This window comes from Apis laboriosa, unplaced genomic scaffold (assembly GCF_014066325.1).
Source record: "Apis laboriosa isolate Shangri-la unplaced genomic scaffold, ASM1406632v1 scaffold105_cov147, whole genome shotgun sequence".
NCBI lineage: Eukaryota > Metazoa > Arthropoda > Insecta > Hymenoptera > Apidae > Apis > Apis laboriosa.
Window position 1 is genome coordinate 1,279,988 of NW_025220714.1, and position 118,428 is coordinate 1,398,415.

Consider the following 118,428-nt stretch of genomic DNA (forward strand, 5'->3'; position numbering starts at 1 on the left):
TCTCTCTCTCTCTCTCTCTCTCTCTCTCTCTCTCTCCAAATTCAAGGACGTTGTTACGCAACACCTTCCTGTACCGAAAAGTAATATAATTTGTACAGGAGTATAAGGTTCGCAAGAATTTTACGATTTTTTCGTGATACACGCGAGACGACAATGCGGGAAATGAATATCCCGTTTATACGTGTGTCACGAACGAATAGGGAGGAAACATTCGTGAAAAGGGAGCCACGTGGCGATACGTGGTGACACGTGCTTTGTGTTATCCGACCTTCGTACTAATGTGTCAGCGAACAGGTCCAAAATTAACTTGATTCGTGTTATATATGAATTTAAAACGATCCAGATTTCTTGAACGGAACATTAATTATTACATATATATATATATGTAGAAATATATCACGAGATCAAATATCTATTCACCGATTATAAAACTGTAATTGTTATTTTTGGTGTAACGAGGAGACATTGGACGGATGAAAATTTTCTACCAGAATGGAAATGTAGAGACGAATATAGGAAGAATGAAAATGAAAATGGAAGGGCAGAAAATGGCAAAAAGCTCACTGATCTATTTCCGAATGATCTTTTAGTTATACATAGATTCTTTGGAATTTGGAATTGGAAAAAATGAGATATAAATGGAAATACTAATTTAAGAAAAAAAAATCTTTAAATCAAGATTCGTCAATACCATGGAATTAAAAATAAGGAAGATATATATACACACGTTTAATTTCTAGTTATACACAGATTCTTTGGAAATTGGAAATGGAAAAAACAAAAAATGAAATATAAATGCAAATTTAAAAAAAAGAAAAATTTAAATCAAGATTCATCAATACCATGGAATTTGGAATAAATATATATATACACGTTTAATTTCTAGTTATATACAGATTCTTTGGAAATTGGAAAAAATGGAAAAAAATGAGATATAAATGCAAATACTAATTTAAAAAAAAAAAATCTTTAAATTAAGATTCGTCGATACCATGGAATTAGGAATAAGGAAGAAAAATATATATATATACACGTTTAATTTATATCGATGTATGCTGTCGATCGTATCGATGTATTTTAAAAGAAGGAGAAGTAGATTGGAGCATTGACCAGGGTCTATGAACTGAACGTTGCCGAGCAGAATCCACCCACCTAGCTACAGGAACGAAGCATTGTCTATGTACAGCTAGTATATCATACGAACATCGATCCGTGAGAGCGGGTCCCATACCTCTCAACCGAAGTACAAATCTCTACGCCCTAAAACGACCGCCGCCACGTGTTTGTTACACTTGTCTTGTTTTTTTTCCCCCGGCCGATTCTCGTCCTCCGCGAGATAGACGGAAGAAATTTAATCCCGTTCGAGGCATTGAACAACAATCGGATCAATTAGGGGTAATCGCGTTAAGATATAGCGCAAACAAGAATTGGAAAAATACGTATAAATCTTCCATCCTCTATTCATTCTAATGGTAAAAAGTATAAATATTTCTCTATACTCATTACCAGTTCTTTTTTTCCTTACTTTACTATCCAACCGAGCCGACGAATTTACGATGAATTTGATTAAAATCGAAAATGGAAGATGACGATAATTCTGCTGAACAGTTATTGAGTTAAAAAAAAAAAAAAAGAAGAAGAAGAAAAGAAAGAAAAAAACGATAGAGCTCGGCGGCCGATAAATTCATAATTTCTCTAAAGCGATCTAAGTGGCGGGTATCTAGAAATAGAATCGAGCGTCCTGAATGCCAATGGCGTCATTAAATCTAGATCGTACACTTTCTTGCGACCACTGACCGAGATTCGCCCGTTCACAGTTCCCGCACACCTTCTGTAATTCGAGTGTCTTCTCGTAATTCTCGTATATACAGGCTTTTAACACCGACCTCAGGTGTTCCCTCCCCCTCCAGAGTCAGGTATCTCGAGTATCGACAAGTATCTCACGTATCTTGCGTAACTCGAGTATCATCTCTCTCTCTCTATCTCTCTTCTCTTTGTGAGGGAAGCGCGCACTATTCTGCCCAGTAGTAACACGCTGTCCGCTCAAGTAGCCCAGACAGCAGTTGCTACCGGTCCGGGTTATTGCGACCGACGACACTCCTCCAGCATCCAGTTCACTCCAGTTTTGCCCATATTTTTTTTCACCCATCTTAAACCCTCCCAATTTAATTAAACCAGCTTCAATTTTATTTTCTCGCAGTATTATCTTAATACTTTTATACGCCTCGATCCTACGGTTTAATCATAATTCGATTTAATCGATTATATATATATATATATATATATATATATATATATATAGAGAGAGAGAGAGAGAGAGAGGCGTAATAAGTTTACCAAGGTCGAAGGACGGTAGAAGAAACGTTGAATTTCATCGATCGAGGAAGCGCGGAGACGACGCTTTTGAACCGATTCTTCCGCGGCCAACCTCTGCTCGTTCGCTCATCGTATTCATCGATCCGTCTCTAAAGGGGCGTCCACATAGCCGATGTGCGATTCGAACCGGTGTTCTCTCTCTCTCTCTCTCTCCCTCCCATGAGTTATATACCTCCCGAGACTATTTAATAAACCCTGCGCTTTACGAGTATTATTAGCCGTGTCCCACCACCGTGTAAATATGTGTAAAAGGGGAGGAAGGACGAAAGCGGGGAGACAGGACAGGAGGACAATCGGAAAAAAAGAGGAAAGGGAAAGGAAAGCAATTAGAAGTATAAGAATAAGAGAAATAAAAAAGGAATGTGAAAAACTCACATGGGTAGGGGAAGGGGAGAAGGAAGGCGGGGAGATGAATGGTAGAAAAAGAGGAATTTCAAGAGGCTCGAATATGAAGAGGCAAAGGGGGGGGGGAGAATCAGCGGGCGTAGAGAAAAACAAGAGAGAAAGAATACATGTATATATATATATATATATATATATATCTGTATATATATTCTTCCTCTATATATATATGTGTGTATATAGAGATCGAGGCGAAGGAGAAGGATAGAGGCGAGTTCCTGCTATCCTTCTCGTTTTATCCATCCCCTCCGCCTCTGCCCCCCCGTGGCAGGAACGTGGGCGTGGACGTAGGCGAGGTAAGCCTTCAGGGCCGGCGAGCATCGACCGATCCAACTGGACGCATCGTAAATCGTGACCAGCCTCGTGATTCTTGGGCAACATTGATAGACACGTCGATACGATTATCCATTATTAGACAACCTTCGAATTTTGCGTATCGCGTATTTCGAATCGAGAGAAAAAGGGAGAGAGAGAAAGAGAGAGAAAAAAGCACGATCTTTCTTCTTTCGCTTCCAAAGAATTTATCCAAGTGGCCAATTGTACAATTAAGCCAGCATTTTCGAAACGAAGTAGTATAAGTCAGTGCTTGGATCAGTGTAATTTTCGTTCAATCTCCAATCAACTTTTCACCGAAACGAGCGGGGGATAGTTATGATGTTCAGTTCGGATTGCATGCGTTTCGTACATAAAATCTTTCTTCGTTTTATCGATCGAACGCGAACTTGAACTTTCATTCAACGATGGGGAAAATTTAATAGTTGAATTTCGTTATCGTTCAAATGTAACAATAAGCTGAGATTATACGAAAAGCGGTTATATAAAACGGTTATTCAAGCATTTTAACAATTTGAATTTAACTTAATGTAAAACTTTATACGAAATTTTCAACTCTGCTTTCGTTCCAACAAAAAGCAAAAAGAAACATTACGAAAACGAAATTAATTTAAAAGAAAGATGTGAAGGAAATAAATAATAAAGGAAGGAAATCAACGAAGAATCGCGATGGAAATGAGATCGGAAGGCGTTCGTAATTTGCCATTCGATATCTCGGCCGAGAGGGGAAAAGAAAAAAGTGTATCGGACGTGGTTTGGAACGATGGAGAATGAAGGTTAAAGGACGAATCCGTTCTACATACTTCGAACCTTGCCATCAGTTTTCGAGAAAAGAAAGAAAAAAAAACGTTAAAACGAGCTTTCGTTTCAATTTCCTTCCATTCTCTCCCTTCCCCCCGCCCCGCTCTCTCCGCTAGTTGGCCTGCGGCTTTCGAATTCGCCGTTCGTACGATCGATGAACGTTCGTGTCGTCACATGAGAACCCTCCTTTAATACCCCTCCCCCTCTCATTAAAGCCGTCCGCCGAACGCGGAGAGTAGCATCCTAATGCTATTTACACAAGTGCTCCGCCAGAGCGAAAGGGCGTTCGAAAAAACTGTCCCTCCTTTTCTCTCCTCCCTGTGCCGCCACCTCGTGTTACAATAAAATATCCATTTGCCTCTCCTTCACCTAACCTAACCGTTCAACGCAAAATTTACATTCGATTCAACGCGAGCCTCGTGACGCGTGTTACGTTTCGATCACGTTCGTGTTCGTGTTCGTGTTCGTGTTCGTGTTCGAGCTTCGATTCTAACCGTTTGGAAGCAGAAGAACGCCTCGAAATATCAATTCGACAAGATTTTGGAAATAATTATATACGATTTGCAGAAATAGGTTAGAATGACGAATTATTTTAAATTGTTCATTGTTTGATAGATTAGATATGTTGTTATCGAGGATCTATTTGATTGTTACTTGTATTTAAGTTTTTTTTTAAGGAGGATTGCGAGTTTCTTAGAGTTTCTGTTTTTTTTTTTTTTTTTTTTTTCATGTTTCTGGACCTCGCGACGTAGTAAAAGTTTCTTCCTCCTATCGTGACTCCTATCATTATATCCCGGCAACGAAGGTAATTCCAACTGACTACGTTATAATAAGAGAGGCAATGGAGACAATGGGAAGGATCGAGAGATATAATGACTTTCCTATAGAAACGAAGTAAAAAGTCGGAAACTAATGAAAATTATTTTCATTAACCTTTCATCAACGTGGCGTGGTTTCGAGATTGCTTTCGAGGTGCCCAGTGCGATCAGCGTTCCCTGTTCCATTTCTTTATACATTGAGGAAAGGAAGAAAGTTTATGACCGACAATCGGTCAGAAATTCTATTCTTCTCCGACGATAATATTCTCGAAGTGAAATTGTAAATATTAATAAACCTCGAAAAAATGAAACGATGGAGGATTTTGACGCGATAAATATTCGTTTCGTTTCGAGAAACGACGAACAGCGACAGATAATCTTTATCTCGATCCTTCGAGCAAGGACCGAACGGTATGAATTTGCGAGCGGTGTCCGGTTGCGCAACAGTTTCTGCTCGGAAAATGTAGCGAGGCGAGGAACGTAGGGCAAAACGCGGGGAGCCACCACGACCCACTTTCGCGTCTTGCCAATTGCCGATCCGTAGGAGCACACACGGTCCTAATTAGAGAAGTCTCGATCACCAATTAGAAGAGACGCGTTACAAGATCGTGCCATCGGGAGGAATTCGACCACCTCGTGAGAAAATTTTGCTATCCGAGGTCGAGGAGAAACGTTTCTTCCTCCTTCGACGAAGGAAGGAAAAAGAAGAAGAAGAAATTCTTTCTCGATTCTCTTCTTTTCTTTCTCTTCCTCCCCCCCCTTGTTTACTTCTCGATTCGACCACCTCCCACGATTATTCTATTCCAGGATTGTATTCTAAATCCGTGATCCGTGAAATTTCATATGGCAGACGTTCAACAACGAATAAATTACGGTAGGCCGAGTGCTCGATCCGCTCCGGTCTCGATATTCTCGCGAAGATTAAGCGGTAGAAAGTAGGAGGAATTCGGGCTCCTCGTCTTGGAAACGAGCCGTTTTAATCCACGGTGATCGTCGAATCACTCCCCTTCACCAATTACATTACGGCCGATTCCATCGATCTGAATCGTGGCAAATTCTGTTACAAACTTCTGTTACAAAAAAAAAGAAAAAAAAACGCGTAGAAAACTATCCTTTCCCCTCCCCCCCCTCTCAGATGCCGATATTCTAGGATCTCTTCTAGTTATTTTTCGTTATCGACACCATTTGTGGTTTTATATTCCTATAAATTTCGTTTTACGCGCCATAAATAAAGATAGAATAAATACCGGTTGATCTAGTTTTAAATCGTCGCTTATTTTTCCCCTTTTCCGTCGAAATAAGATAAATACGCAACTAGCAAAAAAAAGAAAAAAAAAAAATAATCGGTTTACAAAGAAAAGTTTGGCGATAAACTTTAAATTTGTCCTCTTTACGAAAAAAAAAAAAAAAAAAANAAAAAAAAAAAAAAAAAAAGAACTCGTAAAAATCGTATTCCGTGAAAATTCTTTTCGAACAGTATCTAAACTTGGATGAAGTTGTCTCGATCGCGACTTGACGCATGCGCGTTTCATTTACGTAAACATCGATTATCGATAATCACATAGGTAGGTATTCAGGTTTAGGACGAGCTATCGAAATAAATCAAGATGGCGCGGGAAGAGACGTGCGTCGATCATCTCTCTCCATGTAGGAGGTAACAGTGGTCAACAGTTTTACCAACGTTCAAGTTTACCCGTTTAAATATTTAACAGTGGTCATGTATGCGTCGTCGATCGGCTCGTTATAACCAAGCTGACAGACCGGAGGTGGAGCCTGCGACAGATACAGAGTCTCTATCGTCGGTTCGGTATTAAAATGCAAATGATCACGCTATCACCGAGCTTGTGCCGTTCTATCAGTGTGTACCTCTACCTCCGTCGTCGTGGCCATCATCGTCAAGTCGCAAAATAGTATCCTCTGGTCTCCTTTCCGTCCATACTGTATGCATAAAGTACACGCCGTACACGCCGTACACGCCACCGTCGTCTACCGTCGTCTACCGTGTCGATACGTATAGAGAAAATTTAATTGTTCGTGTACCATGTCCGACATTTGACCGCGTTAGATAAATTGAAATTTCACCGTCCTTGGAAGAAGGTGGAGAAAATCGGGCATCAAATCGTCTGGCCAATTGTAACGGTGAAAGTGGAAAGGGTAAGATGCTCGGCCACGTTACTTCGATTGTTGCAGTTGGTGCTCTTTGTCGGTGATGATCGATCGTAAGTGAAAGTATTCGATAATTATTCGATTAATTAATCGTCTTGTCCCGCGATGGACGACAGTGATGACAAAGAATTCTTCTGGTTCATTAAGATCACTCTTTGATTGAATAATACTCTTGATGCGCGAGATGTTGATGGTTAATTATTGATTTGACACGGTACACTCTCTCTCTTTCTCTCTCTCTCTCTCTCTCTCTCTCTCGATCAATCGATCGATATAGACATTAGAAGTTCCATAATACGAGTTATTCGATGAATCGATTATTAAATAGAGGCGTTTAAAGCTAGCCACTGGTTGAACGACTATGAATACTAATGCTTGGTGCGTGATCGGTAAATTTAAATAGGTATAATTTAATAATGTTTATTAAATTCTCCATTCGTTCGTGTCAACCTTCTATGCGATCGAATCTAATTGTGTTTATATCTCTTTAACCGTGTCCTATCTAAAATTAGAATTTGAATAAATTTATTTCTAAGGTTTTTTTTTTTTTAAGGACGAAATGGAATTTCGAAAAAGTCTTAGCGAGTAAAAAAGTTTTTTTCGTCCTTTTAAAAAAGTTCATTCGCGAAGAAACAATACGTTCGAAAGCATACATCGATAGCAACGCGGCTCTAACTTCTTTTCTTTTAACTGGCAACGTCGCGTCTGCAAGTTGACTCTACATCTAGATGCAGATTGCAGATGCAGTAAGAGGTTAATCCGTGGACTCTCAATTTTATATGCTTTTCATGATTTCTTTTTTTTCTTTTCTTTTCTTCTTTTTTTTTCTTTTTTTTTTTTTTTTTACTTCTCTCTTTCCTTTATCCTTTCCTCTACCTCTCTTTCGCATTAATTACAGTCGACGTCATACAGACCAGACGTATTTCATTCCAACATGTTCCATGGGATATTTCTCTACTACCTTCGTTCGTGCGTACCAGAAGTCAAATAAAATAACCACGCATAATTATCTTCATCGAGTAAATAATGTCTATACAAATAAATGTCTCGAAGGAAGAAGAGGAATTTAACTTTTTTTTTAAAAACGATATTTCACGAAAAATTTCTGGCCCGTTCGAATTGTTCCAATTGTTCCGCGTGCAAACACTTTCGAATATTATTTTAAAATCTTTGACAAAATTGAAAACGATATTCAAAGTTGAACAAAAAGATAATGACATTACACGCGATAATTACGGGATTCTCGATCCGAAATATTTTTTTGCACGATATCTGACGTACATCAAATATATAATTAATATTATATTCGTCATGCAAATGAACACTTGCGTCAACCGCGTGAAATTGTTTATCGTGTTACGTAATGGTTAATTGTTCGTTAGAAAAATTGAATGTTAAACCGGTTGTAATTGCCATATTGGATAAAAAATATCATATATCATTCGAAGATTAACTATTCCCCCCCGAATTATTAAACACACGATCGCTATTTCGAAAATAACAATATTTCTACGTACACCTAATTTCCGATATAACATTTGAACTTTATACTTTTCATATATCTACACGCTACGTAATAATCGAACGCGATCGAAATTATCGTTGCGTTCGTTCTTCGAAACGGTACATAAAAAAGAAATAAAAATTACCTGCCGAACAAAGGATGCCAAAGTTGCGACTCGTCGGGCGAACTTGCCGTGGAGCTGACTTCCGGTTCCTGTTTAAGCAAACCGCTCCTCACCCTGAGCAACGGTAGATAGGTATTGGTCCTTCGGCTGCTGGACAGATCGATCGGCGCTGGCATCAGGGTGCCGATCGGTTTGCAGCTGAGCTTGGGCCTCGTTTGCAGCGCGTTCTTCCTCCCGTTGCTCGCGTGGCCACCGGGCCCCCCTTTGTTGCTCGCCCCGTTGTTGATCCTCGGATGCGACGATTGCCGCGACCTGGACACCGGCCCCTCGCCGTGATCTAGCACGTGCTGAAGATGGGCCAACGATATCACCAACAGATCCGGGTCTCGGAGGAGATCCGGCCTGGTCAACGCTTCCGGCAACCTGAGCTCGGGCCTCGAGGCCAACAGTTTGGGGATCTCGGCGGCCGGGGCGGCCGCGAGGCCCGGCAGATAGTCCCTGGGAACGAGTAGGGGGTCCGGTATCAGGTGTCCCGACGTCTCGATCAATTCTCTAAGTTGACTAGCGGGATCGAGAAGCTTGTCGGTGCTGGTCGACGTGGCGCAACCCTCCTCCATAACTTGATGCACCCGCACCTTCGCACCCCTCTGACACGTGGACTGGCTCTTTTGCCTACCGCATACGGACCACTCGGCCGACATGGGCCTCTTGGCCCCGCGCTCCGCCCCCGCGAAATACGTGCTACTGTGAATGTCACCGCTCGACATCGGCCTCCCACAGTTCCTCACCTCCTGACCGTGAACGGTCGACCGCTCTTGGAGACAACTTTTGCCCCCCCTCCCCCTCGATGGATGGTGATCGAGGCGGGTAGGAAGGTGGTCGCTGGGCACCTGATCGCACCTGTTCGAGATCTCCTTCTGCTTCTCGTGATCCCTCATCTCCATCTGGTTCGGGGAGGACAGTATACCCTTCAACGTCAAATCGTTCTTCGCGTCCTCGGAACAGGACACCGAGCAAGGAGGGCTCGGCAGCAACCTCTCGAGGTAGGCGGACGAGGGCCTCCTCGAGGCCGGGGAACACGGTATACCGCTCGGCTGGGGGGACACAACCGTGCCACGAGTTCTCAGCTCCTCGAGCACCTGCTCGTCGAAGTGTTCCACGTCCTGATACTTGCACTTCGCCTGCGCCTCGCTGCTCCTCCCGCTCGAGCTCATCCTTCGCGCCTCGCCCTTCTTCCCCCCCTCGGCTGCCTTCGAACGCTCCTCCGAGTTCCCTATGCCCTGCCTGTGGAAGTAATCCAGCGAGTCTCGATTCTGACGTCTCAGATCCTCCAACACTTGCGAGTCGCAATCGTCCTCCTCCTCCTCCTCCTCCTCCTCCTCCATGTCTCTTTCCTCGTCCTCCTCCTCCTCCTCGTCCTCCTCCTCCTCCTCCTCCTCCTCCTCGTCCTCCTCCTCCTCGTGAAAGAATCCCTCCAACCTCGACTCGACCTCCCCGCCCCCGTAACCCTCGCTCTTCGGGAAATTCACCGTGCTTTCGGGGGATTCGACTCGCGACTTCGCGCTCGGCGACGAACGACTCGCGATCGCCTGAGAATTTCGGTATCGATAACTCGGGATGATGATGGACAAACCGGGAAGATTTTTCGGGGGCGTGGAGGTGGAGGTGGAGGTGGACGTGGAAGTAGAGGTGGAAGTGGTGGTGGTGGCGTTGATACGATCCTGGTGGGAGGACTCGGTCGCGGAATCGGCAGGATTGTTGTTGTTGCCGCTCTTCAACAACCTTTCCACGCACTCGGCTTGGGAGTCGGGCGAGCGGCTGGACGAGGACGCCTTCGAGGCGGGCCTCGGCGCCGCTGGCCCGCACTTGGCCATTTCGGGGGTGTGGGTCCTCGTGATGGAGACGGAGAGGCCGGGCGTGTTCCTCAACGCGTTCAGGATCTTCGAGCTGTCGTTGTAGTCCGTTATCTTCACGGGTTCGCCGGGATCGTCGGGACGCTCCTCTTCCAACTGGCCGCCCTCCTCCTCCCCCCTCCTCCACCCGCGAGGGTTCGGCCCCCGTTTCCCCCGACTCCCAACGCCACCGTCCGCTTCCGCGATCTTGCACGCGGATTGCTTCGACTCGCCCTCGTCGCTCTTCATGGAAACAATAACGACCTCGTCCTTCGCTCGTCCAACGCTCCCCTCCTCCTCCTCGTCTCCGTCCTCCTCGTCCTCCTCGCCCTCCTCGTCCTCCTCGCTCTCGGTCTCCCGATAACCGAGAATTTTCTCCCCGTGTATCTCGATTTTACCCTCGGCAACGTTGTCCGCGTTGCTTTTGTTGATTAACGGGTCGGCGTGTTGTTGATAGCTGGAGACGGCGTCGCACGTGGTGGCCGCCCTCGACGATTGCTCCCCGAGCCCCCTGTTCGCGGCCAGTTGCTCTTGGACGAGTTCCGGAGGGGGGGGATCGTTCGCTTTGCCCTCGAGAACCTGGTCGTAAGTTTTCGTGGAATCGACGGGGAGATCGGCGCTAGGCGTGTCGGTGGCTAGAACCGGGGAGGCCGTGACATCGATCATGTTCAATATGTCCTGAATGCCCGCCTTGTTCCCGTGCCTCCTTCCCTTTTCGCTGTCCGCGGCCTTCCTTCTCCTCCTCCTCCTCCTCCTCCTCCTCCTCTCCTCCTCCTCCTCCTCCTCCTCCTCCTCCACGTCGTCCTCATCCCCGCTCGTCTCCCCCTTCCTCCCCTGAAGGACATTCCGATGAACGCCCTCGGGCAATCGGGAAAAGTGTAGCTGCTCCAACACGACTCGCGGTTGGAACAGCTTGTCCCTCTGCAGCCTTTCCAGCTTGTTGTTCCTCCTTTCCTTCCTACTTCCACCTCTCCACGCCTCCTCTTTCTCCGATATTCCGTCATTCCCTTCCTCCTTCCCCTCGTTCCCGCCTCCTTCCTCCTCCCCCCCCTTCCCCTCCTCATCCTCATCCTCATCCTCCTCCTCCTCCTCCTCCTCCTCCTCCTGCTCCTGCTCCTCCGCCCCCCTCTCTGCCTCCTCCTCCTCGTCCTCGTCCTCGTCCAAGCAACGCACCCTTCGCCGTTCCTCGTCCCAATTCGCGTTGTTCCTCATCTCCTCCAGAGGGAAGCCGTAAGCTGTCTGCCGACACTTTCCGGCCTCATCGCGGCTCCTCTTCCTCCCAACGTGCCCCCCTCGCGCGGCCAAGCCATTGGTCCGCCCGTTCGGGGGGGCCGATCCCTTCGCCACGTGCCCCCTCTTGCCCGCGAGTTTTCGCGCCCCCTCGCCCCCCGATGCGACTTTCGAGCAACTCGAAGAGGAGTTTGCGCCGCTCTGCGTCTTGTGCACGGCTGCGGCTGCGGCTGCGGCGATGCCCAGCATGTTGGACGCCGTCCTCGGTATCGAACGCCATCCCTGCGCCGTCTTCGTCAGCTTGATGCGATTCCTCTTGTCGTAGTCCTCGCATCTCACCTCGACGATCCTCTGCTCCCTCTGCGAGGCCCAGAGAAATATCGGGTTCACCTTCGGCCGCTTCTCCCCCGGCCCCTCCTCCTCCTCCTCCTCCCCCCGGTAAGCCTGCCTCTGATGCTTGTGGTGGTGGTGGTGGTGGTGGTGGTGATGATGACGCCTTTGACGACGGGGCGCTGTGCCCCGTGCAGGGGCCCCGCTCATCACTCCATCCAACGAGCGGTTGTTACTCTGCCACCCGTCCACCGAGGCGACTTCCTTCTCTCCTTCTCTGCCCGCCTTCCCCTTCTCTTTCCTTCAAATAAACAAACTTTCCACGAGGAACCACACTGTGCATCAAAATAGTAGCGTGATATCCGTTCGAGAGTAATTTCGAAATATTCCTTCTTTATTGCAGTCGTTGTTAAAGAACGAGAGGATCTTTATCGGTAGATCACATCGTTGAAACGTGTCCCCGTCTCCCCGTCAACGTGTATCTCCGTGCCGTGGTGGCTCCATCGACTGAGTAATTAGTTCGTATCACGGGCAGGCATTCACCCCGCGCACCCTCCTCCTCCCCCCCTTCCCTCCCCCCTTCCCCGGCCTCGACTCACCCCGAAGTCAATTTCTCACCGTCCATTAACAAACAACAAGTCGGTTTCGTTGAGCAAGCGGCGACGATCGATCTCAAGGGCATTGACATTGTTGACCCACCACTTTCGCGACCAAGATGCACCGGACATGACACACTCCCCCACGTATTCTTTCGGTAAACCGGAACCCCTTCTCGACGAAGAAGAAGAAGAAGAAGAAGAAGAAGAAGAAGAAGAAGAAGAGGGGAAAGCCACGCGACACCAAGGGAGGCTGGGGAAAGAAGAAGGCGAGTTTTCGAGGGCAGACTTTTGGGATGTTTAATATTTGTAAGAGAGATTTGGATTAGATTAAAAAAAAATGAAATCATTCACTTGCGTCGATTTTCACCCACGAGGCACGTACGTCTCTATCCGTGCACGAGAAATGTCGATTTGCATCGAGCTTGCGGCGTCGACTCCGTCGAGCTTACTCGGCTGGCAGCACTGAGTACGTTCGACCCGTCGAGCTTCTCTCCAACGCTCCAACATTCGCCTCTCTCTCTCTCTCTCTCTCTTTGTCCGCGAGGCTCTTTCCTCTCTCTCGCTGGTTACACGGTGGTTGCGCCGGCCTTGTCGCACCCTAAATCTCTCTCCTCGAAATTCTTTAATCCTTTCCACTGTCCCGACTTCGCGACTTCAAGGTCCGTTTCCAACCAAGCGCTCCTTCTCTCTCTCTCTCTATATCCCTCTGTCCTTTTTCTTGTGCCTCCTTTCCCCCTCTTTCGATATTTGTTTGTTTACTATTTCTTTCCACTTCGATTCATAGATAGCGATTCTATGTTCCTCGACCGACGCACCGATCGACCACGATGAAATCGCGCTCGTCCAACAATTGTCATCGATGACATAACACCGTGAACAAACTTATCAACCGGTTACATGTCGTTACGCGCGGAGTCACTGTCTGGGAGCTACTGTCGGTACCTCCTCGTTGCCTTCCACTTCGTCGCCGCCGCCCCCGCTCCTCGGAATCGCGACTCAGGATCGGATCTATCCGCGACGCCCCTCGTCTTGTTTCCTTTCCTTCGTTTTTTTTTTTTTTTTTTTTTTTTTTTTCCTTTCCGTTTTCCTTCCTTTCTTCCTTCCTTATCGTCCCGTTCGGCTCCTTTCTCTCTCTTTCTCTATCTCCTTATCCCGGTTATAACGGACAGTTCTGGGAAATATCGAGATTTTTAATGAGACATCGTTGAAAAGAAAAAGAGATTTTTGTTCGAGATTTCGTTCAATTTTCGGGAAAATTTCACGCGCTTCTAGTGTCGCAATACTAATGTTATGACTATGTAACGTCGGTTATTTCTGACCACGTTCAGTTTTGTTTCAATGCGGATGAGAATCGTAATAATTCTTTTTATATTTATTTATTTATTTTTTTTTTTTAAATAAAATGGTTTGAAAAGAAATTCGATAAAAATTTTATTATTGTGAGATTATATCTGTGTATATAATTGAATAAAAATTTTGTGTATTATCGATAATTAAATTCTTTTCCCTTTTAATAATCGTTAATAATAATTATCATGTTTGTTATCTATAAGATGATCAAGTTTCGATTCTTTCCTTCCGACGACGGATCAAATTCATTTAACATTCCAATTAATTTAAATAATCTTGACGTCGGAATAGATATTGTAATTTCGTGCTTTGCAATTGTGTGTGAGTGTGGATAACCGCGTCGGAAGTTATTTATAAAGTAAAGTGTGTTTCTACATTTTCAACGCGAGATTCGCTCTTCGAAAATTCTTTGTGCCAAAATTAATATGACAACAAAATATTTTTATACCAACCTAATTAAAAACTGAAAATGTTGTAAACTTTGCAATAATTAAACATCTTCATAAATATATTGAAAAACCACGTGCGAATTTCGAAATGTTATCGAATACATTTTATTCGATTCGATAAAGAAACGTTTTAAATTTCATCTATAAATTTTCCCCAAGCCAAATAATAATCTTGCTTCTTGCACAATTTCTATTTTCAATCATTGAATTATTACAAAAAGAAAATTAAAACGATTAAATTTCATTTCATAATAAAGCATATATATATAATTTTTTTAAAATTAAAGTCGACGTGATTATAGAAAAAGTTTTATTCGATATAAAAAAATATAAATTACAAATTACTATTGGGGAAAAATTTTTACCCTAAAACTTTTCCACGTGTTGATATTAATATAATTGATAAATTATCAATGAAAGAGAGCCTTGATATTAATTCCAATGTCGCGGGGTAACGGAACGCGGTGCGCCGGCACTGTCGCGTTCTTACCCCTTACCCCGAGATAGCCAGCTCGCGACCGGAGCACCGACCATGGAAAGAGACCGAAGGTACAACGAACGAGGACGGAGCGCGAAGGAAGAGAATGGGATAACCTGTGTGTATATACGGGTATACAGAGTGTACCGAAGGTAACTTCGATTACAATAGTATCAACGATTTTACCGGCATTAAAGCGGAGTAACAAAAAAAAAAAAAAAAAAAAAAAAAAAAACCTCGTCGATTNAAAAAAAAAAAAAAATCCTCGTCGATTAACCTTATACGCGTTATCAACAATCCTCCTCCTTTCGTCGTTTTATTTAAATCGTCCATTTCCGATAACGAGATATTCCTAAACATTTCGAAGCACGACAAATTAGCACAAGGTCGTGATCAACTGAGTTAAACGGGCATCTTTTTTTTCTCTCTCTCTCTCTCTCTCTCTCTCTTTCTCGATTCAATATTGGAATTACGCTACGACTTTATATCGACGATTCTACTCGTTTGTCGCTTTCCAATTCGTACACGACTCGCGTATCACGGACTCGTTTTTCCGTTCCGTACAGAATTGTTGCATGAAGAGAAAGAAAAAAAAAAAGAGAAGAGAAGAGAAGAGAAGAAAAAGAAAGGAAGAGGGGAAAAAAAAAAAGGACGTTGGTATTTTCAGAACGAGAGATTTACCCGTGTCCCCGACGAGGAACTAGTTTTCGATAAACGAGCACCTCCTCGTTAAGTGGCTCCACGAAGGGGGCCGAAATCGTACTCACCCTATATCCCCGAGCGTTGGCGGGATAGAGAGGGCCGGGAGGTGAAGGTGGGAGAGAGAGGGGCGTGCGCGAAGAGGGAGCGGTGGGACAGAGAGAGCGAAATATTTTTATTAAAAGGGAGGGAGGCGGCTTAATGGAGGGAGAGAGACGGATTCGCGGCGCAGTACACCGTGTCGGATGCTGATGCTGCATTAAGCCCCGTTTGCACTTCCGCCCTTCCATTCGCGAGCTTCGATCCTTTTCATATGCTCCCTTCGCGTTGTTCCGTTCCCAGGAATTGTGTTTTCGATCATTTTAATTTCATAGTGTAGTAATATTCCCGCCAATTCTACCGAGAGTAATCCCGCTCGCGGTGTGTGTACGTCGTTGTCGCGTTGATTTATTTTTTTTTTCTTTTTTTTTTTTTTTTTTTTACGCAAGCATTTTCGCTCCAACGAATTTGAATGAAACCGTGGTGGAGATTTGGAACGCTTTGAAGGGAATAATAGCATCAGCCGGATCCGATGAACGTCAATTACGACGACGAGTAAGAAAGAAAAAAGAATGAAATTCACCCGTCTGGTATGGTTAAATTGGAACGAAATACAATTCTAAAATGTTATTGCTTTATTAACGAGAATGTTTCTTTTTTGCGGGGAAATTATAAATTTACATTAAAATGAAAATGAACGCGATGTTAAAACTAGAAGAACGCAATAAAAATAATTATAATTATATGCTAGATAGAGTAATAATCAGTGATGATCATATAGCTAAAAATAAAATTCTATGTGTACACACAGTAGGAATAAATTATTTAATTTGTATCACAAATATTAGATGCACGATAATTTATATCAAATTTTTAATACAACTTTTATACATTTTGTGCACTTTTACATTTCAAAGAATATACGAAACGAGATACACAATGAGACAAGTCTCATTGTGTGGTGAAGAACCATCGACAAACAATGTTACGAAGAGGGGAACTGTATTATGTCTAAGGACATAATCATAAAAGAAATCCTTCCAAATGGAAGTATTATTGACTCGGTGGCAGTGTTGCATACCAATAAATATGATATCGACTTTTCGAATTTATAATTTCGTCATGCAGACATCTTATCGACTCTCGGCCGATATATGGCCGAGGAAACGATACACATTGTTAACTATGGGACTGTTTTTATCGAGTAAAACTAGTCTTCCTCGTGTTTGTTCGCGACTTAAGGCAAACACGAGGTATACCAACAAGGTCACGTGATGGACTTCGTTCAGGACGAGACGAGGGAGCATACATAGAAGGGAGACGTCACTGACCGTGAACGCACGCGAGACTCGCGACAATTTTGTCCACGACATAGCAGGAACTCCGTGCATCGGCAGATAAAGCGGAAGAATGCGGCCTCGATGAACTTTGATTCGGGGAAAATGCGCTTTCTGCCATTTTCTAATCGGCCCTTTCTAATGGACGGTTAAAACGAATATTGGTTGAAATGTATTCGTCGTCTATAATATCTACGATTAAATATTCTACGATGAAATATCTTTTTCACTGGGAAAAAATATTTTCAAACGTTCCTAGATAAATTGTACATATAGATAAATAAAAATGTTCCTAAAAGAAAAAGAAATCGAGGAAATCTATCTTCAACTGAATATAATTTACTATTCGTAACAACTGCAACACATGAATGGCTTCCGTCAAGTAATCCGAGGAAGTGTTCAATGTTCATTTGACGAAACATCGAGGAAATGTATCTGATATTGGGATACATTGATTTGAGATGATTAAATGCGATTTTTATTTTTTGTTTTTTTTATACTTCTATTAGAAATTCTATTTAATTAAATATAAATGAATAAAATTTGATATATTGTAATACGTATTCATAATAAGTAGTATTGCAATTAATTTGTAAATAGTTATTACATAATATTGAATCCATATATACAACGAATAACGCAAGTTTCATTATCTTCTTTTTGAATAAAAATATAATATGTATATTATAATAATTTATTGAAATATATATAAAAAAATTGTACTTAAAATTTTTTTTGGAATAAAATTAATATTTCATATAGAAATCTGTGTTATCGGCTGAATGATGTTTGAGATTCACATCATTTCTTACCAGAGAGCACAATGGTTCCTTATCGTTCATTACTATTTTAAACGAAATTACAAAATGTAATTCTTCCATCAATTAAAAATAATATTATAATTAAGAATTAAAAAATTCTGGATTAAAAAATTAACGTGTAACATTTAGATATTTATGAATTTATCGAACGATAGACACAATAACGATGATTATTAATATTTGGATTAAATTTATCGACGTTATTCATCTAGATAACGATCTTGCATTTATGGAATGATCCTTATATTATTTTAATAATATCAAAATATAAATATAAATCGTTTATCTCGATATAGCGAATGCTAATATTATAGTACAAATATTTTTCCTCTTCTTGTTATTCTCATTTTCCAATTCGTTGTAAAATTATTAAAAAATGTTTATATTATGGAAAATCGTTTTAAACATAAAATAAACAATATCTCTAAACTTGAAACGATATTTTTAGTATACGATGTTGAATAAAAACATAAAAAAAATTCTCACATATATATATTTGGCCTGATACTTCCTGATCGCTACAGGTGGTCTGGTAAAACCTTCTTTTAGGTTTGGTACGCCTACACGATTCAAGACGTCATTGGATTTTCTCTAGTCCAACTCATTCCATTCTTTCGTCCGATTCCATTGATGTTAACAACATAAACCGGTGAACTGGTCGCTGGTACAACTCGTTACGTCAATTGCTAAATTTGAATTTCACTCGGCTTCGCAGAAGTTTAACCTCTCTGGACGTCAATCGAATCACTGAACCTAACTAATCGATCGAAACGCCGTACAATTGGCGGGAATTTACACATACCGGCGGGAATTTACATATGCCCGCGGGAAAATTTGATTTTAATTTCTATGATTATTGCGAAATTCAATACTTACACAAATTTTACAAAATTGTTCAGTTGCATAAAAATACGAATATATATCGAATTATGAATAGAATTATGATACAATTGATAAAAATCACGAATGATGATGCTCCCTTCATAAATCTTTTTTAATATCAAAAATTTATACGTATATTGATTGATTGACTGTTTTTATTCCATTGTATATCTATATTTCGTAAAGAATATAACTTCAATTTTTTTATTTTTTTTTTTTTACTAAACACTTTCATCCAAAATAATATATTTTCGCGACTTTTCTTCAACAAAGATCTGTTTCATCGTTACAATCGCATACATGTATTCAATTTTTTTCTGAATACTCACATTGACGTCAGACATTATTTTTACTGGAAATATTATGTATATATAAAATCAACGATTTTAGTTAGGAATTTAATTATATTATGCATTCATCATCTATAATTGATTGAACAATAAGTATATCAAGAAACATTCACGTTGATAGATCATACATGTTCTATTATCTTTTCATTTGATTTTATTAACGTATATATGTGATATTTGTACAAAATCTATTTATAAAGTTGTTAAACTGAAAATTGTTTCAAATATTCAAAAATAAAAAATACGAGAAACTTACTCATCGTTTTATCTACCATGTATCTATTACTGTGTGTAGTATACAATAATATATCTGCTCCATCATATATTGCGTAACTTTTTATCACTTCACTCAGAAAAAAATTAATTTTTCTAAGAATCTTATCTTCGAAAATTAATTTCTTTCTATATTTAATTTGATAAAAATTTTCGGAACACAAATACGAATATAAATAATTTCAAATAAAAATTAATTTTTTTTTTACAAGAAAGATAATTTTACTGTTTCGATAAAAATTATAAAATGAAGATAAATGTGTATTTAAATGCCTCGACAATAAATCACAATGTATATTACAACCGGAACTGATAAGAAAAATTTTTCTTATAAAAACTTTGTCATTTATTTACAATAACTTCTTTGTGTGTAAATAAGTGATTTATATTAATGAATGAAATTAATATAATTCTTTATTTAATATAATGATAAAAGAAAATTGATAAAATAAACTTGCGAATTCTTAAACTTCTAGTCAGCTCTAAGCCGATAAACCGATCCTGGTTTCTCTCTAAATTTATCGCTGGTGATTAATCCCTGTAACTGTAGATAATATAAACTTCAAAAAATTACAAAAACCGTTGATCATATTACTCGTTCAACAACCGTTCAAAAATCCACATTTCATCGACACATCTTTATCACCACGACGATCTATACAATTTACGTAGGACGTGGAGACAAATTTTTTACATTTTTTTTTTCTTTTTTTTATTTTACATTTTAATTAAGATCCATCCATAAAGATAAAATTCGTAAAAAGTTAATTATAAACCGCCATGCTATATTTACTCCGTTCAAATTAAATCGAAGGAAGAAGGTGATTTGGAATCGAACAAATGCGCATCAAGATATTCTGCAAATATCACCTGCATCGAGGAATAACAACGGTTCTGTTACGCACAAAAGTTGGCCGATCCATCCGGATACTACAATCCGAATTCGGGGAAAATCGTTCAAATGAAACTTTGCATTTCGCGGAATGATATTTGTAACAAAGTTCAAAACTATATATATTGTACGCTCACGCCTACGTCATCTCGATCGGCGATAATAGAAAAATTTTCTCCGATATTACGTCACATTATACCGATATCGTTCGTAAAAGTATTTTTTAACGAGTAGAAAGGGAGGTTGACCGATATCGCAAATTCATTGAATTTTCCTTCAAACCGTATATTCGACGTATTATTATTATTATTATTATTATTTCTTTCTTTCTTTTACGTTTCATTTCAACGAACGAGGGGGGAAAAATATTTAATCCTTGTTCCGAATGTTTTCATTTTGATTCATAGTTATATTAGTTATTCCGATTTTATCGAAGAAAGAATACGTCGTATTCGAATCTATTTTCAATTTACATTTTCAAAAATGTGAAAAAATCCGCACGATCGAAATCAGAATGTCGAAAGACAGGTTGTGTTCGTACCAGTTATACTCTCCTCTCAAAGAGACAGGCAAAGAGTTATGCTTGCTTTAGAAAAATGGACTTTTTTCACCTGGTAATAGAGATCCAAAATTTAATCAATCCCAATCGATATTTTTGATCATCGACCAATGTGTTTCGTGCATTTTAAACGTGATTGGATAAGAGATAATCAACAAGTAAAATAATACGAATCGCAACAGTGTGTAACGACAATTATTATAGCAAGGCTATCGAAAAAAATTGATAAATTAAATGATAAAGTGGATTAATCCAAGCAGATATTTATCTTTTAAACAATTTATGTAAGTACATTAATCATTTTATATATATAATATAACAATACGTGTATTAAAATATTTTATTTTTCTTGTTAACCTATATTCTCTTTTTAACCTATAAAATCATGAAAATTGAAACGATCGATATATGGGATGGATTACGCGTTGAACGTAACTAACCTACGATATATAATTCGATAAAGAAGAAACTCTTTTCATTCCCTTTTTTGAATGATCCATCCGATGTGTAATTACAACACCTGTCTACTCGATCTAAGAATGTAAGTATGATGCATCGTACGAGTAATCGTGCACTGATAAATAAAGGCCTTGTGCCTCGAGGAGTACGGCCAGTGCGCTGGCGGACATCGATGGGTGAACCACGTGGATTTCGACAGATATATACATATATATATACATACATACAATTACGTGATTCAATAAATTTAAATAATATTAATTGACAGAAGAATAATCGCATTAGCATAATACGTTACGACAAAAATCGAAAAAAGAAAAATTATCATCAACCCGAACGATTTAATTTCAATTCGATCGAAATCGAAAGTGAATATTGTTGTTACGCGCGAATCGTGTTGTTAGAATTTGTCGTCTTTTTTCACGGGTTAATCAAATGATAATTGGCAAGAGTGAGATAAAAGTTATGTAATTTCAATACGAATGTATTGTAATCAATTTTTTTTTCCCAAGTGGATATATCTTAGCAGTGTGAAGGAACAGGTATGATATAATAATTACGATTCGATACACAATTTTATAATTATAATGAAGATACAATTCGCGACGACGAATATAATTTTTTGATCCTTTCTTATATAATCATCTTATTATTATTTCTATCAAAGATTCGGTTTTTTCTTCTTTGAAATAACGGATCCAGGATCATTCATTTTTATTACACTCAATGTCATTTTAATATGACGCTTAAGGTATCTTTTCTACGAGCTATCAATTCATCGGGTTTTTACCGAGTTTCGTTACATTCGATAGATGACTAATTTTTCGGTTATTCCTTTGTCGCATCTTACAATATTAATTCATTAATTAGCATAATCGATAAATGCTTCTTGAAAGTTACGTCGCGATTATGATTGATTATTGATTAAATAACCACGATTAAATAAGGTTATTTACAAATAAAATAAGGTTATTTGTTATTCCAGATCTCGTTCGAAAGACTGCGAAATTTCAAGCACGATACAATTGACGAATTATTAAGACAGGAAAGATTACTAGTTTTCTTTAGTTAAATATACCGAAATGATTTTGCTGTTCGACGAAATAGACGCATAGACGAAGAAGAAGAGAAACGTTGTTCTGTCGAAGTTAATACTCGTGCCAATCTTAACCTTATTATTTTCCTTATAGTTCAGTATTTGATCGAAAAGTGAGAAAATAATCAGAGAGAAGGAGGAGTTGTATAAACTAATAGAAATGCGTGTGTAATATCTTGGAAATAATAACTCTGTAATAACCTCTCTGAAATCTGTCTTTGACTCTTTAACCAAGCATTTTGTTTCGATTTGAATAATTTCAATCAAGTATTTGGAGAAAGTCATCCTGTGAAAAATATAAAAAAAAATACAGTCAGAATCAAGAGTCATAGAAGAAATATATAAGAAGATATATATATATATGTATTAGAAGAAATATATAAAGAATGTTATTAACCAGAAGAATATTTCGAATTTTCTATTTCTCTCTGGCTGCATATAAAATTTCTTTAATCGGGCAAAGTTATTTTCACTAACGAGAAAGGAAGAAGAAATTAGACTGAGATTGAAAAAATCTGTAACTAGTAGAGTGGCATTAGGCAAGGAAAAAATTTGGAAAATTTTGGAAAAGAATCTGTTTTACATAAATATTTAAGCAACGTTGTAAAACGTTTTTTACGTCAGTGTTTGCAGAAATAGAATCGAAAGAAAGAAAAAAATGTCTGGAACTGTGAAAAAATTTTTAGTGTTATTGCAGATTTTTTTTTTCGAATTGACGATTTGCGCTGCTCGCATAGATGAACCGCCGATCATTCATTCGATTCCTTTGGTAAGTATTAACTCATTCAAAGATAATCTTTAAATATGATAAGACATAATGCAAACGTATCAATTTCTCAAATTGCTTGAAAGTTACGCAATAAAAATTGAAATTATAAAAGAATCTTATAAAGTCATAGTTTAAGATTGATAATGGAAAGTATCTTGGATATAGATATAACGAAGTTCGTGATTTGTTGGAAAAAATGTTGAGAAAATGTTTCATTCATTAAAATTTGTTTTCATGAAGTTACTTCACAAAGTTAAAGATCAACTTTGAAAATCTTAAATCAATATTCATGCATGCAATATCCATTTAAATAATGGGAATAATTGGATAAAGTTTTCTGAATTTTTTCACATTGTGAATGATAAATGAAAAAATTGATAAACACTTCTAAATAGTATTACATAATAATCTACATAATAAGATTAATAATTCATTCCATTGAAATGTAAAATCATTAATTATAAATGTTTACTTAAACTCTTGTAAAATTTTGTATTACATTACGTTGCATTATATTATTTTATCAATGAAATTTTCGTGGTTGGATAGGGAATTCCTTTGATATCGATAAGATAAATTTTTAGATCGATTTGTACTTTAGACATGCGTAAAAACGGCCTTCGATTTTATCCTACAGGAAAACAAGACAACAACACTCGACGAGTACAAAAATTTACCTGTGGTTGGAAAATGTTGCCCGGTAGGCGAAGTTTTTACAATAAACGTAACTGGCCAAGCGGTTTGCACAGTTATGGATTCCTTCATTATCGAAAATTTCTCTCCTATTTTCCATGATTTTAATGATTCTGGTTATCTGGTTCCCGGTAAGGTTCGAAGTCCATTTGTCGCGATTATTGGAAATCCCTGTAAATACAAAAAGTGAGTACAAAATATTCAAATTATTACGTACATACTTCAGAGTTAAATTAATATTAATTTTACTCAACTTTTATTTGAATATCGTAAAATTGAATATAAATAATCAAATCTTCCATGTTCTTTCTCTTGCTTTCAAATGTCAAAAAGAAAAAGTAATTCTCAAATCTATTGTATCGTAATATCGTGCATTCTTTATATTCAAGTTTTGTATTCAAGGATAAATAACAATCTTTTATAATTCAAATGCAAATAATGATTGCAATTAATTTCAAATATTATCTTAATCTATCCTCTATATTTCTAAGAATGCAGTTTTGCGCTGAAACTATTAAGCATACATTAGGAGGATATAATTTGAAAAAAAATAAAATTTTGCATTATTCTTCAGGTATATTTTAAATTCAAGCGAAGACGAGCAAGATTTTCATTTATTATTAACGAATGGTTCGATATTTGCACCCGAACACGATCCAAAAATATTGCAACCTGGAATCGATTACTGTATAGAAATTATTCCAGAGATGGGAATCAACACTTTTGTGTGTTTTCCTGAAGGTGAATTCTAAAATACATATACATATATATTGTTAATAAAATTCACGTGTTAATTTGCGTATTAACATTAACGAAATTGTTTTAGATCGCGTAATAATAACGGCAGACTCTCGAATTACGATCTACGCTTGTGGCCTTTTAATATCCGTACCATTCTTAATTCTTACAATCACTGCGTATTCCATCACACCAGAGTTGAGAGACGTATATGGAAAAGCAGTGTGTCGTTATTGCGGATGTTTGGCTCTTGCTTTCGTCATGTTAGTAATCATACAATTATGGAATATAGAATTGTCGAACCAAACTTGTATAAATATAGGTAAGATGATATATTTGATATCTAATAAGTCATATAATCGTTAAATATAGATAAAATTACTTACACGAAAAAAAATTCTTAAGTACTTTATCTGAAATTATCAGATATTGTTACGACAGAATTGTATCTGAACTTAAATTTCTTATTATTTAAATCCTAAATAGTGAAAAAAATCCTAAATAGTGAAAAGAAACAATAATACGCATTATATAAATTCTAGTTATATAAGTCATAATATATTCTTTAACGAGTTCAAATGAATGAAATTATATTCTATTGTTACCGTACACAATGTAATTAATCCAGTGGAATATTATGAAGTAGAATGATATAGCAAAGTTCAATGTCGTTTTTTAGAATTTAAGATCAACAATGCGATTGAATTTTCCAGCATTCATTATCCAATTTTCTTTCATCGCCTGCTTCTTCTGGCTAAATGCGATGTGCATTGAAATGTGGTTATTAGTGCGTTTCTACGTCGGTAAATGTAGGAACAGAGGATACTGTCGGGAAATCTGCGAAAGGACGGAATCAAGAACGTTATTTTTTTGGTATTCTTTATGGTGTTGGGGTCCCTCGGTGATACTTATCCTCGTCTCAATAATCATGGATCTTAATCCGATGATACCTGCGACTTACGTGAAGAATTTCGGCAAGGAAAGTTGTTCGTTCAAAGGTAAATTAAATATTTGAATTTCATTTCAGATTAACACGAAACATTTTGAGTAAATGGTATATAATTTATTGAATAATATAATAAGGATTCTAGTTGTCGTTTTTATTTTTATTTCTATGATATTTTCAAGAAATTCTTTTGATTTCAATTTAACCTCTATCGATATCCATAAAAAAAAATTTCACAGAATTATTATTAATCATATTAATCTTGAAATACATATAAATGATAAAATAATATTCAGTAAAATATTAAAACAAACATACCATTGTTAAATGAAAATTTTTAAAATTATTATTCTTGAATTTGTAGCTGAAGACAAAGCGATACCATACTTTTATATACCAATTGGATTACTTCTTCTTGGGAATGTGATTCTTTTTATTTTAACTTTCATCAAATTGACTAAATATCAAAGGGATCTTGATTTGAGACGTCTTAGGAGAAACGAACCATCGGATCAAGACGATCGAAGAACTCTTCGATATTTAATGAGAACCGCATTTGTCTGCATGCTAATTTTCTTCTTGATGGGCCTCAATTGGTCGATGGAATTAATATCCTGGTACATCAATGGAGATTCTTTCGACTGGTCCTCCTTCGACCTTGTAAACGCTCTTCAAGGTGTTCTTATTTTTGGTTTGTTCGTACTACGAAGGCCACCGAGGGACTTTATATGGAATAGAATACAAAAATTTCGAGGTATTAATGAAATACCAGAACGAGAAATTGGAAGCATGGAATTGGGTTTGCTTCAGATGATGAATGGTGATCCTGTGCCTAGATAGATATGATTATTGTTTAAAAATAATTTATTTTTCGATCCTTTCTCAAATTTGTTGAAACATCATAAAAGGATTACAAATCAACTGCCGAGAATGCTTGAAAGTTCCTTGAAGAGATGTACAATTTTAGTATAACTTATTTATAAAGTATTGAATTAGTCAAATATGGAAAAATTGATAATTTTTACGTATTTATTTTAAACAAGACTTATCGACTTATTATTTATTAATTAACGAGTTAGAAGAAATTAGTTATCTCACATCATATGAACAATATATATTTCATTAACATTATGTATAACAATTTATTTTGTATATCATCTTGATTTCAAATAAGCAATGTGATTTATAATTTATTTAAAAGAACTTGATTATGTGTTATGAATACAAGAATAATTTTATATTAATGAAAACTAGATATTATAGATTATGTATAAGTATATATATATGTATATTTAGATTTCATTGTTAGATTTTATTATTCAAAAACAAATTATATAAATTAATGAAAGAGAGATTTGATAAAATATATAATTTATTTTTGAGATGAATTTATATAAAAACATTTGCAACTTGTTTTAGTAGTGTATGTAAATTGTATGTATACTGATTACATAACAATAAGAAACCAAATAAGTTATATATATATGGAATATCCATATACATTAAAATCTGAGATTAAAAACTTTTTAATAATTTTTAAATATAAGATAACACGTTATTGTTAGTTAAAGATATTCAGTATCATATATCAATTTCATTTATTTATGTATCTATCATTTTTTAAATAAATATTGTTTTAAAACTGTTTTAAAACAGTTTAATTAATATTTATCTTTGTAATTAAAAAAGAAGTATATTATTTATTTTATGTATTATATTAATATTAAATATTCTTGTATTAATTATTATCATTTTAAGTATTCTCGTTTTTGTATTAGGAATAGATATCATTTCAATATATTTATTTCAACATAAAATCATAAATGATATTTGAGAAACTTTTTGACCAATGAAAAATATTTATTTGTATCTTTTGATACTACAGTGTACATTTGTTTGTTTTATTTCTGTTTCTAAAGTATTATATAAAAATAAAATAGTGTGGATTTGTATAACCAAATCCATTGCCACAATTATTACAATATTTTACCGATCGAAACGAAAAATTTCTTAACAAAATAATAAATATTGATTATTATCTACGAGTGCTTTTTCGAACATTAAGTACGCAAAATAATATTGGCATACTCGTTATAAGCTCTGTGATGTAAAATAATTAAGCATTAATGCTTTTGGGTAATAATTAATAACCCAAACCAGGTACCTAAAGTAATTTTTGAACATTAACGTTGTACAAGTTACATTGTATCATTTAGAGAGTATTCTTCACATTTATGCGTATTTTTGCTATTGCATTATTCAGTAAATACAAATTCAACAAAATTTTTACACATCATTTTATATATAAAAATATTAAATTATGTGATAAAGTAAGGAGTAATTTTCAAAAATTTATTACAAAAATATAGTTTTTTTTATTAATTAAATTATTTAATTGTTTAAAAGAAATTATTATTGAAAATTATTTACCGAATAATATATTTATATACTTGGTAATTTTTTTTCATTTTAAATATTTGATCATAATTTCAAGAAAATTTACATTTATACATAACTACACATATACATAATCATAACATATCAAATGTGCAAAAGTTTTCAAACTGATTTTCTGATTCTAATAATGATTTTATAATAATGATGACTAACAAAAATTATCATTTTAATATAAGTAAAATAAATTTGTACAAAAAATTTAAATAAAATTTGCTTTTTATAACTTGTTTTTTTAGTCACTATGCATTTTATGAAACATATAATAATTTAATTCATTATTATAATTACAAGATAATTAAGATAAGAGAATAAAAAATTAATATATGGAATATAATATTAAATTTGTTTGAAAAATAATAGTAAACACATTAAAAGCTTACTATAATAAAATCGATATATAATTTCAAATATCAGATATCTTGAAAAGAGATATCTGACTTATCTTCAATGTATATATATTTCATATATATCAATGTTCATAAGATCAAATAACATACTGTTAAAAGATAATACTTTCGAAGATATTCAATTTTTTTCTTTACAATTATCTTTATTTATTTTTATAAAACAAATAAAGATATATTATAAGCAATTTAAATCATTAATATTTTTTAAAGTTCATTTAATGTATATGTTGCATAAATGTAAAGTAATATTCTAATCTTTTAAAAATAACTATTATAAGAAAATAACAAAATTATAAAGCTCAAAAGACAAATCATTTGAATAAAATAATATTCAATCACTCGGTGAAACTATTCGTATGAATTTGATAATTTTTGAACATACATAAAGTGTCACAATTATATATTAAGTAATTATCACTGGTGATTATTATTGGTGATTATGACGCATAAACTAATTGAAAAACTAATTAAAATTTATCAGATAGGTCTATGATGGCCTGGAAAAGGTGGGCTAACACCTAAAATTCCCAAAAGATTTCCTCGCTGAGCAACATAAACCAAACGATACATTCCGGGTGCTCGGAGAGCCGTATCATTAAAATAAATTCGTTCAATAATCGAATGAGGTTCAAAAGGAATTGGCGATGATTTACCTAATATAAATTTTTATTATAAATTCGATAAAATAATTGTGATGTATTTAATATGAAAATATAAATAAAGTAAAATAATTGATATATTTAAAGAAGTATAAAAAAATTATAATATCTTACCTCGGCCCACATATTCATAAACAATATATTCATCTAAACTGGAAAATTCATTGGGAAATAAACCTACCCAATCACCACTAGCAGGTCTTGCATCTCCCAATAATTTATATGACACTGAATTTTCTTCATCTATAAACCAAGATGACACCGGTTGAAATTCTACACCATGATCTTCTATACATGGTCTGATCTGTAAATATAATATAAATCTTTGTATTAATAATTTTTATCATAATTAATTTTAATTAAATTTCATCAAAATTTTGTATTAATTATTATTATTATTAATGATTTTTATGATCCATAAAATCTTACAATAATGTCAAATTCACCAGTAACAGGTTTGTGATCTGATTGTATATAATTGGAATGACTTTTATAATTATGCTGAATGACATTTAATTTAATATCATCATAAATATTTGCATTTACTCTGTACAAAATTCTATCAGTCCATGATGGTCGACGTCTAACATGAAAAAAGAAAAATTTTTAGTTTAAAAAAAAAAAAATAATATAAATATAAAAATATAAAAATATAATAATAAAATACACATTACTTAAGATCAAATTCTTGAGATGCAAATTCATATTTATAAGTAGGAGGGAATGTAATAGCACTTTCATTCAATTCAGCAAAAGCTTCTCCTTTTTCCATTACCATCTTCAATTGATCTTTAGTTAACAAGGTTGTTAATTGATTTTTTTTAACCAATAAGTCAATCTCTGTGGCAGTTAAATCTTCTCCATGTAATCGAAAATTTAAATCTCCAATCCAAAATACGTAACTATATATATATATATATAGAAATAATAATAATAATATAATTGTATAATTGACATAAATAAATAAATTACTGTAAATATTTATAGAAAATACTATACTACTTACATTTATAGAAAATTAATTTATTTTCAAATTAAATTATCAATTCAAAAAAATAATTACTTACTCATGGAATAATATTCTTGAAGTATCTGGATTACTAAAGCTATGATTTGTAAGTATTGTATTATAATCCACAATTCTATCTGCCAATAAATGATCATGTGGTGTCAAGTGTGTATTTACTACACACATGTTAATTCCATATATATTTAATCTTATACTCACTGCACCTTTGTTTCCCTATAAATAATATATTTTTTTTTATTAAAAAAAATTAAAAAATAATTTCATGGAATCATAAAATATTTATGAAAAATTTTGTCTTACCCACATGCCTCCACATCCTGTTCGTGTATATTGAGTTTCTATCGATCTCAAATGTGTGATATGTTTTCTTAAGCAAAAAATATTTAGAACAAGACCCTGTAAACGCTGTGTACGTATTTTTACATAATCATACTTCTTTAACACTTCTCTACAAAAATTTTAAATAATAAAATTCTTTTCTAAAGAGAAAAGAACATATTAACATAATAATTAATAGTTTTCAGAAATTAATTACTAATTTACATATACAATTAAACTTATTGTATTAATATTTTTCATTTTTATGTTTATACCTGAAAGATTTAGTCCATGGATCTTCAAAGAATATATCCATTACCATATTTTGTGGTTGAGCTTTAACTTCTTGTAATCTAATATATATAATTTATAACATTAATTATGTATGTATTTTATATATAATATATATATATATATATATTTATATAAAAAAAATATATATACCCAATAAAATATAAATCAGCTAATGTTCTTGAATTGTTAATATTATTGAGATCAAGGAGTTTATTCAAACTTTGTTCTGGATATTTTGTTGCCACATTCCATGTAACAAAATATATTCTAAATACACGATAAATAATTTTATTTTATTATTAAAATTATTTATAATAAAATATAAACAATAAATAAATTGATCAAATTGATCAAATATTATATACAAGCGCATATCTTTAATTTGATATTAAATTTTTAATTCATCATTTAAATGTGAAATATAAGTAAGATAAAAAGTTACAGTGTAATATAATATGTATGTATAATCAGAAAAAAGAAATATTGAATAAAAAGTATATAGATAAAAAAGCATACAAAAATTTTACTTACCTAAGATATTTCAATTTGTCAGCCATTTTTAAATATTATGATATAAGTTGTAACAAAATTTTACTTTAATTTTATTAATATTAAAAATCAGGTACACTATGCAATGTTTTCCAACATGTTTTATAGGTTAAGAAATAGCATAATAAATGTCAATAATCGAGTAAATAATTTCTTCGTTTTAAATTTTCATTAAAATATTATTAATAAGTATTCCAACAAAGAAATTACAAAAATCACATTACTTTTCTTACATTAGGATACATGGAAATAATATTTGTACAAAGAATCATACCGTTGACAGCTGCAAAGAAAATATCTCCTTTACACTAGGAACATGACGTCAAGAAAGCAACCTGTCATTTACATACTGTATGCATATGTATATATACATAAATACTTATATATTGCAATTATAATAGAGAAAATACAGCAATTATATATGTAAGTATAGATTTAGTTATGAATATAGAAGATTAAATAAATCATTATATTAACTCTAGTTTTTTGAACTGCTTTTTCATTTTAATTAATAGAATTTAATTAATAGAATTTAATTAATCCCGTTTTTTAGTTTTTAATTAATTTAAAGAGTTCTACTTACCGTGTAGAATATTATCATCTATAAATAGTAGTTTGAAAGTAAAATTGAATAATATATTTTTTTAATTTTATTTATTATTAAATTTATTAAAAAAATAATATGAGAATAAAAATATGATAAATGTAAAATATTGTTTTCAATGCATAGACCAACATGTCAATTCACTCGATAAATTAAATATATTGAATAATTTAAATAAATTAAACGAAAATACCTGAAATTCTTTTGTTTTAACTTTTTTAATTTCGAATGATTATTAAAAAAACGATAAATAAAATAAATCTTTAATTTCCAAATTTTGCGAAATTAAAACGATACTATCATTCTGATATGTATTCTATTATAGAACTAATTCTTTTATAACAAGAAAAAATGTTGCAAGAGTGTGCAATTAAATGAAAATGAGTCATTAATAGATAAGAATAACGCAAAGAAAAGAAAAATCTATCTGTTTTTAATCCATTGTACAAACACACTTTTCTTTGTTATCATTTTTGTTTTCACATTTACAGTATAAACATATATATATATATATTTAATTTAAGCGTAATATGGAATAAAAAAAGACATAAAAAAATACTTAATCGTATTTTTATTTTAATTTATCCGATTATTATAATTTGATTTGATAATCGAGCATTATTTTTATAATAAAATAATAAATCTCGGACAATATTCGAACATCTTGTTATTTACAATAACAAGATAAGCGAACAGAAAATAAAATCCATTGTTTCATTGTTATCTTTTAAAAATTTAAGAATATAAAAAGAAGCAATTCTTTCGTCAAATTTAGGGATTTTTATTTGAAAGCATTTATCAATACATCATCCCGGGATGAGCTGCTCGCTGAAAAAATACATTGGGATTTGCTGATAGAGTAGTGTACAAATTTCCCGCGTCTTCTGGTCTTAAGTACATGCCTGGTGGTGGTAAGACGAACGTTTCCATCGGACTGTGAACATCTGTAAAATATTTATTTTTCGATTAATCTATTCTTTAAAATTACTAATAATTGAATATGTATATGTATATATATATATATATATTTAGAAATTTTTAAAATATGCTCGAGAAACTTGATTCTCAATTCGTTATCTGTATTATATATCTACCGAAACTTGTTATTGGTTTCCGGTATATGATAAAAATGTTGCGTATCCGCTTATTCTTCCGGTCGTGTTAAGCAACGAAGCGTAATTTTTATAACAAATTTATTTGAAATACTTTTAAAAATATTTCTATTTCATATATGAGTCAATAATATAATTTTATTTTTGTTTTCATGTATTATGTGCTTAATGTACTTAAAGTTTACAAGTGTTGACACAGAATCTCCATTTAAGAGGTACAATTGTCTGCAAACATAACCACATTTCGAAATGGGTCATATCTGTCACATTGCTTGCAAACTTATCATTATTTGAAAGTTTCTCGTCACGAGATCGAAATAATTTCATTATTTTTGAAATTGAATCGTCATGAAAAGAATGAAATTGTTCAATATCTCTTATCGGAAATTAACCTAACGTAAGAATAAACGAGAAAATAGGAAAATAAAACAGAAATTCGTCATCGATTTATATGATTGTTCACGAGAACGAAGAGAAATATTCTGTTTGATTAACATTCTTACAAAAAATATATACGTACAATCATCAATAAACAAAGGAATGTTTCTCAATTGAAAAAAAAAGATAAAAATCTTAATTGAATTTTTGTCATTTTTTAAAAATTTGATTTATAAGTTTAATCGAAAAATCATAAAACTGGATATGGCTGGATATTATGATAACTACAAACATTATAAACTACGATGTCATAAATAAGCGGATAGTTTATGCTTTACAGGCTAGTGACCTCTGCCTCGCAATATGTAGTGATCCACGCCCTACTCGTAATAATGGACATTACGGTAAAGAGATGTATCACGTAATCTAACGTACACACTTGAAACTTGTTTCCCTCTTAATTTTTCTAAAGAGAAGACTACTTTCCAAGAATAAGTATATCGAAGAATTAAAATTTTCTTTTCTCTAAAAATGATCATGTTTAGATGTAACGATTTACGAAAAAATTTTTGGCCATAACTTTTACTCGTCGAGGGAGGAGAATTTGTCTTTTTTCGTTCGTTCAAAAAAGTTTGATCAGTCACCAACAACGGGTCACCGATTAACTAGCGTCGTCTGATCTAACGGGATTTGTTTCCCCTTCCAGTTTAATTCTTGGAGAAGCGCTTGACCTCCGCCTCGAAACTTTCTCCCTCTCCACCTTTCCAGTAAGAGATTTTTCCTCCCTTTCGTTCGTTCCTCGAGGTGAAGGTCGCTAGAGGCGACGTCGTAACGGAAGAAAAGTTTGGAAGGTATTTCCAGTATTACTGCAATATCTACTTTGATATTTTGATTTTCCCCTTTCGATCACGATGATAATCATTTCATTTGACACATATTTGCGTACGCGTTTCAATGAAAAATATACAAGTATTTTCAATTTTTGAAATTCGATTAATTAAATATATTTTTTTTTCTTTTTTTTTTAGGAAAATCTTTCTAATCATTTCCTTTCATCTGAAAATCTATTTTTACAGATGAATCACTTTTGTTCTGTTATTTTTAATCGTCTCAAAGTGGATATTTTCCAACTAATTGATTCTCAAGGACTTACCGTCCGAGTATATGGAGCTTCCAATGAAAAATATACAAGTATTTTCAATTTTTGAAATTCGATTAATTAAATATATTTTTTTTCTTTTTTTTTAGAAAAATCTTTCTAATCATTTCCTTTTATCTGAAAATCTATTTTTACAGATGAATCACTTTTGTTCTGTTATTTTTAAATCCGTCTCAAAGCGGATATTTTCCAATTAATTGATTCTCAGGGACTTACCATCCGAGTATATGGAGCTTTCAATGAAAAATATACAAGTATTTTCAATTTTTGAAATTCGATTAAAGATATTTTTTTTCTTTTTTTAGAAAGATCTAATCATTTCCTTTCATCTGAAAATCTATTTTTACAGATGGATCACTTTTGTTCTGTCATTTTTAATCGTCTCAAAGCGGATATTTTCCAATTAATTGATTCTCAGGGACTTACCATCCGAGTATATGGGGCTTCCACCGTGCCTGCAAGCAGTACAACCAGGTATAGCGGATGAAACTAATGCCACGCGATCTGAAAATCAAAATGCAATCAAAATAATGCACCAATTTATATCTTAAAATTTTATCATTTTCCATTAGATTCAAGAAATTGTATATATAAATTGTTATATATTGATATATATAAATTGTTATCATATACATTGTACATTAAATATATATTTAATATTTGTTGGCAAAATAAAAATTTTCAATTAGACGAAGAATTTTTTACTAATCTAGATTTCAATTAATCATTTCCTCTCTTCCCTGTTGTTCTATCTATCCTTCACGAATTTACATTATAAGACACGAAAGTCGTCGTGTGTTGACATCGTGTGAAACGATCGAAATGGAACGAAATGGAATGAAACTGGGAGAGGGGTGCGTGCGTGCGTGAAAATACACGGTGAAATTTGCTCTTGCTTTTCAATAAAAAAAAAGAAAAAAGAAAAAAACACGGTGAAATCGCGTTTACTGGAAAGTATCATTCTAAAAAAATATCACCTCAAAAAAAATCAATTAAACTCGATAATTCAAATTTCGTTTCTTTTTAAAAAAAAAAAATCCACCATTAGAATTGATTAAATAACGAGCTGCTCGTGGTAACGATTTAATTTGTGAAAACTCGCGTACATTGCTACTTAATGAAAAGATGAATTATTATGAATTATTATTTGTATTATTGGCTGTACGAACGAACGTACCACCGCTGTGATAGTGCATCTTCCTCTTTAAAGAAGCTTCTGCCGGTTTGAAGTGGAAGAAGGAGGGCGAGTAACCGCTGCCGGGGAGCGAGCTCATGGCGTCGTCCCGATCACGAATCACCGTCGCGGAAGCCTCCCGGCCGAGGGCAGCCAACTGTCGACCCTTGGGCAGGAACATGGTCAGGAACACGAGGAGGGAAGTGGCCAGTAAGCCGTAGGCGAGCCAAGCCTCCCTGTCGCTCTCCGTCGAGGCCGCCACAGAGCCGATCGCGCTCGATATCCAAATCGGAAGCGATAAACCGACGGCCAGCCCGATAAACGCCGCTTCCCGGTTGTTGTCCCGAACGCCGCGAGCTCGAACCGCCAAACAAGCAACCGCCACCAGCAACGCGCCTGGATACCTGAACAGAGGGAGGGGGGGAAAAAAAAAAATCGAAAACAAATTTTCTTTCCAAACTTCTTTTTTGGAAGAAATTTTCTTCCGTGATAAGAGGAAACAAGATTTAATTTTATTTTATTTGTTTCGAGAAGAAAAAGAGAAGAAAGGAAGATGGAAGATAGATGGTCGGAAGGAAAGTTTACATTTCGAATGTTTACCCGAGGGAGGCGACTATCTGCCCGAGAGGGGTTTTGCAACAGGACACGGTGAAGTTTTGTCCAGTATTTTGTACTTGGATAACCATGGGCGGCTCGCCGTAAAACCATTGCCCAATGATAGCCACCTGCACGAGTACTGCAAATCCCAATACCAGTGCCTGTAACAAGCAGAGAGAGACAGATCACCGTTGCATTAACTATACACATATATATATATATATATAATATATATTATATATTAATTATATATATATATATATATATATAAAAGCTTCTTTTCATATCTTGAAGTTGGTAGTTTTTGATTTTTGATCGACAGAATGCCGGTAATTATTACGACGGTATTCTCAATTAACATTCTTAACGCTCGCGGTTGTCGCGCTATAATTCACGAACAAGCGGTTCCATCCGAGCGAGGGTTTCCATTAAAAGAACGTGATTATAATAAAGGAGGAATTATATCGGACGAGTGGAAGAAGAGAGGCTGATTTTTATTTTATTTTTTCTAACGAGTTATTTCATAAACTGGTTTCCAGCTCTTATCATCGCTTCCTTTAAACGGCGTGTAATCATATGTACAGGCAATAAAAGAAAACCCCGTTGGATGCCCGTTACGCGGGGAAGAAAATGTCGGCTATATATATATATATATATATATATTAATAACGTTGCAGAGGGAACGGGCAGGGCATGGTTAACGAGCACACAACAGTTGCACTTACTGCTATTGGTAAGCGGGCGTGGAAGCGAGCTATTGCTTTTCATTCAGATCCCGTCCCGCGCGTACAAATGGTCGATCGAGATCGACATCCGGATCCCCGGACACGCGGCGGAATAAGAAAAATCCCTTCGCGCATCGTTCCTTGTTCGACGAGTTGTTCCACGAGTTTTCTGCCTGCCACGAGTTTTCTAAAGCTCTGTTCACAACACGCCTACAATTTCAACCTCTCGATTCTGTATTTTCAATCTCTTTTAAACTTGTGTACGAGGGATTTCGATATTTGAAGCGAATGAAGAAGAAACGGTTGTCGAATCGTGGAAATTGCTTTTTGCAATTTCGATAATCGCCGTTATATCGAATTAGAGTAGAGAAGGAAAGAAAGAAAAAGTTTTCATATTTTGTTCATATTTTTTCCTTTTTTCTTTTCCTCTTGTTCGAATGTATATCCAATTTTTGTATGAAAAAGAAGAAGAATATTGTTATTTCACGAAGCGTAATTGAATTCGTGGTGAATTGTAATTATTTTAAATCTAAATTAATTATTTATCAAAATTATTTAAATTAGATTTAAATTATTATTTTAAATAATAAATATAAATTATTATTATTATTAAATATTATTTTAAATAAAAAATAATTTTAGATTTAATTATTATTTTAAATCTAAATTAATTATAAAAAGAGAAGAAAATTTTTATCAAAAAAAATATTAAATTTAAATGTTACCATTTTAAGATAAATTTCAAATTTTATTCCACGCACCGTTTAAATTAATAATATAGTAACGTGTCAACGTTATTATAATTATATTTATAATATATATAAATATAAATATTAATTATATATATAAATATATATAATTATATTTATATTAAATTATAATTATATTTCTCTTTAACGATACGTTTAACTTACTTGATAAGGTGCCGGTAGATAAACCCCGCTATTTAACGAGAGCAGGAACACGCATTTAACCAACAAGGCCGCAAAGACGAGAGCGGCAGGCAAGCCGACTAATCGAAATGCGGCGCAGGAGAGAGGATTTTGGCTGAGGGAGGCCGCCGCTGAGAGTCCTGCCAGTAGGAAAAGGCCTAAAAGTAGAGCTTGTCCCAAAAATAAATGTCGTCTATTTGGCGCGGTCACTCTTGCCTGAAAAATATCATTATTATTATTACTATTAATTATTATTAATTAATTATTATAATTATTATTATTATTATATAATTAATTATTATTAATTAAATTTGTCAATTTCTTTTTCTCTTTGCAAACACTTATTCATTTAATGCGATTAAATCATTTTTTTTTTTTGAATAATACACGAACCGCAACGAGTGTTTACTCTGAAAAAGGATATATTGTGGATATGCATCGCTCGTAAAAAGAAATTCAGGGAAAATAACGTGCGCACGCGTTCACGTTTCACGCGAGACGAATGCTCTGATTTTTCTTTTTTTTTTTTTTTTTTTTTTTTTCCTTCAAGATAAATCTCGATATGGCAATAAGAAAGTAATTTGCACGTACGTAAGATTTTCTTTTCAAACGCTGTGTTCTCGTTCTCGTTTCCCTTAATTTCGTTGTGTTTTATTCTGTTAATGTTAATGTAACAAGACACGGCGAAGAGATACGAGATAAAGATTGTTCGAACGAATTGATTACGTTCCATATACAGATTGATTGTAATAATAAACGAGATTTAATTTCGCTAATTGGAATAAGTAATAAAAATAAATAAGCGTGGAAAGAACGAAAAGAATAGATTTATATCTATTAACTCGTACAAGCAAATCGATTGCTTGTTCAACATTGCGTATATATATATATTTATGTTAATTACGCGTGCGAGAAGATTCATTTTGTTATTTCTCTTTTCGATTAATTTTCTTACAGGTCTGATTAATCAGATTATGAATCATAGAAATTTGATTTTTCGCGTTTAATATTATAAATTAACATCGTAAATTAATAATTTATAATTTTTCTAACAACATTTAACATTTCACATTTTTTTCAATAATAACCCATTTACAACGTAATTATAGAGAAAAAATTAAAAAAATTAAAAATACGATTCGCAAAACATTACATATATATTTAAAAAAAAATAGATTAAAACTTATTATTACACAGTTGTATATATATATATGTATATATATGTATATATATATATACACATAAGTATCAAATTTGTTATCGAAAGCTTTCCTGCCGGCTCACCGGAGTGTTCAATGGAGTGTATCGGTACGAGCAGACGACACGAACAGCAGAAGAAATAGGTAGTCGACATGCAAACTAGGCCTAGGTCTCGCTCGAAATTGCGAGCGTGCCGGGGTTATTGGAGCTTGTCGAAGCGCGAACGAAAACAATTACCATAAAATCCTTGCATATCGTTTCGTCTACGCGTCATCAATGTTTTACGCGAGAAAAAGACACCGAGATTCCTTTCCTTCTTTCCTTCTCTCCGAGCTCTATTAATCCGCTCCTCCCTCTCCCCTCTCCCCTTCCCCTATTATACAGATCATAGATGCGATCGCGCGACCGCGAAAACACGTTACGTATCATTGAACGCGAGAACGGTTCAATTGGCAACAACAACAACAACAGCAGCAACAACCTTCTTCCCCCACCCCTCCCACTCTTTCCCAATACCCGTCGAACGAGACGTCTCCGCGCTCCATTTCCGGTCGCGAAACAATCGAGTTATAAATTCTTATAACTTGACATAACGACAACGACGCCCTCTTCCCCATTTCAAACGGATAATTAAATATTCATTCAATTTCCTTAGACTTCGTATGCACACCGTAACACGAAATACATCCACGAAATATCACGTTGAAATAATACGACAATAAATTAAAGAAACGTCGCGTATTATATATATATATATATACGCGACGTATATATATATAAGAATAATTAAATATTAAATTTCTTAAGCTTCGTATGCACACCGTACGAATTGACACCGTAATACGAAATATATCGACGAAATATCACGTTGAAATAATACGACAATAAATCAAAGAAACGTTACGTATTATATACATATATATAAAAATAATTAAATATATATATATATATATATATATATATATTATAAGAATAATTAAATATTAAATTTCTTAGACTTCGTATGCACACCGTACGTAATACGAAATATATCGACGAAATATATCGACGAAATATCACGTTGAAGTAATACGATAATAAATCAAAGAAACGTTGCGTATTATATATATATAAGCATAATTAAATTTTTTAAATAATAAATTAAATATTTATCAATTTCCTTAGACTTCATATGCACACTGTAATTCGAAATATATCGACGAAATATCACGTTGAAATAATACGATAATAAATCAAAGAAATGTTGCGTATTATATATATATATATATATTTAAGATATTTATATATATATAATATAATAAATATATATATATAAATAATTAAATATTCATCAAGTTGTTTAGACTTCGTATGCACACCGTACGAATTGACACCGTAATACGAAATATATCGATGAAATATCACGTTGAAGTAATACGATAATAAATCAAAGAAACGTTGTGTATTATATATATATAAGCATAATTAAATATTTATCAATTTCCTTAGACTTCGTATGCACACTGTAATACGAAATATTACGTTGAAATAATACGATAATAAATTAAAGAAACGTTGCGTACTATATATATATATATATATATATATAATATGTATATAATAAATATGTATATATATAAATAATTGAATATTCATCAAGTTGCTTAGACTTCGTATGCACACCGTACGAATTGATATCGTAATATGAAATATCACGTTGAAGTAATACGATAATAAATCAAAGAAACGTGGCGTATTAAAGGTATATATATAATATATATATATATATATTATATGTATACGTATAGAAATCTGTCGGCGGATGCAAAACTGCTTGCACCTATCCCCCACCCTTCCCCTTCTCCCGGCCCTTCCCCACCCACTAGCCAAGCGGGGAGATCGCAATCGAGCGAGATCGGTTTGGACGTAAGATGTAAGTCGTAAAGGTAAACGAACCGACCTTGAGCAGTACGAAAACCTCGAAGCCAGCCATGAGGAGCATGGTGGCAGCGCTGAGGGCAGCAAGAGGAAGAGCCCAGGGTCGTTGCCTGAGCAAGGACCTCGGGTAAGCGCGTGTATCGGTCTCGATCTCGGTCTGGCTCTTCTTTCCAGGGGGCATTTTGTACACCGAAACGGTCCTGTTCGGGGCCGGGACGCTGATGACACTCGCCACGCTCGCCAGCCCGTTCCTGTCCATCGCTACGTCCGCCAGGCCGGGCACGAGGAAGAATTCCGTGGACAGCTCGTAGTCGTTGGACGATTGGGCCCGCGCCGCCGTAGTTCCGGTTGGACCGAGCCAACTCGCCGTGGCCCACGACACGATGATCGGGCTCAGTCTCATCGCGTCATCCGTGCGCTTCCGTGTCCTTCTCTGTCCTATGCGCGTTATTCACGCTATTTCTTCTCTTTTTCTTTCTCTCTCTCTTTCTCGCTCGCTCTCGCTCTCTCTTTCTCTCTCTCTCTTTCTACAACGTTTCTGTAACGTCACCGGGACATGCACCGTTTCCTGCGTAAGCGCATCCTTACATCCGCCCGCCTCCCTTTCCTACAGGAGGAACAGGACACCTGTAATCAATATCGATTCGTCTCTCGATAAATAACGCCGATTCGTTTACATCTAGTTGGTAGCGAGAAGAAATTGGAATTAATTTGGGAGGGGATGTCGAAAATTGTATATATATGTATATATATATATATATATACAAATAAAAATGTATATATAAAATGTACATATAAAATGTATATATATAAGTAAAAGAATATTCTTTTTCTTTTCTTTTTAATCGATAAAAAGTCAACTACTGTAAATTGAATGTTTTTAATATTCCTTTTATGCTTGTTTTTTTTTTTTTCTATAGTAAGATTAGAATGGAGCTCGAATGAACGAAAGCTCTTGTTTAAAAAAGAAATCGATGAATTTTAAAAGTATGGACAAAAGCATCGGCCTATTCTGCGTGAGAGAGGCAAGCATGACCAGGCCGCGGGCATTCACGGAGTTTAACACCATTAATTATTACGAACAGGGTCAGGCAGTAAGTAGAGTGAAGCACGGGCCGGGTAAAACCAGAATAAAAGCCAAATAACATAACAAGTGTGTTACGGCACAATAGTAGCACGTAATATATCATTGCGAAATAAATAATCAATTGTACGAGTATTGGTAATTTAAAACGATGATGATAAGTGAACCTTTTAAGTGTCGATCATTGTCTGCCTTCGAGATATCTTGGAGATATCGGTTGCCACACATTTCTTTCTTCTTTCGTCAATCTTCCTCGAAGATGATAATGAATATATTCGAAAAACACGATCTTTTTTTTTTTTCTTTCTTTCTTTCCTATCCTCGAGAGAGATTTTTCGTTGATTCGATGCGACGTGAAGGTGTCAACGAACAACACTGTTCTGCGAGTCGATCTGTTCGAAGGATATATCCTCGATATGTTGGATGACGAGAAAAAGATTTTCAGTGAGAGAGCATGGATTGATGGTTCTCTGACGGGGCAAGTGAGCGGAGTGGCCACGAAGCGCGCGTTGTGAGAGCCAAACTCCGACTAAGCCGACAAGCATTCTCGAGGGAGAAACTGGAAGCAGACTGGAGTTCCGTTCTGGAGGTGAAGCCTATCCGTTACGGAGGAGCCAGGGAGATGGTGATGACGATGCCGAGGTGGTAGTGGCATACAACAGGAGCGGATCCACGCAAATCTTCCCAATCAAATCTTTCCTTTCCCCAATCTTCTCAAATCTACCATCGATCGATCGATCGACAAGATTTTCACGTAGAGGGAAGATATCATTTATTAAGAAATTATTTCCTTTTCCATCTTCCATGCATCATCGATCCATCGATCGAGAGGATATTATTTAGAAATTATTTTAATTTTCAAAAGGAAAGAAAAAAATTTATATCGTTCAAATTTTCTTTTTCCATCCACCATCGATCGATCGATCGATCGATCGAGAAGATATTATTTAGAAATTCTCCATTTTAATTTTCAAAAGGAAAAAAAAAATAATAATATCGTTCAAATTTTCTTTTTCCATGCACGATTAATCGAGATCGAGATCGAGATCGAGAAGAGGGAAGATATTATTTAGAAATTTTCTATTGAATTTTGAAGAAGAAGAAAAAAAAATTGATATCGAACGAGTTTTTCCTAAGTCGTATATATTTTAAACGTGACAGTTATTATTATTATTATTGAGCAATTGGTTTGGATTAATTTTAATAAAACGTGTAAACGATCGAATTACCTCGATCGTCGTTATGCAAAAAACTAGACGCGCAAAAAAGACTTTGCTCAACAAGTATGAATTAATTTCTTTTTTTTAACCTTTAATAAATGCAAAAACAATCATATTTCAAGTAATTAATTACCTGTGTAATCCGTGTAATTTTAAAAAGGAAACATTTTCTTCTTTTTTTTTCTTCGCGTATAACTTGTTACGGCAAGCAAGAAAAAAAAAAGGGAGAGGGGGAAGGGGGAGGGAAGTGACTCGCCGCCCCTTATGAATTTTAATTAGCTAGCTATTATCGTGCCACAATTCCACTTTATCGTTTCGAAGTTGGCTTCGATCTGATCCGCCCCTGTCAAGATGAGAGAGGGATCAGTGCGGAATAAAAGAGAAATAGAGAGAAGGATCGGAATGAAAGAAAGAAAAAGAAGAGGGGAGCTGGTCCACCGACGTCCGAAGGACCGGACCCGGCCACGCCATTTACATATCGTACGTATGTAATAACCTCGAAAAATGTTTTCAACAATGGGCCCGAGAATACTCGCAGCCACCAAGCCCCAATAAAAACAGGGGAAACCGGAGAAAAATCGGAGACGAGGCTGAGAAAAAGATCGAGGAAACGTTTAACGAGTTTCTGTAGACATTCGACCGAGTGAAAAATGAGAGATATTCTCACGGAAAATTCCACTACTAGTGTCTTTTTCATTTAGAGAAACCTGTTGTAGAGAAGAATCGCAACACAGTTATTCCCTTTTGCTTCGAGACGAGAGAGAAAGAGAGAGAGAGAGAGAGAGAGAGATTCAAATAGATCGTCCTCGAACCGTCGTTGTATATCTACTTCGACTCAAAAGGAAAAGAGATTTAATTTAAGACACGAGCGGTGGAAATTATTTACCTTGGCCTAGAAATCGGAAAATAATTCGTGTGAAAGTGATAACGTGAGAAAGAACGTTTCTCCTTTCTGGATCTAATTATAAGCGGCGAATCTCGATATGTATATATATATATACTCGGTACTAGATAACATGTAGGCGGGCAGGCGTCACAGATCAATGGTCGTTTGCGAACGTGCGACACGTTCGGTAGCCCATACGCACGATCGATCCCTTGCAACCCAAGGTTCGATGAACTCTACCTCGAAAACCGGACAAACCGTTTGCGCGTTTGGTTCGGGTGGTTCAGCATCCTCCGATAAGCGAGTTCGAAAACGCGTCTTACGTCTTCTTCCGAAAACCATCGTGTTTTCAACCATGTTCATCTTGTGTGCGCATGAGCAAGCGTAGGAAAAAGCTTGCTCCACATGTAACGAAGAATTTACGAAGATCGAGACAAAAGAGAGAGAGAGAGAGGAAAAAAAATGTTTTTCGATCGAAATTTCCTTGCTCAATATTGATTACAATTGTTGTTGTACATATGAATTTATTGTTAGAAATAATCCTTAAGGATCGCGGTTCGAGAGAGAATGCTTTTATTCGTAGAAACGTCTTAAGCGTCGAAAGCGAAGGGGGGAAGAAAAAAAATAGGCAGAACAATGGGAGGTTGTCAAAGAGCGCGAACAACGAAAATCCTTGCTCCAAGCTGTACCGTGTGCATATATATATATATACACAAATGCGTGCGATGTACAATGTTTCGCAATAGCCACACCCGGTCACTTTCTCCGCCAAAGCCAAAGTCATTCTTGTACCGTAACTTACTATGCTTAATGACGCAAGCAGCCCACGCACGATCTAATGCGAGGCACACGTTGATCCGCTTTCCTCTTGTACGTGTACGTTAGCCAACCGTGGAATTTAATTTACAAGCATCGATTGGGGGAAGGGGAAGGAGAGGGGGGAAAAAAAGGATAATTAAGACGCGACTGCTTTAATGGCAAAAAGCGGAAGATCGAGTCGAGTGATGACGGCCCTGACCGAATTTCTTCGCACTTGGACGTCGTTCCCCGAAGATTGTGTAGCTTTTTTATAACCTCGTTGTACGTTTTCATTTTTAAATTACATATATATATATATTTATTATAATTCATTAATTTTTCCCTCGATAATTATTTACAATAACATCTATCTCGTTTTTATTTTAAAAGAGTGGAAAAAAGTGCGAACCTAACCTCTTCGAGATTCTTTCTTTCGAGATTCTTATATTACATCTTTCGTAATAACCTATAAGCAGAATTTGTTTTAAGGAAAGAGTGATATGGTATTGAGATAAAAAAAAAAGAAGTGGACAATTCTTAAATAAATTGTGAGTATAATGCAATGTGAAATGGTTGAAAAGCCTGTCCGTACCAAAAAGGATTACCTCTATGCGAAAGAAGCTGTGGAGCGTGGTGAACGCGAAATTCCTTCCTCCACCCGAGGAACCCTAAATGATGCGGAGCACCGAACTCTCGGTATTGCAGTAAGAGAGGAGAGAAGTCGCTTGCAACCGGTTTCAACAAACTAAAGCTAAATAAAGTCATGTAGCGGCGCGAACGTAGGAAATCGTTCTGCCGATAATTGCGCCCACGAAAAACATTTCGAGCTTGGCCGCGGAACGATCATTATTCGCCCCGTAATATTTAAAAACAGCAATCATCATCATCATCATCATCATTATCGAGTTCCCATCTGTATAATCACCGCGGTGTATAACCTGTACAAATTAATAATAAGCGTTTCGTTCGATGTTTCGTTTAATAAGAAATAAGAATCGATTCGTGCAAGAGTAAATTAAATTAAATTAATGGATTAATTTAATCTTTTTGTTTTTTTTTTTTTTTGGAAAGATCGATTCGTCGTCTCAACGAATAAAATAAATTTACCTTCGACATTGACAATGATCGAAAAGGTTGTCGTTCATCCGAGATTTGATTACAGAGCGGAACTGTCGTAATTCGCATTCCGGAATTAATTTTCAAGGAACAAGTTCTCGGTATAATTAATAACAATTCCCTCAAGCGATACCTATAATCGATCAAAGAGAGGCAAACATTCTTTCGCAACTCACCCCTTGTCTATTCTTTATGCCTCGTAGGGTTTGATACGTTGATAAGTCGACCCTTCCACGGCGATTCATTTGAATATAAATCCGGCTGTCTACACACGTTGAAAATCTCAGGAACGAATACGAAGGATGAGAAGGATGGGGAACCAAGAGGACCAAGAAACAAGTCGGACGAAGAGAGGTAGAAGAAGGAGACGAAACGAAGAATTCTTTTTTCGTTGCACATTGTAACCGCAAACCGCGGTGGTCGACCATGCAGGATATTTTTTATTCACCTTATTTTGGGTTCCTCCGCGCGTTTGACTTTCTTCTTTTATATCGTTTTAATATTCGCGCACGAATAGAGTTTACAAGCATACTTGTACGTATACAGTTTCTTCGTAACTTTATTTCAGAATATCGTGGTAAATGCGAAATATGAATACTTGTAATTGCATCTGCAAAAAGAATTAATAAATTTTAGAATATAAATGAAAATATATTTAATAAAGGATTATAATTAAGAAAATTAAATTTAAATAATTTTTAAGAAATAATTTAAATATACGATGTAAAAGAGAATAATAAATATCGAACTCGAGGATATAATATTGTTTCATGAGTTCGATGACCCGAAACCATAGAAGATTTTTAAAAATGATAGTATTTAAAATTTTTTTCACTTCTATTTACCGTTAGTCATTTACATATAATCATTATATTCTGGTTTCAATTTTAATGCTTGCAAGTAATTATTTTTCGAATGAATAAATTAAAGTAACAAAGGGATATGATATTCAATGAAAAAAATAAAAAATATAAAAAAATATAAAAAAAAAAGATTTGTAGAAGAATGTACTCAATATCAGTCAAATGGATAAGAAGATTCTGTCACAATAAATTTATGATGGAAATTATTTCAAATTAATGCAAATACAAAATAACAAGTAAAATTTTCATGAATAAATCTATTGAAGAATGACAGAAATGTAAATGAACTAAACGAACTAGCGAATAAAAGCAATAGATTCGCATAAATCATGATTCGATGAATAATCTCTCATATTCTCGAGTTAAAAAAACACCTGTGTATACTTGTGAAGGGATAAAGAAGAATCCAAAAGGGCGACTATTATTTTATTCTGCGCGCGAGTGCATTGTTAAAAGAAACTTTTATTACCTCTGCCAAGGACGAAAGCTCACCACGTAATCTCGAGGAAAGTCTATATGGAGTCGTGAAACATTTACTTCTTTACATACGTATTATACGAAGGGTACGTGCATATAAGACCGCAATGCACGTGTCTACGTGCGCTTACGATGGGGTAACGATATTTATTATATGTCGGCTATGAATTATGGGCCGTTAACTTTGCCTTCGTGACGCGGCCCTTTGCTTCGCGACCAACCAGCTTACGAATCGCCACTCTGCCTATAGAAAAATATACATATTATGCGCATGCTTGGTAGGTTGATTTCGAACGAAAAATTTATCTTTAATAAATTGCTCGTTTTCGCGAATTAATCGAAGAAAAAGTTAAAATGTTAAAAGAATTCGATCAAATCAAAGTGGAAAAAAAAATCTATTCAGAAATATTATATATTGTATATCTAACTATAATACAATAACATCATGAAACATTATAAAAAAAAATATCTCGAAATCGTTATATTCTTATAGAATATTTTCCAGTAATGAATAAAATTAGCACCGGTTCGGTGACATTCCAAAAGAATTTATTATATATTTATAATATAATTAATTGACGGTAAAAAATGATTATTGAAGAAGAAATTAGTTTCTTCAATAATGAAAGAAATTTAATGAACATAAGAATATAAAGAAAAATTTGAACGAATAGTACAATAATTAAAAAGATATCTGTTTTTTTATGATGCTTCAAAATTATTATTAATTTGTAACTATGAACTATAAATTAAAAATGAAGAAATTTTATTGTATTTGTTTTAACATGTTATATATATATATATATATATAATATGTTAAATAATATATAATATAGGTTATATAATATAGGTATATAGGTATACATATATATATACATATATATATGTTTTTAATTTTGTACACTATTATTTGATGTTACGTATTACATCATTAAAAAGTTATATAGAAAAATATTATTATTCTGCAAAATACAAAATGATATTTTTGTATATAAATAAAATAAAATAACATGATTCGGAAGTTTCCATATTTTAATACTTTTAAATTTAAGATTCTAACAATTTATTACTTATATATGTATGATTAATTTCATTATTGAAATGTAAATATTTCTATATATTTGATAATAAATCATAAAAGTATTATCACGTAAATATCTAATATTATTTACGTATTGATCATAAAAATTAATTTATTCTATATTTAGAAAGAAAATTATATTCTATCTAAATTAAAATAAAAGTAATTTTTTTTATTAACTAAAGAGTATTTTGAATTTTTATGAATTATAAAAGAAAAATTCCAAACTTTATAGTTATTAATCAATGAAATTCTTCTAATGAAAAAATTGTAGTCTACAAATTGAGACATAGTTAATAAAACCAAATTTGTGGTTACAAAAGTAAATGCGTGTGAATACAAAAGTAACTTAAATATATTTTATTTTAATAATAAAACTGGCTGCAAAGAGTGACCCAAACTTAGTTTCATTAATTTCATACAGTTAAAATAAATCCCCATTATAAGCATATCTTAAGATTTTAATACAAATTATTAAAGTAAACTTTATAATTAGTAGTATTAAATGTACCATACAATCATACAAAGAAATATTATTTATGAAATATTTAAATATATTTTTCATATTTTTTGATAACAATATATAAATATACATATATATTGTTATCAAATATATATTTTCTATCATTTATTTTAATATAGTTAGAGTCACGATTCGCGCACCTACAATGATCAAGATGATTATTCTGTAATAATAATAGTAATAATTACAATAATAATAGCAATAATTATTATCATTGGAATTTTTACATAAAAATATAAATTACAGTTTACTGTATAAGAGAAATCTGTGAAATCTCAAGTCTTGGTTCTGCTAAAAATGAATTTGCAGACAGTGTAACAATTGATCGAAATAATTTTATAATCTTGTTTCTGGAGATTCTATTTATCAACTGTACAATTTTGGAACCTGAGAAAATCAATTATTGAAATTTAATCATTTATGTTGATATATCTAGTAGTTGTATGTTATAATGTAAAAGATGTAAAAGTATCAAATAATATCAATTTTCAACTAATTTGGGCAAACCTCAGGCACCTATATATATCAACATAATTATACATTCTTATAAAATGTAGAAGAAAAGTTTTTTGTAAGTAAGGTGTACACAATTAAATGAATGTTGATTAATAATAATTTAAATAAAATACATTTTTAACACATGAATTTCCATTTAACTGGAATCTTAAAATTGATATTCTATCATTTCTTTGTTGGTACACCATAATTTATAAATATGTCCTTTGTGTAAAATACACGTACAATTTTCTTGTTCAATTAACTATAACATTCTAAATGCAAAAAATGCAAAAATATTAGTATAAACAACAAATGAATTGAATTTATAGAATTTATATACTGTATTTTCTCTTTTATATGTACCGTATTTCCTTTTTATTTTGTATGATGTTAAAAAATCAAAATTTTTGTCACAAAATAAACCTTACTTCCAAAAGTTAAAAATTATACAGAAATATTTTACTTATGGATCTATATACGATTTTTAATTAGAATTGATAAGATTCAACCATTATTAGCATGGTAGTTATTAAAGATAAACAAAAACTATTTATTGCCAATTCCTCTTCTAAACCATAACAAAATCTCGACCTGTGTTAGATTTTTCACTTTCTGAACCTTCGCTACCTTCTTCACCTTCTAATGCAGAAGGAAGTTTATTTTCTTCGCTAGACGAAATTTCTTCGATGTGAGTATGTTCTTTAGATAATTCTTTGATACTAGGTTTCTCTTCTCTGTAAATGAAATGTAAATATGCGTACGATAAAATCTTCTAAATATCAGACATTTAAAACATTTAAATTAATCAATAAAAATCAATATAATATGATCAATTTTAACTTACAATTGTGTTGGTGTTTCTTCGGTATCAGAATCTTTCTCCTTCTTTTTCTTTTTTTTACTAACTTTTCTATCACTTTCAGATGTAGAGCCATAATATTCATACTACAAATATTTAAATATATATACATTTTATTCATTAAATAATAAATAATTTCAAATTAATACATACTTGATAAGGTGGCCAGAATGAAGCAAAGAATCCAACATCTGCAGTTAAATTAGGCAAAAGCCAAAGATGACATCTGCCAAGTGTTGGAACCCAAAGAAGGCAAAATACAATTAATCTAATAATTGCTAATGCCAAAATAAATACAAGGAATCCAGCAGCTGCAACACTTATATAATATACACCATGACGGATTGTTAATGGCCACAATGGGAAAAGGCAAACACCAATTGCACCCAAAACTACAAGTGTTCCAAAGAACCAGTAATATATGGGAATTGGCTCATATATCCAAACATAAGCATCATTGCAATCTACAAAATATTGTTCCATATGCATCTCCAAACGTACCTAAAACAATTAATAACTTTTTAAATAATTTATTTTATTATATATTCTTTTCAATATACCAGAAACTTATTTAATAACAACAAGATCACTAAAATGAATACTTTTTATTTTTTGATACAATGCTTGAAATTATTTTAATATTTATTAAAATATTTATACTGTAAAATACTTAATAACATAAATATAACAACAAAAAAAATAAAGTCACATGTGAATTTATAGCATTGAAAGAATTATGAATAATAAAACTTATTCATAACTTAATTCATATAAATACATATATACATATTAAATAAATAAATTATTATTTTATTTTAAAACTTACTTTTGGTTTTTTCTTTTTTTCTTCAGTTTTATCTTCATTATCTTTTTCACTTATTGTATCTTTGTTTTCTTTAGGTTCTTCTTTTTCTTTTTCAGATTTCTTTTCTTTTTTAATTTCTTTAACCTTTTTTTTTATTCCACGAATTTTATATAATTCTTCTTCGGAGATTACTACTTTTTTTGCTCGATGAAAGAATTTATGTCTCAACATCAAGTCAAGAAATTCTGTAACTTGTTTACGTTTTTCAAATTTGGTTTTACTCCATGGTGAATTCTCCAATAAAGCATCCACTGCACGTGAACCAGTAAAGTATTCAACATTGTGACTTCTATCAAATTTTGTTTTTTTTGAAGGTACATTGTTACGAATCCATTTGGCTACTGCATATTCTTCTTTAGATGGTTTTTCTTGAATAACTTCGTTATCTACATTTGATGTTTCCTGCTATAAAAGGTTAAATTTTTGATATTTTATAATTTCATTATATCAAGTTAATTAATATAGAATATTATATTATAAATTAAAATTATGTTTCATTATGAAAAATATTTAATGTAATCGTAATTATATATATTATATATTATATAAAAAATAGAATAATAAAGTTTAGATGATACAGATTGACACGAAATATAATTAAAACAAATGTTGAATTTCTATATAAAAAAAAAATGTTTAACATAGACGTTACGATTCTATAAACAACAAAATAAAATAATTTATCATATAATAACTTAATCATATAATTGAATTTATAATTGAATCATATAATGAATTTTATATATCGAAAATAAATAGTTTGCTACGTCATCCGTTATTCTATTACAACACTTATTCATATTGACACGTGCTTTGAATTAAAGAAAAAATATGAATTTAACATAAAATGGAATATTATATTTTTAATTACTGAATAAATATCACAATTTATATATAGTATTGAATAATATTATAATAATTATAGCCATATGTGATACTTACATCTTTGCGTTTCCTGCTTTTCCTACGTTCCGCCATGTTGTAAATTCCGTTTTGCGCTTGCGTGTTCAATCTTATTTACTCATTAGCAGAAGCAACAAACGTGGCATGTGCTTCTGCGTAATATACTGCACACAGTGTGTAGCCGGCTTCTTAAATATTACACACGTTATTTGAAGAATAAAGGTATAACTAAATTTTTAAATACGTTAATTTTTAAAAGTTCATTTCTTTCAATTGGAATAATTACGGTTATTGATATTTCATACATTTATACATACATTTTATAATGTTTTTTACAAAACTGTAATTTCTATAATTTTATTCTAATATATTGATTTATAACTAAGAGTTTTTTTTAATATAATTTTATTATAAATTCTTCTAAATATAATTTTTATGTAAAAAATTCTTTTTTAATGTAAATTTTAAATAGAATTGTTTTTTCAAATCTTATTTTTTTTGTGTATAATTATATATAATTAATGACAGAAAGAATTCATGTCATTTTAAGATAATTAATTTTATAAAATAAAATAGAAAAAAATATGAAGTAATATAAAGAAATAAAATAATACAAATTGTTACAGTATATTTTTGAAAATAAAGTTAATTATTTTTACTTCTGCATATAAAATTAACTATTATTAATTCGAAAATTGCATAATTACATAAGATGAAATTAATTATATATTGGGAAATGTAATAAACATTAAAATTAACGTATTAACCTATAAAAATGTTGTGAATAATTGTTAAACTCTTTCCTATTTTCATATAAAAAATATATTGATATAGGAAATTTAACCTTAAAAATGAGTGCACCAATAAGTACTGCAATGGATAGTTTGTCAGCTGCAATTAGATCTAATATAATTCCAAATCAAGAATATTTATTACAAGGATCAGTGTTAGATAGTGCAGTAGAAGTATTGCTTCATAGATTACGTGGTTTATGTGATAATGTAGATACCGGGCCAGAAACTTTTAATGATCATGAAATGTGTTTTAGTATCAGGTATGTTTAATAATTTTATAAGCATTAGAAATATTGTATTCATAAATTTAAATAATCAATAATAATAATCAAATGTTTCATGTTGTAGAGGATCTGAACAGCCATTGCTTTTACGTGTAAGAAGGGCTTTAGATTATCAAGATATGCCCTGGCAATTACGTTATATCGGTCAACCCGAATTGGGTGATAAATCAAGACCCACAATTGTCAGAAGCAGTTTAGATATAGCAACTAGTAACACAGTTGTTGACTTCTTAACAGAACTTGGATGTAGATTAGATTTTGAATATATTGCACGTGGTTATATGTTTCGTAAAGGTAGAATGAAAGTAACAGTTTCCAAAATATTTAAAATGGGTCAACAAGGAAAAATACCTGAAAGTATGGAAGCAATATCTCAAAGTTATTTAGTAGAATTGAGTGTTTTAGCACCTAGTGGTCAAGATGCAATAGCAGAAGATATGAGAATTTTTGCAGAACAATTAAAACCTTTAGTACAACTTGAAAAAATTGATTATAAAAGACTTGTACATTAATATAATAATCAATATTGTATTTTAAACTGTATTAATTATATTTATTTCGTTTGTATAAATTTTACCGATATTGTCGAAAATATTCTCCTTATATATTTAATTATATTATGTTTTGCGAAATCATCGTTTTAGGTGTATATTGTAAAACTGAAAATGTGATATATATTTTTTACGTTAAAGATTAAAATATATTGTAGTTTTTAAAAAAAACTGTATATAAAAATATATTCAATTAATTTTTTTCCATACCTTTTGGTTTAGGATCACGCGCCAAGCAATGACATAGACAAAAAAAGGAAATATCAGGAAAAGGATAGAGATAGGATTAAAAATATTGAAATCAGCGCCATCTTCAGAATGCCACAAATGAAACGTAAAGAAAGGATAAAAACGTAGTAAGAAATGATCTCTAATGCCATCTTTCGAGTATTAAAGCATCTTTGCATCAAAATAGAATAAAATAGACTGAGAATTGAAGATCAGCGTCATTTTTTAAAATAATTCTTCGGCGAAATATCTTTTATATTCAAGAGATAGCGTTAACGTTCAATTCTTATTCTATCTTTATTTCTTTCATTATTTTCTATTCTTTTTTTATGTTTCATTTGCGGCACTCTGAAGATGATGCTGATTTCTATATTTTTTCTATATCTGTCCTTTTCTCATTATTATCCACTCTTTTTTTTGTTAATTTTTCGAGTTCTGTATTTATATGACAAAATTTATGCTCAAGAAACGATTGCGATATCTTTATATTATCGATCGATTAAAAATTTTAACAGACTTTATTTTTAATCCAAAATTTTATTTTTAAATGTTATAAGTATATATTTTCTTATGTATTTATATCATATAAGTATAGACCAATAATACATATATTATATTCTTATATATACATATATTTATATTCTTATGTCATATTATTTTTATAAATAATTTATTATATGATATATAATATATATCACGTCTTAATCGAAAAAAGACAAAATAATAATTTTGCCTTTTATATAATCGTACGATAATATTTTCACTGAATTCTTAAATATAAAAAATATTACCTAAAGAAAGCATACATAAACGAACGCCTTGTTGACAGAGATGATAATCTTTTATAGGTAAAGCTAAAGTTTCATCTAGAAGTTTTAAAATTTTTAAATAAGATTTTAACGCTTCTCGATGGTTTCCTTGCTCGAGATTTTTGGATGCAGTTTTAAAAATTGTATCTGTCTCTTGTAACGCTTTTAATCCTTTGAAAATATTCATACATTTTCTACATTTGGAACATTCGATCATAAATTCGTTCGAATCTGTTTTTACGGGTAGAACGTTTCCACATTCTTTTCCAGTTTCGCATTTAAACCTAAATATCGGAGAACAAAAAATTAAGATTAAGAAAATTATTTTTCACTCATAAATTTTAAATAAAGAATTAAACCTTAAAATCGTTGGATCGATTTCTTCTAAGAGAGGCCAATGTTCTCTACATGCTTCACAGTTGCAGTCGAAAAAATATTGCAATCTCAATTTTCTCTTCCGTTCACTTTCGGGAGTAGTAGTAAAAATTTGACCGTAGTTCTCAGAAATTTCCTCTCCCGATGAAATGGAACGAATTGCTCGTACAACCATAGTCGTACCGATAAAGTATCTATATGACCAATGATATTTAATTAGATATTCTTTAAAATGAACAAGAATATAATAAATTCATATTTATCATTAAATCATAACCTCATAAATAATTGTTAGCAAAGATACTAATATTATTATTCACCTGATGACACCAGGATTACACGAATGATTAAATAACGATATTGTCGGATAAAGTCCTCCACCGATAAATTTGCTTTTAGCGTTTGCTAAATTATTATCGGCTCTTGGTATGACTAATTCCGATATCTGAAAATCAAATTGAAAGAGAATGAAAACGATTATTAATTCTGTGGAAAAAATAATATATAACTTACTTCGTGAGCGTTAAACTGTATCATCATTAAATTATGTAGAATTAAACCGCCTATATACAGTTCACCATCGGACAGTTTTGCTTCTACCGTATCTGGAGTTTTAACGTATTTCGGAAAGTATGGACCCTTTTTCAACAGTCTCAATAACCAACTAGCTATGTAAGTTCTGTGAAAGAGATCTTCTATAGTCCTTTTGTCCTCGTGAGTTACTATACGAAGAGAAGTATCAAGTATATGTATCGTATTTTTGACAATCTATTGATAAATATACGCATATATATATATATTCAATTTGTTAAAAAATTGAAGAAACGTTAAACATAGTTAAAACTTTAAACATAGTTATACATTTAATCCTACTTTTATACTGTAGACAAGTTCTCGAAAAATTTAATTACCTAACCTAAACATAATTTTAAAATCATCGAATCGATAAGGTTCACTTGCGGATACTTTAAATTTATCCTTCCCTTTCACATCTTTCAATTTGTACAATTTGTCGAATGATTGTTGAACGATTATCCTCAAAGCCAGAAAACAATTTATAGAAGTTTTCGACGCCCACAAAGTAGGCAATATCGGACACTCGTTTTCATGGATCTTGGCATCCTTGTCTCTACATGAAATACTACAATAAGCGACACAACTGCACGTTTGGCAAACAGCTGGTATCGGTACAAATATCTTTGTGAAACAACAGAAACAATTGATGAGTCTGAAACGTAATTACTTCGTATTATATAAATACGTATATATATACATATATTTTGATAAAAATTCGAGCGAACCTGTATTCCGCCAATAGGAATGCACTATACGGTTTCTCTATTGCCAATATCTCTCCAGGTTCGATATCTTTAGTAGCAATCGCGTGTCTGCCTATGCTACCACCTTCGTCTCTTATTTCAACCGCTTTGCTGCAAGAAGGGTACAAAGGATTGCAGTCCTCGATCTTTGGAGTCGGTTTCTCAGGCTCGCCAATATTTCTCTTTTCAGGAATTTTCGGCCCCTTACGTGCCAACTGATTACCCTTCTCTATCACGGCGAGCATGATTCTGATGTCCGCTTCGAGCTTTTGTTTCTTCTCCCCGGATAATTTTCCATCGTCCAAAGCTTTTAAAGCGCTTCTAAATGCCAAGACGGCCTCGTCGTGCCTTTTTAACGCGAGCAAACATCTGGCCCGTCTTTCTTCGATCTTGTAACGCAACTCTTGAGGATATCCCACGCGCAAAGCCTCTTCCGCGTCTGTGAGGGCGTAACTGTGCTTTTCCAGATGGTAAAGCGTTGCCGAACGATTTGCCAATAGGACGGCTACATCTGGTGGAGGGGATTAATTAACCGATTCGTATGATTTAATAAAATTTAAATAGGAAAATTATTTCGTACAATTCATGGAATGATAAATTAAAATAAAATAAAGAAGAATAAAATCTCGAAATGATGAAATTTTTAACAGTGGTGAAATAAACATGATGATAATATCAACAATCGTCAATTACCTTTTTGAGGTGCGAGCAGAACAGCGTTCGAATAAATTTCCAACGCCTTAACGAATTCTCCACGGCCGAAATACTTGTTACCAACATCCTTGAGTTTCAGAGCTTTCTCACCGTTCTTCAACATTTGATCCTTCGCTTCTCCGATTTTTATAGCCAAATCGTAAACTTGCGGATAGCGCAACATGAAATCGATCCTTTCCGAGTTGCTATTCAAAGATATGAACTTTTTCATGTCTTGCGGTGTAATTGCGTTTTGCAACCGGTGGAAATTTGATCGAAAGTAATCGCTAATTTCGTTGTCCTTCTCTTCCAGCATCCTTTAACCTTTAGATTTTTATTCTCGAAAGATTCTCTAATATTTTCTCGAGTTTTTTAAAATATGTATTTTATTATTTACTCGTTTCCAACGTTCACTGGGCACGGTGTGGAATGGGAAAACAACGTAAGAATTTTGATTTCTCCTCTCGAAGAAAGATTATTTTTCCAGTCGAGAATGTATACGCGTTGTCGACGGTCGACGACATTCGATGCTACTGGCAACTTGCTACACCCAAGCGTCCAAAAACTACGTTCATCTATTCCCGTGTGCGCTATTTCTGGTTGCATCGGGTAGTCGTAGATGCGTGCAATAGAACAAACGGCTTACAAACATAAGCACGTGTAATTGATTCAATCCTCCCAATTTGTTTTACAAGCCGAATCTTTTGTAGACACTCGTCGACTCGTAAGCGTATTTTGAGTGCGAGAGAGAAGGACAGAATGAAACTATCCGAGATATCGATTATCGATTTTTTGCGCGTACGTGAATTTTCGTATGATACGTCATTTTTTTTTTTCTTTTTTTTACGTACAAAAGCTTTTTCAGAAATTTTTTTGATGAAAAAGAAATGTCTCTATGTATTTGAATAAAGGTAAAATTTACAAGTTTAATTTATATTTCATAATTTGCATGGATATCGTCGTCGTTAAATTATTCGTTTAATTTTTTTTTTTCACGTATTCATGGGTTTATTGCGTTATGGAAAATAGTAGTAGGTCGTTAAATAATTTATTAACCAGAATCATTTTATATGTCGAGAAAAGAATAATTTATGTACATATATATATATATATATATAGCATGCAATATAAACACATATATTTATACGTGGAATCTTACAAGCTATATAATTTAAGTACAATATATATACAAAACTTAAACAAGGTACAAAATATCGATGTACGAAATGTATATAAGTACGATAATATTTTTCTTATGAGATTATTTCGATCGAATGAAATCGCAATTTAATAAGTTACGAGTTATCAATTGATATTACATCGAAATCTTACAAATTATATATAATAAATATATATTAATCTTCTAACAATTTAATATCATATTTACGTTATCAATTAATTTCTTATTTATCTAATAGAATATATGATATATTATATATATATATTAATATATTAAACAGATTCATCGTTAATTAATTATATTATTAACAATAACAAAATTCTACACTCAACAAGATTTACGTTTCTTCTATTTCCTTATAATATAGGAGAGAGAGAAAAAAAGTGAAAGAGCAAACGCGATCAGGTATAATGTTTCTTGAATTAATTAACTCACGTTTCCATAATTCAAATCGTCGTTAAATCTTAATTGACTTGTTTCCTCTTCTTATTTTTTCACGGACATATGCAAATAAGCGAAACGTATGTAAATATACCCTGTCTTGTCAGTTACGAGCACCGTGTATATATATATATATATAAATATAAAAGATACGAGAGTTTTTTTTAAACCAAACACTTAACATAACCTATTCAATTCAAAACAATTTCACTCGTATCTTACGAAAATATCTATTATCTCATTAATTTCGAGTGAAAAGAAAAAAAGAATAATAAACAATGCATATCGTTGCAAAAAACGATATTCGCATTAATTATTATTCATCAGAAAATTTAAAAATCGTAGGAAGCTTCGTCGTCCTCCTTTTTACGCCTGAACGCCATTTTGTACAGTCCACCGGCGGCGCAAGCGCCGATTATCGGTCCGATCCAATAGACCCAAAGATTCTTCCACTCGCCAAGTATGACAGCTGGGCCCAACGTTCTGGCGGGATTCATGCTGCTTCCCGTCACGGGTACAGCTGCCATGTGGGAAACGGTGATGGTCAAGCCGATGGCCAACGGTGCCCAACCCTTCGTGTCGGTCCTCTTCGGGTCCGTGACCGCGTGGACAACCAGAAGGAGGAGGAACGTGATTATCGCTTCCATGAAGATGCCTTGGCTCTCGCTCACTTTTTCGCCCAGCCCCGTGGCGCCTAAACCCTGACCGATCGTTTCTTTAGGGATCAATAACTGCAAATAATTGGAAAAATTTTTCTAAGAAGAAAAAAAAGAAACTTGTTATTCCGTAACACGGCGTTGAAATCGATTAAAGAGCGATTCCAAGAGTTTTTTTTTTTTTTCGTAATTACTCGTCAATTAGTAGTGTTGGCACGAAACATTATATCACGAAGAAAAAAAAAGAAAAGAAAAAGGGAGGGGGGAGAAAAAAATTAAATCAAACATGTTCTCTGTTCTTCGTCGTATCGTTTTTATTAGGTAATTATAGTGGCATTTCGTTCAATGGACCAGGTTTTGGTGGTCGATCGGGTGGCAATGGTGGGGTTAATGGACTAACACGTTGCATTATGTAATTCGATGCAACAGTGTTTCAGATGTAATCACGTTGCAACAATTATTACTTATTGCCGCCTTGCTTTAAAAAAAAAAAAGAGAAATTTATTCGTTATCCGAAATGATAGCCGAAATTTTTTTTTTTTTTTTAAATCAATCGAACCATATTTATTCCATTAAATCCGATCCGTTAATGGTCAATTTACCTTCCCGTCCTTTTTTTTTTTTTTCGTCACGTCACGTATTTATAAACGACGATCGATGCGCCGTTAGTATTATACACGGAACACCAAGAGCTCATCAATAAAAACTAATCGTAGAAATTAATGCGTGGCTGTGAATCGACTGTCTGGAACGAATCAGGCATAACGTATATCTGCAATTTGTTCGAGCCGTTGCCTTCTCACGTAACTAATCCCGGCATACTCGGGATAAGATAAGACCATGACCTTCCAAAACGTTTTAAGTAAACGATTAAGAAGCTTTTTTTTTTTCTTTTTACGATACTTATAATTGAATGAAAAAGATAAGAAGAATGGATAGAGGATATACATGTATACATATACATATACATATACACGTATGCGTTATGTAGATAAATTGCAAGTAGCGGCAATAAAAATCCAATTTAGCAGAGAGCGTAGTTAAAACGGTACGATTATTGGCCGATTAACACGCTCGAGCCGCGTCTCGTGCGAGAGATATTATGTCAATAATCTTACCTTCAAAACTCCCGAACCGGCGATTGCACCACAACACTGGCAAACAATGTAGCACACCGCCTTTAGAAAGCTGCAGTTTCCGCTCACCAAAAGGCCCACCGATACAGCTGGATTCACGTGACATCCCGAGACCGGACCCAACACCTTAAAATACGAAAATAATAATAATAACAACAACAACAATATATATCGTAAACCTTTTAACTTTTCTTAATCTCACGACAAAGATCTATTAAAATTCCACGTTTCACAAATATTTTCTCGCGAAATCTCGCAAATCTCTCAAATTTACCTCGATCGTGTTCTAGAAACACAGACAGCACGTACCAAAAAAAGATAATAACTGATACACTGGTGTCGTAAGACAAAGATCTATCAAAATTCCACGTTTCACAAATATTTTCTCGCAAATCTCTCAAATTTACCTCGTTCTAGAAACACAGGTAGCATACGCGTTACGTATCAAAAAACAGATAATAACTAGTACACTGGTGTCACAAGATACTTTGTTTATCGTCCGTGTTTGTAACCGGCGAGAAACTTTTGCGAGAAACTTCTCTAATCCTAATTTCGAATTTCGCAATTTGCGGAGCATGACCGGTCAGAATACGATAAAAAAAAAAAGAAAAAGAATCTCAAAAATTTATCTCGCCTCACGGAACGATTTCCTAACGATTGTAACGTGTATGTGCAATAATGGTGAAATCCGAGAAGTCTTATCGTTAGATCCACGGCTACGAAATTGTTTGGACGGGCAAAATTCGAAGCCCGTCTCGAAGTGTCGTCTCTCCTCCGTGTTCCGTTTCTTACAGAAAGCGAACAACGGCCCATTTCGCTTCGAGCCCTTGAAACGCGCGCAACGTTGCGACTCTTGGATATCTTGCATGGCAACAGTCGCCCTTAATTCGCGTTGCGATACTTGGCCGGGCAATAAATGCGCGCGCGTGCGTGTGCTCTTTTGTAGGTAAGTATAAACGACGAACGAGTTTTGAGAAATATTGACGCAACGCGATTGATTTGTATTTGTCTTTTTTTTTCCAGAGCAAAACGTGCATACATCATTTCCTCTCCTCTTTCGCGCGTGAATTTTTTTTTATCATAAACTCAACCGGTACAAATTATTATTACTTTCGTAAATATGGGAAAAAAAAATTCTTAGACGCGTATTTGCGTATCAAATAAATATTTGGATCGAATGAGTGGGTAAATATGTGTGTTACGAGTAAATATTAAAATATGCGTGTTACGAGGATTAATAATGGGAGAGTAAATACATCGCAGACTCTTCGGCGTCGCTCGACCCGTCGGAAATGTTTGTAATAATATCGTGGCAGAAACCAGTTGGAAGAAATTGGGATTCCAAACAAAGAAATCGTAGAAAAAAAAAAAACAGTCGTTGAAGATTAAGAAAGAAAAGAAACGATTTCATCGCCCGATATTAAAATCGAAAATTTTCTGAATACATTTATCAATTTTTTAATATAAACACACGATACACTTACACACACATATATATATATATATATAAACTTCTATAAAGAGTTCAACGATCTCGAACTTGCAAATCTGTGAACGAAATTTTCATATCGGTTCAAAGTAAAAGCGGACGTGTTAAGAAAAATCCACGAGTGCGATTGAATGCAAATCGTAGGAAAGGAAAAAGGACGCTATCCGAATCGGGAGGAATGAATGATGAAAATTTAGAGGAAAGAGAGGGAAGTGTAAATGGTAAAGTCTAGATGGCGAGTCGGTTTGTGGCCAGGTTGCGGCCCAGTTCTCATGCACGTTGGCAAGGTCTCGGTTGGCCCCAGGCGATCGAGATACACATGCGCCGACCAGTTGCCGCGAGATTACGCAACTCATCTTTCCCCCCTCCCTCCTCTTTCTCCTCTTCTTCTTCTTCCTTCGTGTCTTCTTCTCGATCATTCTCGTTTCTCGAGAGTGTCGCAGCCACGTTTGCCAGGATAAATTTTGACCACGGAGCACGGAGCGAAGATCAAACGGCGCGATATCGACTATATATAATTGATTTTATTAATTACAAGATGGAGCACAGGTGACTCTCTCGAAACACTGGAGAGGCAATTATCGGTTTACGAGGAAGGGTTTCTCGCTTTAAAAGGTTTTGCGTTCCGACGCGCGCTTTTGCGAAAATTAATTCTCGAATTTATCTCTTTCTTTCTTTCTTCCTTTTTTTTTCTTCTCCCGGGGGAAAAAAAGAGAAGGCCTTGTGCCGAATGAAGAAAATCCTATCTCTTCCCTTCTCTCTCATTTTAATTAATACCACCGTTATTCGGCGAACGCAACCGATATTACACGCACGCGTGAACCCACAAAGGGGAAAGTCAAGTTGCTTCAACTTTTCATCCAAAGTACCGTCCGGCTCCTCGTCCTTCGTCCGCGCAACACTTCTTCCAAGAACGAGCGATAAACGAGCGATTCGTCGTGCACTTTTATTCGGCAGCCTCGATCAAATTTTTCGTATTTCCCCTCCCTCCTTTACTGTATTTGCTTACGCTCACCGCGTAATCTTGAATTATTAATCAAGAGCGTGTCTAGATATCTGGTGGGACAACTGTGATGGTGGAGGATTTGCGAGACGGTGGCGAAACGAACGGCTGTGGGCACACGAGACTAAAAATTGTAAACTTTGAGGATTCGTGGAACGAGGTCGACGAGCTCTTTCTTCCATCCGTGAATCATGTTTTTTCTTTCCTTCTCTCTCTCTCTCTCTCTTTCCTTTTTTCTTTTTCACAGCGAACAACGCGTAATGTAATTCATTCAAGGATTCAAGACGAGATTTAAAATGTTTCTCTCGGATTAGAATCTCTAGGATCAGAGCTGGGGCTCCCTCGGGGGCTCCCCGTGACCCACAGCCCCGGGATACTCTCGCTATGTGGTTCTATTCACATCCGCTCTCGTTCTCTCGAACGAATCACGTTACGATCGCGTAAAGATCCATCGTGCCGGGTCAACCAAAAACTCGATCAATCGATCAATTTCTACGTGTCTCTGTAACGAAATGATATTAATTCGAGAAACTGATTTCTTTCCACAGATATATTTTCCAATAATTTGTTCTCTCATCTTTTACAATTAAATACATCGATATATTAATATAACAATCAATGACAATTAAATCGAGTCTTGGATTATATTTGCGAACAATTAATTCGAATTTCAGTAAAATAGAAACAGAATATAATCTTGCATAAATAATTTAAATAATTATTTATTGAAAACGGTCGAATAACATTTATAATTATTATAGTTGATCCGATTTTCGTATAGTCTCGTTTGACGATGCAGTTATTATGTTCTCGGACGATAAATTATCGAAATAACTTTACTCGTAACTTCAACTATTGAATTTTGCCCATCACTGGTTGTAAGGGACAATGATCCTTCGTTGCATAACGCAGCCGACAAAGAGGGAGTCTCTCTCTCTCTCTCTCTCTCTCTCTCTCTCTCTCTCTCTCTCTCTCTCNCTCTCTCTCTCTCTCTCTCTCTCTCTCTCTCTCTCTCTCTCTCTCTCTCATAAAGGCTTTAGAAAAGAGGTCCACATGACTCTAATATTTGCCAAGGGAATCTTTTCGAACGAGAATCGCTTTCATGTTACCTTAACCGTTGCAAGCACTCTGTACTACTTTCGAAATCTAGTCTAGCAATCTATCAATCGAAGGAGGGCAGAGGAAATTGCAAAAATCTGGAAGATGTAACGATTGTTAAAATTATCCTCCTCGGGCGGAGATCGTTCATTAAGTTTCTATTATATGTAATAGTAAGTTTCACTGATGGGATGAAAATTATTCGAATCGAACTTTTAGCCAACTTTCTCGTCTTTCTCTCGTCTCGTATTACGAACAAAAGGACGGTTATTAATTTTACCTGTATAGAATTAACTTGTCCGCTTCGTTAAGAAATGATCTTGAAAGGATTTATCTCAGTTACAATAGAGAACAATAGGCGTCTAAAATATAAATACGAATACGATAATACTTGACCGGCTCGTTGCACGATTGCGCAAGTCAAGAAGTAGTACCTCTTGTAGTCGTTGTGCGTCGTCCAACGCGCGATCACGTTCACTGGGCTATCCTTTTTGTTTCGTTTCCTCTCCGCGTGACACCGTGTAAACATTCGCGCTTTGCTTTACTTTGCGACGAATAAACGCTTTTCATTTTTTTTTTTTTATGTATTTAAAACGAAAGAAAAAGTGGAAATGCAATCGATTTGTAGAATAAATTTCATATTGGTTTAATAAAAATGTCTCAAAGCATGGTGAAGAGAATCCATTTTATGATTCTGATGGAAACGACAGGTTAGGTTATAAAGATGAGTGTTCTTCTCGTACGAGTATTGTTATGGAAAATTAATTAATAAATCGAAAGGTTGATCATTTCATCTTAATACTTTATATACTTTTAACATAGATCGAATTGAAAATGTTAAATTTTTGTAAAACTTGACGTATGCAAATTCTGATGAAAACAAGCGAATAAAATATTCTCTCGCATGCATATTCTTATGAAAAATAATAAATAAATAAATAATAAATCGAGAGATTGATCTTTTCTTCATCTTGCGATATATCTTGATACTTCACGTACTTTTATCGTAGATCGAATTAAAAATATTAAGCTTTTGTGACTAATTACGTGACTCATAAGAAAAAAAAACTTGATGTTATTTGTTTCTTTTTTTACTCGCGATTATGCAATGTTACGTCTCCTTCCACGAGACGATTCGTCTCGTTCGTGACAAATGACACGTAACGTGGGGTGGCACAAACGTATGATTTGCATTCAAATTATCAACTTTGACTTTTGCGGCCCCTTCCCCCTCCTCTTCCTTTCTTTCCGCGTCTTTCTTTATTGCAGTGAACGCGTTATGTACGCCTCGAGTATAAAACAAAAGGAAGGAAACGACGGACGACATCGTCGAATCGCATACGTTTAAGATTATTTATTCAAATTTATACGATCTCGATTCGTAATATACGCGCGATTGAGTAACAATTTTCCTCTCTTCTACTTTCATCTCTTTCTTCTCACTCGTGACTCACCAACGTAACAATTTCACCATTTTCTCCCATCCTAACGTGTGAGAATTGCAATAATTACGAGCATTCCGTTTTTCCTGGTTCTCATCACCAAAGGCCAATTGTCGAAGAGCAAACAAAAGAGGAGAAACATTTGGACGAAAAAAAGGATGAGGGAAACTTAACGAATAAAATAAATAATTAAATAGATTTTATTTCGCGAATTCATTTGCCAAGAAAGATATACGTAACAATGTATCCTTTTTGGTAAATATATATATACGGATATAATAAATATATAAAATAATATATAAAATAAAAAAAATAAAAAAATAAAAAAATAATATATAAAATAAAATATATAAAATAATATAAAATAAATAAATATATATATATCAAATTTTAAATTATCATAATCGAACGAAGCATAGGATTAACAAATATCTATATCTCATATATCGAAAAAGAGAAATAAAAGAGAAGACATATTTGATCGAAAAAGAATAGATACATGTAATTAATTATCATAATCGAATTTAATTTGAAAGAAGAAACGAGAAGAGCAAAAAATTAATAAATATCTATATCTCGTATTTGCAACGAGAGGCAGCCTATCGGATAATAAAATATCGAATATAGATATAGAGACAAGACAGAGATAGAGAAACAAAGGAGGGGAAACATTTGGTCGAAAAAAAGAAAAAAAAATAGAGCAAATTTAATAAATAAAATAAATAATTAAATACGTAGAAGCTTATTTCGCGAATTCATTTGCCAAGATCAACAATCTATGTATATGTATATCTTTCTTGGCAAATATATACATATACAATTAAATTATAAATTATCATAATCGAATTTAATTTGAAGGAAGAAACGAGAGGAGCGAAGCATAATAAATGCCTGTATCTCGTATGTGCAACGAGGGGCAGGCTGTAGGAGAGTAAAGTATCGAAAGAGAAACAAGAGTCACATTAGTCGATCGGAGGTTGGAGGCGAGTCTCTCGAGTAGGTTGTCGGAGCCTTCGGGGCAGAATTGCACCATCCGGTGAGTTAGACCCCCTTGGGCGAATCACCGGCCTTATTTACCCTTCTACCAGCTCGTGTTGCCGCCGGCTCTCTCGGATCGAGCAACGCGTGTGTCACGTGTTGAAACGGAATACACGCGTATGCATATAACGTAACGAATGCGCGTAAAAGGCGCTGCACGCGCGCGATATTAATTAATCCTCGCGCAAGATATATTATATATCCTTCGAATGCGAGAAAAACATTTTTTTTCCTTCCAAAAGAAAGCCCGATTATTAGAGAACTCGAATTTTTAATATACTTCGCTTTTTCTTTACCTGAAATTTTGCCCGAACCAAAGCGGGGTTCGGCTGATTTGATCGATGCTTGGATCAAGATGATTAATGAACAGTGTAAAAACATTGTATAAATTATATAATTATTGTGATAATCGCAGAAATCGAGTTGCACGGGTTGATTCATAACAAAATTTAACTTTCGTCCATTTTTAAGAGTTTAAGCCATTTTTCTTTTATATACGAAAAATATACGAAAAATATACGATACGAGAGAGTTATTTTTCATCGAACGAGAGCGGGAACCCTTAAAGCGTTCGATTAATTACCGCATCTTCTATTTGTTACCGGCTGCCCGTTTACTTCACTATTTACTCGCTAACGTCGCAAAAGTAAACGCAGCGCAGACAGAGCAAATACCAATCACCGACTGGCGGCCAACGCCTGAACTAAAGATGGACCGAGCCGCGGAACGCGTCCAAGTATCCGTTAGGTCGATCGTTGTTCCGACGTTACACGTCGTGAAAGGCGAAAGATAAAGAAGAGAGCGAATTAGTAATTGATTCGCCAAGACTCGTTAGCTTCTGCCCCAGTTACAAAAGTGGAAAGAAACTCCTTAAAAATGGGAAAGATTCCTTTTACCTATCGTGTATATATATATGCATCTTTCTTGGCAAATGATTTCGCGAAATAAACTCGTTACGTATTTAATATTTATTTTACTTGTCATCCGAATTTATTCCCGTTATCGTAAGTAGTAAAAAAAAAAAAAATATTTAAAATTAAGACAAAATCTTTTCCAATTATATTTAACTTCATATCAAAGTGAATTTGTTCGAGTCGAATTTATCGTTAAGAAGCGAAAGAAATATTTAGAACCATATACGTGTATTTCTTTCGGCAAACGAATTGGCAGAATAAACTTGTGTATTCGTTCGGTCGACAGATACCTAAATTTATCATTCTCTTCGAAACATTCGATCGTTATAGTCTCGATTATTATGCAACATTATGGACTCACGGTTAACCGTTCTATTTTAAATTTCTCGTACAACATCGATTTGTAGCTGGATGTCAGTCATTGAGACTCGATCCTCGTTGAATGATTTTTTTTCTCCAAATGTCAATGAATGCGGAGTAAATGTACGACCTCCGTGTCGTTGGACGCTCGTTTGTAATTCCTCGTGCCTTCCGGCATAAGATAGAAAAAAGAGAGAGAGGGAAAGAGAGAGACACAGTCTACGTGAAACGTTTGAGAAAGGAAGATAACAGATTTCGCGGGTCCATCACGCTTCCCACATGTTCGATCCAAGCCTACGCCTAGTCGACCGATCGTGTTAACATTCGATTTCGATTTTTTCTCGTTTTACTTTCAATATTGGCCGAACATTGAACAACTGGACAAGCGGATGGACTCAGGTTTTTCGATCCCTCCTCCTCCTTTCGTATAATTAACGAAAGGATAATAGATGCGTGAAATTTGAATCGTGGAATTGTTGATGGTTGTCGGTGAGGCGGGATATTGAAACGAATGTTGCGAAACTTTGGCATTGAGCGGTGAGGAGGAAAATAATGTTCCAAAAGAGAAAATAGGTCGCGTTCAGAAAAGATTTACTTCGTTTAATGGCATACGTTGCGATAAAATGTTGCGCGCTCGCTTCATCGGTACTTCACACTTTAATATCTCTACTGTGCTCTGCTGCAACTGTTGCGCGTTTCTCCCTCCGCCCTCCCCAACTGGAGATAATGTATGGTCAATTAATGTAATTGTGTAGAGGTTTTTGCGGAGGGCATTGTCACACGTGCGGTATTTAATCGGACGATAAATAAAAAAGCCTAGTTTTTGAATCCAATCAAAGATCATGTTCTCATGTTAATTTCCTTTGTAACGAATCGAAATCAAATTTTTCGCTTTCGATTTAATCATATTTAATTTCAAAAATCTTTAAATATTATATTATTTCATAGATCGTTCCTAAAAGATTTAAAAATATATAAGTGATTTTGGAACACGAAATTGATCGTAAAATTTAAATAAAATCTCGTTTGATCGAGTTGAAATCAAATTTTTCGATTTAATTTTAATACTATTCGATATATCATTCCTAAAAGATCAATTAAAAAAAAAAATATATATATATAAGAGATTTTGATATAAAACGAAAAACGAAATCATAAAATTTGAATAAAATTTCGTTTGATCAAATTGAAATTAAATTTTTCAATTTAATTTTATTTCGTTTGATTTCGAAAAATTTTTAAACAATATATTATTCGATAGATCCTAAAAGATCGGTTAAAAATATAGAAACTGTTTTAAGGCAAAACGAAAAACGAAATCGATCGTAAAACTCGAATAAAAAAAAATCTATGATCTGATCGCTTTCGATTTCAACGATGAATAATTTGCGCGTGCGGGCTTATAGGATCCAATGAATTAATTCTCAATTTGCTAATCGAAAAAAAAAAAGGAAAAAGAAAGAAGTCGAAGTTCGAGTGACGAATGCACGAATTGGATGGAAACGATCCGAACTTCGTGAAACGCATCGTGACCGATAGCTTTGGATGAGGTGAATGGAGTCTCCTCCTCCCTTCCTTTCCTTTTATATTCGTGATACACGATTCTTATGGGACGAGTCGAGAACACGATTACTTTTGTCCATTCAATGAAATCAGATAAATGCGAGGTGGCGAACCATTTATCACGCGTGTAACACTCTCGCGGGAAGGAAAACTCGAGAGAGAGAGAGAGAGAGAGAGAGAGAGAGAGAGAGAGAGAGAGAGAGAGCGAGCGCGTAGGCCGGCGAAATTTCGGCAAATTCATTATTCATCCTATGCCTTCGATCGATTCGAATCAACACGATATTAAGATATTTTTTAGAAAATTGTTTTTAAAAATTTTGGAAAATTTTTCTCTCTTTTTTTCTTTTTGGACAAGTGGGATATTAATTAGATGATTAAATTACGAGAAATTATATGATTATAAGATGTTTCGAATTATTTTCGTTTATATCTTCATCTTTTACTTATCTTACTTTTAATTGATATTTTTCTTATTTCTTTTCTTAAAAATCCAAATTTTTTTTTTTTCATACATCCGCTTAAACTATCGATATCTTCAAGATTAATTCAAAGATTAATTCATTTTGGATAAAATTATCCAATCGCAAAATTCGAAAGAAGAAACATTGTTACGCTTCGAAGCGTGATTAATTTGTTTAGGACGTGATCCTTGCAAGCAAAAGCGTGAATGTGATTATACGAAACACGTGACTTACGTGAGCCAGGCTGGCGACCGCGAGGCCAAATGTGAACGCTATGTGAACCACCGTTGGAGGATTGTTGGCCGTCCACGTGATGCAGGATGCACAACCGATCAGCACGAGAAGAAAGGTTCCCAGGGTTTCGGCCAACAGCATCACCAAAAACTCGACCTTCGTCACCTCTTCGAGGCCGACGAAATCTTTCGCGCCTGGACAGAACGAAGAAGAATAAGAAGAAAAAGAAGAGAGAGAGAGAAAAAAGGAAAATAACACGTATTATGTTGTCGAGCGTCTCTCAATTGCAACATTTTGTTGGTAATTAAACGATACACGCGAAAAGGAGACGCGTTTCACTCCCATCCATCCATTATTGAAACGTCAAAATTCGTGTGTATTCGACGAACGTATATGAATATATAAATATTCGTCATTGTCGGTGCCGACGACTGTTGTTGTTTTTTTTCTTTCTTTTTTTCTCTCGCGAAGAAACGTCCCGTATATATGTACTTGTTTGTCGGTGCATCGATCATCGAAATACGGGGTATGAATTTTTAATACATTGTACCAATGATGTTTGCCTTTCGTCTCTCTCTCTCTCTCTCTCTCTCTCTCTCTCTCTCTCTCTCTCTCTTTCTCTTCGTTTCCTTTCTCCTTTGCTTTTTTTTTTGGAAAAAAGAGGGAAGAGAAATTACGTAATCCACGAGGATGGACGACGTGGGTGACGCGAATTTGCAGTGTTCTATAAAAGTAAAAGAGAAAAAAAGGAGGAGGAGAAGAGTTTCTTCTTGATACGAATGTCGAAATTCTATTTCTGTGGTTATATTATATCGAGATACCGCGTTATGTAACGTATAGAAATAATATACAAAAATCTTATATATTTAATAAGTTGTGATTAAATTGTTTGCGATATCGTTCGAAATTTATGCGAAAGACGAAAAGCAACGAAAAAAAATAAATATGACGATTGGCGTACGATTATGGCACGATAAGATGAATAATGACAAACCTTTAAGGTTTTTTTTTTATTTCGATCGAGAATTATCATCAAAATTATATAACCTCAAAAATCATATTGCAATAACATTATTAAAATTATATATAAATAAAAAAGAAAAATTTGCATCGAGTCAAGAAAATTGAAAGAACCGATATAATAATACAATGTTTTTAGTCTCGTTCTCTCGACGAACATTTACAAGAAATGGAAAGTGAAGTAGCTTGGGAACCACGTACCTTTCCAACCCTTGCCCATCCTCCTCTCGATACAATCTCACACGTTTGCCGTGCAACGCACACCACAACACCTTCTCCCTCGTTCCTACCACCCTCTCTTCTCCCCAACAAGGACGAGCTCGACAATCTTCGGATCGGTCACTCTCATCGGTACTCGGCCACCATCTCGCCCAATGGTGTATCGATCGCGGGGAGAAACAATCCTTCCCCCCTCCCTCTCCCACTTTGTCCAAAGACAAAGGATCTTTCGCCTTTCGAAACGAGAAGACAATGGTGGACGACTTATCACCCCGCTTATATCTCCGACTATCGCGACGGTTTTATCGGACGTAAAACTGGGAAACTGGGATCGAGCAGCTGGGTTTCGAAAAGGAAAACGCGTTTGAAAATCGTTCGAAGTAACTTCTCGTGTAACGGTCAAGAGGAAGAGGAAGAAGGAAGAAGGAAGAAGAAAGAAGAAAGAAGAAAGAAGAAGAGGAGAATGTGTTGTTCCGTGGTGTACACGAACTCGCGATACTTCCACGATACACCACGTGGAGTCTCTGTGGGCTATTGAGTCTGTGGAGCGCGAGTTTCGCCTTCATATATCGCTGTTCTCCATCCTTCTGTCCTCCTCCCTCCCCTCCCCCTTTCCCAATCGACACGCGGATCCCCCCTTCCCCTTCCATCTCCTCCTCCTCCAGCCTCTTCATCATCGTGCAGCCCCACCAAAAACTCATTGAAAACTGATTGGTGTGTTTCGATGTGTGTTTCTGCACGTTCTGAATCCCGAGGATCCACGAATCCTTTCTTTTTTTCTTTGATCCAAATTTTTTCCAAATTGAATTAGATTACAATTCGAAATTGAAAAATAGATTGGGATGTATAATCGAGTAGTGGATATATAACTTTTTGAGTTTTTTTCGAAGAATTTATTTTATTCTTCGAAGCATCGATAAATTGAATTTCGAGTCGAATTTTTTTTTTTTTTTGGTACAAAGAAATGGAGATTAATAACGATTACAGCAATGGTGGTAAGTAAAAAGAATCTACGATCTTGATAACGTGCGCGGTGATAGGTTGAAAATATTAAATAATGAGATTATCGATAGGGAATTGAGCGTTTAATAATAATTATTCGGTGTTATCAAGCACGGGATTATAAGGCAGGTATTTATGCACGGTTGGCGTGTTACGTGATACGATCCAGTACTTATTTTCTATGATTTATATCGAAATTCTTTTCGTTGATTGAAAATTATTATTAATCGATCTCTCCTTTAATAATCTAATCTTTTTTATCTCGAAGAAAGAAATTTCCATTGATCCGCTCGCCGTTACTTATTTAATTGTGTTTAATCTCATTTTACTTATTCGAATTTTAATTTAAACGTAATTGAAACAAATCGAGAGGATACGTTTTTTAAAGAAGAAGAAGAAGAAAATGGGATTAAAAATACGTACGTAAAATTTAAAATTTAATGTATAAAAATTATTTGAACACAATTAAGCACGTAAAAATGAAATATCATTTCCTGAAATCTTGAAATCTCGAAAGATACGATCTCGAGGAGAAATTTTTTTTCGTCTTGAAATATGACGAATAACCACTTTAACATCATTTAAGTCACATTAGACCTAACTCTGTATGATTAAATTCGTAATTTTTTCTTTCTTTTTTTTTTTTTTTTTTTTGCGTACTTAATTTTTCACCGCGAAGAGTATTAATTTTCAACATTCAACAATTTGTCATAAACTGGCAACTCTAATTGCTTAAGTGTGCTCAACAAGTGTGCGTTATAAAACAGTTTGTCTCCTATAATATCCTTTTTAATTCATTTGCAATCGCGAAAAACCGGGAAAAACACTTCTCACGTTAAAAACATTGACGGGAAGTTAATGTCGAACAACCGCGTGCCGCATTACATATGCAAATCAGGCATCCTCGACATGACGTTGCAATTGTTCCATAAGAACGTTCCATAGGAAATTCATACGAGATTCATGGAAAAACACGATTTTCTCATCGACCGTGAAAATATAAATTAGCAAGTACATTTGTTTTCTTTCTTTTCTTTTTTTTTTTTTGTTCTTACATAAAACATCAATGCCAATGATGATCTATCATTTTTAATTGAAAAAAAAGATAGATTTTTCATTTTGAAAGATTTAATCTCGATGAGTTTTGATCTTTTTTGAAATTGCGATCGAATCGTGTCTTACAAATTTTTACTTCCACTTTTTCTCTCTCTCTCTCTCTCATCCGTTTCTTACATAATCCAGTTTTAAACTAGACGAAAGAAAAGGAGATCGAGCACGTTCGTAGCAAGTGTTATCAGAATTATTATAATATTCGTCATTGACTTTCAATTATATCTTATCGAAATTTTCAATTTCGTTAAAATACGAAAAAAATGCAAAAAAATTTCTTAGATCTTTATCTTTCTACGCGATGCGATAATATTACATCGTAGCATTAATTTTCCTTTAATCTTTATTAACCCAAAATTCTATCCTCTACATCCTGCGTAGTGCACGAAAGATTACGATTAAAGATATTCGCTAAATTGTTGCCAATAATACGAGATCCCATCACGTGTGTTTGTTCCGCTGACATCATCGGGTGGAAAACAAGGTGATATCAAGATAATTACGACATCACGGGTCAACAAGTGTGTATGTAAATACGTATCTAACGAAACGGTATACATTTTCGTTTCCCACTTTTATCAATGGTTATCTACAATCGAGCGTTGTTCTACACGGGATAGATAATTATGTTGATCGAATTCTTTCGGATTGCAAAAGTGTATCGCATCGCATCGTTACACGTCCCTCTATAGTAATTAAACGGTATTAATTGGGCCACTTGCGCAGTAGTCTCCTGTAAATAGATCCTTCGCGCACCTGCTGCTTTATTTACGTTATGCTACCAACTTATTCGATGCTACCAACTTTTTCCACGCTAATTCTTTTTTATTGATTCGCCTCGCAAGATTTATCTCGTTGCTGTTCGAATGGTGTATCAATGTAATAATTCGTTAAACAAAAAAGGAATTTTCTTTTATAGTCATTTGGAAAATGCAAATTTTCCGAGTCGATCTAATTAGAAAATAGCGTGTATGAAAGCGCACGGTTGAAAAATATTTAGGTTTTTCGGGCGGTTATTTTAATTAAGTACCTTTAATTGGACTCGTGCACCGTCAAGAAACAGCGTCTGTTAACTATCAGCAGCTAGAACACCTGTGTCCACTTGGATCGTTCGTAGGTAAGTGAACATGAATGGGCAAGAAAAAGATCTCTCGATAACTTTACAGAGTGATCCAAAAGTGTAATAAAATATATATATATATATATATATATACGATTCGAGAATACGCGAGCAAGAAAACTGTGCTGCAAAGCACAACTTTATATAATAATTGAAATTATTATTAATCTTTTTAACGTCGCAAGATAAGTTCGCTATTTAATTGTACGAAATGTCATATATTTAATATATTACACTTTCATTCCTGAACCGCGCCTACATCATTATTAATTCGTGGCAACGAAGCATAAGCATAAAATGTCAAAACGTGTACGAGAGATACGGAGACGATTCTCGTTCGTCAGATGTTATCACGCGGTAAGAGAAGAAAGAGCATCGAGCGAGTTACAGCTCGAGCAAAATAACGAATCATGCAAATTAATCATCGAGAATTTGGCCGAGAACAAATGAGTAAATTATTTCAAAAGTGAGGAGATCCTCGTAAAATAGACCGGATCTATTCTCGGAGGAAGTTAAATGTCAAATTTCACGACCCTTGAGCGAACAATGAGCAAACGTGACCCGCGGCGTATTTCGCAAACTCGATGCCCCAGAAAGCAAGAAGGGCCTCGGGGCTGTACTTGTAAGTTCGAAGAGCTCGTAGGATACAAACAAAAACTCATAAAACGGATTGTTTATTATTTGCATTATTGAATCGATATAAAATCCGCGAGAGAAAGGGACAATATGAAGTAAATTTATTATTTGAATAATAATTGAATTTATTCGGATTGTTCGAAGTATGCATGCTCTTATATCCAATTTATAAATAAAGGAATTTACTATTGAAATTGTTGAACAGGAGAGAATATTACTGGTGTAATTTGAAATGTAATGTACATTACGCAAAATGTGTAATTTATACATTAAGTAATTGCCACATCAATCGATACCGCTGCACCGATGGTGAATAAATAAGATTTGGATAATTGATACTGTATTTTCTACAATTTTCTGAACCTTTTATGGTTAGATTTCATTGCATGCAAGGTGAACGATCCCTATGAACGAAATATCATTAGAGCGTCTACTAGGGAAATGTAAATATGCTAGTGATTTTACTCGTGAGAATTGGAAAACAAATTTTCTTTATTATATTTCACTTAGCTTCACGTATAGGAGAGTATTGATCTTTGATGTAATAATTGCTCAAATTTATTCGCACTGTTCTACTTATTGATTCTTTTTCACATTAATACACTTATTAATAAACTTATTGTTATGATTAACAATTAATATAATCTGATATATGTTTTTAATACGTTCGAATAATTCTTTCTGTTCATCCTAACCTAAAAATTTCTGCACAAAAACTTGATATGCTTTTAACTAATGTTTGCATTTTTCCAGCAATTAACATAATCTGATATATATTTTAATAAATCCTTTCTATTCATCACATATTTAAACTTAACCTAAATCTAAAAGTTTCTGTACAAAAACATACCATTAATAGATTTTCCTTTTCACATCGAATAGAAAAATTTCAAGATCACCATCACCTTTTTATTATTCGGAAACAAATTACACATATAAAATAAAGTTAGTACACTTATATCGTAAAAACAATGGGTACAAATATTCGTAGACACAACAGTCACACGCAAATGTGTTTCATCATTCTATCATCTCCGACTTTCCCTCTTTTTTGTACAAAGTGCAACGATTACGCGAGCATTCGATAACAGGTCGGGAAGAAATTAGTTTCGTTGAACTTTGAATGCAATGACAAAAGCAAGCTCGTAAGCACTATTTTACAGCCATCCAGCCTTCCTTTATGAACAATATCTCGCACGGTAATATCCGATAGTTTCTATTTTACCAGCGAGGTGAACGTGAGCCCACGAAATTACCACAATTATATCGCGATCATTCTTTTGCTCGCTGCTTGTAAAAAGCACGTTCCCGCGAAAACTTTCCTTTTTAAACAACTCGTGGCTGGAAACTGGCTACTGGAAAATTAAATGCGCCGGTTCTCAAACATTAAGATCCTCCTCGAGATTTTATTAATTATTTGTATGGTAAAAGTTTTCGGCGTTAAGAACAGACAGTGAAAGTTCTTCTTTTTGTTCTTAAACTTATTTTATTCGCATTGTTCCCACATGTGCTGATTAATAGGATACGCGGAGCAAAGAGGAGTGTTTAGAAAAGTGATCGTGAGAGCGTTATATTAATGTACAGTGTATATTAATGTATCTTATTCTCTTATCCATGCAATAATTGAACCGTTTTTTTTTTTTTTTTTTTTTGAAAGTGGCATAAGTCCATTTTTGGAAAAAATGAATTAATGGTAGGTTTTAGTCAGATATCATCTTTTTATATTTATAATCACAAAGTCAATGGTTATACAATAAATTAATAAATTAATAAAAAAAAGTTGAACTGTAAAATATTTTCGGAGGAATGTCTTTGTTGAAAGTGGAATAAGTCCATTCGTAATAATGATGAGATTGAGAAATAAGATTGAAATATGAATAAATTTGTTATTATTAGTTATCTTAACGAAGTAATTTACTTTTCATACTTGTTTATTTATTTATAAATTCATTATGATATAACTGAAATTATTTCTTAATAAACTCGATTATTCGTTCGTATACTTAATTATTTTTTACATTAAAAAATACATTTCAGAAAAGCCAACTTCAATTAAAATATAAATTTAAAATTGTTTAAATTTTTTATAATATGTTATCATTGAAAGTGGTACAAGTCCATTTGTAGCTAAAAAATCGTTTATTTTCTTTAACATTTTTATCAATTACTATTGTATAATAAAATTTAACAAATTTATAATTTTAAAAACGTTTATTACCCGAATTAATTAACGTTTACCAATATTTTTAAATTGATTCAAATCCTTAAAAATCTCAATACGTATACGAATAAACGGACTTATACCACTTTCAAAAGCAATTCCAATTATTATTCAATTATGATACAATGATAGTCTATGACCTTGTTACACGCGTTTTTCTACGAACGAATATAGTATAATATCCATTAAATATCCAAATTAAAAAAAAAAAAAATAAATAAGAGATAAAAAAATCAACAATTATTCGTAAAAATATTCCACCTCATTTCTCATAATACTCGTTAACCCATTACGTAAATCTTTTAATCTATTTCGATGAAACGTATTGTTGCGAATTACATTTGAGAACCCATACAATTGCAATCGTTGCCTTGATCACAATTGTAACCGAAATTGGTGAGCGATTTCTAGGTAAAAAAAAAAAAAAAAAAAAAAAAGGAAGAAAAAAAAAACAATCGTTTCTAGGAAGAAAATGAATGGAAATCAACAAAGTGTTACGAGAATTTTCGCGTAGGTGCACTCCATGAGAATTTGTTAAAAGAAGGAAAATTACTCGTTGCAAATCCGCACGATGAGCCAGTTGAACGAACATGCCTGTTACGTGATGATAGTTTTAAACGAGCTTCTCCCTCTCAGAATCCTTCTGCGATGACTCCATTATATACATCCATTTCTTTCCTCGATATACGAAGGACTGTGATGAGCATTCGTTTATCTTTCGAATTCCGTTAGAAAATCGTCGATTTTTTTTTTTTTTCTTAACTCGATTCGTCGAAAAGATTTATTATTACGATTAAAAAAAAGAAAAAAAAAAAAAAAAAGAACGTCTGTATATGGGGCACGTCATGTTATCGACTTACGCAAACGGGGTTAATTAAAGAAGTTAGTTAAAAAAAAAAAAAAAAAAAAAAAAAAAAAAAGTCGAATATTATATCGACGAGTTTTCTCGGAGTTACGAATCCGTCCGTAAGAGAAATGTATCAATTATCCTTCTGCGTATATATTTCGCGGTCCGATGATTTTATCGATGGCGAAAATCGTTAAGATCGGCAGGGCTGTATTATATCGAGGGTGAAACCGCACGAGTGAGCAAAGCACGAGACCATGAAATCTCTGTTACGCTTTATTCGCGCACGTTGCGGTCCACCGTTGCGGGACGTCACCGTTAAAATATTCTTTAAACTTCTGGACGTAATCGAAACCTGAAATTAAATATCCCCGACGCCGCAAAAGGCTGCAAAACGCAAGGCTCTTTACGCCCGGGGCAATTTTCTCGAGCGGAAATTATGAATGTCAGTGCATAGAAAGGCTTGTATAATGGAATGTATACATCGTGGAGAGAGATGATGATGATGTCATAATCGAAACGAAAACACGGAGGTGGAGTGGAAATATATTTCATTTTCTGGTAAACGTAAGATAAATATCGTAATTTGTAATTTTAAGCGTCAAAGAACTTGTATTCGTACATCAAACTGTATCATTACGGTGATAAACGATGGTGGAAAGTGTCACTATTTCAGAAAGATCATCGACAAATTGTCGTTAAGTGTTGTCTCTTTAACGTTATATTGTTCCAAGATGTCGGTAAATACGCGTGATCGATGTCGCAAATGCGTGTAATAAAATTTAGTTATCGAAGTATATCGAATAATTATCCTTATGTGTCTCGTTACGAATTTCGTTTTATTTCGTTCGTAAAACTATCAATATCGATAAGTAAAAATATTTCTACGACGAGGTTATTATACATATATATTGTGTAATAAGATAATCATAATAATCCTGCCGTACGTTACAATGTTTATTATCAATGACTCGATCTATCGAGAAATTCTCTTCTTCGCGTTTCTTGATTAATTGATTAATAAATTAAGTATATTGACGGTAATCATCCATGCCTGTTCTTTGTTATGTGTAGGAAATTAAACGGAAACGCGTTTCTAAGAAAATCGTAAACTTTGATGGAACAGTTCGCTACGTTCGACCGAGAAAAAGGATTTACATGAATTTATTTTATTATCTTAAAATGCTATAAATTTTGAAACGTTCAGTTGATTGATAATAAAGTATAGCCGAACGTATATTGGCTTGTTGTGCTAAACGTTGATTAATTCTCGTCAGCGATATTCTTATCCTCGTTGTAATTAAACCTAATTATGCGACGAGCGAAGGACGATTTTATTGGCTGAATTTCTTTCTATAATTCACGTTGCGTCGGATCGAGTAATAAATAATCGCGCAATTGTAAATCTTTATACTTTTAAATTTTATTGAAAAAGCACCTTATTTTTCCTCTGAATATTGTAAATACGGTTTAACGATTGCGCATACTTGCGAAGGTTAAGGTTACGTATCGAAGTAGTAACAGGAAGATTGTACATTATGTAAACTTATTTGTTGTGTGTTGAGAAAATCGTGAGAACAATGCGTTTCCCTGATAAGGAGCACCGATTAAACCGAGATTTGTCTTAATGAAATAAACAAATTAATTACGAATTATTACGAAATTATTACGCGTATTCTCATTCTTATAGGTTATGTGTTTTTTACCCGTGATTCTAAATCGAACGATTGTTTTAATTCGAAATACATTTTAAATTGCAAACGTTTCATCAGTGAATATCTCATTTCTGAAAAAGATACGATGACACGAATGATTAATTCAATTTCACGTATTTTTTTTTTTTTTTTTTTACAAATATCGAAAGTCAACATAACCACACTCCTCGTTCTTTTTCTCTTCTCGAAACGGATAAATCGTATGATTCACAGAGTGGTTTTCTTTTTTGCATCGGTGTTTCACGCGTGTCGGATAACGAACATCACGAAAACTACGAAACATTGACGCGAATCCGCATCGTGTAATTACGCGTTTCATCCGGTGGAGCCGGTTTGCAGCACGTGCTAAGTTTAATCAATCCAGTTAGGCCGAAAACTGGTCGTTATAACGATCGTTCAATTTTCGATATTTCCAAAGAAAATTACAGAAATTCTCTTTTTCTTTTTTTCGATCTTTGTATTTTTCGTCGATTTTAACCGATTTATTAGCTTGCAAAGAAAAAAGAAAAAAAGAAAAAATGTTTCCTTTTATAGCAATACAAGAAAATCACGAGAGATTCAATAGTCATTGGAAAATTTGATTAAACACGTTATTTTCTTTTTTTTCCTTATTATCCATCTCTTGGCATAGACTGCATAGTCAATGTGCATCGGTATGCGGTTCAATTTTCATTCGGTATGCATTCCAAGTTAGATGCGCATAGAAGAAACTCATTGTCGTACTAACATAATTCACATTCATTTTACAATTTACGCATAGCAATATCTCCCTCCGTTTTATTAAGACATATATGTATCGTGATTATTGCGTTTTCAATTATTCATCCTCCATTCGTTTTTTTTTTTTTTCAATTCTACGATAATGTCAAGCAAGTTTGTTAGTCTACAAGAGAGAGAAAGAGAGAGACTTTTCCCTAGGGTTATTCGCGTTTCGTAATGCTTTTAAGCATAATTACTTCGTACCACAACGAGAAAATATTCATTTTTAATTGAATTAGAAAAAAAAATTAGATTACACGTTGTCGCATTCGACTAGTCTCAAAGTTGAATTATTAAATGTACGCGTTTTACGAATGAAAATAAATTTTCCAGTTTTAATACGTTTCACAATAAAAAAAAACGCGCCACGTTTTTTCAACGAGATAGAATTCTGAACTCGTCTCGGTGGATTTGTTTAGTACACGTAACACGTACTAGCCTTCTGTATCTGAGGGATTCGCACGATCAGGCTCGCGTGCGACTTGCAATCAAAGTCAAGGTGAAATCTGGAAATTTCCAAACACCGCCGCTGAATCATACCGGTGTACCAGATCTCCGTTACACAGAGATCGGAGAGATCTTGTTGTGTCTCGAGAACATGACTTTCTATAACTATCGTTATATAGATTTATCGAAAAAGATGGATCTTTTTTCCCTCTATTTATTTATTTTCTTCATAGATTCGATCCTTTTTTTCTATTTTCCAACGAAATATTGTTTCTTGCTTGGAATATGTTCAAATTATATCGCGATTATATCTAAAAGAAAATTTTAAGCGAATTTGAACTTTGCCTTTTATATACGTACATTATACATTGTACATTTGTCCACTATAATGAATTAACACCTTATGTGCAAACAAAAGCGAGTCGCGATCTATCGAGAATCCTTACAATTAATTTAGAATTAACGTCTCGCTTGCTTCTCCGTCGATAAATTGAAAATCATTTTTATAGAGTGTAATTATCGAAGTGAAGGATTCAAAGGTACTTTATAATTTTAATTAACAAGAGGAAAAGTTTTCTTTTGAATTAAAATTCAAGCGTAAAGAATATATTTACAAGTGTATATAATAATGACAGGATCATTTATTATCGAGTAACATGCTTCATAACTATCATTTTAACCAAACAAACAAAAGATATTCACACGTGGCGAGCATGGTGTTTTAATTATTTCTCGGATTATACCGAGATATTGAACAATGTGGAAAATTTTTGCCAATTTATTCGTACGTAAGAGGACACGATGTATCAGCAAATTTCATGGTAATTGCATAATCACTTCTCTCGAAGGACTCGTCTAAACATACGTACATATGTGTATATGTATGAATTAATTACGTATCGAATAAACGGATAATGAATCACGCTTTTTTTTTTTTCACTGGAAATGCATATTCAACCGATTTTACCGATACACACGTTTGGTAAATTTCCAACCTCTTTACTTTATGTGAAAATGTCACGCACCGATACGGTAATAATTTATATTCCTTTAGAATGAATTTAATTATCATACAAGTGATTTAGGAATCGTTTCTCAAAATATTATGATTATATGTTAAATTATTTCACACGTGCAAAATATATTTATGCTTATAAAACCAGGCTTCTAGACTATTGTTGATCTTAAAATTGATATGTTTCGAAATTGTGCGAATGTTCTTTACATTAACGCCACCTTCATCATCAGCTTTGTCTACAATACCGATAAGAATATTTTCTGTCCAGGATATAAAAGAATACAGAGAGTTGCCTCTTGTCAACAATTTAACGATGACTAAAATTTTTAATATTCATCGAAAAGATATTGTATACAATCAAATTTCTAACACAGTAAATAATATAATGTGAAACAAAAGTGATGAAAGCATTGAAAAATTATAACGTGAAAAATTATCATAAAAACGGATTATATAGTGCTTACAATTAAACGTAGATTATCGTTGATATTGAAATTGTGCGAATGTTCTTTACACCTAACCTTAATCCTATCTTCATCGCGAGTTTTGTCTACAATTAGAATATCTCTTATATAATATTTCTTGTCAAAAATCATCATTTAATGATGGCTAAAATTTTAAATATTCATTCGATAATCGAAAATATATTCAAAATAAAAATTCCAAAGCTCATTCTCTTATTTGAAATCTCTGATACTCCCTAATTTCTTCCATATACGTAACAACAACAACTTTTACTCTTTCTTTCAATCGTATCAAGCATTATATCCGTTTTAAATTAAAAATCGTTCAAATTCCTGTAACGCAAGTGATATAATAATAATATGAAGGGATGACGCGAGCATGGAGGAGAGTATAACTTGAGCGAATGACTCAAAAATTACAATAAGGTTACCATGGGAACGGATTAGAATCAGTGCTCACGATTAAATCTATCTTGAACGTCCTCGTCATCCTTTACGCTCGCTGATGCGTGACGCTGCGACCTCTCCGTTTCACCGACTCCTTCCGGAAAAACGGTCGAGACGTTCATAATACCGGTCGATTTGTAAAACTGAAAACAGAACGGCACAAAATCCTCGAATCTCGGATAATTATAATAACATTAATTTTTATTTATTCCGCGATCGATCGTTCAACTTTTCAATCGATTTGATTCAATCAAATCCATCGGTTGGACGGATTCTTATTCGTTCATTCGAGCGAACTATAAATAATTTAATAAACGAACGAATTCAATTTACATACGTTCATGATTATTTCTCTGCGATCTGCGTATACAGATTAACAATAAAATTTACGTGATAAAATTCACGGAGGAACACGTTCGCGGTGTCACCGTCGTCTGATCGTCTTCGATCTTGTTTCCGGATCTTATTAGCGGTTAAATAATTCCACGTTTAAATTTCGATCTATTAGCACGCTATGGTTGATAACACGTTAGCGGTAGTTTCTTATATAGAGAACGATATTTTTTTTCAAAGGACTTGTTGGCGCAGTATTTAAAAATAGTAGTAAGGCAAATACAAGGGAGCGGATAAAATCGATTTCTGCTTATTAAAATTTTTAAATCGATTCTCCACGACTTGCTTTTTTACTGAAGCAAGGATAAATAATTTTTATTATTATTATTATTATTTTTACGCTTTATTTATTCAAAAACCAAATTGTTTTATCAACTCTGAAAATTATCCAACCTCCTCTTTAAAGACACGATTATTACTCTCATCTTTCATTCCTCGAGAATTGCTCCCTTGATATATAACATCCAGCATGATCATCAAAGTATATCCACACTTTCGAGTGGAAACTTAAACGAAACGAACAATCTCTACTCTTCTCTCGAAATCGTTCGATCGATGCATAAAAATAAAAAAAAAAAAAAAAGAAGAAGAAAAACCTCAAACCCTGTTTCAAATAATTTAATAAAAACGAGTCTCAAAAGAAAGAATCTCACTCACAGGATTTTTACCCGGGAAACGCTTGGGCTGTATGTTCAAAAACTCGTGCCAAAGATGCAGATAGGAGGGCCGATTGCTTACTGACCGTTGCATCCCCCTGCCGACTTGCAACACAGGTCCGATTCCCTTAACCCCGGTCGCGTCCTCGACCAACCATAAACCTCCGCCGCTGCGCACTTCGCTCTCGAACACCACACGCGTGGTGCCAAAGATCGCGCCCCGGCGAAATCCGCGATCCGAGAGCGAGATTCTACCTAAGCGCGGAGGATATACCGGCGAGCTGGCGTACCACGGGGTATACCGCCTCGACTAGGTGTTGCCGAGATGTTGGCGGATGGTTGGCGTGACCGATAGCGAAGATCTCGTCGATTACACCACATGCCCTTGAAAACGATGGAAACGCGAACAATTGCGTGACGCAAAGATGGTCAGTGAACAGCGAAACGCGATCGATTCGTTTCGCGATAATTTCGATCTGTCTACATTTACCGATCGAGGCTTTATTCCTATCGTTGCAAACGTACAGACTTTTGTTATTATTCGTTTTCGTTATTCGAAATTCCTCTCGTCTCCTCTTATTATTAAATTACTGTGAATATATAAATGACTGTTTTGTGATTGTTGGAAAAAGAAATAAAAGAAGAAAAATGTGAAAGTGAAACGAAGGAAAACAAGACGGATCGTTATTCGTTATTCGTCCCCGTTTATCGCTCGATTTGTTTTATTGCTCTCCGCTTTATGAGAAACGGAATTTTTTGTTGGAGTAGAGTCCAAGCCAAGATAACACCAACACTCCGCTTTGTTTCTACTCTGCTTATGTAGCGATACAGACACATTCTCGCGACATCATATCCAAGACTAATTATTATATATATATATATATAATAAACACACACACATATATATATATATATATATATATATATATATACACGCTTTTATTAGACTGATTCGAACGGTAAGGACTCGGTGATAAGAGTTTGAAGGTCGACCGGTCTTCGACTATTACCACGACTTCCGGTCATCGCCTGCAGCATCGGAGATCTCGTCGACCGATACACTGGTATTTGCATGCGCGCATCGTTGAAAAGGTGATTTCATTAAGTGAAGGTGATATGCTCGACGGATTTGTTCGAATTTGACTCTATTTCTCTACTCTAGGCGGTTTGTTCGCGGGGGAAAAAAAAGGAAAAAAGAAAGAAACACGTATTTTATTTCGTTCGACGCGAATCAATTCTAGCCACGTGCCCTATATATCGTATCTACCGCTAACTGATATTGCAACGCGATGGTGAGCTCGCGTGCAGATAAAACCGCGACAATTAGCATACGTGAGGTCAGTCGATGGATTATTCGACGAGAAAGAGGCGCGATGGAACGTCACACCTGCAGTGTCTTGGACGCCTCGTTGTGCCGATATGCACCAAATAGAGCCCGTTTCGTATCCGTATTCCACCAATAAAATGTCTGGTAATAATAAATTTATTTATTTATTTATTTTTTTATTTTGAATCTCGAATCGTAAATTATTATTTTAAAAAATTAAGTAGCTTAACACCAAACTATAAAAATTAATACTTATATTTCTACGAGGTGTTTTTTTTTTGTTCCAAAGTAGATTTGTGAAATAAAAAGTTTTCGCCATTTAGAAGAACGAATACAACGATATACAAAGAAATTTGCACCACGCTCGGCTCACGTAGGTTATTTACAATGTAATATGTGAACGATCGCAACTATGCTATGCATCCAGCCTGATATTGACGTACATTCACTTTACATTCACGGTATTATTATTTCCTCTATCGCTACGATACACTACACGATGCACGCGTAGGATAAGGCGGGACGAAATTGCGATGTGAAAAATAATGTGGATGTTTTATGGCTCGTCAAATACTTCTCACGTTATCTCCACTTCGATCGGTGTAAATTATTATTAACGAGATGACATAATACGGTATTACTCTAATAACAACTTTACTTTCAGACAATTACACCAACGAGTGATAAATCATATATATATATATATATATATACACACACACACATGTACGCGCACTTTTGCTCTAATTAAATTCCGTGACGCGTTCTGCAACGTCCGTTTCTTTTCAAGGTGGAATCGCCTTGGCCGAAGATTAATGAACCTGTGCCTACTTTTAAAGCAGGGCTTTGTCAAGGCCGGCACGAAAGGTGTTCCATTCCATTCCGCGAATGGAGCGCGTACACGGCTCTCTAAATCGAGAGCCAAAACGAGATTAGGGTGTGTTTAAGGCGAGGCGGCTGCTTTTCATTACGCCTTCACACTTTTTCGACGCCTGACATACAACAGAATCGAATTTCGCGTGTACACGCGCCTCTTGTCTTCTTCTGAAAATATTGATGGGATAAATTTTATCGATTTTATTTTATTATTTTTTTATCATCTCTCTCTCTCTCTTCTTTTCTTCTTTTGCGTTTTCAGGCAATTTTCGAAATTTTGATCGAATTTTCTTCGATTCGTTCTTCGAGAGGAACACGAGTTGGATCTGTCTGTGAAAGAGAGAAGAAAAGAAAAAAAAGAAAAAAGAAAAAGAACGAGTCTTCCGAAGAGAAGATAATTGAGAAAAATTGCGTTGCTGTTATCAGTCGTTTCTTGGAAAAACAAGACGAAGTTGACATTGTTGAAAGAGCGGTCAATGAAGAATGAAAGTTGAGCTCTTTATGAAGATATTAAAAAATGAAAATTTTTTTTTGGATCAGATTCAATTTCGAATATTATCTTTCTCTTGTTCCAGATCTGAGAAATATCGTCGAGTTTTGAACAACGAGCAATATCGTCTTCGATGACCTTGAACTTTACCGTCGATCTAAAAACAAAAATAAGAAATTGCGTGGCATTTTGGAAAGGAAGAGTTCCTCTTTCCTGAGAAATTACGTGAGAGTCAAAGGAAATGAATTTATTCGAAGAGAGAGAGAGAGAAAAAAATAATTTGTTAATTAGCATGCTGCGTTATAAAAGAGATAATTATAAAAGAGAAAAGTAATTTTGAAATTGGATTAAAATTAAAATATATATATATATGTGTGTGTGTATACATATATTTATTCATAATCTTCTTTTTATAGCAAAAAACCACTCAAGTTTATTAACATATAACACTGCGAGTTAATCTCGTTAAGAAAGCTGATATATGGACGAATTAAATCATTCTCAAGAGAATCCGGCGGAGGCGTGCATGCGTTTACGTTTAGAAATGCAAATTGACCGATTCGATCAATTTGTAACATTAAACGATTCATCCTCTGCACAATTATTTTTATTATCCGATCACGATTAAGCGGGTTATGTTCGCTGTTGCGAAAGGGAAACTCGGTAAAAATACTATGTAAAGACACGTGACAATTAAGTATTCCGAGGATTCTCGATGATCTCTTTGCTTTCTATGACGCTTGCGCAATGGGTACATTCACGCTTGACATTGTTACGTGGTTACAGACACGGACGGCTTGTAACGCAAAAACCGTTAAATTTGTGTCCGATCATTGCGCACGTCTGACTGAATGTTAAGAAAGAATGCTGAACAAATAAGGGGGTAAATGCAACGACTTGTCAATCAGGATCGTAATACGGTAGCACACTGAAAGATCGTTGCATACAAATCGCATTTATTCAAATAGCACGGAAATGTTTCGTTGAACGAGTCGGCGAAATTTGCTAACAATCTACAAACTTCTTAAACACGATTTATTTAATAAAATATTACGAAAAGAGACGAAAATATTTTTATAGAAATAGTAATTCAAATTTTTAATATAATTATATTAAAATATCTTTGAATCTCGAAACTCATAGTTTTAGAAAAAAATTCGTAAAAATTCGAAGGATCGAATCAAAGTTGAGGTTAGATCGAAACAAAATATTACGAAAGGAGTCAAAAACATTTTTATAGAAATAGTTCATCAAAATTTTTAATATAATTACATTAAGATATCATTGAATCGACTTATAGCTTTTATTTTATGAATTTTTATGATCATTCGTAAAAATTCGAAAGATCGAGTTAAAATTGAGGTTAGCTCAAAACAAAATAATACGAAAGGAATCAAAAACATTTTTATAGAAACAGTTCATTAAAATTTTTAATATAATTACATTAAGAAAATCTTTGAATCGACTTATAGTTTTTTATTTCACAAATTTTTATGTTCCTTCGTAAAAATTCGAAAGATCGAGTTAAAGTTGAGGTTAAATCGAAACAAAATATTACGAAAGGAATCAAGAATATTTTTATAGAAACAGTTCATCAAAATTTTTAATATAATTACGAAAATTAAGAAAATCTTTGAATCTCGAAACTCATAGTTCTTTTATTTCACAAATTTTTATGATCCTTCAGAAAAATTCGAAGGATCGAATCGAAGTTGAGGTTAGACCGAAACAAAATATTATGAAAGAAGTCAATTTTTGCAGAAACAGTCCAGAAATCAAAATTTTTAATATAATTACATTAAGAAAATCTTTGAATCGACTTGTAGTTTTTTTATTTCACAAATTTTTATGTTCCTTCGTAAAAATTCGAATCAAAGTTGAAGTTAGGAAACAAAATATTACGAAAGAAATCAATTTTTGCAGAAACAATCCAGAAATCAAAATTTTTAATATAATTACATTAAAACAATTATATTAATACATCATTGAATCGATTTGCAGTTTTTTTCACGAATTTTTATGTCCCTTCGTAAAAATTCGAAAAATCGAATCGAAGTTGAGGTTAGACCGAAACAAAATATTATGAAAGAAGTCAATTTTTGCAGAAACAGTCCAGAAATCAAAATTTTTAATATAATTACATTAAGAAAATCTTTGAATCGACTTATAGTTTTTTATTTTATGAATTTTTATGTTCCTTCGTAAAAATTCGAAGGATCGAATCGAAGTTGAGGTTAGGAAACAAAATATTATGAAAGAAATCAATTTTTGCAAAAACAGTCCAGAAATCAAAATTTTTAACATAATTATATTAAAACAATTATATTAACACATCATTAAATCGATTTGCAGTTTTTTTATTTCAAAAATTTTTATGTTCCTTCGTAAAAACTCGAAGGATCGAATCAAAGTTGAGATCGAAACAAAATATTATGAAAGAACATTTTTATAGAAACAGTTCATCAAAATTTTTAATATAATTATATTAAAACATCATTGAATCGACTTGTAGTTTTTTTATTTCACGAATTTTTATATTCCTTCGTAAAAACTCGAAGGATCGAATCAAAGTTGAGGTTAGGTCGAAAGAATTCGACGAAATAAAATTGTACTTAATTATTAGATGCAGTAATTCGTAGATCGATTTTTTTTAAATATTTTTCATTAAATCATCCGAAAGAAAGAAATAATAAGAGCGCGATTAATTCAAAGGATTTCCCTTCAATGTAACCGCAAGTACGCAACTAGGAACGTTCAGCATCGGCTGTTCTACGCGGAAGTCTCGGTGGCGACTTATGTTTCCGTTTTCTAACTGGAAAATATGAACTCACTCGTTCCGAGTATCGAAGACAATAGATACTGACAAAAGAACGAACATCGATTACCCGATCAAGTATAGAAAGTAAAATTACTTACCTTCTATACCAACAATTTGATTTACGATTCGATGAATTTTAGCACGAGACATTTAAGAAGATATTGTGTAACTAACGTATCGATATTACAAGAAACAAGTATATTCCTCCTCTTCCTTCTAGATTCTTTCATAATATATATATGTATATTAAAAAAACTCGCTTTGAATTTCCTTCATTAATCCGTGAAGGACACCGGTTTTACTCTCGTTTAATTATCGGACCGGTTGGTGAGAACACAATGTTAGTTGCAACGGAGATAAATGGCATCTTTTTCCTTACTATGATAAACTAATGTCATAAATATATTAATCTAAGTATTTTATCATCGAAGAAAAAAGATAATAAAAAAAAAAAAACACATCGAGTTTTTTTATTTATAACGCGTTTACAATATTTAAAAAAATTACTTTGTGAATTTAATATCAGTTTTTAGTAATGTAATAATTAACAATAATTGTTGCAAATGATATAGTAAAAAAACGATATGCGGATAAATATAGTGGAGAGATTATTATCGAGTAAATATATCCGTTTTAATGTTTGTAGAGGAAAGTCATTTATCATAGATCATCTTTTTTTTATTAACAAGTACAATTAAAATTACTGGATAATAAAAATTAATGGATAGACGCTATTAATTTTAAATTATTTAACGAACTAATACTTTAACGAACTAAATATTTAAACACATTTAAATATTTTTAAAATTACATCAAAGTTTCAAAGCTTTCTTTTTTTTTTCAATAATTTTCAAATTATTTAAATTTTACTAAAATATAATTACGAATCGTTATAATCATTCAGGATTAAAATTTGATACTCTCGGTCAAAGTACGACCGAGTACGAAATTTCGAACAATTTCGAAAAATTGAAAAATTGGAACATTGGTACATAATATTAGAACATGAATATAATTTAAATAAAGAAGTAATTAGCATTTTTGCCTCGTATCGTATCGTGGTTGCGTCTCATACGGGCGAAGAATTAAAACAACGATGTTACCTGGAGGAGATCGTCGTTCGTTTTAACCGTGATATCCCTACTCTGGTAACATCTAGCAGAGTACCAGAAGTACAGACGCAGTTAGATACCTACCAGTTGGTTTCTACACACGAGAGCCTCGACAGTTGTCGTTCGGTAACTCTCGCGGAACGCATTCGCTTTGAAGAGTTGCTATCGAAATCCTTGTCACTTCAGGATCCAGTATCGTTGAAAATCTCACAGAAAACTTTCTTCGGGTACAACGCGAATTCACCTGGACACCATCTTCAGGGTGAGTTTCTTCGTTTATTCGTTTAATTGGTTTTAGTTTTACTCGACTTGATTTTGTTCTGTCGAAAATATTTACCCTTTTTTCTTTTCTTTTTTTTTTTTCGTTTATATGACTGATCGATTGTGACGATAGATGAAAATATATATTGATAAAATATATATTGATATATTTTTGTAAAAAAAAAATCACTTCGTTTGTTTACTTATTGTTTATATAATAAATTTTTCTACGCTTAATGTCACGGAAGAATGTTATTTTGACAGAAATGAGGACAGAAATGTTTATTTTACCGGTAATGTGATGAAAATTGTGAAGACTACTTGGAGGCAGCTTGGAAAGAGTTATTGCGGAATAACTGTCAAAAGGCACAATAAATAATATAGATATAGTCATTTTGATAAATGCCGAAGCGATATTTCTATATTTTTATTCAACGTTAAGCACGCACTCGTGCTTAATGAATGTTATTATTAGCTTTATCGAGGTAACAAGTTTTATTAAAAGAAAGATGATAATAAATAAAAAAGAAAAGAAAGAATTCTAGCTTTTTTAAAATAATGCTCATTTGCTCACGGAATAACTGTGAGTAAGTGGTAAATGAGGTCTACGATTCTATTATGCATTATAATTTATCTATATAGATACATACACATACATACGTATGTATGTACGTATATATTCACGTTTGCGTACAATAATTACGAGGCAACTATTTGAGATACATGCAATTAAGATATATAAAAAATATTTAAATTTTAAATAAAATTATTTGTAAATAATACTTGTTATTTTCTGTGAGAAATTAACGATGCATTTCGTTTCGAATTCAAAACGTTATTCAACGCTATTATTGAAACTATATTCAAGATAAAATAAAGTTTCGAGAAGAAAAAAAAAAACTATACTATATTATATATATATATATAATAAAGAACTATATTTGCCATAAATAATAATGATCGGGTAATTTTGGAGGAAAAAAAAGTTTGTTAGATAAATTTCGAAAATAAACTCGCGCAACGAGGTAACGGTGAAACGGCAATATAACTTTTAATAGCACGTTATCGCCGATTAAAGAAAAACAGGGTAAAGAAGAAAGAGATGAGTGGAGATAAGGAGAGATATCGCGCACCTGCGCACTACACCTTATAGGGTAACGATCATCGTGGATCAGACGACGAGACGCAAGATGAATCGAAGATTTATGTACGAGGTAGAGATTTATGCGAAATCGATCGAGGGACTCGATGGAAAAAGTAACAGAATTTCAAAAAAAAAAAAAAAAAAAAATGGCGAATATTGCCTTTTTTGGGCGAAAGAAAAATTAATTTAACTCCTCTGTTTCGCTATAAGTAAAACGGATATCCAGGATGCAAAGCGATATCGTCAAACAACGATGTAATAAAAGTCAGGGAAAGATACACGTAAATTTAACGAGGTTGCACGGATCCAAGGTAAATGATTCTGTTTGCAGTAGCCACAGAATTCCGAGAACCGAGTTGTAGGAAAAGTGCACGGTGATTACGAGGCTTTTAATTGCCTCGTGAAAGTGGATGGAAAAATCTTTAATGAATCGAAATTATGCACAACGTAAGTGGATCGTGGAAAATTGGCGATATCAGCATCGTTACAATTTATTTTACATCAAGTGTGGTGAGAATGTTATATTATTTCAATTTTCTCAGATTTAAAAGACCAACGCGTTTGATCATCATAACCATACAAAATTTCGAATCTCAAGAATAAAATTAAATCGCATCAAAGGAACAATTTTTGGAACTTTTTAAACGATATTTTATAATACGAGTACCAGATGCCTTGCCAGTTTTACGATCGATAATTTATTTGATCGAATTTAATTTTGTCCCTATTGCTTCCAAATTTCCTTAATAATCAAAACTGAAACGAATTCGATCAATTTACGTAAAATTCTCACCTCGAAATGTTCCATTGATGATCAAATGTTCGTACGATCAATGCATTTCTACACACCGAACATCTTAAAGCGAACGCTCGAGATAAAATTTCACGCATTTTCAACTTTTATCGCAGAAACGTATATATATATATGTATACACACACACATATATATTCTATTGAAATCCTCGTATATAATAAACATAAATCATCAATGGTAAAGGTTCGTTAACACATTTCACGAGGGAAAAAAATTTTTCCTTTATCTTGGTTTGAGCGACGAGGCGAAATTAAAATACCGTAACACGTTTCGCACGTTCGAGCGGTGTCATTATCGCGAGAAAGATCAGAGAAGGAAAAAGGTAGCTGGAAACGATTAACAACGGGCACGTGACACGCGTCGCGTTGGAAATTGCGAGAATGGCGTGGTCTCGGTCTTTCTCGGTTTGAACACGGATGATCTCACCCGGATTAAATTCATCATTGAACCAAATGAAATGTCGCGTTCTTTCGTTAACGGTATCGTAAACTCGTCAACGTATATATATAACCAGTATCTTACCTCGTTCTTTCAGAATAATATGGAGAGTATTTTTTCTCGGCTGGAAAAATGAGACACACGATGAGAATTTTATCCTCGAACGAAAATTTGTATCCCCTTGTATCTACGTACATTTTATTACTCGCGTTTGACTCGTTATGATCACGCGAAGACGAGAGAGGGTCGAATGAGATTTTATTAGAAAATGGATCGCAACGAACGCGTCGAAGGTAGGACGAAAATTAATAAAAGGGATTGTGAAAGATGGAGCCGACCTAGATCCAGGCCGGCGGCGCTCAAGTTAAGATATTTGCGTCGAATAGCGCAAGGCGGCGTGGGTGACGATTAGCCGCGTCGAGGAAGGAATATTTTACAAGGAATGATTAAATAATTCGATCGGGATACTCCGTCGAGGATATGACGATCTACATGCGTAATGCAACCTGGACGCGTCTCTCGTTAACCTAACCAGTTTCGTTACTCAAACTGTAATTTCGTTGCAGCGCAAACGACACACATGCGTTACATACGTTGCACGTGGCCGCGTCCTCGATCCAAATCTATGACGCGAATCGACGGAACTGCTAAACGATCGACCGGTTTCATTTTCAAACTGGTTAATGAACGTATCCATCGAATATTATTAATCGTAATCTTAATCAAATTTTAATTGTTCCTCTCAACGAGAGAAGACTAAATGAAAAGAATAGCAAACTTCTTCTTCTTCTTCTTCGACTTCCTCTTGTGATAGTAAACTTGAATTGGATACAAAAATAAAAAAAAGTTAATTAAAACGTGTACAGTAAAATTTTCTGTTCAAAATGTTGCGAGATAATTAATCCACGAATCGAAACTTGTTAACTCACCTTATGCAATTTTATTGTACTTTTTCTTCGTTAACGGGATTATCAAACCGTTCTTTAATGACGTTGAGCAAAAAGTTCGAGTTGTCCTTCAGAATCTTTTCCTTCGCCAAGTATCGTTCAAGGATCGCTGATTGAACAGGGAACTATAAACGCCATGGAATTAAATGCGAAAAAAAAAACTGGACGTTGCTTCTTATAGTTGAAACGATCTACGATTGACTCATATATATATATAATATATTATATATATTATATATATATATCGAATATATATCAAATAGAAGCTTTTATATACATAACCTTCGAAAGGTTATATATTATATATAATATTATTGTATATAANATACATAACCTTCAAAAGTCACGATTAATTGTTTTGCAGATGGCAAATTTGAAACAGGCTCTGGGCGCGAGCGAGCTTACCGATAAAAAGGCCGGCCTTTACCGCGCGCTAGTTGCAGAGTTTCTTGGCACGTTGTTGCTGAATTTCTTCGGCTGTGGATCTGTCATCACGGGGAACGTTGTGGCGATAAGCTTAGCGTTCGGTCTGGCCGTGGCCACAGCGATTCAAGGAGTAGGACACGTTTCTGGTGGTCATGTTAATCCCGCTGTCACGTTTGGTTTAATGGTTATTGGCAAGGTAAGAAATAGGTTATTATTCCTTTTTATACATATTTGATTTATTACGATTATGATTATATTCTTCGTATCTTGTTGCGGAAACAGTGAAACGTGCAATTATTTGATTGGATGTGATATAGGATAAAGTGGTTGCCAATGATATATGATTTATCGATATATTATTCATCCTTCTGCTTCTGGAATACGATTTAGTCATTTATTCGCAAGAAAATCAGCATGACACACGTGCACGGATAATACATATTCATAGAACCGTACGATATAATAATACAAAACACTCGAGAAAATAGTGAAAAATTCTTATATATATTGTGAATAATTTTGAGCAAAGCAACGATTATAAAATTTATAAAAATCTACTTATATTGTTTTGCAGGTGCCAGTTATTAGAGGCTTATTGTATGTAATACTTCAATGCATAGGTGCAATAGCGGGATCTGGTATATTAAGAGCATTATCTCCTGAAAGGATGGAACATGCTCTAGGCGTAGTATCTCTCTCACCAGGCGTTACCCCTGTCCAAGGTTTTGGTATAGAATTTTTCCTTGCCTTCGTGTTGGTACTGGTCGTGTGCGGTGCATGTGACGCGGCAAAGCCGGACAGCAAAGGAATAGCTCCTCTTATAATTGGACTTTCGGTTTCCGTTGGCCATATTATCGGCGTAAGATATAAATTTAATATACTTTTTCTATTTTGCAATTTTATCATATATACTCTTTATGATTAATATAATCTTAAAGATAGTATTGTGAATTACTATTATACACAATATTATTTTTAATACGTTTCGTTTTTACAGAATCTTTTGAAAAAGAACTCACATTTGTGTATTATATTATTTATAGTATTAGTTAAAACGAAGATATGTTGAACGAGTTGTATCATTTTTAATAGGTGCCAAGAACTGGTGCAGGTATGAATCCAGCCAGATCATTTGGTAGCGCTGTTGTAATGGGTTCGTTCACCGATCACTGGTTGTATTGGATCGGACCAATCCTTGGTGGGATGGCAGCTGGATTGATCTACGCGTTTGTAATCGGTCCTGCGAAAGAACCTGAAAATTCCAATACAGCGTATACCGTTGCCGCAACAGACGAGAAGGAGGTATAGTAAATGTAAAGACTCATTTTTTTTTAAATTACTCGGTAATCAAATTGTTTTTTTTCTTCTTTTATATATTATTATTCGTTGATCAAAAAATATACGATATATTGTACTTTATAAAAATTTAAAAAAAATTTTTAATTCATTCTAAAACAACTACGAAAGATAATTATATAATTTCGTTGAATATGCAAGTACATATATAATTGTTTTTTTTTTTTTTTTTTAAATTTTCAATCGTCTCTGCCCTACAGAAGTTCGAGTACATAGACAGTGGACGCGGTGGACTTTAAAAAACATCGACACAAATAAAGAATTCGAAGACGGGAATATGATTTTTTTTTTACATCATATGATAAGTTTCATATGAAATCGAAAATATTCGAAGTATTATTTTTACAGCTACAGAGCCTTACCAGTAAGAAGAAAGACAATCCTGCTTGATGTTCTAACTACTGCTAACCAACGCATTTCCAACTGTTTCGATCATTATCTATGTAATGATTTATATGCCTAAAATAAGTGAGTTTTATGTTATTTAATCATCGCGTTATTAAGCAAGACTATTTAAATATTTTCCAACGAAGAAAGTAATATTGACACATGAAAAGTGTTTCGAGTTTGTCACAAAATAATTATATATCTGATAATATTACATCATTGAATACACAGATATATATATATTCGTTTATATATAAATATAAAGTTCTTTACCTGTTATTTCAAGTCAGTCCTTTATATCAGATTTGAGTAATGATTATTGCAAACCAAAGATCGAGTCTGCCGAACAAAAATTTTATACAGTGTCGACATCTTCCGTCATTTCCAAGATATAACCTATTTATTGTTACAAACTACTCGTAAAATATTCGTGAATTATCGATAAATGATTAAAATGAAAACTCTTGTATTTCAAATAATACAATTAAATGTAATTTTTTATATTGTATTAAAATATTTACCATGTTTTGATATAAAAAATCGTATAAAATCGTAACAAATGCCAATATCAGTTAATCTATATTAATTTACGATGTTTTGTATTTATTCGATATTATTATATTTTAAATTATAATTATACAATTATTATAACGTATAATCAGAATATAACATGCAATATTTAATTTATAAATTCTAATGATAATGTATTTTCAGTATTTAATCAATATTTATACATTTTTATTATCAATAACCATTCAATATCATTCGCTCCTACATTTTATATCTAAAAACTCAAAATTTATATTATTTTTTTTTTTATAGATTGTATATTAAAATATAATTGAAATAATATATGAAATTATATAATAAAATGTAATAGTAAAATGTACACCTAAGTTTATATATGTGCTATAATCTAAAATAGTAACAAATAAAATATAAATGTTTTGTACGAAAGTATTGTGACGTGTTATTTGTATTAAATTTGTATTATTATACGGTAAAGGTATTTTCGAAAAAGAATCAACACTAAATTTTACATTTACACATCATACTTTGTATTTGATACATAGTTTCAAATGTTTATAGAATTTCAGACAAATCTATGTACCATATTCATTCTAGTCTGATAGAATTAGCATACTATGATTAAATAGTAATATTAAGTTTAATTCATCAAAATATCTTTTGTGTTCCCAATAGAGGAATCAATTCTATGTATTACCAATAGTAAGAAAATGTAACATAGCATTGAACAAAAAAATTTTATCAATAAATGAAGCAAAGAAGGTTCGAAATAAAGTATTGCGTCCGGCATATATATATATACAAATTTCTTACGTTTGATATTTGGATGCACAAATACTAGACAATAAGTCAAATATCTAAAATGAGTTCTTAAATTTACAATTTCTTTCACACTTGATTTTTAATATGCCTATAATATATTCTCGCTCGAATGAAGATAACAAATTTTTTTGTTATAGATACAAAACGTTAATGAATTTTATATTAATTTATATATGAAAGGAATATAATTACTAGGCACTAACTTATTGTGCTTTACTACTATAATTAATAATCAATATCGTAAACATAATGCTTCAATCATCACACAGGAAAAAATTAAAGAGAAGGAAGTTTATATGTAAGATAATATATAAACTATTCTAAAATTTGATTATGAATGATAAATTTAACAAAATTCTAGAACGATGAAAATGTTTATATATGTTTGTCTAAATTGTATAGACATTAAGTTTTGAATTTATAAAATTATGATTTAAAATGTAATATTGATCAAATTAGGATTTATAAAATTTTAAGTCAAAGCTTATTTTATTATTTCTAATAGAAAGTTTAACCTTCCATTTGTTGAAGTTTATCCTCAAGACTATCTTGACTATCATTAGTATCGTTTAAATTGATTGTATGATTTTCATGATCAAGTTCTATTACAGAATCACCTAACTCACTCTTTTGTACCTCTAATACATTGTCTGATGGTTCAAAAATATCTGTAGATTCTGAAAGATCTTGTTCATCTATAGTTAAATTTGAATTTTGTTCAGGTTGTTCCATAATTTGTTCTTCGGATTCTATTTTAACATCGGATACTTGGGAATCCGATACATCCATAGAAACTGAATTATCTAGTTTTATATCCATTTCTTGATCTTGGGAATCAGTTTTAGCAGATTCTTCCTTTATCAAATAATCCTCTGAATTCGAAGGTCCAGCTTTTGCTTTATCATCATTACTTTTTTGAGAAGATTCTCCAAGAGAAGAAATTTGAGTGAGATTACTTAGAATTGATTCTTGCATTTTAACAACAGAATCAGATGAATCTAATATGTTACATAATTCTCGACTCATTTCTTCCACTTCCGATGATTCTCCCGTTTTTACAACAATGATTTTCTTATTTCCATAGACTTTAGAACTGGTTATTAATGGTTTACCTTCTTTTCTAATAGTAGCACTTGTTACTGTTGTTGTTGTTATTGGCGTTGTAGCTATTGCTGTTGTTATAGAAATTGCTTTTGATATTATGGAAACATCTTTTGGTATATTTTCTACTTGTACTTCAATTTTATTTTTTTCTTTCTCCTTTTCTATTTCCATATCAGATTTAATATCTTCTATTTTTATTGTTGTTGGAGTTGTTACAGAAATCGTTGGAGTCGTTATAGAAGTTGATATAGGAGTTGTTACAGAAACCATTGTTACATCATTATCATTATATTCTTGTTCTTCGTCATACATACTTTGTTTCTTCTTTACAAATACTCTCTTCAATGGTAATTGTTGCTCATCATCAGATTCATCATGACGTTCTGGTGACATTTCCTCAATAGGTTCATACTCTTGTTGTTTACGAGCTTCTAATTCTTCTATTTTTAAGCGTTGTTGCTCTACTCTTTTTTCCAATTGTTCTAATTTTTCCTTAGTTTCTTGATCTCCTACAGTTATTGTAGGTTTTTGTGCTGTAGATGTAGACGTTTTTGTTACTGAAGGTGATGCATTTATGGACTGAGATGTTTTTAATTCAAATTTCGGAGATTCGTTCAATACCGAATCGTTATTCTTTATCGAAGTAGATTGTCGTGATTCCGTGGACGATTGTAATACAGCTTGAACCAAACTTTGATGTTTATCAAGTGGCTTTTTCACAACAACTCTTTTCACAACATTACCAGTTGGAAGCTTGGCCAATTCTGCTGGATCGATTATTGTACCATCAGGATTCATGATTATCTCTCGGGTGGTATCTCCTTGACGAATAATTCTACGAACGATTACTCTTTTTGTTACTTTATGTCCTGTACTAAGAGTTTGAGAAGTACCATCCTCGTCTTTTATCGTGGATGTACTAGTTTCGGTATTACCGCTAGGTTTCCTTACAACAATTCTCTTTATTACTTTAACAGTATTTACAGCTTTTGGTGTTCCACTGACTAATACGGGAGTTTCAGATTTTTCATCTTTCAAAGAAACTTGATTTTGTGAACTACTTTGTTGCGATCTAGATTGATTTGTAGATATAGATGATTCTTTACTTTGTTCTTGAACATTTTGATGTTTTAGCGGTATTTTATGTTCCTTAAACACAGATGCAACAATTTTTTGTACTTGTGCTTCTGTTTCATCTACGCGGGAAGACTTTGAGGATTCTTCAGTTTGTTTAGATTGTAAAGGTTTCGTATTTGATTGTGATTGATTACCCGAGGGACTTTGTTTTATTTTGGTATCTTGTACTTCTCTACGTTGAATAGGCATCAAAGTTTTAATTGTCTTTTTAATCATATTTCCATCTTTGTTTCTTACATATACAACTTGTTCTTTTTGATTTTCTTCTTTTTCTGTTGTCTCTGGTTCTTCTTCGCTTTCCGATGGTTTATTTGGTTTTGGAAGTTTTTTCACAATATATGCTGGCGGTTCATAATCATCATCTCCATCCGAGTATTGTTCTTCCTCTTCATCCTCGTCGGAATCCAATTCAAGTTTGGTTTTATTATCAGGTTGTAATCCATCTGGTCCCATTTTTTCACCTGCTTCAATATGTTGCTTTATATGTGTAACATAATCTGCTCTGTTTCTACATGATTCTTGACAAACATCGCATGTTAAACCCATACCTGTGCGTTTTGTGTGCGTTAATTGATGTACTTCTAAACTCTCTTTACGTTTGAATGCTTTACCGCAATCTTCACAAACATGACGTTTTTCTACAGAATGAGTTCGCATATGTCTTGTTAAGTGATGGGATAAAAGGAATGAACGTGGGCATAATTTACATAAGTATGGTCGATGTCCAGCATGAGTTGTTAAATGACGAGCTAACTTAGTACTTGTACGGAATGCTTCCTTACAATATTCGCAAACGAAAGTCTTATCTTCGTTATGCAGCACTTCATGACGTTCCAAACCTTGTTTATATGTAAAACGTTTATTGCAAATATTGCATTGGAACGGTTTTTCCTTTTTATGTACAGAATCCTCATGTTTTTCTAATTCTTCTGTTGTAAAGAATTCACGATCGCAATGTTGACAACCATAGCGCAATTCATCTCTATGAACTTTTTCATGACGTTGTAATAAATTTGCTCTTGAGAATTGTTTGTTACAAATTGGACAAGAGAATGGTTTCTCTTCCGAATGAGTAGTCATATGCTTTCCAAGATCATATTTAGAAAAGAACATGCGGTCACATACTGTGCATTTATAATTACGATCACGATGAGCTCTTTGAATGTGTAAAGCAAGAGCTTGTCGCAAAGGAAACGTACGATCGCATTGATCACACGCATGTACTCTTATCTCACCTGGTTCTAATTTTTGTTCCTCTTTAGTACTATTCGTATCCTGATCTCCTTCGCTACCAGCATCTTGTTCTTCTTCATAAAAATCATGTTGATCTTCTTTGTCTCTTTGATTTTCTACTTGTCTATCTCTTTCTCTTTCCCTTTCCCTTTCTCTTTCTCTGTCACGTTCTCTATCTCTCTCACGTTCCCTTTCCCTTTCTCTATCCCTTTCCCTTTCCCTATCCCTTTCCCTATCTCTTTCTCTATCCCTTTCTCTATCTCTTTCCCGTGTTTCTCTTCTTTCTCTATCACCATTATCAACTCGAGGTTTCTTATTTCCTTCACTTTGAGGTCTTTGTTCCGAAGGTCGTTTATTGTTCATATCAGGAGGATCATTTGGAATTGGTGGGAATGGTCTTGGCAAGACACCAGATAATGGATAAGCTCGTAATGCTTCATCTGCCTTTTTACATTGAAGTTTAAATTTATAAGATCTATCGAGATTCCAGCGACACATATTACAAATCATTTGTGGCATTCCATCAGCTGCGTATACCTTAAACATAAAGTATTAAAATATTATAAACTATCACATTAAAACTATATATATATATATACATATATATATAATATAGATTATAATCATGAGTCATGGTTGAAATTTATTTTACAAAATATAAATAATTAAAAATAATAAGATAAAATCTAATATAGAGTTATAAATTTTATAAATATTTTCGCGCCAAAATTTATTATCCTAAATAACAATTGTAACGAGTAAAAAATTTATAGCATTTAAAACAAGAAATATTATTTTTTATAAAATATTTATTTATTTACATATTTATGCATACATATATATATATATATATATATACACATATATAAATATCGATAATAAAAAACATATTAGACAAAAAAATGTAATAGATTTCGTGTTTTACCATCACAGTGCTTAAAACGAAATTATCGATGACATATGATTGATTTTAATAATCATATGAATAAAAAAGTTATTGTTTTAAATTTGAATTTTTTTCAATCATATATCATTTATTATATACAGGATATATATTGATCGTATCAACGAATTAAGATTTTTTTACGATTGAATTACAATAAGAAGAGATTGAATATGTTGCTCAATCGGCAAATATGACATCTGCGTTATCCAAACCAAATTTTATTCGATGAAAGATATCGATAATAAGAAATAGTTAGACAAAGATCAATATTTTTAATAAAAAAAAAAAAAAAAAAAAAAAAAAAAAAGATGCATTAAACATAACGAGTAATAAAAATATTTAAAAGTACGAAGGAATATGGTACAAAAGATAGGCAGGAAATACATCAGTAGCAGTCGATGCCGTTTTAGAGGAGAATAATTACCTCGATGGCGACGCAAGACATGATTTGGAGGGTAAGTGGTACTTGAAACGGTTTGCTATGATCCCGTTCATAAATGAAGCAAAGTGGTTCTGATTCGGTCAAACAAAATCGGCAGACTCGCCTAGAGCGAAGTGGTGCCGGCCTATTCTCCATTCCGGCCTGTTTTCTTGACTACCAGACACCCACAAAGTACACACTCACGCGTCCCCAACGTCGATCTTCTCTTCGACTCTTCTTGAACGTTGTATATTTGAATATTAATCCAGCGTAAGGAATAATCGCGACAAGAACACTTAATTTGATTGGAATATTTCACTCATTAATCAAAACTCTAAAAAACGACGCCGAGCGTCGGTAAGCGTCCCGTCACGAACGACGAACGAGTGGGACGATGTACACACCGCTATGGCGCTATTATGGCGATCCGAAAACTTGCTTTCTCTGCGTGGCGTCTACCTAGTTTTCAGACTCGAATAGCTTTCGGCCTTTGCACATCAGCGCCACCATCTTTTTCTTTCTTTCGTCGACACTCGAAACACTCGGTAGATAAAGTAGAGCATTTCCCTTCATTCAATTATTATACTATACTGTCGGTATTTTAATTATTACGTACAAAACGTAATTTTACATAACTTTTTACAATAGGAAAAAACATGTTTAAATATTTGCAATAACAAAATTTACAAATTTATATAATAACGAACGAATTAATTTTTCATTCACGAATTAAATTGAATCAAATATTTATAAATTTCATATTTGATCGTTATACGAATAATTAATTTACCAAAGTTTATTTTATTTTTTTATATAATTTATTTAAAATATTAAAACGTAACAACTTGTATAATAATGTAATGTAACATACTCGAAACATTTTGTATTCTCGTGCAATAAATAATTATTTATACACAAAAATATATTTTATTCAGGGTAAAATCGAATCGTTATACGTTACTGTTGAGAAATCTGTTACGATATCTCGATACAGTTTTGGTATTAAACACGCGTATGTTGGTTATATCATATTTTTTATATATATAAAAAAAAAATATATTTTTCTTTTAACCAATCTATCCCCAATAATATTTATAATGAATTATTTTAACATATTTCGATGGTTTAACAAACGAAGACGTCGTGCTAATGCTAATCTCGAATTATTGCGCCGTGATATAGAAACAGATATTCACCTCCAACCGTTGGAAGATTTATTACAAAGATTAGAAACCGATGCGACGCATGGCCTTTCCATGAACGTTGCACGCGCTCGTTTAGCCGAAACTGGCCCAAATACACTGACGCCACCGAAAAAACCTTCCAGCTTGTTAAAATTCTTACGTCTGTGTTTCGGAGGATTTTCTTCGTTGATATGGGTATAATAAATATCCCGTGGGGAAAAAAAAGTATAAAAGAGATAAGATATTTCTTTGCCATTCTCGCCATTCTCTCGTAATTTTTATAGATAATGGCACGATAGGCATTATATTATAATAATTCTAATAAAAGGTTTATCGATTTATCCTTTAGGTAGGCGTTATATTATGCTTGTGCAATTATCTTTTGGAACATAGTACTTACGGTGAAGCGTCGAACGAGCATTTGGGGCTCAGTATCGTGTTTGTCATATTAATTTTAGTCACGGCGATGTTCAGCCATTACCAGGAGTCGAAGAGTAATAAAATCATAGAATCGTTCCAACAGATGTTACCACAAAAGACCAAGGTTCTGAGGGACGGGCAAAAAAAGGAAGTGTTCGTAGCCGAATTAGTCGTGGGGGACATTGTCCTTTTGGAAACCGGTGAACGAGTACCCGCTGACATTAGGATCCTGGAATGTCAAGGTAAATCCGTATCGCTGCAGTTGCGGCCGTAACTTTCTTATTTCTCGGCGAAAAAAGTCCTCGCCTTTCTCTTTCCTCGACGCTCCAGAGATATACATACATATCGTAAAGCGTCGTCATCGTCGTAGCTTTGTCGTTGTAAAATACACACTTATTCACTAGTATATCTTCAATCACTGGTATATATAAAATAATATGAATAATAATTTTAATCATTAATATTAATAATTCTCGTTCGTTTCCTTCTATCTTTTTTTTTTTTTTTTTTTTAACTAACAATCCGATCAACACAAACACAAAAAGAAATATATATGTATATAATATGTTGTGATCTTAAGGTCTTAAAGTGGACCATGCTTCGATTACCGGCGAATCGATTCCGCTTTTAAGAACGGCCAACATTATTCCAACAACTGACGTGTTACAAGCTAAGAATATGGTTTTCTTCACAACAGACATAGTGGAAGGTATCTAAACGTGACACGTGAGGAAAGCAAAATTTGCATTTCTATTCGTTTCCTTATGTATCCCTCTCCCCCTTACCCGTCGTTTCCATCTTTCTTAAAAGTTTCGTTAATGTCGCGCGACAGGGAGCGGAAAAGGAGTGATAGTTGCCCGCGGTGATCACACCGTGATGGGTAGGATCGCTAAGCTAACCTCTAAATTGGCGCCAAGGCAGACGCCGCTCTCGCGCGAGCTCCAACGATTTATGAAATTAATATCGTGCTGGGCAATATTCCTCGGGATGTTGTTCTTCACTTTGTCCACCACTATGGGATACACTTGGATCAATTCAATCACGTTCCTGCTCGGCATCATTGTTGCCAACGTGCCGGAGGGATTGATAGCCACTATGACCGTTAGCCTCACGCTTACCGCGAACAAAATGGCGAGCAAAGATTGTATGGTGAAACATCTCGAAGCTATCGAGACCCTGGGCTGCACGGCTGTCATTTGCAGTGACAAAACGGGGACCCTCACTCAAAATAAAATGACCGTAAGCTTCATTGAAGACGAAATCTCTTATTATTAGGGAATTTTATTTAATATAAAATTTTTTTTTTTTTCCAATTTTCATATAAATTTTCTTCGTTCGCTATATCGATATACTATATATATATATATATTTTTTTTTCATAAATAAATTTCTTTATTCCTTATTTAAGGAATTCTATTTAATAGTGTTTTTTTTTTCAATTTTTATATAAATTTTCTTCGTTCGCTGTATCGATATATATATATTTCTTTTTCTTTTACTCGCTTCCATTTTTTTTCCAATTCAAATAAATAAATTTCTTCATTCGCAGTATCGAAAGTTTTGATATACGATATTTATATATATTTTTTCTTCAAATATAATCTTCGTATACAAAGTAATAAAAAAACTAATGTTTATTCGCTTCCATTTTTTTTCTAATTCAAATTTTTATATAAATTTTCTTCGCAATTTCTTAGTTCTGATATATATATATATATTTTTTTTTTCTTCAAACATAATCTTTGTATACAAAGTAATAAAGAAACTAACGTTTAACTTTTTACTCGCTTCCACTTTTTTTTTCTAATTCAAATAAATAAATTTTTTCATTCACAGTATCGAGTAATAAAAAAACTAATGTTTATTCGCTTCCATTTTTTTTCCAATTCAAATAAATAAATTTCTTCGTTCGAGAGTCTCGATACACGCTATATATATATATTTTTCTTCAAATATTATAATACGACGAAGCAAGTATTCTTCGTTTTTATTCTTTTTACATAAAATCGATATAATTGTTCGGTGGCAAGGTGCGGCACATGTGGTACAACGGCCAGTTGAGGGAGGTGATGATCTCGGATACGTGGAGGAAATATATTCGCGATGTTGGATTTAATAACTTGGCCAGGGTTGCGAGCCTGTGCAATCGGGCCGAGTGGGAGCCTTTGCCCGAGGGTATACCGAAACCGCCTATAGCCAAGAGGAAGATTTTAGGCGACGCTTCGGACGCCGCTTTGTTGAAATGCATGGAGGTGCTTGTGAAGGGTGGCGCGGAATCTTACAGGAGAGTCTGCAAAAAGGTATGTCCAAGGTATCTCTTTTGCCCATATTTGATTGGTAGATGATACGAAACGAAAAATTTCTCCTTAATATTCGTTCGATTCGCCCCTTTCTCTCTCTCCCCTCCTCCTGAATATATCTAGATGTTCGAGATACCGTTCAACTCGACGGACAAATTCCAAGCCAACGTTTATCTGTGCGGGAAGAAGCACATTGTTTTCTTGAAGGGGGCACCGGAAAGAGTTTTGGAACGGTGCTCGACGGTGGCGTTCAACAACGAAACGAGGAAGCTCGACGACGAGATCAAGGAGGCGTACACCGAGTCCTGCTACGTCCTCGCCAACAACGGGGAGCGCGTCCTCGGTTTCGCCGACCTCGACCTCCCCGTCACTACATTCCCACCCGGCTTCGTGTTCAAAGAGGACCCCCTAAACTTCCCCCTCAACAACTTGAGACTGGTAAAAATAAAAATTCCTTATAAAATCATATAATTCTCCCTCCAATAAATTCTTCTTTTTCCATTCCTTCCTTCTTTCTTTTTCTTTTCATTCGAATACCGTACCAAATAAATTCCTCCAATAAATTCTCTTTTTCCATTCATTCCTTCTTTTTTTTTTTTTTCCTTTAATTCGAATACCATAGAAAATATTCGAATTATACCAAATATATTCCCTTCTTTCCTTCTTTCTTTTTCCTTTAATTCGAATACCGTATCAAATATTCGAATTATACCAAATAAATTTCCATCTTTCTTTTTCTTTTAATTCGAATACCATATCAAATATTCCAATTATATCAAATAAATTCCCGTTTCTTTTTTCTTCAATTCGAATACCGTACCAAATATTCCAATTATACCAAATAAATTCCCTTCTTTCCTTTTTTTTTCCTTTAATTCGAATACCGTATCAAATATTCGAAATATAACAAATAAATTCCCTTCTTTCTTTTTCCTTTATTTGAATACCGTATCAAATATTCGAATCATACGAAATAAATTCCCTTCTTTCTTTTTTTTTTCATTCGAATACCATATTAAATATTCGAATTATAGCAAATAAATTTTCTTTTTTCTTTTCCTTTTCATTCGAATACCGTACCAAATATTCGAATTATACGAAATAAACTCCCTTCTTTCCTTTTTTTTTTTCCTTTAATTCGAATACCGTACCAAATTCGAATTATAACAAATAAATTCCCTTCTTTCTTTTTTTTTTAATTCGAATACCGTACCAAATATTCGAATTATAGCAAATAAATTTCCTTTTTTCTTTTCCTTTTCATTCGAATACCATAGCAAATATTCGAATTATACGAAATAAACTCCCTTCTTTCCTTTTTCTTTTTCCTTTAATTCGAATACCATAGCAAATATTCGAATTATAACAAATAAATTCCCTTCTTTCTTTTTTCTTTAATTCGAATACTTAATTCGAATACCAAATATTCGAATCATACGAAATAAATTCCCTTCTTTCCTTTTTTTTTTTTTTTAATTCGAATACCGTACCAAATATTCGAATTATAGCAAATAAATTTCCTTTTTTCTTTTTCTTTTCATTCGAATACCGTACATTCCAATTATACCAAATAAATTCCCTTCTTTCCTTTTTTTTTTTTCTTTAATTCGAATACCGTACCAAATATTTGAATTATAACAAATAAATTCCCTTCTTTCTTTTTTTTTTCATTCGAATACCATACCAAATATTCGAATTATAGCAAATAAATTTCCTTTTTTCTTTTCCTTTTCATTCGAATACCGTATCAAATATTCGAATCATACGAAATAAATTCCCTTTTCTTTTTTCTTTAATTCAAATACCGTACCAAATATTCGAATTATACCAAATAAATTTCCTTCTTTCCTTTTTTTTTCATTCGAATACCGTACCAAATATTCGAATTATAGCAAATAAATTTCCTTTTTTCTTTTTCTTTTTATTCGAATACCGTACATTCGAATTATACTAAATAAATTCCCTTCTTTCTTTTTCCTTTAATTCGAATACCATATCAAATATTCGAATTATACCAAATAAATTTCCATCTTTCTTTTTCCTTTAATTCGAATACCATAGCAAATATTCCAATTATAACAAATAAATTCTCTTCTTTCTTTTTCCTTTAATTCGAATACCATATTAAATATTCGAATTACCAAATAAATTCCTTTCTTTCTTTTTCCTTTAATTCGAATACCGTACCAAATATTCGAATTATACCAAATAAATTCCCTCCTTTCCTTTTCTTTTTCTTTTAATTTGAATATCATACATTCCAATTATACCAAATATATATATATAATGGTGGCGATTTAGATCGGTTTGATATCGATGATGGATCCTCCGAGGCCAACGGTGCCCGACGCCGTGTACAAATGTCGTTGCGCCGGGATCAAGGTGATCATGGTGACCGGCGACCATCCGGACACGGCAAGGGCGATCGCCAAATACGTGGGCATCATCACCGACGACTTCCTCAGCAACGAGAACGAGGGAAAAGAGCAGTCGATCGTTGTGACCGGTATGGATCTAAGGGATCTCGAGCCGTACGAATTGGATCGCATAATAAGAAGGTATCCGGAGATAGTTTTCGCGAGGACGTCCCCCGTTCAGAAGCTTCAGATCGTCGAGAGTTGCCAAAGGCTTCATCTGATCACAGCTGTGACCGGGGACGGTGTGAACGACGCGCCTGCGTTGAAGAAGGCCGACATCGGTATCGCTATGGGGATCGCCGGTATCTCTCTCTTTCTCTCTCTTTCTTTCTCTCACTCTCCCTCTCTCCCTCCCTCTCTCTTTGTCTCCCTCCTTTCTCCAACGTTACTTCGATCGAAACGAATTGGAATTACGATTTTTTATCATCGAATGAAATGTTCGAACCAACCAGGGTCAGACGTGAGTAAAGAAGTCGCGGACTTAATTCTATTGAACGATGACTTTGCGTCTATAGTGACTGGGATCGAAGAGGGGAGAAGGCTGTTCGACAATTTGAAATCGAGCATCGGTTACACATTGGCCAGCAACGTTCCAGAGATACTTCCATTCTTGGCGTTCATCCTTCTCGGTATACCGTTGCCAGTGGGAGTGATATGCATATTGTGCATTGATCTCGGCACCGATATGTGGCCGGCCATCTCGCTCGCTTACGAGAAATCCGAATCGGATATCATGCTCAGGTGATAATCTAGATAAACAGAGAGAAAGAGAGAGAGAAAAAGAGAGAGAGAGAGAGAGAGAGCGCGGTTGTAACGATGTAACGTAATTACAGGAAACCGAGGATACCGTTCAAGGATCATCTCGTCAGCCGATCCTTGCTTTTCATGAGTTACGGGCAGATAGGGATAATAGAGGCATGCGCAGGTTTCTTCACTTATTTCGTCGTTATGGCCGAGCACGGTTTCATGCCGTACACATTGTTGAACCTGAGATCCTCGTGGGATTGCATCGTAGTGAACGATCTGCAGGACAGCTTCGGCCAGGAATGGACTTACGAGCAACGAAAAATTCTCGAGTACACTTGCCACACGGCTTTCTTCGTCAGCATAGTGATCGTACAGGTGGCCGACGTGATGATATGCAAAACTCGTCGCAACTCCCTCTTCCGCCAGGGAATGAACAACTGGGTGCTCAACTTCGGTATTATTTTCGAGTTGGTTGTCGCATGCGTGGTTTGCTACGCCCCCTACATGGACGTGATCCTTCGCACCTATCCCCTCCTCGCCGAATGGTGGCTGCCCGGTATACCGTACGCGTTGATCATTTTCACTTACGACGAATTGAGAAAACTTTGGGTGAGGAAGAATCCCGAAGGATGGTGGGATCGCGAGACTTGTTATTAAAAATTATTAAATATATACATATATATATTTTCTCCACTGGGAATATACATTGCAAGCACGAACGAACATTCCAAAACGTTCCATATACATAACCTCTACGTAAGGTAAACAATTGAACTTTTCGAATCGATCGAAAGATTATCATTGTATTGTAAGAGGAGAAAAATAATGGTTTTCGAAAAATATACAAAAAGAATATATATATATATATACGTGGACATGTCGGACGAACTATTGGATGGATTGTTGTACGATTTATAAAAGGAAGAAAGAGAGAAAGAGATCGACGGCAGAGGAAGCAACTGACGGCGTATTCGTTCGAGTTAAGTACGCGGTCATCGAGTGTTGTAACCGTTCGTGAACGGAATAGTGGGGGATGCATATAAGGCCCTGGGACCCTCTCGATGCGATCCAGTACTCTCTAGTCATCAATTCCATCACGTCCACGACGACCGTGACTCGATTCCCGGACGAACGAGAAAACGAATACGTATACCTTCTCTTCTCTTGTCAACCCGCCTCCTCCACCTCCTCCTCCGTCACCATGAAGACGGAGGTGTTGTGCCTGCTGATTTGTCTCGGTGAGTAATTTTATTAATAATAATAATAATAATGGTACACGAATAATATACCGACGTATATTTTGCGATATTTTGCAATAATTTTCAATGCCGCTTCCATCGTTTCTAACTTTCTATTGTTTGCCACGACTCGAACACGCGTAGTTTTTTTCATAGTAAAACTCGTGAAAAAAATTGTTTGTATAATATTCGTAATATTTGTGAATTGAGAGAAAAATTATAGAACAAACGGATCATCGAGATACGACGGCCAGTTTGACTAGTGACCTTTAGCCGAGATATTGTTTTACTTCTTACCGCCTCGCAATCTACTCCGTTAACTCCGTTGATTGTACACGTTTGCACGTTCTCGATTCTAATCCTAGATATTGCAATTTAAATATGGAATAAATTTAAATTAGCGCGTTCTTCTCCGAATTTTTTATTTCTAAAACGTAGCAATCGATATAAAATGGGCAATATGGAATACTCATAAATTTCTTTGGAATACGTGTCAATTTGAAGAAAAAGAAAAAGGAAAGAAAAAATAATGATCCCGATCGATAGCAACGATAATATAACAATATATAAATTATATGGAATATAATAATTTTATTATATATGGAATATATAAATTTCTCTGGAACGTGTGTCGATTAAAAAATAAATAAATAAACGATCGAATCGAAAAATGATCGTCTCGATGCGATGATAGAAATTCGAATTATAGAATAGAATTCGATTTAAACGAAATACACGAAATTTTATCCTTTCTTCGATCCGAAAATCCCGAGACACGCGTTGGAAAGTTAAGTTAAGATCGAGCCAAGGCAGGCATAGCGAGGCGCTTTCTCGCTTTCTTCCGCTCGCGAGGTCGACCGGCGCGCTGCGTTTACGTACAACCGGCGTTTATTCAGGGACGCAAGACGTCGCGCCGCCTTGAAAATACTCCGACCGGTCGACCCTCTCTCTCTCTCTCTCTCTCTCTCTCTCTCTCTCTCTCGCCGCCATTCACCGCTTCTTATTCCTTCTCTCTCTTTGTATTTTTTTATTCAAATTCATTTTTTACTTACAATGCATCCGCATTGCAAAGCCCCACCTTCTCCCATAAAGGAATAAAAATATCCAATTCTTCCCTTTGAGAATGAAAGAAAAGAAAATATAATTTTTTTTGAATAATAAGAAAACACTTTTTCTTTCCTTCTCCTTAGGATAAGAAAAAAAAAGTAATGGAATATTTTCTTGTTCTCAGGCGCGGTCACCGGTTTGACGAGGAAGCAAGAAGCGCTCGAGCAGAATCGTAGGAAAGTAAGTTTGCCAGCGTTGCAAAGGAAGCAGCAGCAGATATCCGCCGAGGAGGAGTACGAGGAGGACGAGGAAGAGGTATCGGATCAGTGTCCCGAGCCGAACGGTTATTTCCCCGATGCGGGACAGTGCGACAAATATTACGACTGCCGGGACGGGAAAGTTATAGAGAAACTGTGCCCCGACGGCCTCGTGTTCAACGACTTTAGCCCCCAACACGAGAAGTGCGATCTCCCGTTCGGAATCGATTGCTCCAAGAGGCCGAAATTGCGTAAGGGGCCATATTCGAAATATTCCTACCCTCCTCTTCACTCCTCGATAAGGGAGGAACGGGCGCGCGCGTGTGCGTGTATATATATGTATAAAAAGCGTATAAACCGAAAATCGATCTCCCCCCCTTCCAATTTTCCGCAGAGAAACCACAACCGTCCCCCCATTGTCCAAGGATGCACGGTTACTTCGCCCACGAGGATAGCAGGATATGCAACACGTTCTATTACTGCGTGGAGGGCAAGTACAACATGATCACGTGCCCTGAGGGTCTGGTGTTCTCAGAGAAGACGGGTATATGCAATTGGCCGGACGAGGCGCAGAAGAAGGGTTGCGGTTCCAGGGAGTTGTTCAACTTCACGTGCCCTAGAGTGGACGAGGCGATCGCTGCCACTCACCCTAGATACCCTGACACGGAGGATTGCCAGTATTTTTACGTGTGCGTGAACGGGGAGATACCGAGGAGGAGCGGGTGCAAGTTGGGGCAAGCGTTCGACGAGCGGACTGGAAAATGCGACTGGGCGAGGAAGATACCCGAGTGGTGAGTCCGTCGAATTTTACTTCAATGGGATGATCACCTCTCTCTCTCTCTCTCTCGAAATTTTCAGCAAAGACTGGTACAAAGGTCAATTGACCGACGAGGAGTTGGACGCGTTGGAGAATCCGCCCCCGAAGCCGAAACCGAGTAGCGGTGGACAGCACAGAAGGAAAGGCGCGAAACCGGCGTAGATTTAAGGCTAAACTAATAATATATATATATATATATGTGTGTCTGTGTAGATTTTAATTGTTTATCGGCTCAACGTCGCTTCGATATAATAAAACATTTTTAATATTATATATATATGTATACGTATTATGTATATATATGTATATGTATGTATATATACTCTTTTTTTTTCACGAACGAAATTATTATTAACCGAACGATTGTATATTTTTTTTTGTTTATTATTATAGCGAAACGAAAGCGACGAAATTATGGTCGTCTCCGGTGAGATAATAACGATCGAGGATAAAGGATACGCGAGAACGTGTTATCCGTTGAGCGTGTTTCGAAACAGTTCGCAGAAGAATGCAGATAATCGTTCTCTCGAAGTTCGGGGCGAGGGAGGGGGGGAAGGATAAAAGCGCGAATCCCTTCGATCAATCTTGATTCCAGACTGGTTATCCATCTATGAAATCGAAGCGAAAGTGGGGAAGAGACGTTGGATACAGAGTGGGACTAACGAGGTATGGTATACCTCTGTGGTAAGTTGGCGAGAAGTGTGCAGTGTTTCGTGAAAGACATCGGAAAAATTACCAGGTGTTTGGGATAATCGTTACTTGAACGGCGACTCGATGAGTCATTCTCGAGTAAAAAGTCGAAAGGAGAAAGAAAGTCGAGTTAATCGAACGATGTTATTATCTTTATTATATTTTCTTTTGGGTATCGTAAAATGTAAGTGGTACGCTTTAATAAATTAGTTTCGTGCGATTATTAAATTTTTTCGATTATTAAAATAATAATTGCGCGAATGAAAATAAAAATTCTAAAATTTTTCCAAAACTGGGAACAATTTTAATCATCGAACCAGATCTAAGAATTATTAATACGATTTTTCTTTGAAATTTTGATTCGATTAAATATTTTTTCGAAACTCTATCTATCCCTATTACAAAGAAAAAGAATAATTTCTAATACGTTAACATTTATTTCGTATTTGGAGAATGCGTAGAGAAACTTTCTAAAGTCTAAATGTCAGATCTACTATAGGTTAAGTTGCATAAGTATCTATCTCTGGTCCCTCCACGCGCGTGAAATCAATGAATTACTCGAGGAAATAAAACAATGCTGGGATAGAAAGATAAGTTGGGCTGGTTCCACTCTTTCCTGCATTCTGCTTCTTGCTTACAAGCTACTTTGTATGCTTCTCGAAGCGTGGCATTGATTTCCGGTATATATCTTGCAAAATAAATGTTGCAAGTAACGCAAGTAGAAATTTGTTCCAGTTACTTTCTCCCTTTGCGTTTCTTTTATATATTTTATATTATGTATATATATATATGTACAATATTTTCATTCATCTCTACTTTATGTGTGTAATATAAAATTTAATTAGTCTCGAGATAATGAGAAGATAATAAAAAGAGGAATAATATGATTAAGAATTAAGATTAGAGAAATTTGTTATAGACGATGCTTTTGATCGATAGAACGAAAGGACCGATAAGAGGATGTGCAACAAATGAATAGATAGTTCAAATGAACTCGTATTCGATTCGGTGAAAATTATCAAATGTGATCGCTATAATTAAAGAGATTGTTTTAAAATGTATAAGAAAAATATATAAAAAATGGTAAGCGACGAAATTGGTACATATTAGCATTTAATCGGAATTAAATATGATATAAAGATAGAAATTAAATTAATTAAATTTTTTATAATCGAAAATTGACGCAATAACGATGACAAGAAATTATTTATGACATCCTTATTTCGCATGTAATTATGCGTGCATTTAGACATTTGAATATTCATGAATAATAAATTGTATTTTACTTTATTCGTTTTAACATTTATTATGTTATGAAAAATATCATCGATATTAGGGAATCTTTATAAACACACGTATGAAATTGAATAAAATATCTTTGAATTTCCTTTCGTAACCAACGAAGCGTATCGAGAGTAACTTTCTCCTGAACATTTCATTAGGTATTTTTTGTTCTTCGTCGAAAAACCACTTTCATATTACACACACGTATTATAATAATACATTTTATTTATAACAGAATTAATATTCTCAGGAGAATAATGGAATAGTTATTAATGTTCCATTTTATCTTATCTTTGATGCTTATCGGAATCATTATTTCTTCAGTGTACTATTATTTATTCATTGTACACTAGCGGCCTCAATTTTTGCCGTGCTTCTTTTTCAAAGTTGATATATGCATTGCGTAACACCGTCCTATCGGTTATACAGATAGCAAATATTACGTTAGTAGGTTAAACAGTTTCGTAACAGGAAAATGATTTAATCTATATATAATTATATAATTTCCATTAATTTATATAATTATTTTTCCAAATGTCAAATGTAGATGCTTCTTCTACACGTTGATGAAAAACACGAGACAATTTCTTCGCCAAGTCAAGAGAGAAGCGTATACTTGTAATAATTGTGAGAACAGAGATGACTAATCTAAACTTTCCCAAACTGTCCTCTGATTACACCGCGCTCGTGTAATCGCACCGGTATTCATTTATACTCGATTCAATCTAAGCTGAAATTTCTTGCGTTATAGGGAGGATCAGCTTGAATCCGGCTTGATTGTAACAGTATCTTAAACTGGTATATACAGGGGAAGCGGAAAATTTAATCGCGATCAAGTTACCCGTTGGAAATTCATAATAAGCGAATTATCGACGAATCTCGTGAGTGGCGTTGGAAGAAAAAAAATTATCACGTGATTGTTGATGTTAATATAATTCGTACGATAGCTAGGCCATCTTTTGCCAACTTTCCTCGATGTTGAACGTCCATGTTTGGATAATCGAGCGTTCGGTTAAACGGTATTCCGATAATCGAGGTTGAACGTAATAAAGAGCAGTGTGGAGGATGAGACGCGTGCATGTAAGCGTACGTTAACTTGTAGAGGGACACTCGCGTCCGCCTATCGGGATAACGTTCAAGAGTGGAAGTTGGACAGAATAGGTATGATATTAGGAGCGGTTTGAAAGGTAAAGTTACGCCAATTACAGAACTAGCGAACCACGAGAAGGTCAATAGAATATGCAAATTGGTGTTCAAACGGTAAGAGCTGGTTTCCTCTTGGTTTTCATTACCAGTCGTCCATCTCCTTTCATCTTGATTTCTCTCTCTCTCGATCTTTCGCCAATTCGACGATATAATTTTCGCCACAGAAGTAAAAAAAAGTTCACCCGTTAAATAATTCCCGGAACTAATTACCACTATCCGATATATAAATTTGAGATATAATTCGAATAATAGATTCGATAATCGTTTCTTCATCGTTAACTGGCTTCGGTTAAAAGATTACACGGCGGTGAGGCGTGGCAATTACGCGGTAAAGTAAAACAATCGAACTCGCTCCTCGGTCTCGAGGAGAATTTCGAAGAGAAATCCGAAACTTACCGCACCGGTATCCTTTCTAAAAGTTGATTCTCCAATTCTCGGTATCCAGCACGATTTCCCTCGAGTAGAGGTCGGTGAGGAAAAGTGTCCTTTTCGTTTTTTATTTATTTTTTCTTTTCTTTTTTTAGAATTAGAAGAAAACCGAGATACGATCGGTAATCGATATCTCCAGATGGAGTTGGAAGGGCCTCGTAAAATTGGCCAAACAACGATTGGTTTAGCGATAGTGGGTGTTCATTTACAGGTGTACGATTGCTTCGAACCTTTTCTCCTTCTTATCGGAAGTAAAGTATCAGAGCACAATAATCTCTGATCTCGCGCTCTTCTCTCTCTCTCTCTCTCTCTCTCTCTCTCTCTCTCTCTCTCCCTCTCTCTCTCTCTCCCTCTCCCCCTATTTAAATTTTTACCCAGTGGCTTCATTACATTTTTACAACGAAACCGACTCAGGTTCAATCCGTTCTTACCCCTCCCACCCGAGATTATGCGAATACGGTTAAGTAGGTATTTCCAAGCGTAAACTCGTTTAAAAACAACAGGATTCTGGTGGCGGGCGTTTTTACCTCGAGCTAATATCCACGAGGAGGGTCGGGGTTTTTGCCGACCGGTATAAATAACGGTATCGCGGTCCAGAAACGATTGCCCCGCGATAATCGCGTTACGCTACTTATGCAAAGGAGTGGAGCGTAGAATGTTTCTCCGATTGTCGTTTCTACCACCCGCAAACCGGTGTAATTACTTTTATATGTACGAATTACAAGAAAGGTTTTGTAATACACATTGCATTTTCTTTCTCTCTATTCTTTCGACACGTTTGCCATTCGTCAAATGGGGGAGGAATATGATAATAACGTATTGAACAAAGGAGAATGATCTCTCGAAATTGGATGGAGAAAAGTATCTGGGTACGAGTCCTTTGGATAATTCTGCACAGAGGTAGCTGTAACAAGAATATTTAAAAATATTTAAAGATTATTTTTATTTATCAAATCAGTTCTAGAACGATCGAATACAAAATTACATTAAATTAAATTAAATTAAATTATACTCGTAATTAGCTTTATATCGATGAGAAATAAAATGTTAGAATTCTTTGGATTCTATGCTTAATGCATCGAGGTGTTGTGAAAAATTAAAGCAATCAGACCCGCAATTCGTTCCTTCCATCGACTGAACTCGTAATTTGATAATCATTACGGTATAAAATTACGAATAAAACGAAACGCGTTTTAGATCGATACGCCGTAAAATCCTGCTGGAACTGGATTTCATTGGATGGTGGGCGTTAATAAAAAGTATACGGGCTAATTAGGTATAACAGTTTCCATATCGAAGCTTAAAACCGTGTAAAACGCAAACGGTGTGTGCAAATGAAAAGCAAACAACCGCTAATATCGTAATCGTTGAAATTTTAGTTACGTATGTATAATTCTCGAACTAAGGTTGTTAAACAATTACGCGTAACGTGGAATCGTATCATCCTCTTAAAACGTAATTAGGGTGTAATTTTCTTCACAGTCACATCCCATCTATCCTCGATTATTTTTTTCGGATCTAATTAAAATTTTTTCCTTTTCCTTTTCTTCTTTTTTTTTTTTTTTTTTTTTTT

At 34.2% G+C, this 118,428-nt stretch overlaps 12 protein-coding genes and 2 long non-coding RNA genes across 22 annotated transcripts in view; 7 read left to right on the forward strand and 7 right to left on the reverse strand.

Moving 5' to 3' along the window:
* Window positions 1-13,641, reverse strand: part of LOC122710455 — a 23,286-nt gene extending 9,645 nt beyond the window's left edge. Inside the window, exon 1 of the mRNA XM_043928322.1 lies at window positions 8,546-13,641. Coding sequence (XP_043784257.1) covers window positions 8,546-12,186 — 3,641 coding nt within the window. The 5' untranslated portion in view covers window positions 12,187-13,641. The remainder of the gene's footprint in view (window positions 1-8,545) is intronic.
* A 7,524-nt stretch (window positions 13,642-21,165) lies between these two features.
* Window positions 21,166-26,574, forward strand: LOC122720308 (G-protein coupled receptor Mth2-like). The gene is made up of 7 exons (XM_043946931.1): window positions 21,166-21,705; window positions 22,149-23,028; window positions 23,666-23,907; window positions 24,296-24,462; window positions 24,548-24,781; window positions 25,173-25,457; window positions 25,770-26,574. Exons 2-7 carry the CDS (start codon window positions 22,918-22,920, stop codon window positions 26,243-26,245), a joined length of 1,515 nt encoding a protein of 504 aa, XP_043802866.1. The 5' UTR covers window positions 21,166-21,705; window positions 22,149-22,917; the 3' UTR covers window positions 26,246-26,574.
* Window positions 26,575-28,512: 1,938 nt separating this feature from the next.
* LOC122720533 (inositol polyphosphate 5-phosphatase K-like) lies at window positions 28,513-31,559 on the reverse strand. Its single transcript, XM_043947304.1, has 9 exons — window positions 31,102-31,559; window positions 30,721-30,837; window positions 30,552-30,629; window positions 30,259-30,406; window positions 29,996-30,171; window positions 29,603-29,830; window positions 29,358-29,511; window positions 29,043-29,232; window positions 28,513-28,922 (listed from the first exon to the last, which is right to left on the reverse strand). The coding sequence occupies exons 1-9, from the start codon at window positions 31,125-31,127 to the stop codon at window positions 28,747-28,749; spliced, it is 1,293 nt and encodes a 430-aa protein (XP_043803239.1). The 5' UTR covers window positions 31,128-31,559; the 3' UTR covers window positions 28,513-28,746.
* A 771-nt stretch (window positions 31,560-32,330) lies between these two features.
* LOC122720813 lies at window positions 32,331-46,213 on the reverse strand. 4 transcript variants are annotated; one of them, XM_043947820.1, is made up of 7 exons: window positions 45,511-46,213; window positions 40,940-41,544; window positions 37,783-38,016; window positions 36,147-36,304; window positions 35,550-35,950; window positions 34,799-34,876; window positions 32,331-32,667 (listed from the first exon to the last, which is right to left on the reverse strand). In XM_043947820.1, the coding sequence occupies exons 2-7, from the start codon at window positions 41,318-41,320 to the stop codon at window positions 32,522-32,524; spliced, it is 1,398 nt and encodes a 465-aa protein (XP_043803755.1). In that variant the 5' UTR covers window positions 41,321-41,544; window positions 45,511-46,213; the 3' UTR covers window positions 32,331-32,521. The 4 variants fall into 4 exon arrangements, with proteins under 4 accessions (XP_043803755.1, XP_043803764.1, XP_043803773.1 ...); XM_043947829.1 differs by having other exon boundaries at window positions 45,498-46,213; XM_043947838.1 differs by lacking the exon at window positions 45,511-46,213 and adding an exon at window positions 44,910-44,966.
* On the forward strand, window positions 44,960-46,671 carry LOC122720835. Its single transcript, XR_006347822.1, has 2 exons — window positions 44,960-45,187; window positions 46,225-46,671. It is a non-coding gene; the product is annotated as an uncharacterized LOC122720835 (long non-coding RNA).
* Window positions 46,672-48,787: 2,116 nt separating this feature from the next.
* Window positions 48,788-52,952, reverse strand: LOC122719048 (translocation protein SEC62). The gene is made up of 6 exons (XM_043944612.1): window positions 52,935-52,952; window positions 52,130-52,278; window positions 51,149-51,592; window positions 50,476-50,823; window positions 50,308-50,408; window positions 48,788-50,197 (listed from the first exon to the last, which is right to left on the reverse strand). The coding sequence occupies exons 2-6, from the start codon at window positions 52,163-52,165 to the stop codon at window positions 50,032-50,034; spliced, it is 1,095 nt and encodes a 364-aa protein (XP_043800547.1). The 5' UTR covers window positions 52,166-52,278; window positions 52,935-52,952; the 3' UTR covers window positions 48,788-50,031.
* LOC122719122 (mediator of RNA polymerase II transcription subunit 18) lies at window positions 52,187-53,898 on the forward strand. The gene is made up of 3 exons (XM_043944732.1): window positions 52,187-52,312; window positions 52,925-53,144; window positions 53,233-53,898. The coding sequence occupies exons 2-3, from the start codon at window positions 52,942-52,944 to the stop codon at window positions 53,678-53,680; spliced, it is 651 nt and encodes a 216-aa protein (XP_043800667.1). The 5' UTR covers window positions 52,187-52,312; window positions 52,925-52,941; the 3' UTR covers window positions 53,681-53,898.
* A 730-nt stretch (window positions 53,899-54,628) lies between these two features.
* LOC122720590 (SET and MYND domain-containing protein 4-like) lies at window positions 54,629-57,654 on the reverse strand. The gene is made up of 7 exons (XM_043947384.1): window positions 57,144-57,654; window positions 56,433-56,961; window positions 56,043-56,359; window positions 55,645-55,853; window positions 55,452-55,576; window positions 55,116-55,325; window positions 54,629-55,040 (listed from the first exon to the last, which is right to left on the reverse strand). The coding sequence occupies exons 1-7, from the start codon at window positions 57,457-57,459 to the stop codon at window positions 54,719-54,721; spliced, it is 2,028 nt and encodes a 675-aa protein (XP_043803319.1). The 5' UTR covers window positions 57,460-57,654; the 3' UTR covers window positions 54,629-54,718.
* Window positions 57,655-58,049: 395 nt separating this feature from the next.
* Window positions 58,050-84,377, reverse strand: LOC122710404 (aquaporin AQPAn.G-like). 2 transcript variants are annotated; one of them, XM_043928251.1, is made up of 5 exons: window positions 84,234-84,377; window positions 83,197-83,326; window positions 70,159-70,352; window positions 60,539-60,682; window positions 58,050-59,495 (listed from the first exon to the last, which is right to left on the reverse strand). In XM_043928251.1, the coding sequence occupies exons 1-5, from the start codon at window positions 84,324-84,326 to the stop codon at window positions 59,097-59,099; spliced, it is 960 nt and encodes a 319-aa protein (XP_043784186.1). In that variant the 5' UTR covers window positions 84,327-84,377; the 3' UTR covers window positions 58,050-59,096. The 2 variants fall into 2 exon arrangements, with proteins under 2 accessions (XP_043784186.1, XP_043784176.1); XM_043928241.1 differs by lacking the exons at window positions 83,197-83,326; window positions 84,234-84,377 and adding an exon at window positions 71,380-71,921.
* Window positions 84,378-85,434: 1,057 nt separating this feature from the next.
* Window positions 85,435-87,994, forward strand: LOC122720864. 2 transcript variants are annotated; one of them, XR_006347825.1, is made up of 4 exons: window positions 85,435-85,703; window positions 85,852-86,924; window positions 87,011-87,255; window positions 87,342-87,994. It is a non-coding gene; the product is annotated as an uncharacterized LOC122720864 (long non-coding RNA). The 2 variants fall into 2 exon arrangements; XR_006347824.1 differs by having other exon boundaries at window positions 85,435-86,924.
* A 2,937-nt stretch (window positions 87,995-90,931) lies between these two features.
* On the forward strand, window positions 90,932-96,774 carry LOC122720057 (aquaporin AQPAn.G-like). 4 transcript variants are annotated; one of them, XM_043946533.1, is made up of 5 exons: window positions 90,932-91,117; window positions 94,824-95,081; window positions 95,460-95,744; window positions 95,978-96,187; window positions 96,590-96,774. In XM_043946533.1, the coding sequence occupies exons 2-5, from the start codon at window positions 94,824-94,826 to the stop codon at window positions 96,629-96,631; spliced, it is 795 nt and encodes a 264-aa protein (XP_043802468.1). In that variant the 5' UTR covers window positions 90,932-91,117; the 3' UTR covers window positions 96,632-96,774. The 4 variants fall into 4 exon arrangements, with proteins under 4 accessions (XP_043802468.1, XP_043802543.1, XP_043802550.1 ...); XM_043946608.1 differs by having other exon boundaries at window positions 90,934-91,117; window positions 95,978-96,198; window positions 96,442-96,774; XM_043946615.1 differs by having other exon boundaries at window positions 90,934-91,117; window positions 95,978-96,198.
* Window positions 96,775-97,500: 726 nt separating this feature from the next.
* Window positions 97,501-103,272, reverse strand: LOC122719991. Its single transcript, XM_043946402.1, has 2 exons — window positions 102,823-103,272; window positions 97,501-101,989 (listed from the first exon to the last, which is right to left on the reverse strand). Exons 1-2 carry the CDS (start codon window positions 102,973-102,975, stop codon window positions 98,489-98,491), a joined length of 3,654 nt encoding a protein of 1,217 aa, XP_043802337.1. The 5' UTR covers window positions 102,976-103,272; the 3' UTR covers window positions 97,501-98,488.
* Window positions 103,273-103,916: 644 nt separating this feature from the next.
* Window positions 103,917-112,493, forward strand: LOC122710465 (sodium/potassium-transporting ATPase subunit alpha-like). The gene is made up of 10 exons (XM_043928332.1): window positions 103,917-104,198; window positions 104,353-104,665; window positions 105,004-105,132; window positions 105,256-105,662; window positions 106,454-106,723; window positions 106,847-107,161; window positions 109,025-109,442; window positions 109,593-109,881; window positions 109,974-111,125; window positions 112,357-112,493. The coding sequence occupies exons 1-9, from the start codon at window positions 103,917-103,919 to the stop codon at window positions 110,542-110,544; spliced, it is 2,994 nt and encodes a 997-aa protein (XP_043784267.1). The 3' UTR covers window positions 110,545-111,125; window positions 112,357-112,493.
* Window positions 111,089-113,408, forward strand: LOC122710470 (protein obstructor-E). The gene is made up of 4 exons (XM_043928345.1): window positions 111,089-111,125; window positions 112,357-112,680; window positions 112,824-113,220; window positions 113,288-113,408. The coding sequence occupies exons 1-4, from the start codon at window positions 111,089-111,091 to the stop codon at window positions 113,406-113,408; spliced, it is 879 nt and encodes a 292-aa protein (XP_043784280.1).
* Window positions 113,409-118,428: the final 5,020 nt, after the last annotated feature.

Excerpts from the sequence above, each read along its gene's own strand:
- LOC122720308 (XM_043946931.1), top strand. The coding sequence starts at position 22,918 with ATGTCTGGAACTGTGAAAAAATTTTTAGTGTTATTGCAGATTTTTTTT. Across the intron at positions 24,782-25,172 it reads CCAAACTTGTATAAATATAG|CATTCATTATCCAATTTTCT; the intron begins GTAAGATGATAT and ends TGAATTTTCCAG. Across the intron at positions 25,458-25,769 it reads GGAAAGTTGTTCGTTCAAAG|CTGAAGACAAAGCGATACCA; the intron begins GTAAATTAAATA and ends TTGAATTTGTAG.
- LOC122720533 (XM_043947304.1), bottom strand. The coding sequence starts at position 31,127 with ATGGCTGACAAATTGAAATATCTTAG. Across the intron at positions 29,831-29,995 it reads TCAAGAATATTATTCCATGA|TTACGTATTTTGGATTGGAG; the intron begins GTAAGTAATTAT and ends ATATATATATAG. Across the intron at positions 28,923-29,042 it reads TTATGAATATGTGGGCCGAG|GTAAATCATCGCCAATTCCT; the intron begins GTAAGATATTAT and ends AATTTATATTAG.
- LOC122720813 (XM_043947820.1), bottom strand. The coding sequence starts at position 41,320 with ATGAGACTGAGCCCGATCATCGTGTCGTGGGCCACGGCGAGTTGGCTC. Across the intron at positions 35,951-36,146 it reads CAGATAGTCGCCTCCCTCGG|GTATCCAGGCGCGTTGCTGG; the intron begins GTAAACATTCGA and ends CCCTCTGTTCAG. Across the intron at positions 32,668-34,798 it reads AAGCCCCATATACTCGGATG|ATGTTCACAGTCCGATGGAA; the intron begins GTAAGTCCCTGA and ends AATATTTTACAG.
- LOC122719048 (XM_043944612.1), bottom strand. The coding sequence starts at position 52,165 with ATGGCGGAACGTAGGAAAAGCAGGAAACGCAAAGAT. Across the intron at positions 50,409-50,475 it reads CATTCTGGCCACCTTATCAA|TATGAATATTATGGCTCTAC; the intron begins GTATGTATTAAT and ends AAATATTTGTAG. Across the intron at positions 50,198-50,307 it reads GAAGAAACACCAACACAATT|AGAAGAGAAACCTAGTATCA; the intron begins GTAAGTTAAAAT and ends TTTCATTTACAG.
- LOC122719122 (XM_043944732.1), top strand. The coding sequence starts at position 52,942 with ATGAGTGCACCAATAAGTACTGCAATGGATAGTTTGTCAGCTGCAATT. Across the intron at positions 53,145-53,232 it reads GAAATGTGTTTTAGTATCAG|AGGATCTGAACAGCCATTGC; the intron begins GTATGTTTAATA and ends TTCATGTTGTAG.
- LOC122720590 (XM_043947384.1), bottom strand. The coding sequence starts at position 57,459 with ATGCTGGAAGAGAAGGACAACGAAATTAGCGATTACTTTCGATCAAAT. Across the intron at positions 55,577-55,644 it reads TACAGTTTAACGCTCACGAA|ATATCGGAATTAGTCATACC; the intron begins GTAAGTTATATA and ends TTTGATTTTCAG. Across the intron at positions 55,326-55,451 it reads TGTAATCCTGGTGTCATCAG|ATACTTTATCGGTACGACTA; the intron begins GTGAATAATAAT and ends TTGGTCATATAG.
- LOC122710404 (XM_043928251.1), bottom strand. The coding sequence starts at position 84,326 with ATGCAACGGTCAGTAAGCAATCGGCCCTCCTATCTGCATCTTTGGCAC. Across the intron at positions 70,353-83,196 it reads CGTTCAAGATAGATTTAATC|GCGCGAAAGATTTCGTCGGC; the intron begins GTGAGCACTGAT and ends CGTTCTGTCCAG. Across the intron at positions 60,683-70,158 it reads CGGTCGCCAGCCTGGCTCAC|GTGTTGGGTCCGGTCTCGGG; the intron begins GTAAGTCACGTG and ends TCGTATTTTAAG.
- LOC122720057 (XM_043946533.1), top strand. The coding sequence starts at position 94,824 with ATGGCAAATTTGAAACAGGCTCTGGGCGCGAGCGAGCTTACCGATAAA. Across the intron at positions 95,745-95,977 it reads CCGTTGGCCATATTATCGGC|GTGCCAAGAACTGGTGCAGG; the intron begins GTAAGATATAAA and ends CATTTTTAATAG. Across the intron at positions 96,188-96,589 it reads CCGCAACAGACGAGAAGGAG|CTACAGAGCCTTACCAGTAA; the intron begins GTATAGTAAATG and ends TTATTTTTACAG.
- LOC122719991 (XM_043946402.1), bottom strand. The coding sequence starts at position 102,975 with ATGGAGAATAGGCCGGCACCACTTCGCTCTAGGCGAGTCTGCCGATTT. Across the intron at positions 101,990-102,822 it reads TGTCTTGCGTCGCCATCGAG|GTATACGCAGCTGATGGAAT; the intron begins GTAATTATTCTC and ends TTTATGTTTAAG.
- LOC122710465 (XM_043928332.1), top strand. The coding sequence starts at position 103,917 with ATGAATTATTTTAACATATTTCGATGGTTTAACAAACGAAGACGTCGT. Across the intron at positions 104,199-104,352 it reads GATTTTCTTCGTTGATATGG|GTAGGCGTTATATTATGCTT; the intron begins GTATAATAAATA and ends TTTATCCTTTAG. Across the intron at positions 109,443-109,592 it reads TATCGCTATGGGGATCGCCG|GGTCAGACGTGAGTAAAGAA; the intron begins GTATCTCTCTCT and ends CGAACCAACCAG.
- LOC122710470 (XM_043928345.1), top strand. The coding sequence starts at position 111,089 with ATGAAGACGGAGGTGTTGTGCCTGCTGATTTGTCTCG. Across the intron at positions 111,126-112,356 it reads GTGCCTGCTGATTTGTCTCG|GCGCGGTCACCGGTTTGACG; the intron begins GTGAGTAATTTT and ends TCTTGTTCTCAG. Across the intron at positions 112,681-112,823 it reads CTCCAAGAGGCCGAAATTGC|AGAAACCACAACCGTCCCCC; the intron begins GTAAGGGGCCAT and ends AATTTTCCGCAG.